Source organism: Apteryx mantelli, chromosome 21, assembly GCF_036417845.1.
Source record: "Apteryx mantelli isolate bAptMan1 chromosome 21, bAptMan1.hap1, whole genome shotgun sequence".
Lineage (NCBI taxonomy): Eukaryota > Metazoa > Chordata > Aves > Apterygiformes > Apterygidae > Apteryx > Apteryx mantelli.
In genome coordinates this window covers 13739937-13881744 of record NC_089998.1, presented here as the reverse complement: position 1 = coordinate 13881744, position 141808 = coordinate 13739937, and the positions used below count along the sequence as shown (strand labels likewise).

Below are 141808 nucleotides of genomic sequence, written 5' to 3'. Positions count from 1 at the left end.
AAGCGGCTTTCTAGCCAGCTGGCCCTGGCCTGTCCTCTTGCCACATGTCCTCTTACCCTATCCCAGGGCAGGGCTTTGCATTTGCCATGGCTGAATTAAGTGAGGTTTATGTTACCTCATTTCTCTGGCCTGTCAAGGTCCTTCTGAATGGTTATTCTGCCCTCCAGTGCATCAACCAGTACCCCAAGCTTGGTATCATCTGTGAACTTGCTGAGAGTGCACTCCATCCCGTATACAGGTTGTTAATAAAGACATTAAATGGTGTTGGCCCCAGCATAAATCCCTGAGGAATACCACTATTAACCATATGCCAGGCAGACTTTGAATGGCTGTCCCCTTTCTTCAAGACCATTTTTTTCCCGCACATCCTACAGTCTACGTATCCAATCCATATCTCACCATTTTGATTACGAGGATACTATGGGAGACTGTGTCAACAGCCTTGCTAAAGTTACAGTGAACAGCATCCACTGCTCTTCCCTTCTCCACAGAGCCAGAGTAATAATGTCTTCTCGGCACACAGGTTGGTCAGGCATGATTTGCCCTTGGTAAATCCATGCTAGCTGTTCCCAGGCCCCTTCTTACCTTCATAAACTTGGAAATGGTTTCCAGGACAGATTTTTTTTTCACCATATATCTAGTGGCCAAGGTTAGGCAGACCAGCCTGTAGTTCTTGGGGTCTTCCTTCTTGCCCTCTTGAAAATGGTTTTGACATTTGCTTTTTTCCAGTCACCAGAAACATCCCTGATTTCCATGATCTGATGAAGAGGGTAGAGAGCAGCCTCACGGTGACATCTGCCAGCTCTCTCAGTACCCGTGGATACATCCAATCTGGTCCTGGGGATTTGTGTATATCTGATTGGCTTGAGGGATCCTTAGCTCAGTCTTACTGGACAGTGGGCAATGCTTTGCTCCCACTGACTACACAGGGACAGACACAGGAACGTGGGAGGGCAGACCCTGCCATTGAAAAACAAGACAAAAAAGGCCTTTCCGAGTCCTTTGGCACTAGGTCTACTTCCCCACTAAGTGGTGGAACCACATTTTCCTTAGACTTCCTTTTGCTGCTGAGGTACATACAAAAGCTCTTCTTAGTGTCCTTCATATCCCGCACTAGTTATAGTTCCAGCTGAGCTCTGGCTTTACTAATACCATCCCTGCACACTTGAGCAATGTTTCTATGTTCCTGTGGGTGCTTGTCCTGCTTCCATCTTCTGGTACTTCCTTTTGCATTTGAGCCCTGTGCTGGCCTCCTGCCATGCTTATTCAACTACCTTCACGTTGGAGTGGGCCATTTTTCTGCTTTGAGGAGGTTCTCCCTAAAGGTCAACTAGTTCTTCTAACACAAACGCTGTCACAAGTCTGCCTTCTTTTGACCAACTTGATAGTACTGATCATCCCAGGGAGTTTGAGTGGTATCCAATAAATTATTTGCCCTGACGCAACGACTTCTTCTAGATGATTTAATAAACCTGGTCCCTTTCATCTTTCAAAGATACTGTTGAAAAAATCCAGCTATGATAGACTACTGGCCAGATTTGCTGAAGGAGTATAGGGTTATCAACTGCAGAGGCTATCCAAAGAAGACACCGGAAACATATAGCTTGTTCCTATTGACATAAATAGAAAATATGATGTTAACAGAAATACATCTTAACACTGAAGTCAATGGAGCTGCACCAATAAAAGTGAAAATAGAATTTGTTTTTGCAAGTGTCTGTCTGGCAGAGAAAAGCTGTTGGTTTCTGTTCTGTGCAGCAGCTAGAACAGTGAGTTCCACACCCAAATTGGGGCTGCTAGGACTGATTTAAGCATCAGTAATTTTTGTAGAAACAAAACAGTAGAAGAAGAAGAAGACAGAGCAGAACTGGACCTTTGCCCAGCTCCTCCGATAGGAGAGTTCTTCAGCGTCATTTGTTAATCCACACAACTCCAAACACCCATCCTCAACTCAGGAGGGATACTGCTTCTGTCTGCACTATTCCCAAAGCCCAGACAGTTCAGTTTCCTCTCCAAGGCATTTCAGAGTCCTAAAAATCTCCATGATGGTTGTCTTCATTTCCTCAGGTGTAAGAATAGTGGGGCTTGGTGATGCTGACCGGCTTGCTGTCCTCCAAGGATGTCCAGGGATCCCAGGTGCCTCTGGCCCAAAAGGAGAACCAGGTCTCCCAGGAACAAAAGGTGAGATCCCAAAAGCCAGCAATGAATGCTTCCATGTTAGATTGTTTTGTTGCTTTAAGTAGGTGGAAGCTGAGGCTGAAGCACTGGTTAGCCTAGCACTGGTTTCTGTGAAGCGCTGGAGAGTCAAATAGAAGGGGAAAATACCCTAGCTAGAAAGGTACTGATACACAAGGAATGTCTTTCTTTCCTGAGTCCTGTCAAAAGTAAGAAGAGTGTCATAACCCACTTTTCTCTTTTATATTAAAAATGTCCATTTCTTCTTTGAGCCTTTATTCAACAGTCTACTGCTGTTGTGAAACGACCCGAAGGCTAGAAGGAGTCTGAGGTGTGGAGCTGACACACTAGCTGGGAGCAGCCTGCTGCAGTGGCCTTGCTTGCCAAGAAACACCACCATGGTCTGATCAGTCACAGGCAGGGAATAAGTCCGGCATGCTCCTTCATGTCTACATGGGGCAAAGAATGTGCATCATTTGGGAACTGTAATGGCACCCCTACTCCAGAAAGCAAGGGGGAGGGTGGTCCTTTAGGGTTTTCACAGCCAACTTATGGGGGAGCCAAATCACTTAAGTGAGCAGCTTCCACATGGCAAAAGCCAAGATGTACGAGGCTCACAGGAATTCATTCACGAACTACAAATTAGCACCTTTCACTGGAAGTACCTGCATAGTGTAGCTTTAGTAGAAGGTAGAGAGTGGGATCTGTTGTGAAATCTATTTTAATTAACAAAACCAGCTTCCTTGTGTCTGCAGAAGTCAAAGACCAGCTTCCAAGGCTTTTGTATCATCTTCCCTCTAGTTAATTTGCAATGTGCCTACATAAACAGAGCCCTTCTTTGCAGGAGAAATGGGAGCCCAGGGAAATCCTGGGAAAGCAGGATCACCTGGTACAAAAGGTAATGCATAACATTTTCAGCTATAATCCATAAACTCTCGCAGGCTGAGAGCACACATAGGGAAACTGGGTCTACAGATATGACTGTCTGGGAGCTGATCATAATCCAAGAAGCAGCCCTGAAGCAGCATAGGAAAAGCAAGATTTGGGAGTACAGCTCTTGCATGGGATGGATACAAGGAACAGAGTCTCCTTCAGTGGTAACATATCTCAGAGGAATACATTTCTCTTTTTCCCATAGTTCTCCATGGACCCTTCTCAGCCCCCAGCCACCCAAAATCAGATCTTTCTCAGTTCCCTGCTGCCTCCCTAACTTGCCCCAGCACAACACACCTGCTGAAATGCCACTCCTCTCTAAGGAGTCTTGAGCCAGCTCTGCCAAGAGGCCTGATGCAGAGACATGGGTTCTGGGTGCTTCTAGCAGCCTCCAGGCCTGGACTCTTGGTGCGGTTCCATCACGTCCCACTTGACCAGAAGGATGGTGATCAAACCACCTAGGAACAGATAGCACAGGTTGAAGCAAGAAGGGAATGGAGATTTCTTTGCAGTGAAATAACCCACAAAAGAGGAAGAGTGTGTCTGCCAAGAAATCAGCTTTCACTCCATCCAGACAGTGCTTAAGCTCTTCAGCAGGATCTGTATGTTCCAGATATTGGAACAGTCTCTCTTCTAAAAAAACCCAGCATTTGCATCTTTTCCCTACTTTTTTACATTTTTCTTGAAAAGAAAAGCCTTCAGGGGCCATTTTCATCTGAATTTTGGGCTGTGTTTGGCCTCAGCTTCTTCACAGACCCAAGTTGAAAGCAAGGGTTCATAGGACAAGACTGTTGTACTCTGCCTCCAAAGTGTTCAAAGCTATGGCCCAAGGTCTCAGGAAGCAAATATTTTCATTTCAGACTGATTTCAGCTCCCAGTACAAGCTGTCACTCAGGGGTTGAGCACTGGTGGACGGACTAGCAGCAAAATCAGTTGCTCTTCGTGCTGAATATGTATCTACTTCCCAGCCAAAAGCACTTAAGACTTCAGCAGAAATCCCAGCAGGAAATGGGTGAACATGCTGAAATGGCAGCTGTTGCCCAAAATCCCACAGATGCCTGATTAAAAACTGAAAACCTACACAAAAAGTCATTGAGGCAGGGCAGTGACTCCTCCATACATCTCAACAGAGGGAAAAGCAATTTTCTCTCCCTTATGTACTTGCTCCTCCTACTGTTCCTGAAAGATGCTGCTGACTAAGAGAGCACTCAGGGCTATGCAGGCAGTAGTAGCATATAGCAGCCATGCCTTCAGCTGAGGAAACCTGGCAGAGCACCACAGCTTTCCATCACTTATGACAGCCTCACCTGTACATTTTGGAAATGTGGAGGGGCTGGACCAGCCATTTGGGGAATCCAATTAATTCACTCCCATTGAGTAACTTGTGAAAAGCAGTCTCCTCTCTCACAGGAGTGGCTGGAGATCCTGGCTTCCCAGGACCTAAAGGTAAATAGGGCTGAACTGAATTTGGGTTTGGGGCTTGTTTAGTTAAACTACCACAGCATGACTGGGGATGGGTTTCTCTAAGAACACAAAGGAACTGCATGCTGTTTGGGAACAACACACAAATGGGAGCAACTATAAATAAATGAAAATACACACCAGGTACTGCATGGGGCTGTTTGAAGATAGTTGTCCCCCATGTGTAGGGCCTGGGGTGCTGAAACACCTTGTGGAAGCATTCAATGAGGTTCAGCCCCAGCCGAGGAGGTGTGAGAAGCCCTTCTCCACCAAAACAGCTGTATGGTGACAGAGGCCCTGGAGCCAGGACTGCTTGATGCTGCTGCCTAGTACTGCTGCCTATTGAAACCACAGGACTTCACACATATCAGCCTGAGCAGCCAGCTAGATCCAGGCAGACCTTTTAACTTCCTATGCTATGTCAAAAGGCAGAAAGGCTCAGATGAAACTCCATCAGTGCTAGTACAAGAGGAACATGTCTTTCTACCAGCACTAGCAATAGAGTACAGGGGAAGCATTTTTTTCATGATACCATCATCCTGCATATTAGGGCCACCGGTTTTTATATCTGAGCACTGTCTACACTACAGCTTCTAACATTTGACCTTGGCTTATAATAATTATGGGCCAAATACCACTGATCTGGTCACCAGTTTGGCATGTTTCCTTCAATTGTCACAGCTGCTTCCAAACCACCTTGTAAAGCCCTCTGCCAGCAGTAACTGTTCCCCCTCTCAGGCTTTCTTCCCCTGCCTTCCTCTCTGGGTGCATTTCCCCTTCCTTCCCACACCCACTTGCCTCTGTCCCAAGTGTCTCAGCCCAACAGGACTCATCTGCACAGAATGTTTGCAGCTGTCTTCTTGGATTGGCCCAGCAGCAGACAGAGCAGCCAGCTCTAGCAGAAACACAGCTTGTGCCAGTTTTGCCATTTGGCCCTTCCTGCTGAAAATCATATCGTTCACCAGCACTACTGTCTTAGCAGGACTTGGCTTGAAAAACAAGCAATGTCAAGGGATGGAAGAGGGGAGGTCTTGGTGCAAAGGGCAGAGAGCAACTGATAGTGTTGTTTGTCCAACAGCAGCAAAAGGAAAGCCTGGATTTTCAGAAACTTTGGGTGAGTTTCACCCTGGGGCCTTCCTGCCACCATTGGCTTTGCACAGCAGATTGATGATGACAAGTAGGAAGGTAGACCCCGCTGTACCAGAAGTCAGGGCAGGGCAACAATAAAAACAAATTCAGACCAATACAGAATGACAGACTAAGGAAATACCATTCTATTAACTCCACAGCAACACAGCTTCACAGTGGCTATTCTGTTACTTCAGGCAGAACAGGTCCTTTGGGTGCTAGTCAAGTAATTTGCCTTCCTGGACTCCCACGAGACTCCTATGTGATCTAGATGAGGTCTACCTTAGTCTTTACAGTCTCAGTATCCCTCTTTCCAAGAATCACTAGAAAGCCCTCTGTAGGCACCTGGCTACTTCAAAGCTGGCTAAACCACCTCATTTGCATTAACAGTTGAAAGAGAGAGATTAAGATACCACTAAACTGACCCACCACTGTGCCAGGCGCTCTTATGCCCATTTATGTCGGCTGGGCATGAAAAAGGATTTGACTAATAAGGAACAGGACAAGTCCAGTGACGAGCCTTTAGACACTCACTGTCCCGTGGGACAGCCCAGCTGTACAGCTGTGAGTCCATACTTTAGATATTGCCCACTCAGACAGGTGTCTGCAGCACAAGCCACCAGCAACAACCTGTCACAGAGAGACACTAGAGAGCAGAGGGAAGTCCTGCCTGCAGGAGGTGAGCAGTACATCTCACCAGGGAACAGTACTTCTTGCCATTCATGGCTGTCTGTCTCAGCACTGGGTTTGGGGTAGGACAGGGAGTCTTTTCATGTGACGCACCGAGAATGCTCAATCTCACATTATCTCCCAAGCCCCCGCCTATAACAGCATACCACATACCGAGCTGTAAATTGGGATGTTTGATAAGGACCTTTCCAGTCAATCCTTTGGCACCTAGGAATCTGAGCTGTTGTGATCAGGTATGATTTAGGGAGGAAAAATAAATTTATACATACATACATACATACATATACATATATACATACATACATGCATACATACACACACACACACACACACACACACACATATATATATATATATATTTTTTTTTCAAGAGTGCCATCTGTCCAGTCCTCAGGAGAAGATGATCTGAGCAATATCTTCTGTATTAAAGATAGGTATTTTTTCTGTGTCACCACTCTTTTGCTGTTAGCTACCCACATGCCCTCAGGGCCTCCCACTTCCTGCACCCAGACAAACTCCTGGATCATGAATTTGTCATCCTGCTCTGAGCAGCTCTGGCCAAGAAACTGCAGCATGCTTTGGTTCTGAGTAGGTGCTCAGAGTTCTGAAGTGTGAAAAGCCAGCTGAGAGGCTGAAGAGCTCAAAGCAGCTGACTCAGGTCCCGAGGCTTGTACGCTCTCTGGACATAGTGAGCATGTTAAATATAACATACATGTTACATATATATAGGACTTCACTTCAGGTCTTTCCCTGAATTGCACAGGAGCCAGGAACTGCCAAGAGCTGCTGGATAAAGGGAAGATCCTGAGTGGCTGGTACACCATCTACCCCCAAGGCTGCAATGCCACCATGGTCTTTTGTGATACGGACATGGCTGGTGGAAGATGGATTGTGAGTAGAATGAGGCAAAGGGGACTTATATATCCCTATGGTGATTTTCACTAAAGTTCCAAAGAATGGCACCAAAACAGTAACACAAGGGGAGGAAAGCATCCAAGACAGGAAAAAACACATACTGACAGTCATATGGACCAAGGCTGAGTTATAGAAGGGACAGTTGAAGTCCATGTCATGAAGGTCCATGTCATGAGGACCATGTCATTCAGGCGAATCCACCTGAATGCAAGGTATTCTCCTGGGACATTTCTCAGGTAGCAGGACAAGCACCTCAGGCCCACTCCCATTCCTGCTTAAGTCATCAAATCCCTCCTCATTTTCAAGCTCAAATGGAGCAGATCTGGGAGAGAGCGTCCTTTTGAGTTCAGTCCTCCCAGCTACACTCAGGAACAGCCTAACAGGAGAATTTGCTGGAGAGCTGTACCACCCACCTTTAGCTGCCAGGTGGTGCTGGGTCTCTTTTACTAAGAAATGACTTGGCAGTGCCAAGACTCTCTTGTTCCCTGCAGGTTTTTCAGAGATGCTTGGATGGGTCAGTGAATTTTTTTTACCAGATTGAAATTCATACAAACAAGAATTTGGCAACCAGCTGACAGAGTTCTGGCTGGGGAATGACAACATTCACTTCCTCACCTCCCTGAGTAAAGTGATCCTCTTCCTGTATAGCTGAGGTCATTATACTCAGAATGCAATTACTGCAGGGTACTGGGCTATTAAAAGACTGAACTTCTTGCATCCCTCTTGGGCCCCAACAGTTCATTCTAAATAGCATCTAGGTTCTTGCAGCCCATTGCACACAGGGAATTTTTCTCTAAAAAAAACAAAGAAAAAATAGAAGTCAGAGAAGTGAATGAGCCAGTTGCATGACTACAGCAGGCTAAAACATCTACCTACTAGGACTGCTTATGATGACAGTCATGGAGTTCACTCACAAACTTGGATTCACAATTGTGTCTAGTACTCTTGGGCATGTTGTTCTTAATGCCTAGGATTATAGCAAAAATAAAATCAGGAAAAGGGCTTCACATGGCTAGGAAAAAAGCCATCAAGGATGTAAAAGGTTCTGCAGGAATTTGAAATAAATCATAATTTCTCAAGAACTGGTAGGTTCTCCCAAGTTGGCTCATGGCTCCTTAAAATACTAACCCCTGAATTCCAGTTCCATACCTTATGGTCCAAAATCCTTGCTAAGGGATGACCCTGAGCAGAGTTGTCTGCAAGATGTTGTCAGATTGGCATAACCTCTGTTCATGTTCTTTTCTAGAAACCTGTGAACTTCAAATTGACCTGGGAGACTTTGAAAACAACTACTATTTTGCCAAGTATGCTTCATTTAGAGTTTTAGGAGAGTCTGAGAAATACAAACTGGTTCTAGGAAACTACCTTGGTGGAACTGCCAGTAAGTTAGCAGTTCACTGGTAAAGGCTGTTTTCTAGGGAGGAATTCAGAAGCATTCAGCATTTATGGTCCTCTCTGCCTGGATGCAAAGCTGTATCATGCAGACTTTTTGCACAGTGTAGATTTTTGGGTCAATTTTTAGAAACTGAACATTGCACCCAAGGTGCAGAGTGACCTCTGGGTGCAAGGTGGGAAGCGACACCCATTACCACAAAACTATGAATCACAGTAATACCTGTAAGCCCAGTCACATGCTATATCAGCAAAGGCAGAATCTGATCATATGCAGCACCATGTCCAGCACAGAACACCCACAGCTCTGCAGCAGCTAGGCTAAGTTCTCATTTTGGTTACATTTGAAGGACTAAATATTTGCCAGTGAGCTTTGGTATTTCCAGGGATAGGCTGTTGTACACTTGCAGCACCAGCACTACAGCCTCCTAACTCCCAACATTTTGTTTTTCTTTAAAAAACAAATAAAGCCTCTCCAGAATTTAACAACACCTCATGCAGCAGTAAGAGTGCAATCAACACCCAAGATGGCAGTGCCATGGGTTTATGTGGCTTTGTAGACTGCAACTCTGCCTGATAGTCCAGATCTCAGTATGTCTGCAGAGAACATGCACAGCGCAAGAGAAGTGACACCTGTGTAACAGAGAGCAGAATCTGATCCATTTGACCCACAGACATAGATAAGTTCTGTGTATGTGTGTTAGCAGAACTCAGGATGCTTCTTTTCCCCAAGACCAAGGAGGAAACCTGGGCTACCCAGACAACAGAAGGTTTTATAAAATTTGCCTTGCATTCAGCAAGGCCCAGATGCCACCCTTCAGTGGTGCACAGATGCATTAGGTTCCCTTTTGTACTCTCTCTATTGCAGTAAATTTGAACTTGTGCTCTCTGCAGGAGACTCCTTCTCATACTACAACGACATGTCATTTTCAACAACAGACCAGGACAATAACATGAGCTCCTTTAACTGTGCCACAGCCTACAAGGGTGCATGGTGGTACAATGACTGCCATTGCTCCAACCTGAATGGGATGTATTGGCTGGGTGTTCGTGGGAGCTATGCTGATGGCATAAACTGGAAGACAGGCAAAGATTACCATTACTCCCATAAGCAGACGGAAATGAAATTCAGGCCAGTTTAACAGGGCACCAATACCTGCCACCTGGCAGCCAACAGAAGACACAAGATGAGAGATAAAATTGTTTTAGGGCAAAACTGGATAAAGTAGAGATAGGTTGTGCCTTCAGCCCAGAGCAGACCATAGATTTCAGAGACCAGAAGATATTGGTACTGCTCTGAGCTCCTGTAAGCTCCATACCCTCACCATGGAATATCTCCAGCAAGCCCACAGATGCCGACTGAGCTTGGGCATATTTTCCTGAAAAGTGCATTACCTTGATTTGAAGACCAGGTGATGGTGAGGCTGCTGCATCTCAGTAAAGCTCTCAAATGGTATTATCCTTGCTGGCAAATACTGGCATTTTTATCTCTAATCCATATATGTGAAGACGCCAGTGTTCTTGTAGCCTTTTTCTGTTGGACCAAAGAGCCACTTGAAAGACTCTGAATTCTCTCCCCCTCCTTGCAGGCCACAATGGAGCCACAACAAAGACCACCCTGGAACGAACTGAACTTCCAGCACAGGGCTGTGAGCACTGCTCCTGCCCTTCACCCCTTACCACTGCTTCACATGACTTGTGCTCCAGGACTTCAAGTCCTGGAAGCATAGAAATATTGCCCAGTCCTTCCCACCAGCAACACAGCAGCAGCAGCCAGGCCCAGCTTCAATCACTCATCCTGGGCATGTTTTCTAGATCTCATTCTTTAGCCTGTGTGGACCGAGAACTGGATATAAGACAGTCTGTCTGGTGACATGTATGGTACTGAGACCATTACAGTAGTCCTGAGTCAAGCCTCACATAAGTGGACAGCATGTGAATCACCAACAGATGCCAGTATCTTTCATTTCACCTTCCTTAAAGTAGTATTTGAGGATGGGCTTTCCACTGATGGATGGAGGAAGTTCACTGAAAACTTGTTTGATGTGTTATTTGATTATTAGCAGAACTGGTTAAAAGAGAATTTCTTGCTCCTGGATTCCTCCCCCACAGCTTATGTAGGGGAGGAGAGCCTACTGCTATCACATAGTTAGTGCATGGACATGTAGCAAGGCAGCCACAGTCCTACAACACTAAATACAAACCATGTACTTGGGAAAAGGGAAGACAGAACTCAGCACAAAACAGCAGGCCAATGATGTGCAGAGAAATAAAGCCCGGGTTTTGCACATCCTCATTCACTAGGTCCTGTCTGTGCTCACTTCTCATTTTTAGGTACGTGAGAAAGTGCATCTTTGAGCAGAGAAGCACACACTGCATTTCCCACATTCACTTCCTCATTTTCAGGGGCTCACCTTTGTTTTTCTCCTACTCCAATCAGATTCACATGTCCACAGCAGGACCCCACCCCCACAGCATCTGGCTCTGTCTGACCAAGAGCCACCAAGATCAGCTTCTCAGAAAAGCCCAAAGCACTTCCACAAACAAGTCTGCTGAACCACAGGATCCTCTGCTGAGACAGTAGTCAGAGCTAGTGCTGACACCCTTTGCATTAACCCAGCTGAAAGCGCCAAATACCCTTTCTCTTCTCCCCTCTACCTTCCCCTCTTACTACATAGAAAGCTTTAGCATTTAAACTTAGTCCCTGAAGAACATCCATGTTAGAGGAATTAAGAGCACGCCAAGAATCGTCCACCCAAGCTCATCTGGTCAGTATTCCCAGACCTCAGCTTGGCTCCACGGAGGAAATATTCAGGTATTTTGGGGGCATGTGACAAGCCATTACCAGCCCTAAGTGAGGTTGTTTAGACATTACTGGAGAGTGAAATTCTCCTGCATCCAATAAGCTGTTACAGTGAGCCATGAGAGGGCACTGCATCCCCTTCAGCATGAGTCGCAGCTACTGCAAGGCAGGAGAAGGTTCCCTGTGCTGATACAGGTACAGAGGGAGAAGGTGCCCCAATCCTGATGGTCCATCACATACACCATGTCTGCAGCAGGCACAAAGAGAGAGGACTTGCACTGACTCCAGTGAGATCAGATGAGCTCTTCACACCACGCAGTCACAAAACCCAAGGAATCTTGAACACGAGCAAGCATCTACTGTTGGTTTTATCCCTCTGTGCTCATTGGGCTCAGATAGAATAGGTGAATCTAAGTCCCTCTACACTATGCTTGTGTTGCTGATGTTATCCTGTGCCACCCCAACTGAAGTGAAGGGTGTGATTTAAGAAGTCAAATGACCTGCCACAAACCAAGGCCATAGGGGGGGCAACGGGCTCAGAATATCACTCTCTCACAGTTAATACTGTTCTGTAAATGTCCTTTAACTAAAGGTTTATAATGTCGATTACACTGAAATGGAGCATGAAGATGGTCATTTAGATGTCTTCAGTGACTCTGCTTAAAAACACATAGCATTTCAGTGGTACCACTCAGTAGACCCAGGATGACGAAACACACACAGCAGCCCGGGACTAATGTGGGAAAGAACCACTAAACTTTATTCCCAAATGGCATTTTAAAAAACTAACAAAGATATATTGCAGGACATGGAAATGCATGGGCCCATGGGGCACAGCATGGCCTGGTCCATGCTGTCAGCATCTGCAAAGTGGAACAGTCAACAGAGGAGAGAGTGGGAGAGGAGGAAACTCCTGTTCAGATCCGGTGAAGCTGAGCCTGCTGTGTCACCCAGACTCTCCATCCACTATTGTGGTTGCTTCAGTTCAGAGCCAGGACTCCAAGATACGAAATTCAGCTACTGACCTGGACTTCGTGGCAGACTGGCGTGGGGAAACTTGGCCCTGCTTCCTGTAGAGAGCAGTCCCAGCACGGGGGCTCACAGCTAAAAGGAATCTCAGCTGGTTGCCTGTGCTCATCTCTTCCTCCAGCTCTGAACAGTGGAGTAGAAACCCTTTCTCCACTAGATGCAACAGCCAAATTCCAAAACCACCTCTGTTCTCTGCGAGCTCCCAACATCAGCTCTGCTAGTCCACATGATGCTTGAAGACAGTCTCGGTCCCTGTCCCTCAGTCCCAAGTGCCCTTGCAGTGGTACCAAAGGTCCTTCTTGCAAGGATCTGGGGTCTTCCTGTCATGTGAGATCTGGAATGTGTTCTCATCATGGGAGCAGATGGGACACAGGGGAAGCCCAAAGAAACACAGCTCTGAGTCCAGCCTTTGTGGCTTCTCCCATGGACACCTGGAGCAACAGGTGTCACGCAGACCTAGTCCCACCAGCCACACCTATACTGGGAGACTGAACAAGGCCTGTTGTCTGGTCCTGGGGCTACATGGTCCAGCCTAGCTGTGTCCAGACCTCTCTCTCCCTTCAGGACAGCCTGCACATCCCACTGGGGAAAGCCCACTAGGAATGGTTCCTGGCTCATGCTAGCTTCCAAATCATGACCAAGAAACCTGGGCTCAGTGCTGGTGGTCAGGGTCAACTCCATACCAGGGAGGCACCAATGTGTTAATCTTATGAACAATGGCAAGACAGCACCGAGGCCCATGTCCTCTTTAGTCACAAGTACTGATATAACTACTAATTCCAGTGAAAGCATCATTTTTGTCCTTGACTGGCATCAGTCTCTGTCTGACCAGCTAAGCAGGACTGGCTATCCCATCACAGCTCAGGGCATGTTGACAAATTCCCCTGTGCACTGTGCAAAGAATAATATCCCCACAGACCTGTTTAATTTGGGAACAGGCTTCTTACACCTGGGCAGACAAATAAAACTGAAAGAACCTCCTTCATACTAAAGCCTCACTGGACTATCCACAACACCACATGTCATTTCTACTGTGTCTCAGCCCCGCAGTTGTTACTCCACAGGACCAGAACTAGAGGCACTGCTGGAGGAAGGATCAACCTGATCTGCAGTAGGGCACACATCTCAAACACCAGCACCAAGTCTTCGTGGTTCTGGAGAGGGGACAGCTGGCAGTGAAGAAGCCCTGAAGAAGAGCCTCCCAGGACAAGATACCTTCACCCCACAACAGGCCATATGAGGGAGCTGTATATTGTCTGCCTTCCTTTATCCTGTTCTTGTGCAGAGGAAGCAGAGGAAGAGTAGACTCCAGCCAAGGAGACTACGCAGCCTGGAGAAAGCTAGAGAAAGGCTATGTGAAGGCAATTCACTTAGCCAGAGACTGATACAAGGTGGACAGCAATCCTCTGTCTTCAACAGCCTTTGGGAAAGGTTTCCTATTCTTAATGCTTCAGGTGTTAGGACATATCATTAGGTTCCTCATTCTTGAGCCTATACCACTATGGAAGAAAAATTTCCTCTCATTCGGCGCAAAGGACCCTGGGGAGTCTTGGGAGGTTGCAGTTAGCTCTGTAGTTCAACTTCTGGTAGCCAAATATGCACCCTGTGATTTCTTTCCAATACTCTACTGTGACACAGGTCATGGCTGGTTCTGACTGAAGATACACATGTATATCAATGCTGTTTTCACTGCTGTTGTACTCCACTTCACTCCACTGGTCTGAAGCCCCCAAACTGGCACAAGTCAAAAAGTGGCCACTCTCCTTTCTCCAGGCTGAAAATTTTCCTTATTTTTACTCTCCTGCTCCTTGAGGCTTTGCTCCTCCCAGCTAGCAGTACAGGAATCCAGCTGGAATGAAGATATTTTCTGGGTAGTTTTACTCTTGAGCAGTAGGTTTCTTGTGCACAAACATCAGCACACCACAAAAGCTTGATGACAGCTCTGGGGAATGAGGAGCAACAGATGGTCTCTAGACATGTGGCTGAGCTGGTGACCCTGGCGCCACCCAGTGCATTTCATGCCAGCTCCCAGTTCCTTCTGGTCCCTGGTGAAAATGCACCACGTGCTTCTACAATGTCTCTGTCCCAGCACACCACCGACAGTCCCTTATATAGGCACCATGGCACAGAGACACTGGGCTCCACAGGACACCACATCTGGCTTGAAGAGCATGAGAGGAGGCCTCCATGTAGGTCTGCCACCATACAGGAGCAAGACCCTCAGCTGAAGGCTCCACTGGGCTAAACACTGTACAAGCACTTTTTAGAAGGAGGAAAGATCCTTGCTCCAAGAGCTTACAGTCTATAAGAACAGAGCCACAGCTCCACCGCTGTACAGACATTACACCTACTTACACCCATTAAAAAATTGGTCCTAGTAGAACATCAGTTTTTCAGAACCATGGCCCAGCAGGCAGCTGATCTGGGGGCGGGGGCTTGATGGCTCACTTCTTTCTCTTAATTTGCAATGCAAGAGCATTTCTAGCCACAATTTTTCCCACCTCTGGTTTGGATCTGCAGCCCTGGCACCCTTCTCCAGCCTGCAGAAGAAAACATGGTAACAAAAAAAAAGTCCTTTCCTGACTGTGTGAACCCTAGGACCCACAAGGGTGTCATACATCACCAGGGAGGCTACGGAGTGCTGAGCCAGGCAGAGAACTTGGTGAGATGTTTGGTGTCATCCTGCCTATTTGCAGGCACAGACAGCTGACACCGGACCCAGTTCTCCTGTTTCGGCCTTGCAAGCTGTCGTTGCTGAACTTGTCACTGTGCATTTGCAGCGGGATGAGGAGGGGGGAGGCAGACCACTCCATCTTTGAGTCCTGGGTGAGGACAGCGGGAAGAAATCCAGACTGTCATTGTGCTGGGACATGGTTCTTACATGACACACATGTCTGACAAAGCTTTTCTGAGAAGAGATATTAGTTTGTTAGTTTGTATCTTGATAAGGCACACCATCCCTACCCCTCAACCTGTCCCAGGTTGGTGTCCCATGAACAGCCTGGCAGGACCTCCACATCCTTGCCTGGCACTTCAGCACCCAGACATGCTCTGCACGCAGTGCCAGGAGACCCCATCCAGAAGGGCATGTGACTAGAAACATTACAGAGCAAATCTGCCTCTGAAAGGCTACTGGACAGGTGTTTTAAGGCTTTGAACTATAAGGCAACTCTGAGGGCTTGCTGAGCACCCCAAAGCCCCTCTCCACACTGCACTGACCCCCAGCCTCCAGAGAGGCTACTCCCCAAGGCTGGAGGGGGCAAGAGAAGGGGAAGGCCCTGGGACCAGGTGAGGAGGGGAAGCAGGAGAGAACTACATTTCTGGTGGGGATTTGGAGAGCATCCTGAAGGGAATTCAGGTCTCTGGCCTGCCCTCCAGGATCATTTGTTTTTTTACAAGCAAAGCTGTTCAGTGTCCAAATTACATCTGTTAAAAACCTTAGCTAGGAAAAATATACTCTTGGTAAGTCTCTTCTCCATTTTTAACCATGTCTTCCATACAAGAAATTAGAAACTCAGACTATGATTAAATAAATACCAGTGCATCACTTAGCTCTTCCCTTCCCCACCGTCCTTCTTCACTCCTGACCCCTCAGACAGTTAATTTACAGTTTGTGCGATACTCCATGAGGCCTCACAGGAGCCAGGCAGGTCAGCCTGAAAGCTGATTGTCCTTCCTAGGCTCCAGGCTCTCTGCGACATCTTCCAACTCATCCAGGATTTCAGAGAAGGACGGCCTCTTAAATGCTTCCACCTGGAAGAAGATGGGAGAAGCTGAAGAGGACAGGAGGTGGTTGTTGTGCAGTGGCTCTCCTGGGTCCCTCAAAGCTGGACAGTACTACTCATCCAGCATCAATGCTGGCCTGGGCCACACACCCATCAGTGGAGCCTTCTGGCATCACTGCATGACGGTCAAGGCCTGGGCTGCTGCAAACAAGCAGCCGTATAACAGATCCCACATTGTGGGATGGTGCAAGCAAAGGCAGCCTGCAGTGAGTTTTTGAAAAACAGCCCAACATACCAGGCCAAGCATGCTTCCTACCATCCACAACAAGGTGTGGGAAATGTCAACCTCAAAGCCCATTTGAAATGTATAGGGCCAGAGATTACAAGGGGGAAAGACCTGAGGGTGGCATCAGGAGGGAGATGCCTTGTTCCCCCAGCCTTTTCACAATATTCAGGGTCTAACTGTCTTGTTTCCCAGATATAGCTCATTCTCTGTGGGCTGTGATGCCCCAGCTGTTCCAGTTCCATCAGGGAATGCTGGAGTCCCCAAAGAGGTGGTTCATCCCTTTTCCTCTTGAACTACAGACAACTCCAGATCCCCCTCCATCTCTTATAGCAGAGACCAGATCTCATATCCTGCAGGAGACACCATCAACTCCTTCCACATGGGTGAAGGCTGCCAAGGAGCATGGCCTGGTGGCATGGTACCTCACCATTACAGCCATAACACCCACAGCCCTTGCTCGCACCATGCCTTCCTGAGGCTTCCCTTGCCCTTACCATGCTATCTGCTCGACCCATGGGAAGGCAGTCTGGGGAGCCACATGAGTCAAAAACTCCCCAAACCTGCACACTATGCAAGCACAGAAAAGAACAGACCTGAGGGCCATTTCTAGCAGAAGCCAGTTATTAGATCAACTTGTGTTAGAAAACTGCCTTTCAGAGATACAAGAGCTGAATACATATAAATCTAAGCCAGTTCCTGATGTGAACCACTCCTCTGATTCAGTGTAAGTTATTCACGTCCTTAGAATTCACTTCCATTTGCTGCCGCAAGCACCCAGCAATTAGCTGCATTATAATCACCCAGCTTCTCCCCTTTCTGCCAGAGTAACAGCCTTTGTTTTTCTTTTCATTTAAGAGATTAACTTGAATCTTTGCTTTCTTTCTGCTTTGCCCCCCAACCTTTGGGGCATGGTGAGGCCCTCCAGCTTTTGCCATTACCTTCTATGTCAAAACAAGAAAGGCTGGAGAAACATGCTCTGAGTATATCAGTAGGGCTGGCAACAGCAAGCTGGCATCCTCCAGAGGGGGTCAGCTGTCACCTCTGCCTGGAGCCTGATCATGTAGGAACTGGACACCATGCACCAGCCCACAGTCCTGACCTGGGGTTGATATGTAGGACTTTGGGACATTTTGGGCTGCCTTTAATGATGCAAAAGGGAAATGTCAGGAGCTGATCCAAAATCTAGGGCCACATTGCCCAGTTCTCTCACATTCTGTTTTCCTGTATAGCTGTAATACACAAACTCAATACCTTCTCCTAGGGGCTAAACTACACAGTGGATAAAAGCATACTACTGCTCCAAGAAGGTCTCATCACTTCACAGCTCAGGTGGCAGAGCCCTGTGCGCTGCCACTGAGAGGAGCAGGTTCAAGCCTGGGTTGGGTCACAAGAATTTTAGGCTCTATTATACAAGTGTGATACAAACCCAATAAACCCAGAAGAAAACTAGCAAGAATCTTACTCGACAGCAGCAAGCAGCAAGGTCCATCACTCGCTTGGGGCATTCGCTGATCATCCCTTGGAAGGCAGTGACATCCAAGCCATAATCCTGTGGGGAGTGGAGAGAGCATGGGTCAATAACTGGCCTGGCAGAGGGGAACTGGTCACAACTACATGGGATCAGGGCTGGAGCTTCCGCAGGAAAAGGGGAGAAGTAGGCTGGTGAAGCCCCAAACCTCTCTGTTGCTCAAAATGTGTCCCACACTTCATTTGCTTATCGACACAGACCTTTCCTGGGTTTTATCCTCCTCTTAGCTGCAAATGCCATCCTTCTACTCAAAAACACCAGGGAAAGGGGGTTTTACTGTGAGAAGCAATGAAAAGGTAGAGGAGACTCAGCTATAAACTTCTTTGAAAGCTTTTTGCCCTTCTCAAGTTGTCAAAGCACATAATGCTCATGGATTAAAGCATTTAGGTTCTCTACCACTGATGGCTATGCAAAGGTACCTGAGGGAACATTAGCCCTGCCAGGAGTGCACAGATGGTAAGTCATTAGCAGAACTGGGAGAAATTGCAACACCCTTCTGCTTGCTCTGTGCTCTCCCTGCTGGGCAGTACATGTCCTCCTGGAAAAACACATACTAAGGCAAAAAGGGCCACAGAGATGGAAAACTGCCTGTAGAGGAACCAGCACTAGGTAAGGTGCTGAGCAGTGAATGCCGAGGTCATGATGTGAGGATAACCTGGTCTTCCAGCAAGAACTGAGAATTCACAGGATTGGGCCAGTTGTTTCCATCACTACAGCTTCAACCCTTGAGGCTTCAGAGTCCCTCATATATAATTCTCCTTCATCTTGTGAACACAGATGCAGCATTAGTTCCTGTTTAGTCTCATAGAAACATGGAATAATCTCTGGTCACTGCAAATTCTTTGCTTTGTTCCTACAATGTGGTTTGGAAAGAAGCAATTTGCTATTTTCCTGACGGATTTTTCACCCCTGTTCAGGGCAAAAATAAAGGAGCATAACGCTTTGTGGTAGGGGAATGTTGCAAATGTTGAAATAAAAAAGGCCATGTTTTCTAGGGAAGTCCACTGTTTCCGCCTGAACCACCTATTAATCCCAACACAGCTCATTTCAAAATACAGGTTTGTCATGAAAGTTGTATTTAACCTGCCACTTCAATGTAAGAGCTGAAATGTCAAAGCCAGATGAAATATTTCATAATAAGGGTTTTAACAAAAATATTCTATCTCAAATATTTGATCTAACAAAAGCACTGAAACTGTACATGATCACTCTCGCCCACTAAAAATTTTGACTAAATAAGATTTTCTCACCAAAAAAAAACCTCTAGAGAGAAAACAGAGTATGCACACCTGTGTGTGTATATACACATACACATGCAGCATTACATCATTTGACTGTCCTGGATTCAAGCCCCTACTGTCCAGAGAGAAGCCACAATCTGGTACCATGGAGAAAGTGTTGTTAAATTTGGCTCCAGAAGTCCTTACCTGAGTCCTGGGAAGCACTTCAGGGTCAGCTGGTATCCTGCCTAGGATTTCACAAAGGACAATGCCAAAGGAGAACACATCCACCTGCAGGAGGGATTGGAGAGAGAGAGGTGGGATTAGGTATGCACAGAAGTAAAGCATCAAAAAGGGGAGGACTGATGATATGGACCTCCTATTAGTCATGCAAAACCCATCAAAGGTTTTCTTATTATCAAGCGAAGGTCCAGGTACAAGGACAAAGTTTCCCCGGTAAGGAGGGAAGGGCTTTCCTGCTGTTGGGACATATCACCAACAAGCAGAGGAGACATTCCCTGTGCTCATTCAGGAGCTCTGAGGCTGAGCAAGGAGCCGGGAAGCAGTAACATACCTTCCGGTCATAGGGCTCTCCCCGCAGCATTTCAGGAGCCATCCAGAAAGCAGAACCCACCAGAGACAACTTCCTTTCCACATCCTTCATGGGCAGCTCCACCACCTCCCTGGCCAGCCCGAAGTCAGTCACCAAGGCTTCACGACCCCGTGGGGTCACTCGAATGAGACAGTTCTGAAAGCAGCCCATGGAGACATAGCATGAGATGCCCAGGCAAGTAAGAGCCTGGCAATTTTACCATATGGCACCTCACCAGCGCTCAGCCCCACCTCACTGTTACAGGCTCTCTCCTTGTCAGAGACCATCATCATCCTAGCAGCACACTCTAAAGAGCATGGGGCAGTTGCTAGACCTGGACTGATCGCATCTGGAGAGATTTGATGACTAAAAAAAAGTCCTTTGAATGAACTGTTCCTCAGCCTGTGTCCATGGAATAATTTTGGTTCACTGTCCATTCCATGCCTGGGCTCTGGCAGGTGCCCTCATTACGTGGAGACCTCTGCCCACTCACCACCACAGCGCCTCCGACTGCCTGCTGATGCAAGTCTCAAGGACTCAGCACTGGCCCTTGGTCTTAAGAAACATGGACTGAAATTTGCAAAGTTGCTTGACAGGGACATGATTATCCACATCCTTTTATCTGAAACAGACCTAGAAGTCTGTGCTTCACCCTTGCTCACTGATCAGTGAAAGGTGTGCAGGATTACAGCCACAAGCTTTCTTACTGACCAGGATTATACGTTCCTTACATGCTGGCTGTGACCTTCCTAGGACTTTGGCGCTGTTTTGCAGTGCCCTGCACTGTCCTGCAGAGTACAAAGCAAAAGCTAGACTGTCAGGTAGGCTTTTGTACCATAGTACAGACTCAAAAAGAGGATACGTTCATTACAGATTGGGTTGTACAGTTTCTAGACAAATCAGTTTCAACCAAACAACCCATAAAGATGATTTTCTCTTCAGTCATATGCTGGTTGTTGTCTTTCCGGAACAATTTCTATAGAATTCTCTCAAGGTTTCTTGAAAACCCTAGTGGTTTCAGCCTGTTCGGTTCTCCAGAATTTCCTCCTCAGCATCTGCTCTGAGAGAGCTAACACAAGCAACAAAGATCCTCTTTAGATGGCTCTCACTAACAACCACATTTCAAGTGAACACATATACTTGTCCCTCTCATATCTTTAGACGTCATCACTGCAGGAAAGCCCAGGATTTCTGGGGAAGGACAAAACTCTTCCAGGGCTCAAGCACTGCAGCAAGACAGAACGGACAGGCAGTGACCTCAGACACTCATTAACTTTCCACAAGCAGATTTGGAAAGTTCCCAAGTTCATCAGTCATTACCAAATAGGAAATTACATCTCAAATGACTTCAGAGCACACTGGCCAAGAAACCTGTGGTCAGAATGAACCAGGCTATTACCTAGTCATTCCCCTGGTGTTCACAATTTCATGGTTAATAACTGAGCCAAGCAAACAGCTGTGATATTAAAAAGGCAAGTTTGCTTCCTGTGCTGATGTCTCTCAAGACTGTAACATTTGACTGGCTTCACCACTGCTTCATCAATATTTCAGGTTTCCTTTAAAAAGCTCACAGAGCACTGGCAGAAAGAACCTGTAAGAGATACACCACTACTCGCACAGCATCAACTTCAATGACTTTCAAGCTTCATTTCCATAAATGATCAGGCCAGCCTCTGGGTTCAGATGAGTCCAGATGAGTTCAGATGAGGTTCAGATATGGACCAGGCTGGTGGCCAACCCCCAAACTCACATACACTGATGCAACTCTCTCTCTATGATATTGTAGACACACTGCAGATTCACCTGAAGTTTGGGTAGGTTTTGCCCAAGCATGATCAACAACAAGGCACTGTCCCACCAAGTTCCTACTTCCACATCAGGGTGAGAGGAACAGCCATGTCAAAGACTGTCCCTACAGACACACCTGAGAGCGGTAAAGCCTCAGCACTATTCCTGCCCCCATCCAAGTACCACATGCCCAGGTTGAGGCATGAGGCAGGCCTTCCAGACAGAGGGTCAATACACCAGAAACATAATGTGCCTTTGCATTACATCCAAAGCCACTGGCCTGTCTTCAGACACCAGTCTTCACTGGTTGCATGCTGACAGAGCGTGAAACTGCTGAGGTCACTAACCTATCATTGGGGACTGAACTGTAAGGATATAGGAAGCGCAACCTCCCACCACGTGAGGGAGGAGACACACGTCTCCAGAGCTCCAGTGTTGCTCTGAATGCAGAGAAAGCACCAGCCCACACAACATTTGCTCACAGAGACCATAACCACCTTCCTATTAACAGCAGCTTTCTCCTTGCTGTGAGCAGGAAAAGAAAAACGTAGGTTGGGCAGAGCTTCTCTTGCAACTGTAGGCAGAGAAAACCATGTGCAATCATGCACACGTTTCCACTTAGTTCCTCTTCTGACAGCAACCACACTAGGAGGAATATATTTTTATCTCTGTCTAGGTTTCCTGCTTGGCAAGTGATGAATGCACTGTAATTAAAGGCTTTATCAAGCTTCCCTGCCAAGCTAACACAGAGCAGAGGACCAGCACAAGGTCTGAGGCCTACTGGTTACAGCCTCTAAGCCCTAAATGATGCTGTAAGGTCCCTTGACTCAGCCTGCCTTCAGCAGCCCAGGGGTAACATCCCCTTTCCAGCTGTGTACCTTGGAGTTGAGATCCCGGTGGTAAATGTTCTTGGAGTGCAGGTAGATCATGCCTCTGGTGATGTCGGAAGCTAAGTCCACTTTCTCCTTCCAGGTCAAAGAGATGTCTTTGCTGGCCAGGAGCTCCTCCAGGCATCCCCCATTCACATACTGTGGACAGAGAGAAAAAGTGGGAGGTTCTGGAGCTGGGCACAGGCACTTCTGGAGCCTAGACGTTAAATAGTCACTCACCAGACTTGGGAACCCCTCTTTTAGGATGGAGGTTTGAAGTGCCGTAGTGCACAGACACCCTAAGTAAGATCAGGGCATCCCTGTGCTCGGTGCAGTGCAAGCACCCCTCCAGATATGGTGAGTCACAGCAGCTCTCTGGGCCCTGCCCCACTACAAGGGTATAAGCCAGAATGGCAATGCAGCAGCAAATTAACCCCTTAGCAGACAACTTTCTGCACCTGCAGCGAGATGTGTGCTATGTTGGGCTCTCATGACCTGCAGGCAACTGCTGCAGCCCCTTCTTGGGTGTCTGTCTGGAGCCTGGCAGTGCCATGCAGTGCTTCTCCTCTGCACATTGCTATCAGATATTGCTGTGTTATCTTTAGGTACTCTTCACATCCAGTGGTCCTCTGCCCCTGTTCCCAGTCTTATTCATTTAGCAGCGGTCTCGTCTGTCCCTCAGTGACATGCTAACACCTACTCTCTCACAGCACTTCTCACTGTGTCCCAAAGCGCTACGCCAAGGGGCTCACTACTACGGTCCTCATTTACAGGCAGTGAATCAGAGGCAAAAAGACTTGCAGTGACTCAGTCAAGGGCTGCAGGCCACTAACAGCATAGAGAACAAGGCAAGGTCTCTCTAACACCAGCTTAGGCTTTTACATTAAGCCACACCACCATGCCAGAGCCACCTTGGAAGTCCTGCCAGCCTGCGTCTGCTTTGTTTTCTACTCCATCCCTTCCACTTCCTAGCTCCTCTACTCACCCCCTGGCTGGCCCATTCTGGCCCTCTGACAGCACTGGGCCAACCTGAGACACCTCTTGGCTATTATGGCTGATCTCTTGGCCCTGCAGTGACTGTGCCTTACTCCAGCTGCTATCAGCTATGGAGGGGAGAGGACCAAAAGCCTCTACAAGTACCAAGAAATCTTGCTAGGCAAGAGTCATTTACAGACCAAGGTGTGAGAGAGGCCCAGATGTGCATTACAGGTTATCTGCCATCCTCTCTACCAAAGAACTGAAGGGTCCTTGCCTGCCCACAGCACTCTTACAAGCAGAAACCTTTACCTCCAGAATGGGGTACAGCTTGTCATCCTTCACGCATATCCCAAGATACCTAAAGCAGAAGGACACACCAGAAAAAACAAGCCATTAGGGTTCAATTCAACCCCTTATCACAGAACTGCCTTAGAGACAGAGTCATACTTGAGCCCCTGCCAGTCCCCATTACTCAGGGCCAGGGGATGTGCCCACCTGACGATATTGGGGTGGGACAGCTTCTGCAGCAGGCTGATCTCACGCACAATCACCTCCTGGTCTACGTCATTCTTGTAGATCTTCACCACCATCACTTTGCAAGTGGCAGCCTGGGTCACCTAGAGCCAAGGTTGGAGTAGGACATCTCTTAGCTCCCAGAGGCCTGCCAGCCCCTCTGGACAACGGTATCCCTTCCCAGTCAAAGGCCGAGATCACATTTCTCTGTTGCCAGGGGCTTTGCAGAGTCATTTGCACAACTGCAAGGTACTGTCCCTTCCACTTAAGCTCCACTGCTGTGATGCCTACCTAGGGGCAGCCAGGCCCCCCCTGTCCCAGCATATCACAACCCTCATCCCCAACCAAAATTTGGGTGTAACTTTGGCCAGAGCAGTTTCTCTACTTACACTGAGGTACTGCAGGGATGCCCTTCTCCCCTCTGATGCCCTCCATTCAATGTTCCTTCCTAACCACAGCCTGTTTCTGCATCTCCATCCCTTCTTCCCACCCTCCTGACCCCTTCCTGCCTGGATCTGACCACTGCACAAGGCTGCTGGCCACGATCCTTTTCCTTGAAGTCTCCTGGGCCCCTTCCCATGACCAGCTGTCCCCTGCACCTGGGCTCTGCTGCACAAACACAATGAAGGAACTGTAGAGCCAGATCATTTCTCCCTCACAACCTAAGATGGAAGCTCCAAGTCTAGGTTTCCCAGCCATATGTTAACTCAAAACTCTGCTGTGGATTAAAAGACCTATTTCATTCCTAGGACTTCCCTCTGGCAAGGATATTGGAAGCCAAATGATAGAAAGCAAAAAGCTGCTCCCCCACCTTAAAACATGTAACAGACTGAAGCAGACATTTTGGGGAGGAAATCTGGTGTCCACAACAGAGGTACTAGGATTTGACAGTACTGAACGTGGGGGTTTGATATGGGCTGCTGGACATTCAAGGATCTTGTGGCTCTCACCCCCAACAGGACAATCCAGGATCCCTGCACTGCCACTCATGACATTTGGGTTGAAGATCCAAACAGCAGTTTCCAGACTACGTCATGGGGCACCATGATACTTTTAGTATTTCCATTCTCAGTTAATATCTGCTTTAAGGAGAGCCATGTACCAGGTATGGCCTAGACCAATGTCCTGACATCTCTCTCAGGGCTAACAGAGAATTCAGCCACATGTTTAACTTACTTTCCTTTTTCTTTTTTGCTATTTGTTTTAAGATCAAAATAGTTTAAGCACAACTTGAGCTGGCTTAAGAGCAGTGCTCTGAGGCCCAAAGCCTGCACCCATTGCTCTCCATGCAGGCCACTTATGGATAAGGTTACCAGGATAGCTGAAGAGAACAAAGAGCTGCATGTATGACTTAGCTGGGCTGGAAAAAGAGAAAGGCTCATTATAATCAGGGTCACAAAACAAATTGTCTTGGGAGCAACATGAACCGCTGCTTCCTTCCTGAAGGAATGCAACCCGATAGCTGATGCTTATCACTGGAAAAACGTTGCTTCTGTATTCAAATGGGTCATAAAGAAGCCAGGGCTCTGACAGTATCACCTAATGGGACTTCATAACCACAGAGTGTGAGTCACTAATCAGATGGAACTGATTATTAACTGTAACTGTACGGATATAACTGTAAAATATTCTATCAAGCATCTTTGCCCAAAGACTGTGTGCCCTTATGCCCAAGACAGAGTACAACAAGCAACAGCCATCTGGAAGCTCTGAAAAGCTTTAAGAAGAGCTAATATTGAGTTCTAGTGAGACTTATTAGCTCTGCACAAACTCTGGTAGAGATCTACACTGAGCTTCCATTTAAAGTTGCTTCTTCCAAGTTCCTGACTTGGGATCTATGCTTTGATTTGGGTATGAAATGTGTATAGGATGACTAAACAACTGGGGGAAAAAAAGTCTGTCCAATAGCTCTGCACAGCAGCACAGTGAGGAAGGAGCACACCTGCACTTGAGAAATGAAGCAGAAGAGACACAGTCAAGCCCATGAGGCCAATCCTACCCTCACTAGGCACCGGCACCAACAGCAACACCCATCGTTTCCTCTACAAACATAACATTCCCAGCAGAGTGCAGTCCCAGATTCTTCCTTTCTGCTCCCTGCCCTTTACCCATGTCAAATGTACTGGGATGCCAAACCCTTCAGGCCTCTATAGAGGCACAATGTGTCACCTCAAAAGGCACAAAGTTGGAAAGCGTTTTTTTTCCAAACTGGAGGACCTGATCTGTGCCACTAGGAATCAGATTTCAGGCAGTATTGCTCTATCTTGCACACAAAGCTTGTGCTGTCAAGTGGTGACTGAGAGCTCCATGAGCTCATGCCTTTCCCCCGTTATTCATTTTTAATTTGTTGACCCCTTCCTCTCCAGCAGCAGCTCATTGCAGGCACCGTAATCAGGGTAATGAAGCAATCTCATAATGCTAGCCATCACAGTTCTGTGACAAATGGCTCTTTGCTTTATTAGTTCATAACCCAGTCCTAGCCTTCTGTCAGCTTCTTCTGTTATTAGCTTAGAAAAACCATTGGAGTGAAAATGCAGGAGAATAATTCCTGCTCTGCTCTGACACCATCAAGACCCTTATCTTGAATTTGAGAACAAGCTTCTAGGATGGAGAAGATCAGAAGAAGATTAAAGTTGTCTTTGTGAAAGGAGAAAATCTGACACTAAAAAGCTGCAGAATGACAGGGAGTGGGATCTTGATTCCTAATACACATGAAGCTTTTTGAGAGCCACAGAAAAAGAAATGCTCAGAGGTTCCTCTTGACCAATGCTTTAAACCAGTCCCAAAAAAAAGGATTCACTTTGCATTTCTCTCCTGCTTTCCAGCATCTCAGATCCCTGCACACCAGATAGCTGTCAATGAATGAAACTTCATTCTTTCTCCAAGAGAAATTCTTACTTGAATAGCTCCTTATGCCACATCAGAAAGCTAAGGCAGAGAAGGAGGAACAGTACCTTATACCCAGATCATGCAATACATCATTCACTGACGTTGTCATGTCCAAGTTTCTTGTTTCTGAGTTACAAGTGGAACCAAGTGAATCCTTTTTATTTAGCCAACCTACATAGAAAGACTCCTGAGCGTGGGCTTAACTGAAGGACAAGGGATGGCAAAAGCAACTAGCAGTGCTTGAGTGCCAGCATCAAAAATGTGGCTTTGGGGAGGCTCTGTCCACTCTGTAGGAGCTCTTTGAAAGGCAGCATCCATTGGCAAAGAGCTTCAAAGGACCATCATGAGTGATGCTATGCAGCAGGAATGCTGCCAATCAGGGCTGAGAGTTCAAAGGAGACTGGCTGACCCGAGAAGAACACGAGTAATCTGGGTACTTGGTTACAGTCGCTTGAGTCCTCAGACAAATGTCAAGTCCCCACAAAGGACAATCCCAAGTCCTCCTCCACTGTCTTCTGACCCTTTGACCCATAGCATTTCATTCAAACTTTTTTTTTTTACACTACTTTTTCTCCTTCTATTTCAAAAAGTTTTTCATTTTCATTCACGATCTGTACCTCCAACCTGCCTACTGCTGGAATCTCATTCACTGCAAGGGCAGGATTAAAATGTCACATGCAGAGGAAACAGCAACTGTTACTATGAAAATCTGATAGATAAAAGAAAGAGAAAGCAATGGCAACAGCATACTGTGTAGGTGGGGAAAGCAGTTGCTAGAGGGAGACTGTGTGGTAGGGAGAGGTATGTGTCATGCATTGCTCCAGTGTGAAAAGAGCTGCCATAGACCTTTGGCTGGAGATTCCTTTTCAACAGTTTTACTTCACTCTCCCTGAACCTGAAGTTCACCCATGGGCTATATATACAACAGAGGATGAGGAGCAGGTGAGCAAAGACAGCCTTGAGAAAGCAACGTGCAGTGATCTATCCAATTTGCTATAACACTTTCCGCAGTTCCAAGGCCAGATACTGCCAGCCTGGCTCCACTAGCTTCAGCAGGATCATGCTTGCTTACATCAGCCGCGGATCTCACCCAGAATAACATCAAAGTACTGATCTGGCAGTAGCATCTTGTGTTGGTCCAGGAGAAGCACATGATCATGATGTCCATTCCAGGCCTGGTCAAGCTAAGAAGCCAAGGGAGATGGTAGAGTCAGGCCCAAAACCTGTTTCCACTGGGTCTGTGTCACATCCCAGCTACCAAGGTCAGTGTCAGAAGCCACATTCTGGCGGGCTACTGGGAAGGGAGATGACACGTGGGCAAACCTTGCCACACCGCAAAGCAAAATGGCATTTGCTCCCACAAATGAAGGCTGGAGTCTCACTTCCTAATGCAAAGCACCTCCTTTCTCTTTGTTATTCATAACAAAGTGATCACAGAGGGCTGCTAAGAGCTCACCTGAAATAAGCATTGGTGAGATGCTAAAGCACTCCTGGGCTCAGCAGCAGCACTGGAGCAGAAGCAAAGCAAGCAGCACCCTGGATCTTGTGCTTGCCCAGAGAGGGTTAAATAGACTTCCACACTAGTGGAGCTTGGTGCAGGGAGTGACTCACAACCACCCCAGTGAGAAAAGCAGCTTTAACTTGGTGATACATCATCACGCATTAGACATCAGCTTGCAGGGAACTATGGGTTTCCTGACAAGAAGGCATCAGAGGGGAAAAGTCAATGGACCAGCAGCCCATCTCAGCCTGACATTACCACAGGGTCCCCTGCTTTTTTGCAGCATCACTCTAACATGGGGCAGCAAGGCACCGAGAGAGGGATGAAGGACCTGGTGTCTCCATGAGGCATGGGCGGCATTCTGGGGCATCAGGTATTCTGGGACACACATAGCTTAATTTTGGACTCTTTTTCTCTATACGTTTTGCTTTATTTTTGACAACAAAACCTGTACAGAGCATAAATAACCCCTCATCTCATCCTGGGGTTATCCAGTACCCATGTTTAGCTCCCTGACAAGCCTGTTGTATTGGTAGATTATAGTAACAATGAACATTGCTCAGTTAGGTCCTCCCCTGTCTCCTTTTTCATTGAAAACCAGATCAAACCCTTCAAGGCTCCTAGTAGAAAGGGGATGCACATCAAAGGACATGCGTTGAGTGCGCAGAGGGGGTGTCCTCCCCTCTCTTATCCCAGGCAACCTGCCAGGGTGAGCGGGGAGGGAGGAAGAGGAGAAAACAGGCTGGTGGACAGGTTCCTGAGAGGGGGCACTGTCTACATGGACACTTGGCCAACTACTATGCTGCTCCCACACAGGTCAAGGGCTGCTTGCATGTCAGGGCAACCGCACTGCACTATGTTGGGTCACCCAGAGCACTTTTACCTTGTAGACCTTGGAGAAGAAGCCACTACCTATCAGCTCAGCGTTGAAGTTTTCCCAGAACTCCAGTTTCCTGACAGCCGTGCGGAGCCTCTGCCAGCGGTCAACGTGGTAGTAGGTGTCAGATGATTCACCATAGTACTGCATGGGGCTAGAGGGCTCTGGTGCAATCAGCCCTGTCTCACACATCATGGGGCAGCAGCTAAAACACAGCATATTTTACAGTAAGCCAACAGCAGTACTCACATGTCAAACAAATAACTGCACTAGAGACCTGGTCTGGATGAAGCCACAAGAGCGATGGGAGAGGAGACAAGCCACTGCTCAGCCATGAAGTACCCCAAGCACACATTGTACTGGGAAGTGCTGGCCTTCCCTCTGAGAAATCACCCTGGGCTTAGGCTTGCCTTATGCAGATTATATTTGGACTTCTTTAGACTAGGATTTAAAAGATGTCAAATTACCACATGTTCACTTATACCTTTTCAGGGTCCAAGGTGGATAGGATGCATCATCTTCAACACGTGCTCCAGCAGCCCAGGAAAAGCCTGGGGAACTTTGCCTTGCTCAGCTAGTTTAAACTGGGCTAAAACCCACCTTGTCTAAACTGGGCTTTTAATATAGGTCACTTAGCACATACTAATGACACGTTGGTTACCCCAGAGCTCAAGGCAGGACTTAGCTACTATTGCAGCCAGAGGGTTGTGGCTTCGAGCACGCTAGCCAGGAAACTGGCAGTCTTAAAAGGGTCCTTATTTAGCAGGTGCTTTCTGTCTGTTAAAAGCCCTAAAAAATCTCATAACAAGGAAATGCCCCAGCATCCCTCTTTAACTCTGCATTTCAGCACACATTCTACTTGTCTGCCTGTCCTGAATCTGTCTCCAACCCTCCAGCTCCCTCTTCTAAATTATCTTGCTCTTCCACTGTTCTGATTCTCATACTTTCCTCTACAAACCCCTTCTCTTATTCCTCTTTCTGCTTTTTACACGATCAAGTTCATGCTCCTCCAAAGCCATATGCCATCTCCCCACTTCCCCACTTCTCCCACAGCCCCTGCCTCCAATTACTTCCAAAGATGCAGGCAAAGCAAATCCAGAGGAAGTAGAAAATGTGCTTCTGACACCTTGCCTGACTGAGGTCTGAATCATGCACCTGCTTTTGGATAATTTTAAACAACCACTTGTCTGCTGCAAAGCTGTCTGAGCACTTTCCACTTACAGTACATGTTCACAGATACATCAGATTCCCTGGGCCCCGAGATCTCAGCTAGTCTTTATACACTGCCGCTAATAGCCTTTACAACTGATGCTTTGCCAAACTGTAACCAAAAGAGAAAAGAGCCAACAGAAGTGTAATTCTTCAAAGTCTCCAGCTGAAGCAAAGAAATGTTCTGCCTTCTCTAAGTTTTTGTCCTAGGTCTTGCACTGAACAAAGCGCTGTATCAGGATCCCTTGATCTGGTGGATTACTTCAGGGCTTCATTGCTTGTACACATCTAGGCAAAATCTGCACTGAGAGATGCATAAAACATTTGCAGTAGCAGCCTCATCCACCCACAGTCCACTAAAGTGAGCAGTTCCTGCAACCAAGATTCAGAGAGAGAGCTCCCAAGCAGGGTCAGATATGGTGGCAGGGCTACGTTGGGGCAGGAATTCAAGAAGAGCACAGGGCTGAAGCATGGGGCATGGCTGGCACACAGGGCAGGCAGGCAGGCAAATGGTACAGAGCAGGGCAGGGATCCCCAACACGAACAGTAAGAGAGCTCCAGGCAGAGACTCAGGGAGCTGCAAAGCAGGGGAACAACAAATCAAACTTCAGAAAGTAGTCAGACCCCAAAGCTGTCAACACCAGACAGTCCCTCATGGACTGCAGAAACCCAGTCTCACCAAAACCAACAGGACACATGGGCTCCTACTTGATTTCATGGCAAACACCTGCTGAAGTGAGGCCCAGCAACTGCTCATGAATGGGGAAGATCTCATCTCCCACCTTTCAGGCCCACTGGCTGGCGCAGAGTGCGCTTAAATCAAGCAGGGAGAATGAAAGAGGTAACAGGGACAGAGATTTAAACCAGCTCTGACTCAGGGACACGCAAGCAATGAACCTCCTGCAATGGGATGCACCTTCAGGGATCTGCTGGGGGCTTTTTCTTGGAAAGGTCACTGCTCCTGAGAGCTAGCACTGGCAGAGACCTGCCTTGAAAGACGTACTTGCCAGCCCCCACCCCATACAGCTCAAGCCCAGATGTTCTGCCATACATCAACGCAAAGAAAGAAGAGGCTTGCACGGAAGCAAGGGGCAGAACCAACCTGATGAAACAATCACACTCAACCCTGCTAATGCCACCTTGCTCTGGATGGGACCCTTGAGACATTTCCTTTCCAAAGGGATGATTTATCCAGATCCCACAAGGGCTGTTTCTCTAACATGCAAAATGGCACTGCTTTGGCAGGGCTTGAAGAAGGGGTGCAACAGGGTAAGGCACTGGCACAAGGTGGTGGCAGGGTGCAGCAAGGGGCATTTTTTTGCCCAAGGCTGTGGACAACATCGAGGGTCATGGGGCATGAAAGTGGATATAAGACTGGAGATGCTGGAGGTCCAGGCCAAGTGAGCAGTGCTTTACACTGAGGGAGTGAAATGCAGCAGATCTCCACATCTGGCACATTTGGCCAGGACATAAAGAGATGCTGTCAGGGTCTGATGGATCCTGATGACCCCAAACCACCAAGGAAACACAGAGAATGAATGGCAAAGGGTCACCCTGAGGATCAGGGAGGCCCCCCAGCCTCAAAGGAGATGCACTCTCCAGGCTTACCCAGCTCTCTCCCCAATCCTGGGATGCTGGGGTTTGTCCTCTTCTGTTCTGTGGCTGGAGAAACAGGCAAGGAGCAAGGCACAAACTTATCCTGGAGCACTAGCCATTCATCAGCAGAGCTGTGGCCCTCCAGCTGCTGCTCTAACCACTAAACACACAAGAACTTATCCAGAAGGCTCTGAAAGCCCTTCCCTCAATGTTAGCATGCTTTAGTAAAAACAGAAGCTCTGCAAAACAGCACATCTGCAGGTGCTGCTCTCCTCCCCCAGCCTCACCAGAGCTCATCCAGCCTCCAGGATGACCAGAGAACAACCATGACAGATCCCCTCAGGGCAAGGCTGGCTGCCTGCGAGGTGCCCCTTCCACAGGGAATGGCTTCCTTTTCAGAGGCCTCTCTGTTCAGTGCTTTTCCCACGTACCATCCCTTCCCGGCCTGACCTAGTTCATCAATTACCTCTTTGTCCACGAAAGAATTCCCGCAGTATCCTCAGCACGCTGGAAACGGCCCCTTGCATTATGCTGCCGAGTGGGAGCCGACTCTTTATTTTCTTTTTATAAATGCGGCTGTTTGTCCCCAGATTAGTGCTGACACGTAGGCTGGAGGAGAAAATGGCCTTTTGAAATGTCAAGATTTATTTGAAGGTTCCCTAGAATCTGGGGAAGGAGGGGGAGAGGGTGGGGGAAGGAGGGGGTGGGGGAAGGACTCTGAGAGGCAAGATCTGTGTCAGGGGAAAAGCCTGCAGGCAGTGAGAGGGAAAGCAACAGGGCAGAGCACATCCTCATGTCACCATGGAGGCTTAGAGCATCCAAAACTGTGTTTTTGCATGAGTGAGCAAAGCACTTGGGGTGCCTGCCTGTATCCTTGGTGCCCCCAGCTATCCCCCACTGGAATTCAATCCACGCAGGAGAAACGGACTTGGACACAGGAGGAGATGCCAAAGCCGGTGCCAAACTGGCTGCCCTGGTCCAGTCGCATCAGGCTGCCCCTCCACCACGGAGAAGCTGCTTCTTCCCTTGGAGGCTGCCACTTCTGCAGGGAGAGGGGAGATGCAGGGGGAAGCCAGGGTGCTGCTGGCTTTCGCCACCCTCTGGGGAAACTTCCCACATCCACAAAGCTTCAGCAGCCACCCACAGCAAGCAAGGTTTGCCCCTATGCACAGCAACTGATATGCACTTCCCAGCTCCTCCTGGGTTGAGATAAGCACCAGGGAAGCAGCTCATGGGCAGCCGGGAGATTTTTGGAAGCTATGAAATGTCATTGGGGGGAAGGGCTGTAACTCACTTATTTAAAAAAATAAAATTAACAGTCACTTTGAAAAGCAGATGTGAGACACAGTCTTCCTCTGAGCTTGCCTTGCCTGCACCTGCTGGAGAGGTGCCCATGAGCACCAGGCGAGGGTCCAGCTCCCCTGCGCAGGCTTACTGGGGCTGCCTTTGCGAGATGGCATGCTGCTAGCTTAGCAGGGCTCCAAAAGCTGCCACCAGCAGCAGAGAGGCAGTAAGTGGCCCTGGGCATACACCTTGCAAAAGGAATTACATGGCACCCCTCAGGCCCCACCGCCACCACTGGCCTCAGCCCAGCACAACTGGGGGGACATCAGGGCTGGTTTATTCCCTCATTATAGCAATAAAGTGCTCGTGTGTCCTGAATAACCCACCTCCCAGCAGACTTCTTCTCGCTCCAGGTGCACAACACAACAGCCAGGCTCTCCCAGACTCCATTCACAGCCGGAGCCAGCCTGCCTTGGGCATACAAACCAGGCATGAGCTCTGTTCTGAGGACTCAGACCTCAGGTCCTACCTCTCCTAGACAGCAAATTTTCCTGCAAAAAAGGGAGGAATGGACTCTTCCTCCCCTCACCTGCCAGAAAGCCAACCCTCCTCCCCTGCCATATTTCCTCGGACTTTTCTTCCTATTTCAAGGAAAGAAAGAAGCTTCTTCCCAGCAAAGAGACCTCTGCCAGTTACTGGGAGGCTGGATTGTCCACAGGGATTGCCCTGGACTGGGAAGCCTAGTGGCTTGAGCCTTGCTCAGGAGAGCAGTATGCAAAAGCTATTGCTATCTGGTGCTTATTAACATGCCATGCAAAAATGCTCTGTGATAGCAACTGTGCCACAAGCAAAACATCTTTGCTAGAAGAGTCTGAAAACAACCATGAAAAGTCAGAGCCAGGGCTGTGTTGCCAGCAAGGACTGTGTCAGATACAGCCAGGACTGAATGAGTCCATGGTGGAGGGAAAGAATGGATGGAAGCAGCTGTAGCTATGGGCAGCAGAAAGGCTGTGTTGCCTGCACAACCCCTGTGAGCAGATGGGCTCCCCCAGCAGCACGGAGGGTCCCGGCTAACTGGGACACCTCCCAGCTGAAGCAGCGCCTCTCCCCCAGCCCCAGTGCCCCCTGGGCCCAGAGCTGCCTGCAAGACTCTTGTCCCATACCAGCCAGGCAGGCTTTCCTGAGGAAGCAGGATCAACAAGAACAGTCCCTTGCTCCAGGTTATCAGCTTCTACCAGCGGCCATCTGCACCCCCTGCCAGCGTGATGCACACAGCATCACTCCACATGTTCTCCAGGCCTCTCTGAATGAGCCCCTGGAGAGGAAGGCTTTCACTGCATGCAACAGGCAAATGTTGGAGGCATTTCCTTCCTGGCAAGCCTCTTCCTGCAGAAGCAGAGCAGAAGCCAGTACCATAGGTGGCCTGTGCAGACCCCCCTGCACCATGCAAAAGCCGTTTCCATCCATTCTTTCCCTTCACCATGGACTCATTCAGTTCTGGCTGTATCTGACACAGCCCTTGCTGGCAACACAGCCCTGTCTCTGGCTTTGCACAGTTGTTTTCAGATCCTATGATCAGCTGCACAGCACTAGCAAAGGGAGCAAAGAGCCAGAAGGAGCCCAAAAGTCCCAAAACCCCCAGAACCAGGAGCCTTTGGATGCTCCAGGGCATTTTGCACTCATTCCTGTTCATTTATTGTAAAGCAGGAGATTTGCAAGAGAATTTTAAGAAAAGAACAAGAAAGAAAACCTGAACTTGAAAAAAACCTAAACACTTGTGACTGGAGGGGGAAGAGACCTTGGAGTGGGGAAGAGGAACAAAGCAGTAATCATCCCGGGTCTGACACTGTCAGAAGTCATCCCGCTGACATTGCAGCTTACACCCAGGCTAGTTGGATCACCATCCCACTGGGCACCATGAGCAGCCTGACAGTATGGGGTACAAATGTATAGTTCACTGACTGCAGATTAATTACATGTCATTAATTAATCAGTAAACCACTTCAATCGTGATGTGATTTCAATCATTCAGTTTTTCTCCTGCAGCACATGTTTATGTGGTGTGTGAACAACTCAATCTACAGACTTCTCCGTTCTTCTGTATCTGCTTGCTGAGGTGAGCTCAGTTAATGCAGACAGAGGTGAATACTTTGAGTTTCACAAGTGAAAATTCAAAGCAAATCAAGATACAATGACCACATTAGATGAGATCATCTATCTAAGCCAGATAAACAAAATCTTCACTAGAATTACTCTGCATTTATGTCGGTACATGAACAGATAAGGACTTTCTTCCATTCTGGCTTTTTGTAACAGACACCAGCAAATCTTCTTGTAGCATAATGACAATGTAGTAAGCCAAGCAAAATCAAAACTGTTTGCTGACCAGAACCATGTTGCTGATGTTAAAAATATGTCATCATTAATTTTAATTCCTGACATCCCCCCCCCCAAAAAAAAAAAAAAAAAGTATTATTATCATCCCATGGAACCCGTCAGGAGGCCCAGGGAGGAGGCTGAAGACAGACCACAACTATTGTTGCCTAGTGAAAGGATGATTTATTTCTCTTAGATAAAACTGTGATATTAATGAGGGTGAGGAATGTCAGGAAAAGCCCTACAACCAATAGCTTCTAGGATCACAGGGACTGGCTGACTTTCCACTGATGCCATTGTTACCAAAAGGTTTCGGTGACACCATCATTACACAAGCTAGCAATTAGCTTTTTGTAGACATTCTCAAATTACATGAGAACATCTAAGCTTGGCTTTTTTCCTCAGGCTAACCCCAGTATATTTGATCTCTCCAATCATAAAAACATTTTCTGTTGTAAAAAAAGGCAAAAAAAGAAACCCACAGAATCAGGCTCTCCACAGGAAGAAAAATCAGAGTAAATTACACAGCAGGGACAACACTTGCATTTCATTTGAGCATGAACACATTTTTTATAAAATGAAATAAATAAAACATAAATAAAGAAAACAAGACTTAAACCCTCAGGGTGAATTACTGGCAGGATAAATCATTTTCACTTTGCACATTCAAGTGCTGATTACACTGCTGTCAACAGGGACATCCACAAGCCAGGCCTGAAATCCTCCCTTCCTTGGATAGCACCAAGCTCACAGGCCAGGACCACGACCCAAGCCTAAACTTCCCAGTAGTTGTCACAGCTTTGATTTCACAGCTCTGATTCAAACCTACCACTGTCAGATAAGAAACAAACCTTAGGAAAGACCTAATATCTGGGGAATGTGTTTCCCCATAAGATTTAAACACAAAGAAAAGTCATGAGACAACTGACTATTCAAGTGCCCTTTTGTTCAGGGGAAAATGCCTTGTAGTAGGGACAAAGGCAAATAAGATCCAGCAAATGGGAATTTAGATGATACAGGAGGAGCGCAAGTTTCTTGGCATAGGCAAGTATAGGTCTTTGTTATCACTGGCTACTACGTTATATAAATCTCTTTCAAAATCTGAAATACTTAAAATACTCTGCACACATCAAGCAGAGGGAGGATCCAAATGTTAGAAAACCTGACCTGGATACAATGTTGATTCTACATAACTTTAAATCAAGATACATATTATTCAGAAAAGCAACCTAACTGAAAAGTACAAAATTTCCAGGTGAACGTCTAAGATTGATACTACTTAAAAGGGTAAGACAATCTCTTAACAAGCTCTTCTGGCCTTAAAAAGCAGTATTTCCCACAGCTTTTAAGGAAGAAACTAACCTCCTGTAACTTCAAGCTTTACCAAATTAAATTTCTGAAGACAAGTCAATCACCTAGGTTCCCTCCATCACCAGTGGAGAGGGGCTGGGTCCTCCAATGACCAGTTTGACCCCACAAGATAGTGTCTAAAAAGGGATGAGGATGGGGCTGTTCCCCCCCCTCATCCGAGGAGACAAGACCTCCAACTTACTCATGTTTACACCTCTGTGAAGTCAATTCAATTTTAAATGGCTTAGGATCTTCCATTGCTTTTACAAAAGTTATAAAGACACATCAGGCCAGAATGCTTAAAGATACTTAGGCACATACTCAAAGATACTTAAAGATACTATGGCACAGTCTGGCCTCTAGCAGGGATAAGGTAAGTCAGGCACCTAAATATTTCGAGGACTTGGCAGTTTTGTCCCCAGTTTTGGGAAAGTTCTACCAAACCACCTGTGAAGTTCTCTATCTGCCATCTGGTAGCATTTCCCATTCACAGAAAGCATCAAGAACTTCCTGCCTGACAGCAAATTAGTGTGTATTTTGAAGGAAGAGAAACAAGAATGTATGAAAATAAACTCTCCAGGACAGGCAGCAGCAAAGTCTTTGAATGAGCTCACCTTGCAAAATGGATGATGATCTACAAGGCAGGCAGGTTTCTTTGAAATGGAAAGGTACAGAAGAGAGAGGGGAAAAAAAAAAAAGAGTCAAAACTCAGCAGTCACAAGCCTGATCCCACACAATTACCTGTCTATCTCTGCTCTTTTTGCTATACTCTTCATACATTTTTACGACTTTTTTTTTTATTTCTGGAGACCTACTGTACAAGACCTTTAATTGATGTCATGAGGCACTTATTTCACTAGCATACATAAAACCTATTTTCCCCTGATAGATAATTGACGCTACATAAATGAAAAAGCAAAGCATGGCATGTGGGTGTTTAAAAGGAAGCGTAGCGTGTGGGAACTGTCAAGCATTTGAGGTGGCTAGAACATCCCCAGCCCACCCTCTCCATCAAGAGAAATGAATTAGTAGAAGAAAAGATTCTGTCACCTTACTGCTGAAGTGTTTTAGAGGCATTTGCTTTCAGACAGTGCCGAGAGTGATTACAGTAACTTGCCCCTTGTTACAGTTCAGCAATCAGGGCTGGAGTTTATGGAAAGACCTGGAAGGAAGGTGGGGGCTGTATTGTGAGAGTGCAAAGGGCTAAGCTCCTTGCAAATCCTAATGTGCTCCACAGCCAGTGAAAGTCTGGCCCTTTCTTTTGGGGGTTTCTGTAAGCAAATCTCAACCACTCAGTGCGGTTCCTAGTACCCAAGAGATTATTTTTAACTCAAGGATTGTTATTAACACGGATGGCCAAAGGCCTAAGTTGGAATAAAGACCTGGGTTGTCCTCCAAGCACTACTGGTGGTCCACCGTAAGTTGGATGAGCCTCTGTATCTGAAACTCCTCACATGCCAAAAAGCAGTAACAGTAACTTTTCTGGTTTTAAACAGCAGTCTAAAACCTAAAGAAAATCCTGCTTGAAAGAATCAGCATTGCCAAATCTGCTCCTTGTCAGGAAGGACATAGTTTCATAATCGCATTTCTGTTCCACGGGTCCTCTTCTACATGTCATTTGCTCTTCCTAAGCATTTTACCTGCTGTCCGTGAGAACGCATGTGGCTGGAGATGGCCGCATGTTGTGCTGTGGGGCACACTGGCAGCTCACTATAGCAGCAATACTTTGCACTAACAGTGCTTTATGTTTTCAATAAGCTGCTAGAGTGGTACATGCTCTTTGACAACTGTTTCTGAGTGATGGAAGAGCTCCTTCTGAATTTCACACATGAGCTCTAACTATATTTGGTGAGTAGTTTTCCTTCTAAACCTGTTCTATCTCCTTTTCAAACCATTGGACACCACTCTGCTTCTGCCAGCTAATGCATTAAACACCTACTAGAAACACTGAATAGTAACACCACCAAATCCCCTGAAAGCACCTCATTTTTAGAATATTTATAGGGTATTAACTAGGCTTTGCATTCTGGGAGCCATGTGTGAGAAACACGATTTTATAAGTGGAAAACTACCATCAGCAAAGGGTACAAGGTTACCAGCAATACCTAAGGCACCATTTAGCAGAGAAGCAAGTGAATCTAAGATCCTCTCTCCAACCATTTCTCCATCCATCAGCAACAGGGAGATAGGCTAGGTGAAGAGGATAACTATGGGGAATTCACCTCCTGTTGACTGCTGTATCTACAGACTCCCAGTGAGTAATAGAAGAAAGGGGTCTGTTGCTGTCCAATGCGTCCTTTGACATCCTCCAACACAGCGGTACTGGCTCCTGTCAGGGAGGAACTGGATGGACCACTAAACTCTGCTCTTCTAAGGCAGTTCCTAGGAAAATATTGATCATAATAAACTGAATTAAACATTTCGAGGTCTTTGAAATCTGCAGATGGACAGACAACAGAAAGAGAACAGTTCTGCTCTAGAAGATTATTCACATTCCTCTTGGCACAGAAAAGTCCTACAGACAAAGCAGAACCCAGTAAGTTAGTAGCTGACTCAGGACACCTGGGTTCCAGGTCTTGCCTGCATCTCCTTTGGCAAGCTCTTCAACTTTGTATGCCTCTGCCTCCTCTTTATCTTTCTCAGCTGTTCATCTAACTGCAACTTTAGTCCAAAACAAAAAGGCCATATCTCTGAAGCCAGCAAAGGGTGAGTTTCTGGGCATGCCCCACGCTCAGAAAGAACAGAGCAGCCTCCAGCAAACCCCATCAGAGGCTGGATCAGGTTCAAGCCAGAACAACCTGCCTGTCAGAGCCCTTCCAGAGCTTCACCTCCTCCTGATCAATGCAAAAGCAGTCTGAGGCCAGGGTCCTGCACTGTCCCCAGTGCCTGACAAAATGGCTTGTTGCTGATGTTAGCCCAAAGCCATGTTTGCATCAAGCCAGCAGAGAAGGACTGGAAAAAACAGCACTGCAGGACAAGTTTTGCCGAGTAATCTAGTTGCTGACCTGTTTCCATATGAAAACCACTCTCTGCAGTGTGCTGGAGCTGACACAGTGCTTGGAGAGTCTCAGACACTGCTCAGGGCATCTGTGCCTGTGGCTGCCACTCCAAGGTTGAACTTGGGGCTTCTGCATGCCCCATCTCTGACTCCAAATGGCTTTTTGGCCCCATGTCCTCTTATAACTTATTAATTCCCACTGCCTCCAGGACATGGCAAAGCAGGATGGATGGTGGCACATTTTCCAGGGGTCTCAGGAGCAAAATTCCTCTTCTTCCCAACTATCTTCTGCAGCTGGATCAGTTTGAGGGAGAGCAAATCAAGCCCTGGCTCACCAGGCATGAAAAGCACTCTTTGCTATTGCAAGCCCTAACCCAGACCCAACCTGCTTCAACAGCCAAAGGAGTATGGCAACAGCTGAGGATAGATACGCAAGCCAGTCATGCTTTTAGGAGATTCAGACAGCCCACCGCTCCCAGAAGGTCTGCTTCAGGGATGTGCTTCAGGCTCTAACAACAGTGGGTCTGTATGCAGGGCTGCTCTGGCCTTGTAGGCCACTCCCAGCACTCGCACATGCAGAATTCATGCCCGATTCTTGCTCAGGTAAAGGATAGGGCTGATACGTCTCCATAAAAGGATCCTGATCCCCCACTCTCAGCCACGGGACACCATTGACAACTGTTCCATGAGACACAATGACAGGAATTCCCAACGATGCAGCAAGGGCGCAGACAGATCCCACAGGGAGGACTGAGTATTTCAGTGGGCCTGCACATCATCTCTGAATACTTAGGGTGCAGTTTTACAGTCAGTTTATATGGGGCCAGACCTAATGTTGGGCTGGTCACCACCCCGGCTGTCCCTGGTCACTATCTCTAGTGCCAATCCAGTACTGTGCACGGGTGGGACAAGTCAGCTCAGCTCACTGATCCAGCTGGGTTTTCTTCCTAGTGAGAAACCACAGTGCCACTCCTGATTACAGTGCTGATGAGATGGGGTCAGCCAGGCAGCTACAGACAGCCCCCATCATCCGCTGCTGGTTAAGCCAACATGGAACTTCCCAATTTCTGTTACTTCTGTGCAAAACATACAAATTCAAAGAAGTTCACTCTAGGCTGATGCCAGACTCCAAAGGAAACATGGACTACCACCCTTTCCACTAAACTGAGACCTACTACAACCTGCCAACAACCCGCTGACCTGGGCAATGCACCTTCTCACACCAGAGTTCAGTCTCAGACATGGTTCAGCAGCCTCTCCATCACCTGCATTTCCCATTCACAACTCCAAGAAAAGCAAAGTCTCTCATTTCAAGCCTGGGGTTATCCACAAAGTACCACTGTCAGAAGGCATTCAGCATGGGCTCACCTCCTATGGCACCAAGCAGCAGCAGAAGGCACTGCTAATTTTCCTCTTTATTTACATAGGATGTAAATCGGAACCCAAACAAGCTCTTTCTAACCGCTCCCAGGCCATGCCTTTGGCAAGTGTCTAAGACACAGAGTAGAGAGTTCACTCTGTAAGTGAGTGCATAAGAGACAATTGCACTGGCTATCCTGAAACGGAGAGTGATTACACTGCATTTGAAATAAGCCACGGTCCATTTGGGATTCTGTGCATTAGAGCTACCAGGAGATTTAAAGGTATCAACAGAAGAGACAGGCCTACATGTGTCCGGCTAATACATTAGAGGTCTGATCATTATGCCAAAAAACAGAGAGTGAAGACAAAGCTCTGCCCTGCAGGGCCCTAAGGATACTAGCAAAAGGCATCTGCAGATCAGAGTGCAGCCACCAGATCATCCACAGTCCCATGGGAGAGGAGGGGAGAGCTGTGGTCTCCCCTCCAAGGATCAGAGCTATGGAGAGAATCTCCTTCCAGCTCCTGGTGTCCAAAAAGACATGGGGAATATGGGATGCATCCTGCACCCTGCTGGCAGTGCTAAGAACACCACAGAAGTGGTACCCCTAGGAGAGATGTCCTGGAGGTGGGATCAGTCATCATCTGGAAGTACTGATCTTTCTCCTGCAACTCTTAAAGCCACCTGGGTGACCAGCTTGGACCAGACACCTGACCTTTAGAGAGCTAAACCTGATGAGGGGTTACTCTGGGCCCTAAATACCCTTGAGGCTCTGGGCCTCGCTCTTGTCTTTTACTTACAGCAACTATTTGGGAGGAGAGGAACAGCAGCTGAGAGACACCTTGGGGGAATGACTCAAAAATTAAAATGAAGTAAAAACAGACTTTAATTTAAGGGCCACCCCAACTCTTTGCAGAGCACAATGCATCGGCTGAGGTAGCACAGCCTAGTGTTACTGCTCACTGCTTTTGCAGATGCACCTGCCATATGCAAGAGCATCAGAGTGTAAGGAAAGCCACGGAGAGGTGGTGATGTTTTTAACTCAGTCAGGGGCTCATATTGATGAACAACCCACTGGACTCTGTCACAAAAACGTATATTCTAAAGAGTTGAAGAGTTTCTCTCATGCTGAGAGTCCCTTCCTTGCCCAGATGTCACGGCTTCCCCCTTGCCCTGATGCCCTTCCCCATTCAGCCGTGCTCAGGCCACTGCTGAGTTTTCCATGTTCTGCAAGATCTAAGACAAAAAAAACAAAGCATCATCCTTTCTGTTAATGAGAAACCATTTCTCCTCATTTTCCCCTCTTGAAGAGACTAAAAGAGACCACTTTTCCCCTCTCCACATTTTCAGGTCAAAATTAAGGGAAGAGGATGGGCCAGAGAGCTGATAAAAGGATGCAGAAAACCTGCCTACAGACTCCCCCACCCACAACAGGAGGCGAGCGGCCGAGAGGAGCAGCAGTGGTGGGCACACTAGCATGCAGCACAGCATCTGACTGGACTTAAAAACATGCGTAATTCAGCAGTGCCTTGATGAGTCTGACTCATGCTTCCTCATCCTGCCTCTGTTGCATGATCCATTTGCCTACCCAAGGGAACGGCTGCAGTTTAACTTTGATTAACTCTTGATCCACCACAACAGGAAGGGCAAAGCCCCCCCATGACTGAGGCATGCCAAAATATCCATATTCCCCAGCCTTGCCAGCTAGATTCCCTCTGGGGTGAAGAGGCAGTCACTCAGAATAGGGACTTTAAATGCCCCAGTTGCCCTCTGGATGTGTTTCTCTCCCTCCATCAGTAAAGGGAGGCTCTGGGGCACCAGCTGGCTAATTCATAGCCTATAACTGGGCAGCAGGTATGTTCTCCATAACCTTTCTGTACCTCAGTTCCCAGCCTGCATGATGGGGAGAAGAGCTCAAGCCCTCACATAGCCAAATTCAATCCAATGCCTTCGCAGCCAGGCCTCCTGGGACCAAACCATCCCTTTGCTCAGCACAGCAGCACAACAGGGAGGCAGCAAGTAACAGGTCCCCAAGCAGGAGGCATCACAGCAGCAAACCTGAGTCCAGCAGAGTACAGGGACACATTACTAAGTCTGCTGTGGGACCTTGCTTGTCATCCTTGTCATCCCAGGAGAAATTTTGCCTGATGAAAGCTTAAGAAGCCACCGGCAAATGTTCCCCCTTGCACATTTCCCCATTTCCAGCTCAAGCAGGACTCTAGAAAAATATCCAGCAAATAAAGCTAAAATCCAGCAGGAGCATTTCAGACATTATTTCTCCCAAAACTGGAAAGTTAATCACAGGGGTCCCACTGATTCCAGCTGGCTCACTCCCAAAGTTGGAACTATGGTAGTCTGCAGCTGAACAATTGATCTTTCCAGGCAGCTTAAAATAAATTCACAAAGGACAAAGAATTTGGGGCAAATTTTCTCAGCCCATAGATAAGCAGGAGAAAAACCCTCTTCTGCTTCTTAGCCTTCTTCCTGCAAAAACCTAGAGCACAAATTATTTCAAAAGATTTTGCAGAGACTGCTGTGCTTTGAATGTTTCTCAGTGCTAGAAAAACACATTTTCAGAGCTCCTTTTATTTCTTTTTGCAGCCTGCGCACAGACACAAGCCATCCTCTCTCACACGAGACAGACGAGGTTGGAGGTAATGAATTTTCTTAGATTATCAGGATTCAAGAGGGTTCGTTTCAACCAGCCCATATATCAGACTCTGACACCCAAAACTTCCCAGCAAATCCTCAACATGACAGCCAACTGCACACCTCTGCTACATTTTTTTCACTGAGATGAGAGCAAGGAAAACAAGCCAGCCTCAAGACTGTGTTATAATAAAGAAATATGACCAAGACTCCAGGATTCAGCTCTGGCTGATGTTGAATTGCAAATGAAGACATATTAATTCACGTATTTCCTTTTTCCGCAACAGATTAATTCACCTTCAGAAAGAAAAGCCACTCAAGAAACAGCTAGTGAGTGTGGGAGGCCAGCGATGGAGCACCAAGTGGTCACTGGCCTCTTTTTCCTATCTATGTGCAGGGGATAAAACTACAGTAATCTACCTGCCAGTGGCTGTATGAGTTAAGTAGGTAATAAATACTCTAAAATTCTGCAGTTTGAGAAGGCAAGAGAGCCATCTTGGCACCCCTGGCGAGTGCTCTCCCAGAGGTTCGGTGTCTCCCCCTCTGCAGCACTTTTCCTACCTCACTGCTCCGTGCTCAGCCCACATCCAGAACCCCTACAGTCAGGGTAGGATATGCAGGAGGTGACCCCAGCTCTGACAGTCTCCAGGATGAGTCATGCGAGACAAGGAAAAGAGAGAGTCCTTCCCCACCAGATGCCAAACTGGAATATTGAGTGAAGGAGGACGAGTTCAAACGCTGCTATGTCAGGATGGGCTTTGTGCTTCTACCTCTTTTGGCCAGAGGCTTCTGAGCATATCTCCCAAGGTGCCCCTTGCCCATAGCCAACCTGGGAAGGGAGCACCCACCTGCTGGCCCTCACCTGGTGTCCTCACCCTGGCAGCACCCTCGCTCCCTGCTGCCTACTCCGAGCACTGTTACAGCGCAGCACACCCGGGCAGTTCCCCCTCCGCCTTGCCATCTCTGAAGCTGGATCCAAACCTTTCCTGTCAAGGAACAAACAGGGACTGACCTCCTGAAAGCTCCCTTCCAGAGCCAAACATCCCTCCTGAAGGACGGAATGGGCAGAAGGACAGCTGGAGCGCGACGCCAGCAAGGGAGTCACTGCTTTCTGTTGGCAGTATTTGGGCAGATGCCGAGGGCTGAAGCCAGGCGCTGCTGAGCATGTCCGGCTCTCCCGGCTTTCACAGTGCTGCTGTCAGGGATGAAAGGCAGCAGGAGACACCACTGTTGGTGGAAATCCTCTGAGCTTAGCTTGCCTCAAGCAGCCAGGACTGCCCTGCTGTAGCATACTGCTCTCTTCCCTGTCTCTGCTCCCAGACCTTCCCTCTGGCTGCAGCCTGCCTTATCTCATCACTGCTGGGTTATTAGGAGCCTGATGACTTATGAGAAGTTTAAACTTTCCAACAGCTGGCTGACAACCTACTCAGTTCTCCTGTACACCTCAGGAAGGCAGGCTATCCCTGCTAGGGAAATAAATCAATAATTTACCCTGATTAAATCCACTTCTCCACGTAAAACTATATAAACAAGCAGTATTTGCACTAGAGCACATGTTATAAGAAGTTTCTCAAGGCAACCAAGCTGCTTCCAGGAGCTCTGCACACAACGTCACAGCCAGCTAATGCCAGGAGCGCCGAATGCAATAAAGTCTCCTTGCAGGGAACAAGAAATCGCTCAGCAGCTCCCAAAGGGCCAAGGAAATTCAGGAAAAGAAACAAGTCTGCACTTGAGATGGGCATTTCTTGGCAATGCCCCATGGCAGACTGAACCCCCAAGTAATCCCAGCTCTGAACAGATGTTAACTTATAAACCTTTCCAGTTCACTATTACAAAGCAGGAAGACTTCATTATCACTGCCCAGCAGATGGAAAAAATTAAGGCTAAAACATAAGAAAAGCAGGTTAAGTAACTTGCCCAAGGCCATGTGGCAAGTCAGTGTCAAGGCAGGATGCCAAGTCCTGAGCTGCAATGGGTGAAAAGAGCAACTTTCACACTGCTGGGCTTACCAGTCCCCAGCAGAAAAGGCTCTGCTCATTTTCCTTCTAGTTTCCCATTGTTGTGGCAGCAGATCAGCACAGAACAACCATTCCTGGAGGGAGACCCATGTGGCAGCCCTTTCCTCTTAGCCAGCTGCATACGAACGGCCAGGCCAGGTCAGACGAAATTGTATCTAGTGGATGTGCTGGAGCTGCATCTTTGACTGTGGATGCCTAGGAAACAGCAGAGGATCACAGGAACTTTGGCTCTCCCAAGAGTATCTTTCCAAACTCTAGCGATTTTGCACTTGGGGACTTGCTGAGTCAGAGATGATTTGTATTTAATACCTCTCGATGCATTTTTTTCTTCTATGAATCTGTCCAACTAACTTTTGAAACTACATCAGTTTTTAGCACCCATGACATGCTTTGGCAAGGAGTTGGACAGCTCAGTAACATGGCCTACTGCACTAGGTGGGTGAGAATCAGATTTGCAGAGACTGAGATCTGGCCTAGACTGTCAGCTCTGTCAGTGCAGCCTGCCACAGCACATTGCTCTTCACATCCCCCCCTAACTTTGCTACCTCCTCCCTTGATTCACCTTTTGCAGCACATGGCCTCCAGCAGACCAGCTGTTTGTGGAGCAAACCCTTGATGGAGCAGAACTCACAAACTCATGACTGCAGTGAGTTCATGCACCATGAGGGGGAACCCAGCTGACCTTCTCATCCTGTGCTTAACCCAAACTTTGAACTGACCTGCATTCATAGCACACACCATGCTGTTACTGGTGGTGTTTGCTCTTTTCCTAATTTGATGATTAGGAGTGAGGGAAACAGCTCTCCCCCCCAGCAAAGAGGAGCACTGGCAGCCACCAACTAGTTAAGGAGGAGGAGGCTAATTAAAATACAGTTCATGAAGTATATTTCTCTAGGACATCAAGGCCCATTCTCATCCCACTGTAACTTCGGTTGGCTTTGATGACCTTACAGCAGTGAGGATCTTGGTTGGCTTTGATGAATTTACAACAATGAAGAATTTGACTCAAGCGCATGTATTATTTTTTCTAAATGCAACCACTCATCCTATTAAAGTGAGACAGCTTAGAATTACAGTTGCCATTAATATTGTCACTGATGAAACAGAGAGAAAACAGCACCAACCAATTGCTCATTAAACAGCAATGACACTTCGTGCTCACTGGCAAGAGATTTAAACCTCTAGCCTTAAGCACTCACATGAATGATCAGACAGAGCAGGAGCCAATGCATTTGCCATCAGTGCTCAGACTTGAAAGTCGCCTCAAAAACTGTGCTGCCAGTCAAAACCCCATGGACTTACTATGAAGCAAGGCAAGCTGCTTTACATAAAGTTTTCATTGCAAAATTTGGCATCGGGGAGAAAAGGGATTGCAAAGACTTAATTTGAACAGTAGGAATGACCCTGAAGTGTTTTCTTTAAAGACCCAGCAGCCCTGATTTTTTAAATTACGGCTAAACAAACTCCCCAGGCTTCCAATCTCCAGAGAAAAAAAAAAAAAGAAAAAAAAACCCCACCCTACACCCATTTCAGTGCTCATAAGGTAGAAAAGCAGCAGCTTTATACATACAGCAAAAAAAATAGGGAGGTGGCAGAAAGATCCTGAATTCTGCCTTTTACACTTTTTTCACAAGTCCCTCCCCATTTACGCCTCACACTTTCCAGATAACTCCCACACTTCTCCCCAGATGTGGGTGCATTCAGGTCATTCAACAGACGCTGAACATATTCCAGAAAGCTTTCCCAACTGGCTTTGAAAAGTGCTTCAACTGTGAGAGGACCTCCAGTTTCAATCCGTGAGTTTACAGATTGCTTTGGGATCCTCTGAAACTGCAGGAACTGCAGAAAGCACCAAACCGTATCATCATGGGGTTAGTAATTTAAAGAGAAAGTAGTAACAGTGTATCAACAGCAAGCATCAGCAATGGGGACGGCAGACAGATTTACCAGACGAGGACATTGCCTGGTGAACCCCCATGGCAAGGACACTGGAAATACAGCTGCATCTTGCCATAAACAAACACCATGTGTGGCGAGAGCAGTGATTTCCCTGTGAGATTGCTGCCTCTCAGCACAGGGGTCAGAGTAAGATTTGATGGGAAGAGAAGAGGCAGATACAGCCTAGGTACTCTCAGAGACTTACTTTAATGAACTGACATCTAAGCTTTCCAGGCTGAAGCATCCTTCAGTCTCACTACTGGGGTCCCAGCTTGGCTCTATATTCTTTTTCTTTCAGAGGACAGGGACATTATAACTCTTATATTGACAGCTTAAGGTCATGAACATCCACATGCAGGCAGCTCTGCTTTGAACACCTTGAGCTCCAGCTGGCATCTGTTTATCCCCTTGGAGGTTTGTGCCATGCTGTGACTGACCTTGCATGATAATTGTAATCCTTTCAATACTCGGTGCTGGCTTTTTACCATTTGTTTTCCCCATACCTTTATCTACATTCTGTGTGTAGGCTTTTTCATAGCCTCCGACTCAGTTTCCCTATTGTTTTAGTGTTTTGTTTTTTAAGAAGGAAAAAAAACAAGATACATTTAGTATTGAAGTTGAAGGCAGGATCCTCCAGCCCCCAAGCATGCTCTCTCCTTGGTACTGTTCCTACGCTGGAATTGCTGAATCTGGGGGGGACCCTGCAGATGCTGGGCCACGAATGTGGGACTTTCCTGCCTGAGCCACTTTGGGCTGTGCCTGCAAGGGCCCTGCTCCTCCACAGCTGCTCTGTGGCAGATTCACATCTCCAAGTCAGGCACACCAGAAAAGCATAGGGGAAGAGGGTCCTCTTTGGCAAAGCACAGCCTGGGCTGCAAACACACTTCTCCTTCAGCACACCACTCGAGCCAGCATGTGCACAACACAGGTGAGCAGCATTAGAGGCAAATTACTTGCTCAGACATAGGAAGGGGAGAGAAAGAGGAACAGCCTGGTAGTCTCACACACAAGCACAAACTCTATTTTCTTTCCCCCTTGGTATCTACCCTTTTCTTGCAGTCTTCCAAAGAACCCAGAGTCCTTCTCCAAAGTAAGACCGCAGACAGTATTAGAGGCATTGGTCTCCACGGACCACCGAGCAGGTCTTGGGGGCAGCCTCTAGGAAAAGCACCTCCAGCTCAGCTCAGGACCATCCCAGGTCCTGGGGAGCCACTCTGTCCTCCCAAGCTGCCCCTTCTCTCCGTTGCTCTCGGGCACAGCTCTCACCCATCCCCTACCTGGCTCGGCCTCTCTAGTTTAGCAGGCTTTAGGACAAAGAGTAAGGCAGGCTCTTGGGACTAAAAACCCCTTTGGAGAATCAGCTCAGCCTCCTTCCTATGAGCCCATACGCCAGCAGGGTTTAATTAATAAAAATAGCGTCCCCTTGCAGCCTCCTCAGTCCCACGGTCTTGAAGTGCTGGATGAACATTAACTCAGGTGGCCCGGCCCCCCTGCCCCAGGTACACGCTTACACGGGGGCTCCTCCGCGGCGCCTGGACGCCGGTGCCGGGGCAGACCTAGAGCAGGGGCTGGGGGAGCGCAGCGGGATCCCTCCCCATCCCCGCTCCGTTCTTCCAAACTTCCATCGGAAATGAGAAAACTCCGATGGCTCAGCCGCCAGCCCCCGGGGAGCGGGGCAGCCGCGGCCAGAGGTGTCCCATCCCCTCCGGGGTGCTGCCTGCCCGCCCGCTCCCTCCGGGACACCGGGGCTCCCCGGCAGCGGGCGCCCGCCGAGCGGCGGAGCAGCGTGGGGCGCGCAGGGACGCAGCGGGGCTGAGCGGCGGCGCTGCCCGTGCCCCGGGGGGGGGGCCCAGACGGGCGCCCCACCCCGTCCCCGAACACGGACTCACCTTGCTCCGGCTGGGCGCCGCCGGGCCGCCCCGCAGCGGCCTCCGCGCCTGGCTCCTGGAGGACCTGCCGCCTACGGCTCGGCTCGGCTCGGCGCCGCTCCCCCGGCACGGCTCGGCTCGGCTCGGCGCCGCTCCCCCGGCACCGCGCGGCCCGCCCCCAGCGGCGCTGCGCCACCCCCCGCGCCCAGCCCGTGCCCTGGCCCCGCTCCCGCTCCGCCGGTGCCGCGCACCCCGGCACGCCCGGCCGCCAGGAAGGTGGCGCCTTCCCCGCCCCGCCGGCTGTACGAGCAGCCGGCCCCGCCGCCCCTCAGCCCGCCCGGAGCAGGGCCCCTGCCTCCACAGGCAGCCGCCTTTGCAGCACACGGCATGCAGCACGCCTCCACTGGCTGCCTCCTCCAGCAGCTGCCCCAAACTGTTTCCCAAGCCCGTCTTGCTTCGTTCGTGAAGGGTAAAGGAGGTGACACCCAACTATGTCCCCTCCCCTGCCCTTTCCCCCTTCTGGGTCATTCCCCTTGTCTCATAGCGGAGACTGAAGTTTGCTGAGTAAGAAAGAGAAACTGAAAAGTTCCTTCTGCCGCAGGTGGCATCCCAGAGACACAGGAGCACTCAGGGATGACAGCTGCGTGCTGTTCATGGCAAAGAGTTCAAATTCCAGACACGTCGCATCCACACGTGTCTGTCTTACAAGGACCCCATTGTTAGACCCCAGACTAATGAATGGCAACATATTTTTGCCCAGGGACCTTCCAGTACTTGCATGAAGCCAGGAGAGTTTGTACAATCCCAGGCTAAGGAGAAGAGTTTCTATTCCTGGCTCTGTGGCTGTAGGCCCAGTCACCTCATCTCTCCCCTGACTCTGCCCCTCTCCCAGCTGGTGCCAGCCCTAGCCCATCAGCCTGTAATGCCTGGGGATAAGAGCAATTTTAGAGGGTGGCTGAACAGCACCTGCCATCACAGGCTCCAGGTCTCCATGAACCCACAAGGCATGACTAGAGTGACCCCACTCACTTGTGGAGCTGGCACCATGATGTTTTCCTATTGATAACAATGCTGCTTTGACATGAAGGATGCCAAGCCCTGCAGGTTATAACAAACCTATGATGAGCCCAGAAAGGACCCATTCAGGTTATTTGATGAGGACAAGACAAATGAAACTGGCCACTATAACTGTGACTCAAGGAACACATCTGGTGACAAGGGAAGTTGTGAAGCTACTTGAATATAAGGCCAGAAACATATGTGCCGCACCAATGACCAGTGGGCTGCAGTGCAGAATGGGGCTCCCTGGACAGAATGCATGATGGAGGCATGTCTTTAGCCTTCCATCCTCTCCACAGTGCTCATATTCCCATCTCTGTGCCTACCCAACAGCAGAGAGGCCCATGAGGGATGCAGGTGTGAGAAAGGGCAGCTTCAGACTCCTGCTTTCCTCTTTCTAACACTGCTGGCTCCCCAGGCATGGCTCACACTGTCCGTGGCTGGAAACACTGCAGAGCCAGGGCAGCAGCCTTTATCCCCGGCAGTGACTCTCCGCACAGGGAGGATGCTTGGAAGAGCTAAGCAGATTTTTGTGGCTGGGAGTCATTAAATACTCACTGCAGAAGGATTAACCAAGGCAGGGTAGCTTCCTCAGATGAGGATGAAAGCAGGTGGAGCAAAGGTGACTGTGGTCAGAAATGATGGGAAACTTTCTTTTAGGGGTGTCACGGACACTCTGTCTCTGAAGCACAGTCAGACCCCCTCTGTCAGAGCTGGCAGGAGACAGTGCTGTGTGGGGAGCAACATCTAGCCTATATGCATCACAAGAGAGCTTTGCCCAGATCCCCCCAAGGCCCCAGACATGATGTCTCAATTCCTGTAGCACAGCCACCTTTCTTTAAATTATTTTTATTTCTTTATTTATCTTCCTGTTCCTCAAAGAGCAGACACAGGGCACCCCTCCACCTCCCAGGCAGGAAAGTGGTAGGGAGCATGTGGCTGACACAGCTAGCTGCAGATCAGCACCACAGCATTGCTTACTGCTCGGCAAGTCCTTGTGGAAATTTGCTTTCTCCAAAGCCCATGGGGCAAATGAATAGGAATATTTGACCCCATCTCAGTGCAGGGGCTCAGTTCAGGACGATTTCTTGCAGCGCCTTCTACTTTTAGGATGACCTTCAGTGAGGGAAACACGAGAAATCCATTCTCTCTGTGAGGCTGGTTGGCTTTCCTGGCAGTCATGACAGACACGTAAAAGAAAGATTCATCAGACCATAAGATGTGTATTTCAAAATTGCTTACCAGTACAGAACAACAGCATAAAGACACAATTCGTAAGGCTCTTAATGGCTTCTAGATATCTGACTTCAAGGATATTTACTGCCCATTTACTGCTGTCTTGTAAACATGGTTGCTATGATGCAGCTGGAAAATGAGAAACTGTCTTCGTAAGTGTCCTTCTGCTGCAGCATAGGATCTGAGTGCAGTGCTTCTGCAATTACAGCCATATTCAGGGTAGCATGCAACCAACCGACAGAGCTGCCCAGCACAGGTGTACTCACAAACCAGGCTACAGCTCTGGGCTACAAACTCCTCCCTCAAACTGGTAACCCTTTTGGGTACATCTTCCTTGCAATGAGCAGCATGAATACAATGGGAACAGGCAGATTTGCTCATCTACCTGTGCTGTGGGTCTGGCATCAGGAGCTTGACAGCAGGCTGGCACCCCAGGGCTGTCAGCAGGGCTGTGCTCTGAGTACCAGCTTCTCTGTGTCTCCATTTCCTTTCTGGGGAAACTGGAAGGGAGAGTTACAGGCAGTAAAATCAACTCCCTTTGCAGGGCAGATGTGCTAGCGATCTCCACAATTTCAACAGGACAGTCAGGCAAGTCCATTTGCAGGATGAAGCTCCTGTTAATGATCAAAGGATCATTAATGGACATCCATGTTGAGGAAGCACCACCAGTTACTTTGGCCTTAAGTGCCAGGCACGACCCTTCTCATTGCATTACATTCTCCCCTTCGGGAGCAACTGGCCCAGCACACTGGCCAACTCACTGTCCTGCTTCCACTTCCCTCCTTCCTGCTGACTCCTTCTAGAATGTCCATCCACAGTAGATTTATTTGGTGCTAAGATAACTGGAGAACCCCAGCTCCTTCCTCCGGCTTTGGCTTTTCTCAGCACTCAGTGACCTGGCATGCAGCATCACTTTGAGTCATCCTTTTGCAAGCTGCCCACTAGTGTGATGCACCAGGCTGAGCTCATGACCAGCTACAGTTCTGGGAGCACTCGGTTAAACTGTCATGCCTCATGTCCACCCTGTGAACACCGATCGTTTTCCCTGGCCCAGGCAACAAGCAGTATTCATAGCAGTCCTGGTCTCAGCTATGTCTATTTTTACAGCTAGCAGGGAAGTTGAGAATTATCAAGCAACTGCTGGCAGGTGTCAGAGCAGACAGGTGCTATCTCTGTGCTCAGGCCCAATCCAGCTGAGCAACACACAAGCAACCCCATTAACTCAGATGACTCAGTTGCTCAAATGTCTGCGTCATTAAGGCAAAGGAACACTAGACAGGCAAACCAACCTGGGAACACCACTTTCAAGGGGACAGAGTGCTGGCAAGAAGTCTTACAGTGCTGATTGCCCAGGGCCATTTCTCCTCTGGCAGGACCACAAATGATGCCATCATCTCTCCCAGCCTCCTTGGCAGCCCCCAGCTTCCTGCAGCCCAGCGTGCCCATGGCCCATGGGCACAACTGCCAGGAGCAGGGGCTCCAGCATGTCTGCAGCAGCACAATCAAAAAGCATCTCTGCTCTGATCCTTCAGGGGAGGTTTGAAACATGCCTACTCCAATCCTGCTTACAATCACTTTAGGATTATCAAGGATACTGGGAGATTGTCAAGGATGCTATTTTCTGTGTGCTTGCTGCAACGGAAGTAATTAAACAGTGAAGGTCATAAGGTGTCCCTGGAGGAGCTGAACAATAAGTTAAGGCTCTGATCTGAAGTCTAGGCTGGTCCTTTAAGCAGATGGTCATCTAGTGGTTCTGGTTATTTCCAAATGAGTCATACAGCCCCACTGGAAAGTCACGGAGGTGACTGCTGTCCATCTCAGATGTTGAAGGTTTCTGCAAATGGATGCTGAAAGAGTGCTGACAGAGTCACAGGTGTGATAGCCACAGCCAGGATCTGGTACAAAAGCATCAACCTGAAAAGCAGCCTCTGGCCTAATGGAAAAGGTCCAGCATACACAAAATCCCTCTGCTGAAGACAGACAGAGGATCCATGGCATTTCGGTCAATGCACTGATCTTAGGGAGAGACATTTTGATCCTGGGTAAGGGGCCTCTGAGAACCCTAGCTGGGCCTGCAGAAGACAACCAGGGGCTGTTGACAGCTGAGTAGAGCACCATGGAATTACATCCTTCCAGAAGATGGAAATTTATAGCTTGAGAAATTGTGTCCAGGAACTCTTCTCATACCCCAGAGAAGTAAAAGCTGGGGATGTGTCACCCCACAGAGCCAGGTGGCTTACTTTGGTGCTTCGAAAAAGCCTGTGGTTCCTGCTAAGCACTGTGCCCCAGATTGACACATCTCTCACCAGTTCGCTGCACAGCTGCACCGGGCGATGCATGCATGATTCATCAGCAGAGGTCTGAGGCTCCAGGACCTTATCCTTGAACATCCTTGAGGACTGATAACATCTCTGCCTGTTAGCCTGAGCACAGGCACATGTGTTTTCATTTGGCACATTCCCAAGCTGTAAGATTTGCCATATGCTGTGCAGAGACGGGAAAGGTTTGGGCTCCAGCGGGGAAGTAGTATGTACAGGGAAACACCAAGCCTCATCTCTTCCACTAGCAAAACGTGACATTCGCCAGCTGCTCTGCACCATGAAGCACTCACGGCACAGACAGCCTTCAAATCACCCGTCTTGCCTAATTACTCCTGGCTTCTGTCATCTCCAAACCCTTACGCAGGGGCAGTCGGTACCTTCTGGTGAAACATGATAACCAAGTAGTAGTGAATCTGTCATACACAGCCCTACTTCTGATTGAATTTAGAGGCATTGCTTGCAGAAAAGGTTCAGAGTAAAGCCATGCTTTCAAAGGGGTAGATTTGAGAGGTATTGCTCTGAGCTTTGCATTTCAAGCTGGGAGTTTTTAAATAGTACCACTCCAGCAAGCCTCCATTTCCAGTTTAACTGCAGAGGCATTTAAGCCAGAAACCTTGTGTCTTTTCAGGACCCAAGGACATTGCTAGCAAAGTTTGCTGGGTGCTTCAGTAGCACTTGCTGCTGCAATCATACCTATGCAGCAGCAGCTCCACATGCAAGACAAACCTGTAGACACCTCACATGAGGTCTAAACACTGCAAGCTATTACGGGGATGTTATCACAGCTGTTTCTCCTAGCCAAAGCATGGCAGGGTACTTGGGACTGTACGGAAAAGGTCAAATCATCTCCTCACTGGAAAGCCGATGTCATACCTGGTTGGGCAACGTGTTCACCACCAGTAATGAAGAGAAGCAGGGGGAGCAGAGTCCAGCCTCCCTCCCATATGGCACTGGGGACAGCAACAACCGAACTACCAGAAATAAAAGAAGCCACAACTCAGCATCTGGTCAGCAGGGCTACTGCTAGCAAGGTGGCGAAGGCAGGAAACCACTCATAGGATAGTCTCTGGCTGCAAGCTACAGAAGCCCTGTATTGGCCAAATAACAGTTAGACCAGGCCAGGCCCAGTCAGGATGCTGGGCTGGGGTTCATTCCTGCCAAGGCACACTAAAACCGTGCCAAGAAACCGCAGTGGGACTCACAGGGCCGAGCAGACATCTCACAGTTAGAACCAAAGCACCTCTCCCTCAGCCTGTTGACTGGTTCGCCTTTGGCTTGGCAGAAGAGGGCAGTAGAGATGCAGAACTGACTGCAGCAGTGAAAACATCACCCTGGAGACATCAGAAGTAACCACTCCTTCAACAGCCCCTTTAGCATTAATTCTTCCAATTTCCATACCCAGGTAAAGCTCTGTGTGATCCAGTCCCTCAGTTTTCTTGGGGCAGCTTGCTCCCCTGGTGGAACGCCCATTGAGTCACATCGTTGCTCAGCTAACAGCTTTGTGAAGGTCACAGTGCTACTAAACTTGACCTCCCAAAGCGTCTTATCAGGAGGCCAGTGCTGTAATACCACTTTGCCCAGTCCATGCACATTCTGCTCTGACAAGCTAGTACATTAATTGACGTTAGCACTGTATTACCCAGCTGGTACAAACTATACACAGTCTTCTGCATCCAAGGCTAATCAGTCTGCCATGCTGCAGAGCTCCCAGCTTGTTGCACTTCTTAGGGGTCTAGTCTCTACTTCCATTACCATGTCGCTGAACTCTGACTCAAAGCAGCAGCTAGCATGGCCCCAGGAGCACCCCTTCCCCACCAGTGCTTTACAGGGGCACAGGAGCAGCAAAGGACAAGATCACACCTCTCTTCTGCTGACCACCGGGCCAAAGTCGAGTTAGGTCAGCTGCAAGAAATGATGAAATAAAAGAGCCTGCAGGATCAGGTAAGGCATGTTAGCAAATAGCTTGCTCTCCCCCAGTGCATTAGGATCTGCTGGCTGCATCTGGCGTGCAGAGTCCCAGTCCCAGGCCTCAGCTGGGAGCAACTAAGAGCTGTCAGTGCAGCAAATCTCTGCTAGGAGGCCTTCCCCCAGCCAGACACTGCAGAGCCCTCTGCATTGCATCATCTGCTGCACTACTAGCCCCATCACTCATCCTTAGTGCCCCCACGGACCAGCATAAGAGATCTCACACACTTTGAGCCAAGAGATCTGCCTGACAGCATTTTCCTGGCCTACTGTTTCTTTGATCCAAAAGAAATCCAGCTGCCACTGGAAAGCATGGCCCTACTCTTCTCCCACGTCAGCTGCCTCTTTCTTCTCCCCTGGCTGGCACCAGCCTTTGCATGGACTGTGTTGTGAACAAGACCCAAACACCAATCCCTCAGAAAATTAACCCATCAGGAGGAAAGGGAAATTATTTTTCAGCTGGTTCAGCTCCCTGATCCTGCTCTCCACCCAACAGCACAAATCTCTGCATAGAAGGGAACAGAACAAGCATCTAAATGGGAATGGGTACCCCCCCCTTTCGTTTCCAGTCTGGACATACACCAGATTGGTCAAACAACTCTGGCCTCATTGCAATGACCTCTGCAATTATGGGGCCAGCTTCCCACCTCTACTACCTTTTTGGCCTCTGCAGTAAACAGGCCAGTGTTCAATGCCCCCATTTTGAATCCTTGACCATCTTCTCTTGTTCTTTTTCCCCACACACTTGTTGCTCCACATGTCTAGGGACTGCATTTTATATCCCATACGATGCTTCCAGGATGTAAACTGAAAGCAGGGGAGGGGGAAGCAGTCTCCAAATACACCATATATCTACTCTTAGCAAGACCGCTTAAAGTCAGCAGTGATACTGTTCCCCATTGTCACCAACGAGCAGTTACAGGAACACATGGAAAGGAACCCCAGCAGAGCTTGCATAAACCACTGAAAGCTGGCAGGCTGATGAGATTAACCCTTCAAGGAGTCTGCAGGGTCATTTCACAGTCACTCAGGAGTTACATGGGTGAAACACTATCAACCCTTGGTGTCAAAAGTATTAAGTGGACATCATGAGAGCCAGGAAGCAGAGCTCACACCCATGGTGCCAAACGTTAGAGCTGACCGAACACTTCTGTTTCTTTTCCATAGAGCCCTTGAGCAAAGAAAAGATGCAGGCCTGCTAAGGAAGTCTTTGAGCATTTAAGAGGTATTGCTTGATCTTAAAGGCACTCGGGAATTTTTAGAAATGAAGATACATAGATCCTACTTCTTCCAAGGGGGAAATTAAAATTATATCATGATTATATGCAGGGCTGTTCATAATTGATTATATGCTCAATCCTTCTTCTCATTTTTAGTAGGTTTCAACATTCCATTTTCATACTACCAGCTAGGACCAAGGGACCTTTATACTGGTTGGTCTCTTAGCAGACAGAGATGACAGAAATCAATCCACGAAAAGGCAACCCACTATCACAGAGAGTTCCTTTATTAGTGTTAAGGCATGCTGCTCAGTTCAGACAGGACAAGTGTCTTATCTTTCCAGCCTCAAAGACCACAAACTGAGAAATAGTTAATGTGGAGCAGACAGAGGAAGGATTTACATAATATAAAATGAATAGAAGGAATACAAATGCAGGCTTCTAAAAATACAGGACAGCACTGTTTGGGTCAAGAGTTTGCTCTACCCTCCCCTTGCTCTTTTATCCCAACTTTTCTCCCAAGGTCACAGATCTGACCAAGGAAGACCTGAAGTAACTCCAGCTGAAGTTGGCCAGGACTGACAGTCTGAAAGTACCACTAGAAAGGGACTTGTCTATTCAGTTTGGTGTCTGTGGATAGGTTCAGTATTATTGATTGGGGAGGGACAAAAATAGATTATGTCTTTATCTTTTCAGATCTTGGAAAGCCTTTGGCTCTTTGTTCCATCCATAAGCAAGTATCTTAATTTCTGAACACCCTAAAAGTACAGATATTATTTTATTAGGATTGGTTTACACAAAAGGCCCTAGTGAAAAACCTTTTCCTCACCCCAGGACTAGCATCTTTGCTTCTCATCACTTCATGGATTTTCCTAAACTCTTCATAAAGCTCAGCCTAGAATATGATTTCTTTCTTCTTCTTCTAAAACACTGGATTACACACCTCCCCAGGCATTACTTGTAGTTTAACTTTGCAGAGCTCTTTGGAACAGAATTTAGATAAGCAGCAGTCTAAAAATAAGATCGTAATCCTGCTGTGTGCAACACAGCCTTCACCCTGAGCCCACACAGAAACTGCTGCAAGAACCAGTTCCAGCCCTTTCTGTCCACTGTGAAAGCAAACAACTTCCAGCTAATGTGTTTAGGTTTTTTTATATAGTTCACATTTTAAACAAGCCTGAAGAAAATCCAGTGCCTTATGAATTAGAAGGACCTCCCATGTCACAGCTTTCTCTTCTTTGGGGAGGTGGAGAGAAGGTTGTTTAAGCTTCATCCTTTTCAGACATCAACATGCTCAGGAGTGTTGATACCAAGCAGTTTTAAACACACCAGCCCAAAAAAATATGGGATATCAAAGTTTTAACTAAAATGAAATTTTATGGAAAGCACAAACCCCTGAATATAGGAAATAAATTAAAGAATACAATAACCAAAACATTGCCCAGAAAAAATCTCAGTATAATATTTGCTTTCTGTTAAGTTTATAAAGAAAACATAATACTGTTTAAGTCCTAACACACTAAGAAACACTTTTTCCAATTCAGTGACCAGCCTTTCGGGGATAAATCTTATTCAAGTTTCAGGTGATAAGTTGCCAGGATCTCTTTGTACCTGCTCAGGTAGGAACTTGAGCATGAGATCAGGCTCAGAGGAGCTCTGGCCAGAGCCTTTCTTTCCTCATCTGTTCACTCATCATCTGACCATGTGCTGTCCTTTCATTATGTCAGGAGAGACTAGATCCAACTTCATACTTGTTTTTTTATTTTGTGACTACCTGAATCAGACTGATCTTGTATACTGTGGTTGCCACTATCTGGTTGCTGATGGTAATAGTAGAGATGAAAACGCCAGCTTCTGCAGTTTCCCACTTACGACCATATCCTTTAAGCCTGCTTCCCGTAACAGCACTTTTGGTCTTCAGTAAGCTACAGCCCTTCCTTTATAAAACATAAACTTATAAGACCTCTACAGATGTCTTGTAAAATATCTAAGACTTTTTTAAAAAGCTGACAAAATCCAGTAAACATCCATCACTAAATGCCCTCTTGCTATCTTCATATAGCCTTCCCACTTCCCTTTGGGGTAAGTCCAGGCTTTCTTATTGCACATTCATACAGTGTCTAGCATAACATGATCTAGCTAGATCACAGACACTGCTGAGTGTACTAACAGATCTATCCCTGCTTAGTTTGTTATACATTTTTTTCCCATTCCACTTTCTTTTCAGAGCAGCAGTTCTTTGGGATATCTGCCACGGCCTCTCCACGGAACCAAAAAGCTAGAGGAAACACCCACTAAACCCTTTTATGCTGCTCCTGACTTGCTTTCAGACCAGTGTAAGTTCTTCCTCCCCAGTATGCCCACCCACAGAGGCATCACTGGATAAACCCCATCACTGCGACATGCTCCGCTCCTGTCATGTACTTGCATCTTTCAGTCCAGGGTGAGGGGCGTCCTACTCGCTTCTTCTCACCTGTTACTCTTTCACCTACCAATCCTCATTAGGAAAGTCAGTGCAAGCCAGCAAACACCACCCTCTCCCCCTAGTTTCCCCTCACACTGAGCACCCACTTCCTCCTCACCTGCAGCTGATGCCGGACAGAGCTGTCACTTCTGTCAAGTGCATGGGGGTGGGCTGAGCTCGCGCTCCTCTCTCAGCTGTCTGTTCCTTGGCACATAACCACACATCACTAAGCAGACATTATGTGTCATTGTTTCTTCCTAGAAAGGGAAGTGCTGATTCTCTATGACATGAGGAGAAAGCTGCAGAGGTCCAAAGAGTACCAGCTTGCAGAAAGGTTAGCCTGAAAACACCTCATCCTCTGCACATTGGCTTTCCCAAGATTTACACGGACTACACAGTGAACAAGTGTCAGCACCAAACATCACCGATATTCATCTTTGTCATCCTCACTCCAGCGAGTGGTGCTTCTGCCGTCGACACCTAAGGCACAATGGCTGGCCTGCGCGGATGGCTCACTGGCCACCAGGAAAGCCTGGCAGCTCCATGCAGTGAGGTGCGAGGCACTGTCCTGCCTGCTGAGGCTCCGGGTGCCCATCTGACACGGTACATGCGGGGGCTGCCCGCAGCAGCTGCCATCAGGCCCAGTGGGATGGCACAGGGGCCCTGCCGGCCTCCCCTTGCCATGCTGGTTTGCTGCAGGTTGCTCACTGCCCTGTCCCTGGCATACCATCTCCAGGCCCACACGGAGGCCCAGGCTCCAGCCCTGTCCCCTTGCCCCACACACATGCTCCCCCTGCACCAGGAGGCCTATCCCCTCCTCCCAGCACTGGCCGCATCAGGTCACAGCACCCGGGGCTGGGCCCCCTTATTGGACCCCTTTAAAAGCGTGCCCGAGGGAATGCCCCGTTAGATAACATGGCGGCACCTCGGTAGAAATGGCGCCCGCCTTGATCACGTGAAGGGGGGGGGTACGGTCGTCATGTGATTCCACAATCCTTGGGATCATGTGACCAACTTCCCGGTGTTTCAACGCGGGAGCAGTTGTCTAACAAGCGCGGAACGGGGACGCGAGTTGGCCGGTTGTCATGGGAACGCGCCCGCCGCTCCTGCTGCTCCTGCTGCTGCCCCCGCTGCTGCTGCAGGGCCGCGGCGCGCCCGGTGGGTGGGTGGCCCGGCCCGGCCCGGCCCGGCCCAGCCCGGGTGGGAGGTCCAGGGAGGGGGGTCGGAACCGCCCCGGGGCCCGGCTGGGAGTCCCGACGCGGGCCAGGCCCGGGCGGGGGTCCCAGACCTAGCCGACGTGGCCGGGCCCGGGCCGGGGTGACCCCCTCCCTGACGGTCCTGCCGCGCTCCAGCTGCCCGGGTGGCGGGGCCCGGCCTGGAGGAGCGGCTCTTCCCACAGGTGCGGGACCACTTCAACTTCAAGACCTGTGGCAACGAGACCTTTCAGCAGCGGTACCTGGTCTCAGGTGGGTCTCAGGGCAGTACCCCGCCACCGGGCTGCTCCCAGCCCAGGCACGGCCCTGGCAGGGGCCGCGGCCGAGTTTCTCTCCTTTTTAAGCTTTAATCACTCTCGTGCTGTGGTAGAGAGCCTCTCTGTTTGCTGCTCAAAGAGCTATGCTGAACAGTCAGTTTAATCCGAGTATAGGCTCTTCAAGAACTCGTTCTTCCCCTCTTCATTTTCCTTATCCTCCCCTCTCTGTCCCCTCAATTTCTAAGTTCAGTGGGTGCAGCAGGAAAAGCCAATAGTGACCCAAACGTTGCACTAAGAAGACAGATGTCTCTTGGATCGATGTCCTGCATTATTTACAGTTCTAAAACTTTATATAGCTTAAACTATGCTGGGTACTGAAAGAGGTTCCAGCAAAGAGCCAGCAGTATCTTCATTTCTGGCCAAATAATGAGTTATTTTCTGTGCAACAATAAGAGAAAGGAGGCTTTTCAAAACCGCATATGGCTAAAAAGACAGAGGTTTAAATAGCCAGTATCAGAGACTCTTGAATTCTGCATGTTAGAAGTTTGAAGGAATCGGGGAGAGGGTCGTGGTGAGGGAGCAGAGGTTGAGCCGGGAATACAACCCCTGAGTGCTGCTGTGTCCTCATGTGCTGGGTTGCTGCTGCTTTGCCAACTGCCTGCTGCAGGGGCTCAGCGTGCACCATTGCAGCCTGTCCTTGTAGCCCATCACTTGGTCACTTATTCATCATACACCCAGAGCACGAGCCAGGAAGTTGTACATGTTTCACTAAAGGTGAAATCATGGTTCCGTTCCTACCACAAAGATACCATAACACAGATGACTTTTAACAGCACATCCAAGGCTTCAGTTTCACAAATTAAGTGGTCCTTTTTGAAGAGAACTTTGGGATTGCCTGGTTTAAAGCATTAGCTAACTTCTTTTTAAGTGTTGTTTTATTTGCGTGTCCTGCCTGGATAGGCTGTTAATTAGAGCTGAAACAAAGCATTAACTGTGCAGTTTTAGTGTTTTACAAATAGTTTCTTAGTCAAAATGCCTGTGAGTAGTTCCTTTTCTCCTTTACTGCTTTTTGTGCAATGTGAATGTTTTCAGGTTATCAGAATGAATCTGAAGGAGACTATTATTTCTCAAGCTAGTCATCTGGTTTGTTGTGATTAGCTGGGAGTTGTCCAAGATTTCAATCTAAAAATAGATACATTTTTAAGCAGCCTCTTTGATTTATGTGTTTGGATCATGTGAATGATTGTTTACTCCATGAGCTATGAAGCATATCAGAAGAAATGCCAGAGTAAAGATAGCATTTCAATTCCCTACCTGATCCCCAAAGCAAATGCAACCCTGAGTCAGCCTCTTTGTTTACAAACCTGCCGAAAATCAGCAGTTTCTCTAATGAAAAGCCAAATTTCAAGCCAACTCTTATTTGGCAAGTCTACACTGAGAATGCTGAGAATTAAATTCTGGCACTTCTGTTAATGCCAAGAGCCTCACATGAGATATTTCGGTGGCGTGCTCCAGGACAGCCCCTGTTAGAACATATGTTCCCTGTGGGTGATAGGGCAATGTGTTGAAATCAACACTCAACAGAAAGTTTGAGGTATGTTGTTGAAAACTGCTGTTTATTATCCCTCTTTATTCCTGTACAATTTAAACTAAAATTAAATGTGTGTTAGATTCAGCAGGCATTAAAGATACTGTTTGTTACACAAGCAAGTCTTGCCATCGACAGTCAGGTTGTCCTATTGGTCTCAATTTGCCTTCGGTTATAGACAGAGGTAGTGGTTTAAGCATATATGGCTTATAGCTTGGTTGTATTTTATACATCACAGTAAGAGCAGCAGAAACAGGCAGGCAATTCCCTAACATTTGTTTTGTGGAAAAATTGATCTGTGAAAGTGTTTTGGGATGATTTGGACTGAAACAAGCTACATAAATGGAAAATTACTTTTATAGTGGCAGCTGTTCCAAATGCCTTGCAGAATTGAGATCTTAAGGATTTTCAGGCAGAAGCGGTAGTTTCAGACCATATACTGATCTGAGTGAGGCTCTTATTTACCCCTTGTCAAGTCAGATGTTCTGTAGCCTTGCCTTTCTAACATCTGTATTCCCCAGCATTGGTCTCAGTGAGTTGTTCAGCCAGTTCATCGGGTTCCTGCCCAGACTCACCGGAAGTAGAGTGGTTTCATTCTCCAACAGTTCCTCCCCCCTCCCTCCTCCCCCCCCCCCCCAGTTTCTTTCATTTGCTTCTGCCAATTGTCTTATGCAGCAAAGTTTTGGAACAAAGGATTTGGACCAATCTTTTTTTATACTGGCAATGAAGGTGACATCTGGACTTTCGCTCAGAACTCTGACTTCATATTTGAATTAGCAGAAGAACAGCAAGCACTAGTGATTTTTGCTGAGCATGTGAGTATTTCAGTCATTTTGCATACTATAGATTCTTGTCCCTTGCCTCTGAATCAGCCATGGCCCCTGAATTCTTTTTTTCTTTTAATATGCCTACCAGCAATCCAGGAAACAGACTATTCTTTCAATAAAACCTTTGCTGTGTTTTTTGCTTTAGAGCAGTGTTAGTAGTTTCTGCTAGCCTTGAACTCCACACTAGACTGGAAAGTTACTTTGTTTGGATTATATTTATTGTCTCTACCCTGCAAAGTCTCAAACCAACCTTTGCCTAGGCAAACCACCCTAGCAAGTCTATCATCCCCCAACCTATGGATGAAGAGATTATGCTGTTCCCTCCCTTTTTCTATCTGGGGATTTCAGGCGAGAGACACATGCTGAGGGCCCACGTAGCACCTACTTCTCACAGGATGTTTATCCTCTACAGGAAGAATGAAGATCTCTGTTTTATCAGATGCAGATGCAGGAAAAAAGGCGCTTCCTCAATTAAGAACAATTTAGAGGATGCCATGTGCCCTGTCATTACCCATTTGTGCATGCTTATCCCATGGTGCATGTGATGTTGTTCATGATCACTTGCTTCTCGAAAGGGACAGCTATGACTATCCTGGACAGGCTTGACTGCAGCAAGGGAGGAGAGGGAACCTCTCCGCACCTCAACACCAGCATTTCTGCAGCTTATTTCTTTCCTTTCAGAGGTACTATGGGAAGTCTCTTCCATTTGGACTTGAGTCAATCCAGAGGAAGAAGACTGGTCTGCTCACTGTGGAACAAGCCCTAGCTGACTATGCGGTGCTAATTACTGAGCTCAAACAGCAGTACAGTGCCACAGACTGCCCTGTTATTGCCTTTGGAGGCAGGTAAGGTTTTGTGTGCTCATTCCCTTCTCTACATCCTTTCCCAGCCACAATCTCATAGATCCATTTGGCCCTGAAGTAAGCTGTAAAGGTTGAGCTCTAAGCTATTCTAAAGAGAGCAGATTTGCTTGTGCCTGAGCTCTTGAGATCTTACCCCAAGGTCTGGTCAGCCCTCCCATCTTTCCCTCCCAAATCTTGCACACCGCCTTCTCCAACCAAGTACATGGCAAAGCAGGTGCAGGACATGCAAGCCGTTGCCTTGCATCAGAAAAGGTTGTGTCATCTGGACTTAGCTGTGCCACTATCAGCTGGATGTATGCAGCAGTCATGGGGGAGAAGCCAAGCCAGGATGATTTTCATGGTGTTGGAGAGGACCAGATGGGCCAAGCCCACTGTACCCAGAAGTTCTAGGAGTTCTCCCTTCTTCATTCTTCTTCCTTTTTACTGAAATACAGTAAACACTAGACTTCTGCAGTGCTGACCTCTACCACGCCTTTGTCTGTCAACAGATCCCAAGAGTTGCTCTCTTTAAATCAACTTGTTTGACCAAGCATTACAAAGGCTTAACAAGGTGGCCTTTCCTCTGACATAAACAGTGTAATTTAGGAAAACACACCTATACTGAGCAGTCTGCTGCAGGGCTCTTGCCTTCCAAAGTTGTTTTACTGAAGAATATCAGAGGTTTTTTTTGTTTGCTAAGTCAGATGTTAAACACAGCAATTGAAAGGAATATATCTCAGCTGTATGGCTTTACAAATCCTATCTCTAGACTACTCAAATCAGTCTTGGCTTTGGAGAAGCATGCTGACTGGATGTTTCTAGACATCTTCAGTGTATGAGTCAGCCAGAACTGCAGAAGATGGGTAATTACTCCTGCAGGATCAGAACATTATACATTGGAAATGCAGAAAACTAACTAATAATGGGTAAAATGTTCTCTCTAGGGCCACCAGCTTTCTATTAAACACAGCCACTTTAACAACCCATAGCTGTTTTCAATTGTAGGTTCCTTCATAATTTTGCTCTGCAACCTGCTGCTTAGTTGCTCCTGGCTTCCCAGAAGTGCTTCCCCACAGCAGCTGCAGTTCAGAACCTTGTTGATCAGATATCCCTGTCTCTTGAATGGCTCTTCCACACACCTAGAAGAAGCACATCCCCTTAAAAGGTTACCACTAAGTGCAGGGCTTCTAACTCGGTTGCAGTGAGCTATGAAGCATTTGACCAGTAACCACATCCAGCTTACTGTCATGGTTACTGAATGTGACATAGTGCTGTCTGTTCCTCTGTGCAGAGGGACTGTTGGTCTCAGTTGCATTTGTACTGTGAATATCATGACAGTAACTGGTGCGAAAGGGGCTGGGAGCTGAGCATGTCCTGGGGCAGGGAAAGGGGAGAGGGATTCTGTGAGACCTGCTAGCTGGGCTGCATGTTAGAGGCTGCTACAGCTCTTTGTGCTGGAGCAGAGTTCAATCTGCGACAGGTCTGAACAGCACTGAACTCATGTGAAGAATACTGAAATAAGGCAGTGTAGGAACTGCACAATTTTTCCCATGAAAAAAATCTCTTCAGTTGCTTATAACTTTGCCAGACTTCAATCATTTGAACTGAAATTTCTTGTGGCTGGTTTCAGCTAAAGTATTTCTCCAAGAGCAGGATTAGAGAGAAGTATATTGTTTTACTTGTGGGTGATGTGGGAATGGTATTTCTCCCAACCATTTAATGTGGTGGGGAGGGAGACTTGAATACCTCTAAGCTGTGAATGAGGACTTTAGAGTCAGTCAGGATGTTACCCATATGTTGGGGGAGTCATTTACCATTCCTAGAAGTGGCCTCAGAATAACTCCACAAAAATTTGTAGCTGGATAGCTTTTGTGGCCTTGGGTTTATCTAGCAATGTTTGATATATCTGCAGAGCTGTGGCCCTGATACTCAAGCTATCAAGATGGCTTTGAGAGTTGTTGGAATATTTGATGATGTCTTCACTTCTCTATATCTGCACTACTCATCTATACAGCTGTTATTTGGGGTGTCTAAGGGGAAATGCCTCCCACTTCCCAGCACTAGAGAGGGGCGCATGTTTTGTAGTGTTCAGGGACATCCTCTGCTGAGAACTTGGATAGTCTTTATAATCCATTCTTAAACATCCTTTATGTGAAATGTGTTCCCTTCCTCCTTTAAACAGGGGCAGCTTTACTTAGACCCGACTTGGGTTCTGCACTGAAGCTATCAGGAAATTCTCAGGATGGTGCAGTGTTAAATATTGAGGCAGGATTTTCATTTGGCTGCAGAAGCAAATCAGTCTGCTATATTTTCACCAGAGCTGGCTTGAGTGTTTGGGGGAAAGGCCGGTTAGCAAATACTGTGTGCTGCACATCAACCATAACTAGGTCTTATTACATTCACAGGGCATCTAAACTTCCATAAACTACTTTTTGCCTTGGTTAAGTGAGCCTGTGACTGCTGGTCTGAAATCACAGAATGGTTGAGGTTGGAAGGGACCTCTGGAGATCATCTAGTCCAATGCCCCTGCTCAAGCAGGGTCCCCTAAAACACATTGCACAGCATCGTGTCCAGGCGGCTTTTGAATGTCTCCAGAGAAGGAGACTCCACAACCTCTCTGGGCAACCTGTTCCAGTGCTCTGTCACCCTCACAGTGAAGAAGTTTTTCCTCATATTCAGATGGAACTGTCTGTGTTTCAGTTTGTGCCCGTTGCCTCACGTCCTGTCGCTGGGCACCACTGAAAAGAGTCTGGCTCCATCCTCTTGACACCCTCCCTTCAGATACTTGTACACATTGATAAGATCTCCTCTCAGCCTTCTCTTCTCTAGGCTAAACAGGCCCAGCTCTCTCAGTCTTTCCTCATAAGAGAGATGCTCCAGTCCCCTAATCATCTTTGTAGCCCTTTGCTGGACTTGCTCCAGTAGTGCCACATCCCTCTTGTACTGGGGAGCCCAGAACTGGACACAGTACTCCAGCTGCAGCCTCACCAGGGCTGAGTAGAGGGGGAGGATCACCTCCCTCCACCTGCTGGCAACACTCTTCCTAATGCAGCCCAGGATACCATTGGCCTTCTTGGCCACAAGGGCACACTGCTGCCTCATGCTTAACTTGGTGTCCACCAGCACTCCCAGGTCCTTCTCCGCGGAGCTGCTTTCCAGCAGGTCAACCCCCAACCTGTACTGGTGCATGGGGTTATTCCTCTCCAGGTGCAGGACCCTGCACTTGCCTTTGTTGAACTTCAGGAGGTTCCTCTCCGCCCACCTCTCCAGGCTGTCCAGGTCCTTTCGAATGGCAGCACAGCCTTCTGGGGTATCAGCCACTCCTCCCAGTTTTGTATCATCAGCAAACTTGCTGAGGGTGCACTCTGTCCCTTCATCCAGGTCATTGATGAATAAGTTGAACAAGACTGGGCCCAGTACTGACCCCTGGGGGACACCTCTAGCTACAGGCCTCCAACTAGACTCTGCAATTAATATGTTATAAGCTGTGTGTGAAAGGAAGTAACTCTCTTCTCTCTCCTGAGCCAGCTATGGAGGAATGTTGAGCGCTTACATGAGGATGAAATACCCAAACATTGTGGCTGGAGCATTAGCTGCCAGTGCTCCTCTGTTGTCCGTGGCTGGGCTTGGAGACCCCACTCAGTTCTTTAGAGATGTAACTGCAGTAAGTAACCGTTCTGTTCAGGAACATTACTTTTCTTCCTTGAAGAAGGCAGCATTTTTTTTTTCTCCTTTTCCTCATCTTTAAGCAGACATCAGTTTTAGCAGCATCAGTGCTGGATGGGGGATGCAGTTAAATGAGGACCTGCAAGGAAAAGCAGCAGCAGCTGCAGATGTGATGATTAAGCACTGCCTTAGCTGTAGGCAGCACAGGGCCCAAGGGTGCTGCTCTTTTGAGTAGCAGAACTGAATTCCAGCACCTTTAGAACCATTAAAGATTCACTTTCCCTTTACTAGTTACTTGGCCAAATTCCAACCTGAAAGTTTTCCATTGTGTTTGGTTGAACCCCCTTTGGATAAGTTATTCTTCAAATCCTCCCCCAAAATGCTGTATTTCACATTGATAGCAATATTTCACAGCAGCTCCTTAGTCCCAAATTGGCTGCATTTCACTGACAAGCTTGAAGGTCTCCATTTCACAGAGTGAAAGTACACAGGGTGTCCTGAGATCACTCAATACCCAAATTTAAATGTGGCTTTTGCTTTCTGAGAGCATCAGAATCCTTGGGAAGGTGATATTGCTGAGAGCTGAATTATGCTTACTGTTACAAAGCCAGAAATAGACTACCTGGTAGTACTGAAATCTGTGGTGTCTGTTTTAGATCTCTTGCAATGTGAATTTCTAGGTGTGGGTGACATTGATGGCTTTACATGAACTATCTGTTTATGAAACTGGTCTTTTTGCTCTTGTTAAGTATATGAAAACCTTATTTCAATGCAGGGACTTAAATCACAGACAGCATTACTGGAACACATAAGGAAGTATCATATGAAAATGAACAAACTCAGTAGTAAGGTTAAAATTTTAAGCATAGAAGAGAATAAAAGACAACTCACCTTAAAATTATTCATTTTTAAATTAAAAATGTAAAACCACTTAATCACCTAGCAGATCCAGCGGTGAGAATTCTTCCATGGATGAAGCTAATTCCTTATCAAAAGCCCTGTTCAGCTGATAGCTGTTTTGTTTCAGTTATGAATGTGCTGTGAATTGTTACACACCCCTCAAATTAGGGCTTTGACGACTTCTGTGGAAAAACTATTTCCAATTAACCTTAAAATATGTTCTCTCCTCAACAGTAAACAGACCTCTGTGCTGAGATTCTAAGCAAACACTTTGTGTTGTTTTTAAAATAATTCCTTTTACCTTCAGAGTGTTTGCGTAACAGCAGTCTGTGCATTTGAAGAGAAGACAAGTCTGAATTCAATTGCTTCCCTTGGTGAGAGAATGCTCCTGAGAGCTGTTAGTACTAATCAAGGTGCAAACCTTTCATGAGTCATTGCGAGAGCGCTCTCTTCCTCTGTTTCCATGAGCCAGAGCGCATTGTCTCAAAGCAACTTTCTCTGTGACTTTTACTGAGGATTTCCAGCAGGTTTCCCAAACTTTCATCTCATGGGGGAGGCGAGCAAAGGGCAGAAAGCTTATTTTGCATATGGTTTGCTTAAGACTAGGTTTTATGTGCCAACTGCTTTGCTTGCAGCTGGGCAGAAAGCACTTGTGTGAACAATACTCACACAGCGACGTGTGCTTTCAGCAAGCTTACTACTACAGGGACTGTTCACGCCATCAGCTTTAGATCAGTTTAGACATCTGACTTAAATGTGATTCAAAAGACTAAAGCTGGTAGCCAAAGGGCTCTGATTTACCAAATGGGGACAGCTTTCCTTGGAACAGCTGTAGTGGTTCCCACCTCTGCTCCTGCAATGGCTCAGCTGAACTGTTGCCAGGTTTATGGTGGTCTGCTGAGGAAAACTGAAATCGGTGCTGGTTCCTTAATGTGTCAGGCAGGGAACTAATCAGTCACTGTGGCCAGAGCAGGAACTGCTCCTCTGTCCCAAGCTGGTCTGTCCCCGTGCTCAAATTAGAGCCATGAGTTGGTGAAGATCTGAGGTCATCCAGAAAGGGATTTGGAGCTCCTAAAGTGGATGTCCAGTAAACTTTGTGGACAACCCGAAAGTGATTTCTCTAAGCTGAACTGTCAAACAAAAGAAGAGGTATGAATGAAAGAAAGGTCCCAAGTCTATTTTTAGTTATGACTGGATCTTTGTAAGAAAAATGCTAAACTAATGATTAGTGGTTACTTAACATCACCCCAGGATAGGTGAAGAGACTTTTAAAGAAATAAAAGGACTTATCCTAATAAGTCCTATTATTTCAAAGCAGTGGTTACTAGCAAATCTCAAACTGCCTTACAAGCTGACAGAAGAGAAACAATTTGGATTGCTAACTCAAATGGCAGAAACAACTTGTTCTAGCAGCATATCCATCCTTAACTCTTCAAACCTTCAAGTCTTTTTCAAGGAGATCAGTAATGTTTTTCCCATGAAAAAGGACATGGCCTTCTTGGTTACCTGGCAAGGCCAAGAAGAAAAGTGAGTCTTGTTACCCAGTCCAGTGCTTTGCCACCCATGCACAACTGACCTCTTCAGGACTCCTTCTCATACACAAAGTGCAGTAAGAGGACTGTGTGTGTGTGTGTGTGTGTGTGTGTGTTTTTGTTTTTTTGTTTTTTTGTTTTTTTGTTTTAAAAAAAAGCCTTGGGGCCTAGCAACCTTGCACCCTGTACCTATATCCTGGCCAAGGAATATGTCCCCTCTTATTGCCTAGCCCAGGGAAGTGGTCTGTCTAATAGCTTATCCTAGCAGAGAGCTGATGAAACAGTTGCTGCTTGGTCTGGTGAGCTGTGCAGACTGTTGGCCTCTGCTGGAACATGCTGATTGTCTGGAAAACAAGACAGAAGTACTAGTGTTACCAATCCTGGAGACACAGGTGTTACTCTGGTCAGAGTGGGCCAGTTAATCCTTGCAGTGACCCCTGTGACCTCCTGCTACTTCTGGCAGCTTCTTCTTGATGCAGCATTCACAGGTAGTATATTCTCTGTGCAACCATAATCTTGTGTCTCTTTCCTGTCCCTTCAGGATTTTCAGAAGTCCAGCCCAGATTGTGTCACAGCTGTCCGCAAAGCCTTCCAGCAAATTAAGGATCTGTACCTGAGTGGAGGTAAGGACAGACACCTTCACAAGTGCAGCTGGGCAGGAGGCAGTCCTGGGGATGTGGAAGAAGTATTGAGTCAGTTTTACTTCAGTTAGATCTTAAACTGGTTCAGCTAAATCAATGCAAATGCTCACCTGACCTCTTATTTCTGCTTGCGTGACTTATTTTTGATTTAATGAATGGTTTCAGTAGCATTAAAATCAGTGACTGACATCAAAATGAAAGCATCTTTGTGGGTGCTTGGACCATGTTAATGAAACCAGCTTAAAGTGCAACCACACCTGCATTTTGATGGTGATAAAGCCTGATCTTTTACTAGATACTTGTCCTCCGCACCCAAAGTGCTCAAAACTGTTGAGATGGGTATGGCAACAGTGTGGCTCAGCTTACTGCACATATCTGACTGATATCTGCAAGGCAATCTGGGCCTTGTAGCAGTCATCACAGTCTCCTTCATCCCCAACCTTGGATAGTTAGGCTAAGCCAAGGACAGAGATTGAAGATCTCTGCAATGTGTCCCAGTTAGGTCAGGCCAGACATTATGGCCTGATGTAGCTCTTCCTGGGAGCCTTGCATGGTCTTAGAGCAGTGGTGGGTCCTTGGTCTTTTTGGAGGGCAGCGTCAAGGCTTAGCTTGGTCTTGTGCTAGTGCACGTCAGAGGTTGTAGCTGTGTGCCTCCTCTGTGAGCTGCTGTCACTGACTCATTGCAGTGACTTGTCCAGGAATTGCCCAGAGGAGGAGAGGGTCCAAAATGCCTTTCTGAGACAGTTTTGGGTCACAGCAGAAGGTATGTTACCTTTAAGTATCTAAGGTACCCAAACTCTGCCTGGGACCATACTTTCTGTAGCAGGGTGGCTATGGTAAGGTCAAATTTAAGGCTTAGCCTCTCAAGTGAATATCCAGAGGCAGGTCCCAGGCCTTGGGGTTCCAATTGAAGATAGTCAGGCTCTGGTGAGCTAGCTTGTAGAGCTGGGGACAGACAGGAGCTGTGACTCTGGAGTACGGAAGATTAGGAAGAGGAAGGGAGCAGCTTTCTCCAATAGAAATACAAAAGTAGGTGGAGTACCTCTTGAAAGAATCTTTTTAAAGATAGCTCTTCAGACTCCAGCTGACATTTCTGCATAATATTAAAGTTTGGAGGCACATCTCAGGGTAGGAAAGTGACAGGAAGGTCCTTAGTGACCTTGCAAGCTTCAGGATTATCCAAACTAGGCAATTCTTACTGCACAGGTACCTAGCTGCTGAGATTTTTTTTCCTGCCAGTTCTTCTAACCTGTGAATTCCACTGGGATTTTTGTGACTGTAGCCTGTCCTTCTGTGTTAACAACTTAGCTGACGAGACTCTCTTGCCTGGCTGTGCTAAGGAATCCAAGTCTTGCACTGCAGAGCACAGCAGGTCCCGCATGGGAGCCAGTAGTGCTTGAAGGGGAGAGGAAGAGGTTGGCAAACAGGGCACCAGGGATGACAGGTTTGTACTTAGCTGTTCTTCTCACTGCATCAGTCTGGACTGCATTTGTCTCGGAGTGTGTTTCTTCCATCTGGAGTTCTCCAGAGAGATTTCTGTGACTCAGCAAGGAAGGAGAAGGCTGGATGTGGGCCAGTGCAGGGTTGTTCAGGCACAGCCTTCCTGCGTAGCTTAACATCCATGTCTGTGTAAATTAAGAGGTAACATATCCTTTCCATTAGAAACTTCATCTTTGTTTTATAGCAGCTCATTACTCCTGAGTGAACCTAGATGCTGAAGCCTGGTATTAATTTATTCTGAAGTTTGTGCGTTTTGTTTTACTTCGCTCTGCAGCTTATGATAAAATCAGCAGCAAAATGGCCACATGCAATAAGATTTCCAGCAAGGAAGATGTTTACCATCTTTTTGGGTTTGCTAGAAATGCCTTCACCATGATGGCCATGATGGATTACCCCTACAAGACTGACTTTATGGGTCACCTCCCTGCTAATCCAGTGAAGGTGAGTACCAGACACTGGTGAGAATCACAATTTCTGAAGCTATGGACATGCCCCTCCCTGAATGCAGAGGGACTGCACAGCCTAGGATTAGAAGCACACTATCAGGTGAGGGTGACAGGAGGAGGAAGCTGTGGATATTACAGCCCTTCCACTCTGACAGTAAATCTACACCTGTTTTAAACTGCTGTGTTTGAAATTCACTGATATTAGGCTCATCTGGGAGAGCTGGCTGGACCCACTCCTACCATTCTCTGCTTTTACTTAAGCTATGAAGGCCTGTGCAGGCTTGTTGAGTTCAGCTTTTAAAAACTAAAAACCTTCTGTAGCTTTTCAAAAAGTACAGTTTTGTTGTAGCCTACCTCAACACACTTTCATAGACGTGGGTTGTTTTGGTGGTTGGGGTTGGAGGTCCAAGAATTTGGCTGTTTTTTGAGCATCAGCCAGGAAGATGATATATCCCAGAATAAAATGTAGAGAAACATCTCCTGATGTGTGGACCACACAACCTATCTACTGTCAAGAGAGTAGGAGATGTCCAAGTGGGGGAAAGGAGCCTGGTTCTCAGAGGATTTACAAACACTTCTTTGTAGTCAGCTTCTTTTGAAAGATCCCAACTTAGATCCTGAACCACCAGTGGCTTTTACAACTCTTTCTTCTGCTAAACTAACAGCCATCAACAGACATGAACACACCACACCAATGAGGCTTTATTTGCCTTTGGCCTCATGGCAAAGACACAGCAGCTAGCATTTATGCTTTGAGTCCTGCCTGAGCAAAATGCATATTGTACAAGAGGTAGTGCAAGCTACACTGTACAGGAACTTAGTAAGTACTGTTCCTGGCTCAGCTGGGCATCCAGTTCCCCTCCAGTGTCTGTTTATCAATCTGTAAAATGGAAATAATTATTCTAATCTCCCTTGAGAAGGGCATTAAAATATTCTGAGAGAGCTGGGAACCATTGTGACTCCCTGTGGCTTCAGAACAGCTACAGTTACTTAACCCAGCAAATGAACTGTTTGGCCCAGTACTTTCTCCCCATTTCTATGTATTTTGCTGCTGGGATGAGGAGAGCGAAAGAACTGTTCCATTAGGCCCTTGCAAAGCAGCTGAACCATAAAGTGTGTGATACTTTTCGCCCCCCCTCAGTCACGCTTTCGTCAAATCTTCCAGCTTAACCCTTCTGTGGAGGCCTATTAACTAACTACAACATGTGCATCTTTTAAATTGCCTATGTGCAATTTGCCTGTCATGTGTTTCATCTCCAGGTTGGTTGTGAGCAAATCCTTACCCACGCAGACCCAATTCAAGGCCTAGCAGCTCTTGTTGGTGAGTTAATCTTATCAGATTGGTCTTTTAAATAAAAACCCTATCTCCTAGAAGCATCTGTAAATAGAGCAATTCTGTTATTGTACAGGTTCTAAATTGTGTGAGCTGATAAGAATTCAATTTTGCACTGGGATATTTTGCCCTGTATTGGTTTATTGCATACTTACCATTTCATGGGCAATGAATTCATTCTCTCACCTCTCCAATCTTACTCTCCTGAAATTTTTTTTCAGCCACTGCAGCCCTTTAGCCTGTTGACGGTCCATGATATGTGGACTCTTAAGTTACTTTGTTCTTTAAAAGTTTACCCATACTCTACCTCAAGCAGTCACAAGTTCACTGAAGGAAGTTCTCTGGTCCACATGTTGCAGACAAGATTGTCATCCTAGTGCCCTACAGTCTCAATCCAGCAGTAACACAGCTTTAAATATATTGTATGTATATCTGTGTGAATACTTAATTTATCAGCCAGCAGTGTTTGTAAGGAAATTATTGCAGATTGAACTCAAAGTTCTTTTAAAATATGTCCTTGATAAAATTTATCAAGTTGCTCATTGAAAATAAATTCTACATATCATCATTGTTTGTTCATGAAAAACAATCTATGAATGACAAAAAATAGATTTAAGGGATCAGTATATATATTTTTTTTATTTCTAAAATAACAAAAGGGTTTGGGCCCAGCTTAGTAAGGTTGGGAACTAATTTTCGTTCTTGCAAACTGCGTGTATCACCACAATAACACTAAGGAATGTACCAATTCCAAATCACAGGTTAAGGTTTTGGCTATGAACTAGTAGAGCTCTTAAAATACTTAAGAGGGCTTGGCAAACACTGTTAGGGCCGCTTCACGTATTCACATCTCACTTCTCAGAAGCAGAGTGGGACTCTTGTTTGTTTGTGATGAACAAGCTGAGAGTAGACTTCTTCTTCCTGCCAGTGGGTGAGCGCTTCATGCCTCTCCCCTCCTCGTCGGCTTCATTCACTTGGGACAGCTTAACCATGCAAGAGGCATGATCAACCAGAGCTTTAGGCAGGCAGCTGGCTTTCTTCCATACCCGCCCAACAGTGTCATACAAGAAAACATTGTCTTCCTTCTGCATGTGCTGCAGTGACCCACCTCCCACAAGGTAGAGTGTAGACTCATGGGCTGTGATGCTGAACTGGCAGCAGTTGAATGGGGATATCATTAGTGTTGTCCACTGATCGCTTACTGGACAATAATATTCCGTCTCATTGACATGAATCCATTTCTCCACCTGCAAATAATCAGATCAACACTAACCCATCATGTCATGCCATGGGTGGGTATTACTATCATGCCAGGCTCATTTGGTTCATGATAAAGGAAGCCACTGCTTCAACATCTGTGTGAATCCTACAGACCTCAAGGTGCCTCATTTGTGATCCAGATTTAGCAATCGGACTCTCAGAAGAGACTGAATAAAACACCAGAATGGCACTGAAGAACTGCTCTAAAAGAGCTTTGCTCCTCTTGGGAAAATGAAGAGGAATGAACTGAGAAAGATCAGAGCTGACATAGCCCAAGTCCTGCCTGCTCGCCATAGAGTTAAGGCATTATGGAGGAACTCATCTAAAGAGTGTTATATTGCATCAAACTGTGGACAATAAGTGAGTTTGTGTCAACTGAAGGAATTTGTTAGACTTGATGTGAAGTTTCTCTTTGTAAACAGAGTTCTACTACTTCCCCAATACCATTCTCCCTTTGAATGTAGCACTGCTGGCCATGCTAAAATGGGGCAAAGCGAGTCTTTATACTTTCAAACAAGAATTGCTGAATGATCTTCAAAAGCTCAGTTGCTGTGACTTCAGGGAATGAGAGTCTCCTTGACTGAGCACTGCAGTCCCTCTCAGCTGTCTCCTTACAAGCCCCCCCCTCCCCAGGAGGTTGGGCAGTGCTTTCAGTCCTGTTTGAGAGAGAAAATTTAGGTTTGAAGAGACTTCAGTTGCATTCCAGGACTTGAACCCATCCCTCCTAAAGTTGAGGCTAGTGTCCTTACTGCAGACAGTCCATCCCTCTCCCAATCTGCCAACAGTTAGCCCCTCTCAGCTCAAACAAGGAAAATCAAGTAGTCAATGTGTTTTGGCCTGGTACATGATCAGTTTTACACTTAAGTTTTCCTGGATTAGCAAATTGTGGCTGCAGAGGACTGTATGTTTTTTCCTATTTAAAAAAGTTTGATGCTTTAAACAGCCTTTATAGTGGTAGCAGATAGGGTGGGACAACAGAGCAGCTTTTACTGTACACAATTGTAATGGCAGGCACATTTTCATAAGTGTATTGGCCTGACTTGCAACTGTATCAGTCCACTAAGAGACCAAAAATAATGGAGTTATTGGTCATCCTGCTGGAATAATACAGCCAGAACCTAGCAGTGCAGAGACTCCAGATCAGATTTGATATTATAGGAGCAAATGACCTTACTCCATTTAATGTTCTTCCTCCGATGCAGAAGATCCTGTCTCTGACTGTAGCCATCCCATGATCACAGCGGGTGAAAGTCATGGCGCAGTTACCAACCCAGCGTCGGAGGCGAGGGAGGTAGCTGTAAGTTTCTCGCAAGGTTTTACCACCAGAGAAGCCCCCTAGAAGAAAAGCAGAAATCTTAAAAATCCATTCACCATTCTCTCAGACATCCAGCGAACCCTCTGCAAACAGAAGCTAGAGCTTTCAGAAGATGTTTCTGACAACATATCACTATGAAACAAAAGGAATTTCTGCTCCTTTAGGAGCTTTCAAAAGATGCCACCCCAAAGATCTAGATTTCTCTATTGCCTTGGCATGCTCAGATTTGGAAATGAGAAGGCTTTCTTGACACGAAAGGACAGTTGCTAACAGTTTTTACTGGATGTTAATGAAGTTTGGTGGCTTTAAAACCTGAGCTTCTTAGATATTAAAAACAAAAAAACAGTCCCAGCTCTTTCTGCAGATAGTTTTCTACAGAAGATTTTTGTATCAGCTCTTTGGGTATTTCAAGTGTAACTAGGAAGCAGTAACAACTGTGGTTAGGGAATCTGCTTCCAGCTTATGCAGTCACCAAAATGATTGTTTAAAAGAAAAGTATTCAAAGTTCTTGAAGCTTCTGATCTTTTCAGAAAGTCAGAGCCAATCTGCCATTGCTATTTTCAACTTTTTGTATTTGTTAGACATTCATCATGGAGCGTTTCATGATTACATTGTAAAAAAACAACAAAAAAACCCACAACTTTTTGTAGAAGGAAGGTGCTGTGATTTGAAGTGTAAACCTCTTTAATTGTCTGCCTGTTGAGTTCCAACACACAAAGAGCCTTTGCAAACAAGGAAGATCATAGTTGAGGTTTAGATATATGCCACAACTCACTGGGGCTTTGATGCTCTTTCTGTGTGTGGAAATTTTGTCTGCATGGAGCTTGCTTTTAAGTCTTGTACTAAATGAGCATTTTTATTTTTTCAGTTTGCCTCGGCAGGGCTGTAGGCTAGCCAAATCCCATTCAGAGTTAACCCACTGATTTAGAAAGAAATGAATGAGTTCAGGAAAAGTCCTATATGTAAGGGATATCTCTGGGACAGTGTATTCCAGCTGAGCTCACTTACAGTATGTTTGAAGTTCTGTGTAGCACGGCAGCAGTTTTGTCCTTGTTCCCTGATAGTAATTGAGGTCCGCTGAGGTTGAATGAGTTGCCTGTGGCACCATGGGCTAGCTTTGTCAAGGCAGGGACTTGAACCTGAGCCTTGTAGCTCCTTAGACATTCCTCTGAGCTATTATCCTTTCTTTCTGGTTGTCTTCATCGCCAGATCACTGGTAGCAGTGGAATATGTCTCTCTAAGATAACCTGAAATGATTAATCAGCCCAAGTACTGCCTTTCCTGCTCTCAGGGCCTTGGTCCATTTTAGAGAAGTGCCCTTCATTGCAATTGCTCAGTTAAATTAAAACCAGGAATCTAGACTGGTTCAGTACAGTGGTCCCAGATGGCCTTAATGTGCTTAAGAAGCAAGGATCCTACAGCAATGGCAGACTGGCCTGGCTCTTTTAATTGCAGAAGAAATAATACAACATTGTTCTCTTACACAGTACAGTGCTTTTCCTAGGACAAACTGAAGATTATATTTCCAGTCCAAATTAGTACTTACAGAAGCTAAAGATCCTACAGCAACTGCCTGAAGTGTGTAAACCACTGTATTCGTGCTGTTCTATTGTTAAACATACTGCGCCATCTACTAAAGATTCCTGTAAAGACTGAGGATCCCTTATAGACTGAGAGCTGTACAAGCCCAGCGGGTAAGAGCCTGCATTATGCTTATTTTGTACTAACGAAGCAATACAGTGGAGTTAGTCCCACATCTTCCATTCAGATTAATACTAGAGTTTAATCTCATCCCTAACACTATGGCGGTCTCCCCCTGGTTTGCCTTTTGTGCTGGTAAGGATTTGGGATTTTAGCCAGGACTTCAAGAGCAAAGCCATCATTCAGAGCAGAGCAGGAGTGTGGATTGCAAGCAGGTGATGTCACCTCTTATATTGTGGAGAGAAAATAGCTCCTGCCATTCAGGACTGCAGTGAGGCTGTGCTAACCCAGCAGGAGAAGGACACTGGAGCTGTGGGAGTTATTGGCTGGGGTTCAGGCTTGGCCTGTGATGTTAAGATGCCAGCAAAACTCAATGAAGCTATGTGGCAGTATGCTGAGTTCTACGAGCTGTATCACCTGAAACATAGAGGATTCCCTTGTGGATTGTGCCTGCATGATCAGCAATAGGTACAGGGAAAGGAGCTGCAAACTCCCACTTGTTGTCTGCTGGCTGGTACAACTCCATAGTGCGAGTGAGGTTCCCCAGCAATGTCCCACCACCCACGGCAAAGATGCAGTCAGACAGCACATCTGCATGGAAGCGTGTTCGCCTCTCCAGCATGCTGGCAACCTGGAGCCAGGAAGCGTTGTGGGGATCAAATCGGAAAACCTAGAATCGTAACAGAAGGGTGATGGTTAGTAGAAGGCAGGCAGCTGGCTTTGCATCTCATGTCTGGGGCCAAGAAATGTTTAAATGTTTTCTCTGAGCTGAAGAAGGGGTTACATTCAGACCTGAACAGGCCTGTGGATATGTAGGCTCAATATCCAATGCCATCCCCCCAGCAGAATCCTTCCAGTATCTCCCTGACATAGCTGGCACCCTGCAAGTGCTGTGCACGTTCTCCGACTTAGCTCAGATACTGTGTTCCTGCAGGTTTGCTGCGTCTGGTCACAGGTTATGCTCTCAGCTTGCAGCAAGCAGAAAGCAAAACACGTTCGTTTAATGAAATACCTTTGAGTTTCAAACATGAACTAGCATGTGTTGCCTGAAAGCTGTTCCAGTGAGGTCTACACAAGTACACTGTATATCTCTGCTTGTGTTTGAGTATGTAGTAAAGAAGGCAGCTGAGCTCTTATAAAACAGAATCAGTGCTCCCTGCTGCTCTTCTGTGAGTCAAGGCAGGACGGGTTCCCCACCCCTTCCTCCCCACTGGCACCACTGTGCAGGCACAGCACCTTTGCTACGACAGGGGCTCCACTCACATTTTCTTCAGCTTTGTCTGGTCAATGTTGGTTAGAAAACCCAGGTCACTGAACAAGGGAAATATCCACAGACTGTGCTTTGAGGGCTGGGCTTGAGCTGTATCCTGGAGCCTAGCAGCCAAAGCCACAGCCCTGCTGCTTCAGTGTCTTCTGCTCAGCTGTTGCTAAGCTGCCTCCTGCCTTCAAGGCAGTAGAAAGAGAGTTGCTGTTTGCAGTGGCACTGCTGAGCTAAGTCTAACACTGCAATAAGCTCCTTAGGATCATGGAAAAGGTGTGTTCTGTTTTTTCCAGCAATTCAGGAAAACATAAAATCTTGTGCAAGTCTTGCTCTCCAGGTGCTAGAGGAGATTGACCTTTCAAGTGCAAAAAGAAGGAAGGAGTAGTTCTTAAGTGAGGTGGTAGGCTTTAATTCATGCCTCCCTGGTGTGATTCTCATGGTAGGGGATATCAGATGTGAGTTTGATCCCTCTGAACAGGCTTGGGGCAGCAACAGAGGGTGGGAATGAATAATCATGGGGTTGCTCAAGTGAGTGATGTGGAATATGGCTGAACCTGTACTGCACAGGGTTTGTACAGATTAGAGATATGCATGACACTTTGCGGTAGGAGCAGGATGAGATCTGGCCAGGAGTTGGCCACTTCCCAGAGAGTGTGGGAGATGTATTCCCAAGGGCTGTCAATATTGAACAGAGCTATAAGAAATACGCAAAGGCAAGAAGTCTACGGTGAGCAAGCAAAATGACTCCTTCCCCTCTCTAATGTGACTTTTCGTTCCATTGCCTTTCCCAGACAGTGATGGCCTCAGCACACATTCCTATATAGCTTTGCCCAGCACTCCCTGGTAGTGGGATGCTCGGGACTTTTCAACTCAAACTACTTTCATGCTGCCATCCCAGCAGCCAACTGTATCTCCTAGGGGAGAAATTTCCAACTTGCAGTGTTTAAAAATGAATTCCTTAAATGAGTAGTTTGCTGCTTCTGGAAGCACTTACCAACTGCAAGTCCCAGTGGGAGCTGGGAACTCACAGGTCATTTCCCTTCCTTCCTTCCTCCCTCTACTAGACGTTTTTCCAGCCTAAAGGTTTCTCATGTCTTTCTTACCTCATTTGACGGCTGCTTTCCTGTGGGATCAAATTTATGCTGGCCCCCAATGACAAAGAGGAAGTTATTGATGACAGCTACACAGTGGTTGTACACTGGCATGCAGAGGTCCCCGATCTTGCGCCAGGATCTGCACCTCTGATCTGCTGCCCACATCTCTCTGCACACGTGGTTGTTGGTGGTTCTGCCACCGGTGATGAGCAGTGCAGTGGAGCTGGAACGGGGGCTTGTGTGCTGAGTCTGCAGGACTGGCTGGGCATACAGCTGGGAGTGGTAATTTAAAGCTTCCTGAAGGTACCTGTGGCAGTTTGAATCCAGCATCATAAGAGGCATGTCCTGGATGTATGTCTGCAGATCCCGCAAAGGAATGAGAGGGAATCGTATACGCCTTAAAATATCTGCTGCACCTTTCAGCCTTGTGCGGTCATGCTGCAGCCAGCTTACAGCGGCTTTGAACAGCTCCAGCTCGCTGCATCCCACAGTGTCAGTCCTGTCTAAGATTTCACAAAGGATCCCTCTGTCCAGACCTTTCAAGCACTGAGGATCAGACAGGATCTGTTTGTAATGTTGCCCTACGTAGCACATGGCTTTCTGTCTCAACTCTTCTGGACCAAGCCGTTTAGCAATGTTGAGAACATCCATGCAGTTCTCACAATTCAAGCAGCCTTCCAGAAATCGAAAGCACAACTTGATCACTTCCCGAACGAACAGGGTTTCCGCTGCTTTGAATGTCTCTTCAATATTCTGTAATGAAAGCTCCAGTTTGTTGGAATAAATGAAGTTGAGAACATTCCTCAGCCCTGCAGCACTGACAGCTTTCAGATGGATGTTACCATCAGGGCTTCCAGCTCTTGTCAAGTTTCCAACAAACAGGATTTTACAGTAATTACTTGCTGATGCTAATATGATCTTGTGTGCTGGAAAGCAAACCCCTTCTGCCTCCAGTGTTACATCGCACAGTGCACTCTGTGAGCGAAGGCTGCTGATCCCTTCCAGGAGTTTAACCAGGTACGTGTCTGACACGAGCCTCTCCATGCTTCTCTGTGAGCTGAGCAACATCTCTCCAAAAGGTGCTCAGCCCTGAGAGCGACCCCAGGGCTCTCTGCAGGCGTTGTACTCAGTCAGGCCATCTCTTGGGCAATCTTTTGCAGTAAAAACTGTGGTTTCATGCTTTAAGGGAGAGGGAGACTTTTCTGCCAACTCGCATGGTCCTGTCCAAAATGCAGTAGCTGCAGTAGCCTTTGTCCTTGCTGGGACTGTCCTTGGTGCTTTTGAAGGAGCAGAGTGCTGCGTACCTTGCAGGGCCGAGTGAGATCATTTGCGAGGTGCACTGTTGGTGGTGGTTATTGCACAGTGTTTGCATGTCCCGCCTGTGGGCCGTGACACTGGCAGTAGCTGACAGCCCCTTGCATAACCGCATTCCTCCGTCTCGCTATCTGGGAACTATCACAAAAGTGGCCCATTCTTCTGCAGCTCCCTGGTTATGCTTTGCTGGGTCACAGTGGTCAGGTGCTCCTTCCTCTGGGCAAGCCTGTACATGCCGTGGTTCCCTTTTTGAACAACAGTCCAACAAAATTCTGTGATGGGCAGCCCTTGGCCTTTTTGCTTAATCTGATGCATTCAAACTACAGCTACTTTTGGCTGTGGGGGGGAGGCAGGGGATAGGAGAAGTCTGTTCAGTTTGAAGAATTCAAGACAATCTCGCTGGTGGCTAATTTCTTCTACACAGCCTGTTCCTGAATGCATTATGGAGTTGGAAGCTGGTGCTCTCCAAGGGCTAGAGATACTCACTCAGTTTTTTTGACTGAGCAGAGACAGCAGAGAGCTCCTGGGAGCCTCTTCATCACCATGGATACTGTAAAAGCAAAGGATATTACACAAACAGTAGTGAGACCATCTGAAAGCCTTGCTGGGCTAACACCTAAGGTGTAAAGTTATGATCATAACCTAAAAATGGCATAGATCCTGCTAGGTCTGTCCCAGCCCTACAAGCCTATCTAGCTGTCATGTTCATCCTTCTCTTTGGTCTTGGCCATGAGTGCCAAGAGGCTAGGGTGGGTTGTATGGCAGCAACATAGTGACAGGTTGGGCTTTGTGCTGTGTTTCCGCTTGGCAGGAGTGTTCTACAACTCCTCCGGCACGGTGCAGTGTTACAACATCTACCAGCTATACCAGCCCTGCGCCGACCCGACAGGCTGTGGCATCGGCTCGGATGCCGAGGCGTGGGACTACCAGGTACAGTGTTCAGAGACAGCAACAGACTTCACCAGCTGCCTTGGTTATCACTCCCACCATGACTTTTCTTGTACCTGTTACAGGTTTGTACTGAGATCAACTTGACTTTCAACAGCAACAATGTCACTGATATGTTCCCTGAGATGCCATTCACAGAGGCCATGAGAGAGCAGTACTGCCAGAGCAAATGGTGCGTGAGTCCACGAGCGCGCTGGCTGCAGACAAACTTCTGGGGAGGAGGTGAGTTATGTTGGCTGCTGGTCCCTTTGCAGGGTGACAGAGCACCGGAACAGGTTGTCCAGAGAGGTTGTGGAGTCTTCATCCTTGGAGGGTCCTGGGCAACCTGCTGTAGGTGACCCTACTTGAGTGGGGGGCAGGAGGGTTGGACCAGATGATCTCCAGAGGTCCCTTCCAACCTCAACCATTCTATGATTCTCCTGTGATTTTTCTCCCTGTGCTCCCACTGGCCTGATGAGCTCTCTGGGGAAGGGCATCTCACTAACAAATACAGGCAGAAACTCACAGGCAGCCAGCAGCTGCTATGCTCCTGTGTAACAACTTGAACCAAACAAGCTGGTTTCTAGTCCTTCCCAGTTCTTCAGTACAGCTCCCTTCTCTGCCCTCTCCCTGCACTCAGCCACCTTTTGCCTTCCTCTCATGGCAGTGACTCCCTCCTCTAGTGCTGATGTGCTTTTGGTTTCTCCCACCTCCTTCTTCTTTCTGCGTGCATCCCTGCACCAACAAGGCAACCAGCCTCTAATGCTCCCATCATGCAGCAAGGAGTTGAATGGGATCATTTCTTTCTGAAAAACAGCACAGGAGTCATTTTGCAGCACAACTTTCTGTTGCCTTTCCCACCTGGAGGTTGGAGGAGCAAGGGCAGCTGGCAGAGGATAATAGAGGCTGGCTTCAGCCACGCAGGCCTTTCTGTCTTTCCTTTAGAAGGAAGTGGGAAACATATAAACTGCCAAGAATTTGTTTTATTCTCCTGTGTTTCTTGCTGCTGTCTGTTTGCTGTAGCAGCCAAACAAGTTTGGGCAAATGGGCAGGAAGGAGGCCTCTCAAATGTTGTTTCTGTGCATTTCAGATCTGAAAAGTGCAAGCAACATCATTTTTTCAAACGGAGACCTGGACCCGTGGGCTGGGGGTGGGGTAAGTATGTGCACTCCCAGACACCCAGCACAAGTAGTAGCCCCCGCAGGTGATACACCTGCCTGCCTCTCCCTTTCAACCAACATTGGCATCTTTAGTCCATTTGAGTTTCTGTAAGTGAGTTTGTCCTGTGTTATGCTGAACCATTTGGGAGCCCCTGGACATTCATGAGGGACACACTTGAACAGCAAGTTGTAACACAGCCTGGAACAGTGCCCCAGCAAAGGTGACTTTGTTAGTGGCAGACAAAGCAGGAGTCTCTTTCCCCAATAAAAAAAGTCCCCAAACTGGATTTTAGGTTAGTAGAGCCCCAGTTATAATACAGCTTTCTGGCAATCCTCATTTTAAAGTGGCTTGGCCATCCCCACTGTGAGAGGAACAGCCTGTTCAGAGGTAGTTCACAGCCTGGGGGGCAGACGGGCCCATAGGAGCCTGTTATTTCAGACTGCCTATACTGGAGCAAGTTGATACTTTTCCTCTTTCGCAACGAAAGGCTTCAGTTCGTTTGAGACAGACTACTTGACCCATTATGACTGTAGCCACGCACACAGTATCAGCCATACCAAGGATATCTTCCCTTGCTTTTCCTGCGCCCTGCCCCACTGTTCTTCCTGTTCAGAAACGGTATTCAGTTCTGCCTGGTAAATTGGTTGGAGTTTGTCACTGACTCTTCTCATTCCAGATAAATAGCAGCCTAAGTCCTTCACTAATTGCAATAACCATTAAGGGAGGTGCTCATCACCTGGATCTCCGGTAAGTATGTGGTAACTGACAGCTTCAAGGTACTAAACTCTTCTTTGGATAAAAATATCCTGTTGCTCTGGGTGCTCTATCTTCAGCTGGCAACAGTCCAAAAAAACCAGGAGATACTTTATTTAAACAGAACTAAATACCAGACTGTTAGGACATAACTGTGGAAGAGCAATCTTCTTCCCTAATACAGGGTTTGCATGGACCCCATGAAAACCATGCTGTTAAGGAGGAGCTTTGTCTCAGGCTCAGCACTAAACTATTGTCTTTGCACTTGTTTATAACATATTCTGCTTGTACTAGAATTAGCACAATCATGTAAAGTAGTCCAACTTCTTTCGGCAGTATCTGTCAGCCTTCAGGCTCTGAAGAGAGAGGGCAGCAGCTACTGAAGCTCAGTGGGAGCTCAGTGCTCTTCCTGGCAACCTGGCTGCCTCTCCCCCTCCTGTTGCAACTTGTTTTCCCAGGACATAAATTGGAAGTACAAAACAGAAGATTAAACAGGCAATTTCTGTTCTCCAGTTCCCTGGCTTGGCTTTCACAGCTTAAGAGGAAAAAAAAACTGACTTAACCCAAAGGTTCAGACCTTGTGAAATGTATTGGTGCTCCCTGCTAACTAGCTTATAGTGTTTTGCTTTCTCTAGAGGACATAATCCAGCTGACCCCCCATCTGTCATTGAGGCACGCAAGCTAGAAGCAAGCATCATTAATGACTGGGTGAAATCTGCAAGGATAGAAAAAGCATGGGAGAAGTTATCTGGCACTTTTGCAGGTGGATCACCATGAATATATCCACCTGGCCTCCATCCAATGTGCTAGGCTGCCACCATTTGTGACAGGAGGCACAAAGACCACAGCCTGCTGAGCTATGTTTGTCCTGTTTGAGAAAGTGTTATCTCCTCTGCCAAGACGATGAGAAGTCATCTACCTGAAGTGTCCAACCTGCCCCTAATCAAGCATCATGAGAAAATCAAAAGGCCAAATCACTGACTGAAGCCAGAACCACTTTACATGGGTTTCATGCTTACTTGTATAGAATGAGAAGTCATTTTAAGTGGCGGAAAGAATAAAAGCTTGCTTGAAAGCCTCAAGAACAGTGACACTTAAAACACGCTTCATGTGGCAGGACAGATATGATGCTGACATAAATACATAGGGTATTGTTCCTCTGAACACAGTATCATCACTGTCCCTAACAGTATGTTTGCAGTTTGAAGTTAAATTGGTTTTAGAGAAACAAATAAAAATCAGATGATCATACCTCTACTTTTCCACTAGTCATTACTTGCAAAAATTCACATGGGATTCCACCAGTGACCAGTTATACACAAAAAGACTCTCAACCTCTCACTCATTGTTTTTATCAAGTTCTCGGTACTCATTAGTTGCATAAGAGATGTCATGTGGATAAGTGATTCACACAAAATAATGCCAGCATGTACTGCTGTCACTCAGGAGCTGAATGTCAGGTACCAGTAAGGTGCATTTCCAATTAAGACATCTTCAAATCTTTTTAAAATAAATTACAAGTTTATTAAAGTGTGTGATATAATTTCATGGCTTGGTAGTATAACCAAAGAAGATAAAAAAGGATAGTTCTCACCTTTCAAGGTGTAATAAATTCATCTTTACACATTAACAGGTGGATTCTTACCTACTGAAATTACTGTGTACCAATAAATATTAGCATAACTGCAAAAATACTACAACACAGTAATTGACTGAATGTCTCAGTTGATCAATTTACAATGATTTATATGGGGTATGGGGAAGCCTCACAGGTCATCAAATGCTAACATTACTTATACAGGCAAAGTCACAGCATTGCTTCGTCTTCTATTACATTGCTCAAAAACAAGGCTTTGTGTTAAGTATTTGCACTATGTCCTTCCTGCTATCACAGTACAATTGGTTCCCAGAGCTACCATGTCAGTCACTGGTTATTTCACAATATTCAGGTGCTGACAAAAGGTTTTGCATAAAACCCACTTACCTCTCCCCTGTTCTTAAGCACAGAATAGCAAAGCCTCTCCCCCACTCCCACACTGGGCAGGAATAGATAAGGTCCATTATTCAGATCTTTCAGATATTTACAAACAAAGAGCAAAAGACCCGATTAGTCAAACCGCACCCCCAGAAGGCGGAAATATTTTAAGACTGTTAATGGAACTACAGTAAGAACATTAATGAAACCTCAGTAAGACTTGAATCTTCTGCATTCATGCTGTAGGAAAACCTGGACGCTTCTGTTAAGAGCTTAAGTGTCCCTTTTGTTCATCCTAAAAGTCAGGCTTCAGGTTTGTTACAACTATGGCTTATACAATCTTCCCACTTGCAACCTGACTGAGGTGCTAAAAACCAAGACTTTTTTGAATTGAGATCTGCTATCCTATAGCAATTATACAGGACCAGCACCCCAGGAGAAAAAGATGATGATGGTGGATATCTCTGCAGACAAAGAGGATTATTTCTTGTTTATATTGCCTTTCTAATGTCCTTAGCTCCTGGCAAGCAGGCTTCCTAATTAAATCAACCCAGTGAGAATCTGCCAGGATTTACAGTGCATTAAAGCACCCAAGTTCAGTATGAGTCTCTTGGAAAGTATCCTCCAAGTTACCACCTTTGGACAGTGGCTTGTTTTGTGTCTTTGAGTGAAGAGATGCTTAGGTGTCTTTTGACCTTCCAGAGGGATACAAGTTCTTCAATCCTCTTATAACTAGGAAGTTAAGGGATGCTACAGATCTGTTTTTCTCTTCTTGCAGATATTACTCGCCCCAAAGGAATCAGTGTAATCTAAGAAACACAAATCAAGTGTTTGATTTGTATAGAAGGATGAATACTAAAGGCTTTCAGATGCTATGGCAAAGGGATAAGCAAAGATATACATGGACTTTGAAGCATAACAGATTTACATGCAAATGAAAGATGAGTAATGCTGAAAATAATTACAAATAGATGCTTCAGAAACTGTTGGAGATGTTTGAAGCGAGTGCAGCAAGCTTCCATAAACAGCTTTGAAGCCTTGGGCAAGGAAGAACAGGATCTAAGTGGAAAATGCTGGTTGTGGGGTACTCTGTGAGCTGGAGGGAAGAACCCAACCAGAACAGTCACAGTTCTTGCACGTCTTGAAAACAGTGCTGATGACTGAACACAAAAGGAAAGTGGAATGTAAGCAGGCAAAAAGTGATACAGAGCACCGTCCATGGATGAAGCCCCCACAAGGATTTCAGATCCATAGCAGTGGCTTTGTTGAAAAGAGGCTTATATTATTCATCATGTACCAGCATAGAGAGCATAAGGCCAAGATGGGAACGTTGCACAAAATAGTAGAAACTGTCTCTGGTCATATACCTTTCAATCAGAGCTTGAAACAGAATGTGAAAATCGGCAGGTTTCCCTGGCAAGTTGAAGGCATCAATTTCAGTAGAACATGTTTGTTTTTTAGTGAAAGCTGAGGCATCTAGACTTTGAATTTGCCAATAACCTCTAACAATACCTCAGAGAGACCAAAAAAAAAAAAAAAAAAAATCCAAACCATTTTTCCTTAATCAAAAAAAAAAAAAAGGAAATTCTTAACTCTTCCATTGCAGCAACAAGCTTGCCATATAGCAGCATAGAGCTAACCTGTCATGTCATGCTGAAAATTGAGTGTGGCACTGGAAATAAGGAGCTGCTTTGCCTGCAGGATTATTTCTGGGAGAGCACAGCTGAAGCAAATAACTATAGTTTTAAAGCACAGGAAAAAAGCACAGCACTGTTTAATATGAGATGCAAAAACATGTCCTGTCCACAATCCCTCATCACTGCAGTATCATACTGAAATAGAATCGGAAACAAAGCTGGTTTTCTACCTAGTATTTAAAGGAGTTAACACAGCTGTATTTGAGCTTAGCAAGATTTTCAGCATTACATGCTAACAGACACTCATGTGAAACGTGGAGGGGCCCCCATAAGCACCTTGAAAAACTCCCAGTTTCCAAGACTGGTAGCAAGGCTGCAGTTCAAGTGGTTAGATTAGAGGTTAGATGCTTAGATGTGCTTCCATCCATCTCCCTAATTAACTTTGAGCAGAAAGGTATGTATTTTTTCCTTCTGAGCTCTGACAAACTCCAGAGTGTGAGGTTTCCAAGCTCTACAGCTGTGTGGTACTCTATGGCTGTGATCATACCTGTTTCTGAGTGAAAGCATAAATGAACAGTGTAGCTGGGTGTTTTGTTTTTTTTTTTTAAATTAGGCAAGGCACTCAAGCTCTTGGAGAGAAACCAAGGCAGCTCCCTGTGCAAAAGGACAGGATCAATGGATGAAGACATGGCCTTTCCACAACATTCAATGATATAAGCATCAGAAGCGTGCCAATATGTTGAAATATCGAGATGGATTATACACCCTGCAGTTAAGGCTTTGCTTCAAAGAACCACAGAGTGCCTGAAAGAAAACTTTCCAGAGATATGCAAAGGTTCTGTTAGGCTGGTGGGAGATGCACACTGGAATCGAGATAGGCCATGAATTTCACAGGCTAATCTGACACAACATAACGTGTTAAGGAAGTAAAAATATATTAACAATTAAAGTGACTTTGCAGAAGAACAGGAAGAATCAAGTGAGCTTTTATCAGATTATTTAGGTTCTTGGCATTTCACATGTGATGCAGGAGTCTGAAACAATCATTTCTTATCAACACTAAGCAGAGTTGAACAATAATAATTTCAAATTTAAAAGATGGGGACAATAAAGCTGTATTTTGCAAAGAGAATTCAGTTTCCTAGGATGAATTAGGTAGAGAAAAAAAATCAGCCAGACCAGCAGGCTCTGGTAAAAGACAAAGATTGCGTTTGGAAAGTGAAGATTTATTCTTCCCTTTTACTCATTCTGAGATGGATTAATTTCATATCTTTTTACTCTCAAGCCAAGCATGAGACAAAAGGGAGTTATAACACAGACTCCACAGTGCTATTTGTAGAGCTGACTAATTTTTAAGACTAACACAGGACTTCAACAGTAGAAGATTTTTGGCGAGCACTTTTAAATGTATTCCATATGCTAAGAATTCTCTTTATTCCCGTTTAGTAGGGCTGTCATATAGGTGAAACACCACCACACTCTGGAATTCATGTAGCCCATAGCAAAATCAGCAATTAGGGGTTCAGTACTAGCTTCAATCGAAGGCACAAGGCCAAAGCAGCAAAAGTGAGCAGAGGCTAGGCAGTCTCACCGAGTTGGTTTTTTTGTTTTCTCTCTGAACCCCCAATAACCTCTCGTTTTAACCCATCAGCTTTTAGCCAAAACTCAGCTCCACAATAACCCATACCTGCTCCACAAACAGAGTTAAGAAAACACTGAAGGTATTTCCTCCTACATTTCAATGGCATTTTCCTTCTTTAGTGTTTTCGTTGACATAACAGAAGCCTTAGTAATAAATCAGTTGTTCAGGCTATGACTACTAGATTCCACTGCACGCTTAAGTGAGAAACTTCAGCTATTTCCAAGTTACTTGTGGTGTTTGAACTGAAGGAACACTAACACTCTGCAAAACCCAGGGTCCCTTTGATGACAAAGAATGGTAAATTTAAGTAATGTGTAAAAATTCTCAATTTCCATAAGCCATCATTAGTAAACGGAATGACAAATATTCTTTAAGAAACTTAAATAGTGGTCCAAAGGGTAACTTCTGACTCCAGCAAATAGGATTGATCAGCACAAAACAAATAAAGATGTAGCTTACTTAACAAAACAAAGGTTACAGATACTGTAAAATACATACAACCCCCACACCTACTGGAAAATTAACTGTTATAGTCAGATTTATATTATTTCTGTTTCATAGCCCCAGATTTACAGGGGACTGTACTTCATTCTCATTGCCATGCACCTGCATATAACTTCCCACGGCTCCCAATAATATGAGGGGGAAGGACATTTTGATGAGAATAACCTCTTTCAAAATATGAAAAAGCACATTTTTGAGAACTTATTTCTGAATACAGAACTGTTCAAGTAGCTACAAAACCAAAAGGAAAAGTACTTTAGAAAGCTAATTTCAAAATTTATGGTTTAAAACCTATTTGCACATGTAAAAATGAAAGACCCCAGGGCTCTGGTAAGATTCTTTTATAAACAAACATGTGGTCTGCTTTCCCTTCAAGCAACTAAACAGACTTCAGTAAATCTACTGGGACTGGGAACTGTCGTAATATATTTACACTGTCTGCTTTTAATATTACTGATGAAAATACTTCCACCCAAGGTAGTGCTAAGAAAAAATAAGAAGAATTGCAAATTTCTCCTCAGTCCAAAAAAAAAAAAAAAAAAAAAAGCATGAATTTTGCTGTACAATTGTAAGCCTGTTTTGAGCCAGCAAACACCTTAATATGCAAGATTTGGACAGGAAGGAATGGAAGGAGGTTGAGCTGGAACTATACCTAATGTGCTCACAAGCTTTCCCAGTGCCCAACCTCACAAAGCAGCTTTCAGTCAGAATACCTGAGTCTAACTGATGCAATAATATATAAAACACATGTGTAGTTTCACTTGTTTCACATTGTCGCCTGCATTCCTGCAGATAAGTTAAAAAAACTGCAATACCTCTACAAAATTATATACCACTTTGAGCCAAACCAGCAGCAAATTTTCTACTTAACTTTCCATCATTCATTTCAGCCACAGCTTGAACAGATTGTTCAAAGTGCTCTAGAAAATTAAGATACTGTACAACATGTGCTTTGCTGCAACTTTCTTCCGCTAGTGTAATGCAGCATGGCTCAACAGTCTGGAATGAGATCTGAGTATCAGTAACAATACTGATACCTTCGCTTTTACCTGGGACAATGGTACAGTTCATTGGTTATTCCACTTACCATCTGAAACACTACAGGTTCTTACAAAGGAATGGTGCCATAAACCAAGTGTTTCAGGATGTCCAGAATAAACCAGATATCTTTAGGTTTATTCCTTCTCTTCAGCGACAATCCTGTGCTGTAAGACAGCTTGCTGCATTCCTGATATTTAATTATCATTTAGTAAGACTGACAAGCAAGTTCCGGCTCACCAGAGCCCAGTGAATGTCATGGTCCACATTACAATTATTCTCTTGACCTAATCATCAATACCAGGCAAAGCAGCTTAGTATGGCATGGTTTGTCCACCCCCAAACTAAAGCACAGGGGTTAGATTTAAGACTTACGAAACTTCTCTAAACCAGAGATGCTTTCCCAAAGGTTTTGTTCGTTTGTTTTAAACCAAGAAAGGTGCAAATAGAGCATCTCTCTTCAAACCCTGAAAAGTAAAGCGAGTTGAAGATAAAAATGCCACCACTGGAAGGTCTACTGACACCAAGTCTATGCCGGCATCCAAATTGGGAGTGGATGAGCTTCCGTGTTAAATACATATTTGTCAAGGTTGATTAAGTCTATGTCATCTGAAAACAGCAAAAACATGTATTTGAGTGTTTCCCCAAGGAAGAAGCTCTCCATCTTATCTCGTGGCTCTGGGTTACTGGGATTCTGGACGTTGTTAATGGAAGTATAACCGCCCGTAGGAACCTGTGTAAAGAAGCAGAAAATTTGTATATTTCTATAACCTAAAAGAAATTATTTTCTCCAAGAGTATCTGAATGTTAATTAAGAAGTGAAAGTAAGTACTAAGAAGCAGAATTACTTAATCTACTAAGTACTTAATTTTCATTTATATATAAAACTTCAGATATGAGGAAAAAAAACAAAACACAGTACACTTTAAAACACATTACCACACAAACCACTAGAATAAAATGAAGCAAGATGTCCATTTATGCTTAATGTAAAAGAAGCATCACAAAGAACATCCCACAGAAATTTCTGGAGAAATGTATAGGAAGCAAATATTGTAATTTCTACATTAGAGTTAGTCACAGTACCACATCTATTCTTTTAAGAACAGATCACGGATATTTAATGACCACTAGCATCTGGACCACACTTTTACAGCACATCAGAGGGATCTCTCCATGATCACTGTACTCAGAATGAAGAAAAAAAACCCCAACATAATTAAATAAGAAAACCACCACACCCTCTAGGCCTATTGAAGCGTTAATGCTATTTTGTGGCAGGTTTTTTGGTTTTTTTTTTTTTTTTTGGGGGGGGGGGACTTCAAAGTGTTCTATCAATCCAGCCAGACCCCTCTCAACTTCTGAATTCTAAAAAGATTACAGCAGAGATTTTAATAGCTAGCAAGACGACATAGAGACACTTTGATAGTCTGTATAGAGTGTCTTCATTTTACTTTTTATCCATGTAATACAAGTTCTTTCCCTTAATGTACTAAGTATTTAGTGTGGCATAAACTTTAAGGCACTGCATGAACTGAATTTTTTTGGTTCTTAAGAATCTCCCCACAGGATATTTGATGACTCTTGAAAGACAGTAAGTTTCAGAAGTTCTTGGGTGAGACAGAGAGAGAGAAGATACAGTCCTGGAAAAATGAGGTCTTTATAGGCTGACCTTACCCGTGTATACTTATTGAAGTTTTGCAAGATTTCCCAGCCCCAGTCTTGGTATTTCTTATCTCCGGTGAATCTGTACATATAGAAAAGGCTTTCCACAGTTTCTGGTCGCAGCAAGTTATGCCTGTCTGCAGGCTGCGAGGGGGGGGGGGGGGGGGGAGAGAAAAGCCAAGAATAATTCAGATAGGGAGTTTCCTCCAACACACACGCAGGGAGAAAGATAGTGTTATAAGACTGGTACTTCCCATCTCCATATACCCCAAATGATTCTAAATATATAATACATAATAAATGCTTCTAGATACATTACAGTGGTCATTAAGAAAATTTTTTTCATCAAACAACATCAAATTTTATCAAATTATAGTTCAGGTCAACTAGCTGTTCACCTTGATTTCCACATCTTTGTGGCCCTTTTGTGCATGAAGATTGAAGTGTACGATCTCTGGACTCAGGCCTGTCTCTACTTGCACATACATCTGGTAACAGGTTTCTATCAAGGCTTCAGCCAATTTCATATGATCAGCAGTCAATCCATTGTGAGCTCCCAGTGCCAAAGTACCAGGCAAAAAGCAAACCAAGTGATCCTGCAAGATAAGACAACTCTTACTGGAGAAAAATAAACAAATCAACTGAAGTAAAATGAATGCTATAATATTAGAACACAGATCATGTCTCTTTACATTTCAGGTACCAACATCTCCAGGGTAAATTTTTAAGAAACTGATGTAATGCAGGCAGCATTATTACAGGGACTTCACAAATTTGGAAAAGGTACAAGACTCTGCTTGCTTTTTTATAATTATGACAAATTATTGAAAGTAAGAAAGGTTTGAGGTAGGGGGAAGAGAGAGTCTTTTGGTTTACCAAAAGAGTTCTTTTAATAACACTTCATGGAAAAAAATCATCTCCAGGTTTCTCAATACAGGCAACTAAGTCAGGGACAAACTGGTCATCATCCGAACTTAAAAATTAAAAAGGGAAGACAAATACCATTGCAAAACTAGTCTGTAAAAAGAAAATAAATTTGAGACAGCATTTAAAACAGATCCTAGCAGATTTCAAAGATTGACTGGTCTCAGAAAAATGTCTGTGATGATAGTAAGATATTTAGTGATCCGGAGTACTTAAGCCATGACACCCAGAACAAACAGAAAGGAAAATGATAGGGAAAGTTAAAATAACCCTGTGACATAAGAAATATATTTCTCAAGCGTCAATATTTTAAAACAAAAACTGAGGCGAGACCACGGGGAGATTGGAGCTAACCACTGAAAATGAAGGGGAAAGGGAAGAGGTCCACTGAAGGAGATTTACAGTAATGCTAAGATGATTGTTTCAGAGAGTAATGAAAGACAGACAGTATTTGGAGAGAGAAAACTGCTTTTATTTCATCCACCGATACAACTGAAAAACAATGACAAGCTTTCAAGTCTATTTCTGCCTGAAAGCTTGCCCCTTTCTTGCAACTTGTTTGGGATAATAAAAAGCTATTACCCCTTCATCTACAGGGCGTCAAAGCTCCAGCAGTACTGTTCTTGTATAGGGTCTGTGATACAGCTGGCTCCCATTCTTACCACCAGCTCTCCGAGAATTATTCTCTTCTAGCTGGGTGCCAAAACCAGCAGACACCTTGAGCAAAACATCTTTGGCTCTCACGTATCACAGGAAAGAAGTATTTGAGGATGATATGGTGCACGGTATTCATGCTTGCTATCCCAACACAAAGCAGCAGCAATGAAAGGACTACAGGGACATTTCTTTCTTAGCTTTTACACGCTATAGTAAACAATGTATTCAAAGGACATGGGGAACAGTATTACCACAAGAACTGTGCGATACTTGTAAACAACCAAGATGAATTTAGTCACATTTCCACGAAGAATTCAACTAAGTCAGTTCATGAACACATCTGAGAAGAGCATTATATAAAATGCCAAAAATTCAACTCCACTTAAATTCAGTTTGCAATACAAGATTGATTGTCCTCTTTCAGGGGCCAACCCACCACTGGTTTTATGAATGTAAGAATTATGCATTAGTGTCACATAGAGAATTTTAAATAATTTTTACCATTCAAAATGAAAGCTCAGCTCTCATTACTCAAAAATATAGTGAAAAAGCTCCAGTGCACAAACAGCACCTGAGTTAACCTCTTAACACCCCATCCAATCCTACAGGAAATGGTTGAGGGTGGTGAGAATCAACATAAACATACTAGACTAACATCCTTCACTTTTCCAGTCAGCCAGGGATGACTCTGGCTCCCTGGGACAAAAGCAAGCATATTCACTCATGCAGAAACCTACAGCCAAGCCAATGAATTCTGAATGAATTCAATCTTGTCAGATTTTGAGGTGGGGGAGCCCCCTCTAACCAAAACCCAGACTCTGGTCTCACTATTAGCAGGCTGGGAGAGGCTTTGGGAAATTCAGATGCAAGAAGCACATGCTGAAGAACAGAACTGAACATCTGGTAAACAAAAAAATCCAGAAACCAGATAAGTCAAAGAATTCACTGAAGTTCAATGCAGGATTTGAAAAAAGTATGTGCAAGTTTACACATACGTATGTTAATAATACATCACTTATCTTACAAAAAAAAAAAAAACAAAAAAAACCACACAATACTTTCACTTGCCTAAGATCTTTAACTGGAAAAAAAAAAAAAATCCTAAAGTGCATTCTAAAGAGAATGAATACAAAGATTAAGACCAGGGAGTTAAGCTCAAAAGTTTTCCTACAGCCAACAGCATGGTATTTCATTCACTAACCCTAAATGCAGAAAAATAATTAAATGTCCTGAATGGACACTACCATCCAAAGTTCTCCGATTTTTACACCCAGTACACAATATTAGACCACCTGCTCTTTTGAAGGTAAATCTGAGAAGCCAGGTGTGAAAGCAACCACATATTTTTGATTTATGGAAAACACAAATAATAAATAAAATAGTCACTGCTTCATCATTTTCAGATACAGCAATTGTATGACTAAAGGGGGGAAAACAAAAACAAAAACACCAACCCCAGCACCAAGAAGTTCACTCCTGCAGGAACATAAACGGAATTTCTAGAGTGACCCAGAGAAGGAAACATAAGCCAAAGAGAAGGCCCCTGTTCTGCACAAGTGACCACTATCTTGCAAACTAGTTACTCAGTACTGCCATTATACTGGTTATAGTCCTGGTTTCCTGGTATAGTTCCTGACTACACCAACCCACAGACCTGCAGTAATCCTCCTCCCCGACATACACTTCAGTTTCTCCTTGGTACACCGCATGTATGTGCAATCTCAAAAGCTGTTGTTACTGGTATTCCAGCAGCACAGCAAAGCCCTTGATTCCCATGCCCAGAGAACATATCTTTGCTCAGCAAGTGACAGCCCAACAGCTGTCAAGGGTCATATTAGGGGTGGGTGTGGGGAGTGTCTTTTTCTTTTTTATTTATTTTAAATAATGCAGGTGTGCTTCTTACCATCTTGGCACTGAAATGGCCATGAGCAAGCTCTCCTACAAAGGTAAGCTTCTTAGGCTGTGATCTCTGAAGAAGATGCTTTTTCACTCCTTCTATGGCTCTCACATAGTCTTCCAAGAGTCTGTGAATTAACATCATTCCCAGTTAGCTCAAATACACACATTCAGAATAGGTTTCACCATGGCTGATGTTCAACGCAACCCTTTAGAAGACCATTCTTTCAGTCTGAAGAATGATATTCAATTAAATACAAAAACTGACAAAAACTCAAAGTCACCATCAACCGGGAATTAATTATAGGTACCATGCAAATCTTGTGGTGTGAGAAAACCCTGTTGAATAAGTCCTTTTGATGTTGACAAAAAGCCATGATTCATAGTACCAGAGACAATGGTTCTCAGTTTACAGTCATAGTCCAGCATGGAAAAAGCAGTGATGCAAACTTGCTTTGTAGAGATGCATCTGCTGATATAATGAAAAGCCTCACAGAGGCATGTTGACTCTCCATATGCATTAAACCCCTCAGCAGGAAAAAGTCCAACAGAATTAGCAAATAGGGATGAAAACTGGTTGGGTTTCTTTTTGTCTTGTTTTGAAGGACACCTTCCTTTCCCACTACAAGACATTTCTAATTCCTCTGATCCTTCCAAACACTCCCTTCTAGTTTTCCAGCACATTTAAGAGAAACAGAACAGATCTAAAGCGAAGTTTGCATAGATATCAAACTTAAGACTTTTCTTTCTTCTAACAGAAGCAAAAGGACCACTCTCCCACCTCAACCATCTAGTAGGATTCACCTTTCCCCAATCACCCCTTAGAGGGTGGGGAAGGGTGGAATTAAGACACCATTGGTGAAACAAAGTATCACTGGTATTTCCGAGGCAGTGTATGCATGTTCCACATCTACAGCAAGGACTTAATTCTCTTCTCCTGTCTGCAACCCTCCTCACACCTGACGCACTGAAGAAGAGAAGCTTTCTGAGAAGTTTTCAGAATAAGCTCTGTGCTCTTGCATCAAATTACCACAGATTCTTTTTTTTACCTAGCTTGCTGTTAAAAACTCAGTGATATCTTTAGTGGACTGTTGGGTACATAGCTTATTATTCTTTAAGCAGCAAACTACAACAGAAAGTTTTCTAGCTTGCACCATTCTCACACTAATATGAAAAGTGTAAAGAACTTACTCATTTTCTTTTTTCCCACCCTGAATCCACTGCTTAAGCAAATATTCGTAGTAGCTGTCAGCTCTGGCTCCCAGAGTATAGACACCCAGGTGAGTGAACTGCCCGCTGTTGGTGTTTATGAACATAGGCACTAGTCCATCATTTTTCCCTGAGAGGGTGTGAACATGCTTCATCACCTCATCTACAGCTTTCTACAAGGAAAAAGAAAAAAAGAGCGAATGTAAATTACATATATAATTGATACACAAAACTGACTAATAACTTCAGGCCAACAACAAATCTTTAACTATTCTTCCTCAGATTAGTATGAGGGATATCAAGTTCAGCTCATACAATATATTAAATACAGGATTTCAAACTTTCTGACTCTCAAAGATACAATGTTCCGGGTACATTTAAGTGCTCCGAGATATTTGTAACCATTTCCTCCCCTCACACAAAGCTCATCTATATTCTTCAGTAAGTGCTGTAAGTCTACTCTAAAGCCAGTACTATGACATGGGACAATCATCTTTATTTACTGATATTTGCAAACTGGGAATACAGCTAAAAATAACAACTCCAGGAACCATGCTGTAGTTACAGTTTCTTTAAATAATTTCACCTCTTTTGATCATGAGCCGTGGATATAGTTTAAAACAACAAAGAAAACACTGTTAAATGAAAAGGACAGTGGAAATTATTCTTGTTCTCTGGATTTACTCTTGTTTCAACTAACTTCCCCTTATAATGGAACCTTCTATAAGGCTCAATCTAGTGATTTCACATTTTAGTTAAGTTCCTTGGAGGGTTCAGGGAGAGCAACACCATGGTTTTATTCTTAGCATTTACAAAAGGGCATCCAGAAACCTCACACAGATTTCTAACATTAAGCAAGGCACAGTTTAATAGCCCTTGTTTAGCTTAGTATTTTTTCAAAACCTGAAAACCTAATATCAAATTTTATTAGGCTTGATATATCTGATAACCTAGTATCAAAATTATTAAAAATTATTCACCTACACTATTACCTTTTGTTATTTAAGAAAAGAATTGGAATGATTTTTTTCTATTCCTTTCTTCATCTAGAGCTTCACAACTCAAGAAACATCACTGAAAGTTCACACAGACCATGTGCATTAAGGGTGGTACCATAGACCAGTGGGGGGAAGGGGAGCTTTGACTGGTTCTCCCCTACCTGGAATTTCTCATCTCCGGTGAGACGAGAGAGCTCCCTAAACTCCAGCTGAATGCTGGTCACCTCTGCCACAGTGCTGTCAGATGTCCACCGAGGTGGATGTGCAGTGCCTCGGCCAATGTTGACGTCGGAGTAAGGTACCTTGGAGGGTGTGTTGAATGCTGGCATAAGCCTGCTCCCAATGTCTTTCTAAAGAAAATCCAAGAGCACAGGACAGAAAAATATCTTTACATTTTCTTTCAGCAAGCAGGCAGAGGAAAAAAAAAAACAACAACAAAAAAAAGAGGACAGCAGCTTAGTTTTAGACTGTGCAAGGAAGTGAAAAATTAAAAAGGATCATGGACACATTCACAGTAATGACTACAGAGCTTCCACTTTGCTCCCAGTATTGTATGCCTTAGTTGATTCTGCAAGCCCTATACCACATGATTTAATTCTGAAATCATTGAATCTGCACCTAGATGAGCACTAATTTAAGGACGTGGCTGATAGCTGTTAAGATGCATGGAAAAGGTGAAAAAGACAACTATTACTCTTTTCCAGCTCTTTATTTTCTCTTTTCCTTCATAAACTTTCTCATTAGGGTCAGCCCATTCTTAACAAAAAACAGGCATATCTATAAGTATGCCTAATAAAACATAGCAGGGCTCTGATGTTACTCAGGCAGCAAACAAAAGCACAGGCTAAGAAGATTAACAATAAATACTCTCCCATTGTTTTAAAGATGAAACACAGACGAAGAAAATGGTAACATTTAACTTTCTGATAAATCTTCCCTCATCTTTGCCCAATATAAGATACATATTCCACTTTCGATTGTAAGACTCTAATCACTCACTGCTTTTTCCAGGAAGAGGCTATCTCCAGAGAGATGGTAGGTGCTCAGCAAGCCCCCCAGGATACGAATAGTGCTCTCAAAGAGGTTCACATCCACATTTTTATCAAATACTAAATTGTCTGCTACCCATTTTCGTGCTTCTTCAAACTCTGAAAAATATAAAAGGAGGATCAATGATGAACTTCCAGCGTACCCCAACAACCAGACTAGAGACATTACTATCCCACATGTCCAAGGTATTTGCTCATATCTATATAAGAGATCATAATTTTAAGCAGAAAAATAAGATGAAGAGCACATGCAGGAAAAATTCTTATTTAGTGTGCAACACAGATGTATACAGAGAGAAACACCCAGCAAAATAACAAGTTCCTAATAGTTTTAATAAATAAATAATTCTCTATTAAAATCGTCCAGACATGGAGCTCTTTCAAGCCCATCCATTTGATTGGACAGATAATCAGTTACACTTCCACAAAAGCCTTTAGACCTTTAAAATTAAGTCTTTTTAAACCAAAGCTGTTATCTGTCAACGTAACAGATGACATTTTCAATTAACAGCCATTAATGCCTCCAGTGTAGCAGTGTCCTGGGGAGCATGCCTCCTGCTTCAGCACTTAACCCGTAACATCCCCAGGCAAAGACACATGGTGTCTAAGACAGTCTGCAGTTTTTTCCTCCAAATAAAGAAAAGGTTCTTTAATGCACAACTAATTCAAAAAAGAACGGAACGAAAGACACTTTGGATTTGACAGCAAGCTGTTCAGCAGCATCTCTCAGTGATTGCTTTTTCACAGGCTCTGGTGGGTTAGTGGATGCCTCTATCACCAAGGGCTAAGCTACTACAAACCATTTCACGCCCGCCAGAGAGAAAAGCCTGCTTGCAAGCAGTCACAGAAGAACAACCTGCTCCCCAGAAATGCAAGGTATTGCACAGGAGACTAACTTTCAGTGAAAGGATGCCTCTGCATCCTCAGAAGGGAAAAACTGCAACTCCCATGTACCGAGTTTTACGAATAAAATCTGAGATAGCTTATCCTGAATTGAACAAACTGTTTTAACTACACCAGTCAGGAAAATTTATGCAGCTTTGTAAATTCTGGGTTTTCTTGGATGTTGGGTAAATATGATAAGTCTACTGAGACAAACCACAGAAGAAAATGTGTTGTTAGACATTATCACTATCTAGCAATGTGATACAATAGAAAAATATAAGATCCTCTTCCACAAGAGTTTTAGCATGCATCAGCTTGTAAGAAAGATTGGCAACCTCAAACAGAACTTTCATTTATATAGTATCTGTTATTCAGAAGAAACCCCACGAGCTTTCTAAAGCAATCAGTAAAAGGAGAGCTGCTACAAAATATGAAAGAGCCTTCAACCAGCATCCATTTTCAATACATCTAAATCACTAATAATTTATTTTAAAAGCTCTATGCAGTTCACATTTATTAAAAAAAAGCAGCACCCTGTCAACTTGATGACACTTCAAGACAGCCTGCTCAAGCCTAGAGCTGGTGACTCATGCTATGGAATTTGTTTGATTCAATATTTTACATGAACACAAACTTCAAAGGTAGAAAAGAAAGAAGTGGGAAAAACTTCTACTGTTCATTGTGTCCTTACTTGCAGCATCCTTTCTAAAACTATACTAAGGGGACTGTCTACCAAGGTTAAACAGACCCAGTTCCAGAAATTTTTAAGCACTGCTTTAAAAAAAAAAAAAGGGGGGGGGGAACAAAAACCTCTTGAAAACTAATTAAGCAAGTTTCCTGCAATAGAATTGCAGAATTTTTGGCTTAGTTTTTAAAATCTGTTTGAAAGTCTTCTGAAAACAGTCACTTCCAGAATGAACTGTGAAAAAATACTCATGGTACAGTAGTTCAGGTAGGAAGTATTGAACACTCCCCTTCTCCCTTCACTGACTCCTTAGAGAAACTAATCTCTTAAATCTAGATAGTGAATATTGTTATTAGGTGTCAAAACGAAAGTAGGAGAGCGCAGGCTAATGACAAGGCTGATGGGTAGAAAGCCTATGGTGGCGGTATAATGCCACAAAGATAACGCCAGGGATTTAGTACAGAAACAAACTCAGGTGGCCTACTAATCCATTCCTCAATTTCTAGCAGAAATATCCACAGTTATATGTAATTTGTTCGTGGCTCAAATTCTTATCCAAGAGCAAAAGTATCCTTGAATATGTTTGGGTTTTTTTTATATACATATTTACCTTCATAGGAAAACTAAATTCATCACCAACACATAATCAGTGTTCTCTTCAAAGAAGTCTGAACATACTGCCTGAATAGATAATAAGGAATTATTTTAGAGAGAGAGAAGGGGAAAAAAAAAAAAAAAAAGAGAAGGAAAAAAAAAATTACCTTCTTTTAAGCCTAAAATCCACATGGTATCCAAAGCATCGATTAAAGTAAGCCCAAGTCCAAACCACTCACTGTAAGATTTGGACAAAGGCTTCAGTTCATCATGTCCCCAGGCAAAATCCTTATATCCTTTCCAGGCATGGCGGAATGCTTCGATCACAGCCATCTGACGTTCATTTATGGGCACTACAAAAGGAAAAACAGCACCTGGCTCAAGACTTCTGCAGTGGAGTTATACAGCCATTACAAATATCACTTTGCTGAATTCTACCTCAAATCGAGATTCCCCCCCCCCCCCCCCAAAATTAAGTGATCAGTGTAAAGGAAAAAACACTGTCAGCTTATTCTTTTTCAGTACAGCCTTTTCTCCATGGAATAAGCAGTCAGTATTTCTAGTCAGCAGTTCAGCCAAGTGGAAACAGAGATTTCTCCCTGACAAAAATGTAATTTCTCCAAACACAACATTAAAATGATCATGTGTATAATTGCTAGATGAGATCATTAAAGCTCAAATACCTGAAAGCCAGGAAATACCAGAATTAAGATTACCTAATCAACTGTAATTCAGCTGTTGTATACATATGCTTAGAAGTATAGTCCTCAGCTAATTTAGTACATATTTTTTCTTCATCTTCCATGCCTTATTCATTCCTTTCTGCTAAATTAAGTCAGCTCCACAAAATGATTTCTCATGAACTTTTCATTCAAAAAGAAAGGAAAAATTTGACATTTTCTATCTTGGGCAAAGCCATGTCTTTTTCCATTGTTCTACTACCCAGAATGGTTGAAATTTATGTTTGTGATTTACTATAAAAATTGAGCCTGTGTTACATATTCAGCATGAAAATTGTCAACTCCATTAGCTGAAGTTTAGCAAAATTATAAGCTAATAAAGAAAGAATTTTAGAGTGGAAGACATCAAGCAGTAAAACTAACCCCATTTATATTTAGCTAACACAAGCCAAATACATCACATTGTATTATTCTAGCGTCTGGGTTTATCATACCAGAACTTCCTCACATGAACCTGGAAAGCAGAACGACAGGTTCCACAAGGACAGCAACTGTAAAAACGACTTCTGCAGCTTCCTGGTGAGCCTTAAAAATAGTTCAACTTAATTCAAGAAGAGAGCTCCTTTTGTTCTGTGATCCAGGGAAAGTAAAACCACTGCTGGAAAAGGAAACCATCCTGTTCAAGCCCTCTCTCTTTAAACTGTTCTTTCCTGTAGAAGAGATGGGCATGTTTGCCTCTTCCCAGAGGACAGATTTCAAAGATTTGGTACTAAAATTTATTTTCAGTGCCACTCTAATTGTTTAAGGAAAGCAAAAAAGTGGGCAAGATGACCCAAATGGAGCGTATGCCCTCCATAAACAGAGAAAGAAAAAATATATATATACACAGCGCACATGTTCAGTGCTCATTCTTCTGGTTTCTCTTCTATGGGTTGAAAAGATACCAGTGGGGGAAAGCATACAAAATTCACAAGACAAGTGATGAAACTGAGGGCAGATATACAATCCCCTAAACATGAAGAAGTTATCTTCTGGAAAAGCAACAGAGAAGGCCCAAATCAAAAGGCTCTCTAGCTTGGGATCACCTTGCTTCAAAATCTCAGAGGAAACAATGCTGCTGCAAAAATATGCAGCATGAGGGAATATGCACATAAGTTTTCATATAAGTAAACAAACCCCTTCGCAGCTATGGTCCTGATAACAAAATGAAAGAGGACACATTTTATGCAGCACCTGAGGACACCCAACACTTTTCAGAAGCAGACATGCTCACTCTAGGAGAGGAGAGAGGTAGCAGTGAGCTGCACGAAACAGGAAGTATAGGATGCATTCTGTAACCTTCAAAGTCACATCAGATAAATTACACTTAGGCATCAGAATATTCCTTATTCAATACTGAGAACTGGGACTGCAACTCAACCAAAATTCTGAAGAAGATTAACAAGCATGTAGGCTGTCATGGCAGAATAAGGACACTGAACGGCTTTGATGTTCTAGGTAAATAATCTCTTCCTATACAACTATTCCTTCCTATGCCCTTCTCCCATCAGATTTTTTTTTCCATGAATTGAAAAAAGAAAAAAAATTAAAAAAGGGCATGGCGGGGGGCGCTGGGGGGTGGGGGGGAGGAGAAGAAATTGTACAACTTCAACCATGAAAGTCAACAGAGATAAAGGTATCTTTAACCATGCTACTTACCTGGTTCTTTCTGGCCTTCAGCTTCCATAGATGAAGTTTTTTCTGGTTCCTTTATTTTAGCAGAAGGAGGTTCAGTGCTTTGGTCAGGTTCTATCACTGCTCCTCTCCAGCTGTAAGATACAAGGAATTGAAATTAATACTTAATTTGATTACAGAAAATTGTGCAAGTGAACGAGATTTATCTGTGTATTTCCTATTTTTCACTACATTTGATGAAACAGGAGTTGATTTTGTATCAAGGATCAAAAAAACTGTGTTGCTCACTAGCTAATTGTTTAGTTCAAAGAAAAAGTCATTTGCACCAGAGAAATTTTACTGAATTAAAAAATGTCTTATAGCTCTTGGAATTTTATTAAATATCTTGGCAATAGAATTTAACAAAGACATTTTAATACATATGGAAACATCTGAGATTGCTGCATTTGAAGTATTTTGTTTCATTTCAGAACTGTAATGTTCAGAGGAGCCACTAACAATAAATTAGCACCGTACAAATGAACATCATTAAGAACTCATGAACAAGCACGAAAGAGTAGCCACTTAAAGTACTTGCTTTACTATCAAGGGATTCACAAGCCTCTCCTACCAACACAGAAGCATAAAACAATTGAAAGAAGTTTTATTAAGAATCTTTTAAAGGAAAAGTCTTTCAGAATAAAGAAAAGTCTTTCAGGTCCTGCCAGGTTCATGTCAAGATCAAACAATCTTGACCATGCTTAATAAATAAATACGTTAACTTTGAGTTCATGATACACCTGCTAATGGACCTTGGCTTATGGAACCTTTAAAGTACATACTGTTTACAGTTAGCATACCTTACGACTTGCATAAATCCAATCATTTCTTTTTCTTACTTTCACTCTTAAAATTTGTAACAAGTCTTTGCTATGCTATAACTGCTTTCCTAAGTTCTCCTAATTGTTACTACTGGTTTAAGTCTACCAGCAATAGCATCAGTGGAGGAACAGGAACAATAGTCCTCAAGTCATTCTGAGAGCGTTCAGATAATTCTAACAGCCAAAATGCTGATGCAAGCACAATTCTGACGCTATGATCAGTTGAGCTGTGTCAGTGCTGAAAAGGACACAAACATATTCAGAAAATGAAGCCTAGCACTCTCACATCTTAAGCATCTCTGCTGAACTTCTAGTCATCTTTTCTATATCAATGTTACATCCCTTCAGTCATTCCCAAATTAAAAGACTCCCATCAGTAATATCTTAGAGAATTATATCTTTGTATCAATATAATCAAAGCACCATAGGTCCCTTGATAAAGCAATTATTTTATCTACATAAAAGTGCTTTGAACGGTATGACTAATCCCCTTTCAAGAAACGAGTAAGCATTTCTTATACAGTTACATCTACAAAGCTACAGCTTCTGCCAGTTTCACTTGAGCTTACTTTATTTACTGCCACCATATTCCTAACCAAAATTGTGATATTGGTATAATTTTCAAGTCTGGGTCAGGGCAAAGCCACCTGTGACAGTATTATTATACTGATACTGGTATGTTCACATCTTCCACAAAACAAGTGGAAACACAGACTGAAAATTCTCCATGGTACTAACAGTGTATAAATGCATTAGAAACACAAACAGTCTAGCAGGGCTCCAAATCCTCCCTGGAGTTCTACAATACAAATAATAAAAATAGAAAAGCTGCACATTTGCCCAAATTAAATAAATCAACCTAGCAATGTCAAGAGCTGTCAGGCGAGAGTGAAGAACAAACACACATAAAGGAAAAAAAACAAAACAAAACAGTCAACAAAAAGGCCTTACAAATTTTTGCTGCAACGTCCAATGGATGCTGAGAAGACAGCAACAAAATGAGAAAAGCTGTAACTTGCTGGAAATATTTCTACCTGATAACAGATTTCTCTGTTTTCTCTTCTTTATCAGCCTGGACTGGTTCTTCCACAACCTTGCTGGTATCACGTTGGGTCTTTAGCCTCATGTCCCTGCGTGGTGGCTTGATCTGAAGATTAGGAGGACCATGTCGGACATGAGGCACCTTTGGCTGCTTCTGAGAAAATAAAGGAGAAAAACAAAATCAAGATGTGCTTGGTATTTGCAGAGTTCATATATCCAAATTGATAATTCAAAGCATCCCAATGTTACATATAACCTCAAAAAATCTTATTTTGATATCATCCTAGCACACAAATTCTTCCTTGAATGGAAGGTATGCTGAAGACCTTGCCTGATTTTTTTTTTTTTAACTTGGTAAAACTACCCAGTCGTTAAATCTAAACTGATAAGTTATCTTTAATTCACACTACTTCTACCAGATATAAAATTACCATAAGGCATTGTCAAAGGAGTGCAAAGATATTTGATTTCATTTTACTAGGTACAGTAAATTTTTATTAGAATTAGCAAGAATTCAGTGCGACATTGATTGTATCCTATGTCTCATATTCAACCATGCACACTATTTAGGCTCCTTGCAACTGCAAGACTGACATCTGGAGCACTCTACAGCCCTAAAAATCCAAACAAATTACAGAATTACAGCAGGAAAGCGAAGCCTCAAGTAACAGGTCAACATGACCTAAAATTCTTCGCTCCTAGGCATATCAGTGATTAAGAAAAAGCATACTGAACACTTAACACTACTAACAAAACAAGAGCATATATTACATATAAGGATTTCTGCTATACCCGCTTCCACCCAGCACCTCCTAAATGCTTACACTAACCAGCAGCATTCCTGTTAAAGAAATGGCTATCTCCTTCAGATAGAATAAGAGAATTCCCAGGAACCACACACACAGTCCCTTTTCTTTAGATTCGGTCTGCATACAAGTTAAAGCCAACACATATTATACCATAACCAAAGCTCTTCCTGAGAGGATATCATTCCTTCCAGAGAAAATTGCTATTGCAGGCCATAATTTCTTTTTCCATGACAACTGCTGGAACCAAGCACTACTTGCAGCTTTCACAAATTCTTTGGCAGCTTTATAAAACTCATTTCATCTTATGGTACCTGAGGTGAAAGCTCTGGGTAATCTCCAAGGCTGACATCTGCTTTCTGAGGTGCTGGTAAAACAGCTGGATTTGCCAACTTCAGCCCAGGAACTTCTGGTTCTATTCTCTGATCGTCCAATGATTTGTTTGTTAGACCTAGACACACAAAAGCGCTTAGTACAGGGAATTGACAATTTAGACTCCTGCTAGAAATTTATGATAGTCAACTGCATTCACATACTATTTGCACCTCTAAAAAGTGTTTCCATTTAAGAAACGTTTCTGAATAAACACTGCTTGTTAGATACAAATTATCTTTTAGTATTAAGATTTCCATAATATAAAAGGAGGCTGCTGAAAAGAGCATGTTTTTTCTTTTAGCTTTTCAATTCAGGCAGCAAGATAACACTAAAGGTAAATGTGCCTTTGTATTTTAGAAAAGCTTGGAACTTATCTTCAGTGTGTACATTTGGGTTACCAATATGTACATACAAACGTAATCAAAAAACGCTCATGGTCTCCAAACCTTAATCAACAAAATGTTGCTGCTAGTCAAAATAAAGAACTAAAAGGCATATTAAAAGCATTTCTGAGTAAGCATACCCATTGAAACACATCACATAAAATTATTTAACACCTACACTTCAATGGATGCACCCAGTCATTGTCAATACAAACTAAAATTAGTTAGGAAAACTAAAACAAGCTCTTAAATATACCGCCACATTCAGGTAATTCTGAGCCACACAGGGCACGTACTTTTCCAAGGCTCTCCCATGTTTGTATATGAAATGACTCCGCAGACTGCCAAGAAGGCAAACAGGAAGAGAATTACACTCCGCTGTAGTCGAGACAGCTGCTTCCATTTCTTTGAGAAAGAAAATAAATAACAAGAAGAATATTTAGCATGACATTAGAGAGCCCACTCAGTCAAAAATAAACTCCTATCAGTTCATTCAGAGCAAGGCATACAAAACTGATTAAGTTTAATTTTACCCTCTGTTTCTGACTGCAGAAGTCCATTGCTTATTTTCTTTGATGATAGAACAGAAATATAACATGCCAGCATACAGCACAGTAGGCTCAGAGAAACATCAGAGCCACTTGCTGCAAGAACCTTAGAGACTGCCAAGTGCCGAGACTCCCAGAGAGCATCATCTAGAACATAGTGATTTTCATCACAACTTTTTGCTGGCTGACCTGTGCATCTGCCCAGATGTAAATCTCGAAATGAGCCATGACACTCTTCTGTTCTGGTTACCAAGGCATTACGAAAGAGAAATGCAAAGTAAGAAACAAAAGAAATGGCGGGAAAACTAAAAATGATATCGCAGCAAAGAAGAAAGTTTCAAAATAAAGCTAAGCACTGATAATTAGACAAGAAATTTTAGGCATTGTACCTCTGACAAATAACCTTTGTGAAAATATCATCCAAATTAGGGCCTGCCACCACAAATATAGTCACCAACCCGCAGCAATGTGAAAATGAAGTAAACCAACAGCTTAACGAACAAGAACACAACATTCACAAGATTAGTATTGGGCAAAAACATGTTTTTCAAATTGAAGCAAGTATTTACAACAAAACCACTATAAGTCAGACATCAAATGCTACATTAGCCTAACAGAGAAGCTTTTCCCATTTATAGGGGGAGCAATTGGAGTCTTTAATGCTTACTATTTTAAATCACTATTTAGTAAATTACTCTTTTGTTAGTTTTCTAACAGTGCTATCCAAGCGCACCGGAGTAGCAGTTTGGTTCTAAAGACTTGCTTTGGCATACGGCAAGGGAGGTTTCAGTGTCGAAGCTACACTTGGGAACATTCTGCAGTTTCCTACATCCTGCTATACCCCATAGTACTTCCTATAGTTCTCACCTTCTTAGTAAGAACCATAGATTGCAAATATTTCAATGAGGAAATGTCAGTGCATTCACACTGCAAAGCCCCACAATGTACATTTGTGCATTATTACCACTGATGGCACAGTGATCCTGTGCACTCTGCCTTACGCACACAGCAAAATGCTGATTCTGCTCATTCACCTTTGACTCTATCCGCACTGCCAACTGTACCATGACCTCCCAATTTCAGAAGGATGCTTGCAAAGAGAGGAGCTCCCTGCTTACTCAGGGCAGAAAAGTCATTAACTCTATGCTTTATTCCTACCCATCCCAAGATCACAAGAATACGTCCCCAGGAGTCCATTCACCAGCATCTTAGTTTTTTGGCTGATAAAGAATAAAGACAAAAGAAGGTTGAAGTGTCTTGTACCCTGCAACCACATTTCCTTAAACTGTAGGTAAGACAGGAGCTGCAGCCCTATGTCCCTAAAGAGATTCTTTATACTCTTAATCTGACCACATGGCCGTTCCTCTCCCCCTTTTTGCAAAAGGGTGCAAGGTCACCTCCTCCCCTGGAGTCACACTTTTCAACCCTATCTCTCTAGCCCAAGACAATCATCCCCGTTCAAGCTTCCTGACCACTCCCTACCCCCAAGCAGAAAATAAGATGGCTTCCACACTGCCCTGCCAGCAACCCCCATCCGATGCTCAACTTTCCCACAGAAAGTGGAACCGCTCCCTTTACTTTTCCAGGGGACAGGACAAGGTTCCTCCTCCAAGTCCCAAAACAGGGAGCAAAGATACCAAATCCAAATCTCATCTCTCACCTCCACTCCTGTCCAGGGAGTGCAGTCCCCCCAACAAATCACCTTCTCACCTAAAGGGCTGTAAAGGGTTGGATTCCTTCTCGAAGCACGCACCCTATTCTCGCCCCACCTTTGCCCACAAAAACGGATGAGGACACAACCTAGAGCACCCCCCCAACCAGCCTGCAGCCCACCAATCCCAGCCAGCTGGGGACCAATGGAAACATTATCCCATGCCTGCCACCCCAACACTGCTCTTCTCAGAACCCCCGACATGGGTCATGCCCGACAGTCTGGGGGCACCCCCATTGCCAGGTGTCCACAGCCCGGCAGCACCCCTGCTCCACAGCTTGGGGAGAGTCAAACCGTCGGGTACCCACAGCCGGATGTGCATCCCCCACAGCGAGGGGCACACTGCCACACAGCCCAGGAACAACCCCATCAACGGGTGCAACTCCCCAATGGCCCAGGGAACCCCCCCCCCACAGCTCAGAAGGGGAACCCACTGCCAGGTCCCAAAGCCCAGGACCCCCTAGCACACAATCCAGGGGCACCCTCATTGCCTGGGGCTCCCCTCACCCTGCCCGCGGGCACCATCCGTTGCCGGATCCCTATAGACCAGGGCTCCCCCCCAGACAGCTAGCAGCACCCCATGGCCGGGGACCCCTCACCGCCGGGGACCACCTCGCAGCCAGCGGCAGCCCACGGCCGGGGACCCCTCACCGCCGGGGACCCCCTCGCAGCCAGCAGCACCGCATGGCCGGGGACCCCCTCGCAGCCCTAGACCCCCCCCTCCCCCACAGCCAGCGGCACCCCACGGCCACGGCTCCGGGGCCCCGCAGCCCTCCAGCCCGGGCCGCCCTCCCAGCCCGGCCGTCCTCACCCGCCAGCAGGAGCGCCGCCTCCAGGCCTTGCTGTTGTTGTAGCCACCAGCCCCCACCGCCTCTTCAGGGCTGAGGGTCACCGAGATGAAGTCCCGTCTCGGCGGCGAGGCGGCGGCGGCCGAGTACATGGCGGCGGCCTCAGGGGCCCCAGCCCGCCCCGCACTCCTCTCCGAGGCGCCCGCCGCCCCGCGCGCCCGCCGCCATTATCCTGCAGCCTCCCGGCCACAGAGCGGGGGGCAGAGTAGCCGCTTCCGGGTGCCGCTCTAGCCCGAGCACACGGCCTCGGCTCTATGGCGGCCTTAGCAACGGCCTGCTGCTGCCGTACCCTAGCAACGCCGGGCCTAGCCGCAGGTTGAGCCGTTATGGTCTCGCGGTGCCCGCCCGCATCCCGTCCCCTCGCCCCAGCGCTCAAAGCCGGAAAGGGGAGCAAGCACCAGCATAAAACCTCTCAGCAGCCTTTACCTGCATTGCCCCCGGGCCAGAGCTCTGGCCTCCCCCACTCGAGATGGCAAGTACAGAAGGGGAATGGTGGCATGAGTCCCCGTGACAGGTCTAAACACCCTTCCGTGGCTCACAGCATGGACAGGTGGGGGGAGAGGGAGAAATGGCTGCCCCCAGCTAACATGGGTTTGCAATCTTGATTGTGGACCTGGCTTGCCTACAGTGCATTGTTCTCCCCCATTACAGGGCAAGGAAGCACCACCTGCAGCTTCTCATCTCCTCACACATGCGCTGGTACCATTGAGACCCTCAGGGCCAGCTCATAACTCACAAAATTGCCAGTGACCAAAAGCCATGATACGCTGATCCTGCTGCAACCCAGCAGAGGATGCAAAGGAGGGATGGCAATTTCAGCAGGGGGTTGTCCTGAGTGGCTGAGATTTGTTAGGAAAACTACTGCCAGCGCTAGCAATAGCCAACCAACCCGCGCCACTTGCCTCTGAAGACAAGCCAGGCAGCCAATGAGTACATCTGGGTGAGCAGGTTATTTTCTGCTGCACACATTAGCAACATCACTTTCATCTTTCATTTTATACAACACTGCCAGTCATCCTGATGCAAGCACATTTTGGACAGTGTCAGTGGAGCTTCAGGGCTGTGAGAATTTCTTTCACTCTCCCCTTACTGGGCCCAACTTTCTAGGTGCTCTCCCCATGTAGCCAGACCCTGTCTAATAAGGACTTTAGCCACCATGGTAGAAAATGGGAAGTGATGCTGGGATCCCTCTCTTTTCCTCCATGTCATCCTCCTAGTCCCAGAAATATTAAGATTGGCACGAATGAAACATAAACGGAAATGTGCACGTTTGAGGTCATCATAGGAAAAAGCAGAACAAGGATTAAAAGAAGTGCCTGTGCTGATAATAAAGATCACCATTCCCATTAATCAAGTTCAGGAACATGTTGTTTCCATCAAGCCTGGAGAGCCTGCACTCTGGTGAGGACACAGCACAAATCACGCAGCAGAAGACCCCATGCTCTGACAACAGGAAGACAGCAACAAGACTGCAGCATGTCACATACACCATGCCTTCTCCTGCTAGCCCAGCAGGAAGGTGACTACCACAAAGGAACATCCAGTAACAACTGTTGACTCTTAAATGATAAAGAAAACCTGTCTGTCGTTATCACCAATCAAGAAGAACCCCAGAGACATGATGTGGACTTGGCAGCCAGCATCCTTTGTCCTCTGTATCATGCCCAAACAGTCCTGGTCAGACAACTTGAGAAAATGGGCCCTGATGCCTGTGAGCATGTGGGTGTGAGAGTGCAGGAATGGTGTCTATGAGAAAATGAGTGTGAGTGGGTGAAAGTCAACTTAAGCAGTTTTGTAAATTAAAAAAACAAAAAACAAAAAAACAAACAAACTTACCCTTCTACTATCTGGCACTGAGTTTTGTTACACAAATTTCCTACAGCAGGATCCACTTATCCCACACAGTTTCTTCCCTCGCCTCCTTCTCTCCACAGACCTAGAGGCCTTCAGGAACCCCACATGCAAATAGTTCTGCTCTGCATCTTCACTAGGGAGCAGGAGGAACATTATCAGTGGGTGCAGAGCAGCAGAGAACAGCACTATTTGGTATTGTATGCATTTAGAGCCACAATATGATTGTCATTTTGTAATATATGTTGCTATCTCAGATTCCTTCTGTATCAGGTTCAAAGTCCAATAGGAAAAAGAAAATACTGGTGCAGCCATGGACTATTGCTTTAGAGTAGAGCATTATGGTCATGCTGGCACTAAATTCACCTTCAGCTGTACATAACAATGTGTTTAATATACATCATCTGAGCCTATAAATGGAGAATCCACCTTGCACTAGATTTCCAGATAAAACTGAAAACTGGGAGGGTTGGGCATTTCATGATTAAAAAAACTAAACACGCAAACAAAAATGTTGGTAGGTACAAAAACTCTGCATAAACAAGTAGAGAAACAATTTAAAAGAATCCTGAAACATTAATTGTTATTTTTTAGTATTTATTTTCCTATCACAGGAACTACCCATTCAGTTAGCTTAAAAAAACCCTAAACCCTCCAGCAACCTTCATATGGATGCCAAGAGAGAAACATGGGAAGAAGTATATAAGGAAGGAGAAATATGCACTTCTGAGCTTTGTTGGGTCACAACAGTACTAAACCCCAACAAGGCAGGAGACAATCTGTCAATTACGAAAAATTACTAAACTTTCCCTATTGATTGTTTTATAAATAAAAAGTGCCCTTTTAAAAAGTGCCTATCAATGGGAAACAGAGCAGATGTATTATTACATTTTATGCTCAGCATACCTCATTACCTAAACAACAGCTATGAAAGCCTGACTCAGAACCATACCACTCAAGTCTATTTTAAATAAAAGAAATAGGCACACTACCCACAACTAAACTCCTTCCCCGATAGAAGTGTTATCCCACCCTAAACTGAGTCGATAAGCTTGAAAAAACAAGATGGGGGAAAAACAAACTGCAGGGGAGAAAACACAGTATTCTCATTAAAAAAACCCACATCCCACAAAGTCAAACTTCTTCTGGCGTTACGGTCTCCTGAATTCCACATCATCCTGTAAGTTTGAAACACAGGCACTACACCATCCAGCCATGCCATCAATGATAGTGTTCTGCAGCTGTGGTGACAACATCCATGATGTGGAGGGACAAACACAACAAGGATATTTTCTTCACAAACAAGAAACAGATAGACACATTATAGAAATCACAGTAATATCTTTATTACAAAAATGCTTAAGTCTCCAAAAGTTTCTGGAATAGTATGGGACCTTCCTTTGTTTCAGATACTTTTTCTTCTTTTCACAATGCATGCTAGAATTATTTTATTACATACATGACATTTTTTATTTTCAGTTCCCTCAAAAAAAAAGAATTAATGTTCCAGTTTAAAATGTGAGGAGTCATTAAAAAAAAAACAAAAAAACAAAGGACATTCAGCATTCTAATTCAGCTCCTCCTTGAAAACAACCTTTAAAAATCATGTCAGCAGCTCAGTGTTCACATGATTAAAGCACACAGGGCTGTATTGTAATTCAATCTCAAAAGAAAAAGCACTTTAGAAAAAGCAAAAGAAATATACTTTCTTTATAGCACAGTGTAATTTAAAACAATCCTGTGCCTGAATAGACAAGCAATAGTAACAAAGATACAATGCAATTTGTTCTCAGATGCAAAACTTGACTGACAGGAATGGAATGATCATAGTAAGATTGTGCAACAGAAATTACAGAATTGAGTGTCAAAGGCAAATGTTTAATTTATACTAAAAAGTAGACTTACTGGTTGCACATGCAGAATGAGGTAATCAGAACTGTAATTAGCTGATCTGCAGGTGCAAAAGGCTATTTACTTGTATATATGCAGATACAGCTTATACTTAAAAATTCTGCCACTGACATTTAGATGCTTTCTTTAGAAAATTTGAGCCTACTTACAACTTATAATTACCCTCAAAGCTATTTTTAAACTTCAGCAACAGTCTGAATGTGGTTTCATATCAAGAATTACAGAAAACCACAAGTTATTTAAAATATTTATTCCTCATAATAGCAACAACAATTTCTTAGCAGAAGCAGGTGCATGAAATACAACTATCCAGATGAGGCAGCTTCCTCACTGCCTTCCTTAATGCCTGATTTTAGGGAAAGAGTACAGTATGCTCATCAACCAAATTCTATCCAGCAATGCACCTGCAGTCTTCACTAAGGGATACAGATCAGATCGCCTTTTGTTTCTGTAAGCCCATGAAATGATGTTCAGCACAGGTGCTGCAGCAGCAGCTACCCACAGGACAAGTGTACCAGAGGCAGTGTCCTAAGACTAGACATGAAGAATCAATTTGTATACCATGGCTATCCTGGGATCCCTCAGCCAGGGGAGAGTTCATTTGCTACATATGTTCTGACGATTAGCATCCTTGGTTATCTTATCCTTATGTTATGGTTAGTAAAAATCTTTAAAAAGGAAGGCATCTAAAGAACTATTTTCATAGGTGAAAGAGTGCTGGAAAACTACCTGCCCAGAAACTATAAAGGCAGAGGCTGGTATTTTACCATTTACATTACTTATGCTGGGATTAAGTCTTTTTTTTTTTTTTTTTTTGCTTTTGGTTAAGCATTAAATTTTACCATCAGGATTTGTTCCTCTTACTACTTTCAGGCACTTATAAAGAGTCCCTCTGTTAGGAATACAATATATAGTAATGAAAAAAATGAAAAGCAAAATTAATTTTTGGCATAAGACCAGAAGAGCAGAGGGTTGCTGTGAAAATATTTCTTATCATCCTGTTTTAAAATAAACAGGTTATTACAACTGTAAAGGGCAGTCCTTATAAGCTGCATATTTACTTCAGTTTTCTCGGAATGCCACCACCAAGCTTAGCAGTGCAAACCTGTCTGTCCTGCTTTAGAGTCCATATCTCAAGCAACACTTTGTATAGCAGCATCCCTATCTTCATCAAACGTCTCTGTACAATTGGGTTAGAGAATGTTACTGCTGAACTGGATCTTCTAACCTGCACAGGATTAGGGAAGAGACAGATCTGTGGGCAGAAATGCCCCTATGTCCAAAGTCATTTAACACTTTTCAGGTTGGGGCCTCACACTGATCCTGCTTCATCTGTGCTCACAACTTCAAAAAAAGAAAAAAAAAAGCAGCAGGAAGAAGATACTTAGCAAGGCACTGCAGAGATTTAATCTTCTTGAATGCAAAGCAGATTGATTAGGTCCTGATTGGCTGATTTACATATTTGTACATGCAACAAAAAAGAAATATAAAATCTGTTTCGTATCTGGAAGGTTTTAATCTTCATTCATATCTAAGCCTACAAAACAGATCGAGGTAAAAAGGCACAGCCTTCAAAGTTACCAAACAGAACTGGAGTGGATACAAGTGTGTGTAAACACAACTGCTACAAGGATTTGGCATCCATCCAATAACGCCAAGCAATTTCTCATAGCACACTTAATAGCTGACATTTTAGTGTGTCAGTTCTCATAATGGATATACATCAGATTTGAGGGGGGAAAAGTCCTCCCTCCTCTTCAAGAATTTCTTAGCATTTCCGCTTTATCTTCATCGAGTATAAAGGGAGAACAGAAGTCTTTGTTTTTCATGTACACCTCCAGACCCTGAGAACACGCAAAAACAATACAGTTAGGCTATAAACACATCAGACTGGTTACCTACACTGTTTTTAAGTTCTCAGAGAATGACTGACTGCCTAAAGTTAAAAGGTCATGGAAAGGACAGACAACAGCAACAGTTTCCCCAGTGACATGTTACAGCATGACAGAGATGGAAAGGGTTTTAACCACATGGCTGGAGTTCATGAAGGAGAGACACAGATGAACCATAAAACAACAGATCTCAGAAACAAATCTTCCCAGGGTGGGGAGGGCGGAAGAGAGGAAGACATATTCTTAAGTCATGTTGTAATTACTCTCCTTAACTCTTGTTAAGAACAGTCCTAGCAGTCCTAGAAGAGTCAACTTAAATTGCCTTGTCTTCATTTTGTTTCTATACACTGATTGTGATAAGTTAGCTATCTGCAGGGGAAAAAAAAACAGCAAAGATAACATGTGAAGCTTTATGAATGCCCTTCCTCACTGTCCCTCACCTATCCTTCTGTAATCCACTATTTCTCACCCTGTCTGCCCAACATCCGAAGGCTTCTCTTCACATTGTTAAAAGGAAGTGGCTTTCTCACGACCAATTAATTTTAGGGGAACAAATTTCAGAAATCTGTTCCAAAATGTGCTTTCTCCCAAGACAATGCACATACCATGCTTTCTTGTTTAGTATTCACTCACTGTGGGAGAGATCACTAGCGCAAATTAATATGCAGCCATATATAGTAACCCCATGCATTTTGTAATTTGAATATTTTGCACTTCTGTAGTCCTTTTCATTCAAAGGATCTCAAAGTACTTGTGAGTATTAATGAAACTGTGCAGCTTCATTACAAATTTCATTTTTCAGATGGTTAAAACTGAGATACACAGAGAGGGAGCAAACTGCTGAAGAGTAAACCATAATGGAACTAGGAATGTAACACAGAGCTCAAGTCCTGGCTCCCTTGATCTTACTATTTCTTGGCAAAGACAGGCTAAAGAAATCCCCTATGTTTTGCAGGAAATCAGATACATATATGCCCTCTCTTAAAAATACCTCCATAGATAATTATCCTCACCTCTCCAAAGTAAGACACTAATGGAGAAATCTCACACACAGCAGGAGGATCTTCAGTTCCTGAGACACTAAAGAAGAGAAAACAGGATTTTAACTTTTTGCTAGGCTTATAAAATGGCATGTTTTCTTTGACAGCTCAGCAAGAACAGGACATCCAGAAGGATAAGAGAGAGGTTAAATTCACAGGCATCAGACATTATTTGAACCAGAACTGTGGAAATAAAAGGGAACTAGCAGGTACCAACTATTTCTCATCAAAGCAAGTAAGTGATTTTTAAAGAGGTGCTTTTCAAATAACATGAACAGCTTAAAGGTTTATTAAACTATGAGCTGATAAACTAATAATCCATAGAGTAAACACAGCTTTTCATTCAGTGTGACACAGAATGTATCTGAAGTAGTAATTGCTGTATAGTAGCTGATATTTATGCCCATCTGAGACTGCTGCTTGGCTTTAAGTACTGGGGCCATATTCAGAAAAGCTGGTGATGGCTACAAATTACAATTCCTTGGGCTGGCTAAATCCTGAATGTTAAAATGGATTGCATCTACCTAAGGCAGTGGTCTCACTGTGTCAGAGTTGCTATAGGAGGAGTCAGCTCACTACCCCAAAGGCAGGAATCTGTCAGAGTTAAAGCACCGAGTTACTTGCATATTACTGTCTACAGTATTTATAATCAGTAATGGAGCAGGAGCAGTAATAGATATTGATCTCCAACTGTTCAGAAAAGGCCAGCTGGACAAAGTCATGCCAAGTCACTGTGTGATCAGAGAAATGCCCAGTTTTGTGGAGCACAGTGTATACACAGATGCAAAGGACAGGCAGCCACAGAGAGAAGCTACAGAGCAGGTCACAGAGGTTCACACCTGAGTTTCTCTGGTATCCTGCAACCATTTTCATCCACAAATCTGGCCCCAGCCTTGAGAGTCCAGCGGTAATGCTGGGCCAGGAGGGATTGCCGAACAGTGGTAGGAGTGTCTTTGTCAGCTGTGTCTGCATTTTTTAATGGGGAGAACTCCTCTTCTCTTAAAACTTCAAATGCCACAAAATTCCTACCAGCAAAGGGGAGAAAACAATAGTAATGAAAAACAAAGCTAGCCATCAGTCCTGTTCTCAGAAAAATGGCAACAACAACTTTCATGGGGAAAGGCTCATACATATTGTAGGGAGCAGTGATGTATGCAGCCTTCGGCAGAGTTAAGCTAAGGAAAGCCCACCTCCCACCTGGAGAGCAAAGGAGTACCAGGGCTTGACAACAGAAGCACCCAACTAGAAGCCCAGGCTCCTGGGGACCATAACATCAGCCTCCTGACACTGAAGAACTGTGCACAGATGAGAGAAGAAGCAACAGTTCTCCGGAGTTCCCACAGAAACCTTTCCAGAGACTAGGAGGCTTTTTGGACAAAAAGTCTCAGCTAAGAGGATAATAAGCAAGACAGGGTGGAGACAGCAGTGATGTCTGAAGCTAGGATGCAGGCTGCACTGCAGGTGGCCAGTCTTTAGGATAATTTTGCTCTGAAACAAGATATGCAGCTCATTTCAGGGCACTGCCTCCCTGCTACAAGAAGTGGTCACTCCATGTAGGAGTCTGTGGGCAAGGATGAACCAAGGACATCAGTTTCCAGGTATGAATTAGCAACTTTGAAGAAGTCACAGTCAAATGCTAAGTACAGCTGTCTACCAGAAATGGGAATGCAAATAAAAATACCGCAGTAACATCTGCATGTTTCTGCATTTCAAGTGTGAAGAGCATCTGTCAAGGGTTTTTTGCATTATTATTAACAAAGCACACAAAGAAATCACTGTTTGCAAATAAGCCCCTTTAAAGCTCTGAACTCAGATCTGTTTTCATCACATTAATTTTGTCCTTATTATGCTATTTCATTACTGAATGCATATCAGGAAACAGAGACCTGAGTTCAAGTCCTGAGCTGTCTGATTCTAAAGCAAATCTCTAAAAACAAAAATAACTATACCCAATACTATACTCTAGATTCCTAAACTACTAAAATCCCGCATCCTCTAAAAACAAAGTATCTCAAACTGTTTTACCACTATGGGACAAATGATCTGCTATGTTTTAGAGAGTCTGGCAAGTCAACACTTACAGTTCCCACAGCAACAGTAACTTGGCCGCACAGTGCTTAAGCAACCTGTTTTCTGAGCACAAAGGGTGTGAACTGAGCCTTGGCTTAATATGCACTTAAAACGTAACAAGAGCTGCAGTTGCCATGGAAGCCACAATTCTGAAAGACCTGATTTCTGTGGGTCGAAATACTCAAACATGGGCTTGTATTAAATGTTGGCTTTGCACTAATTTTTTTCTTCTTCTTCTCTGTTCGTACAGCTAGCAGAGGCTCAACCAGCCAAGCCATCCTGCATGGAACAAATGGTTCTTGGAGCATAGCCAGAGCAAGCCTGGCTGCCAAAGGCTCTGTGAATGCACCTTTCAGAGCCTGTGGAGTTACTGTCACACTGGAGAAGGTTGGTAAATGCAACAGTCTTTTAACAAGCCACCCACAAACCACGTGCTCCCTGTCAAGGCCTGTTACAACCTACAGTCATTCAAACAAACATTGAGAAGGAAAAAATAAATAAAAAAAAGATTCACATCTGCCACTAACTTAGAGAACTGGAACACATCAAACACAAACTTCTCCAGCTTTATCCCGTTCGGTTTTAGCGGCTTTACCAGATTTCCCTCCTCGTTGATGTATGGCACCTTCTTTATGGCTACATGATGCTTCAGCTGGGGCTCAAATTTCCTGCCAGAGCAAAAGGAGGAGAAACAAGTTCATTTACTTCATGCCCACTTTGAGAGAAGAACTACTTTTCTGGGAAACAGATGGCTTATTACTGCTCTTGGTAATATCTCAACTGTTGTGGATATTGTTCTTTCCAAATGCATATAAAATATGTCCAGGAAACATTTCACTGATCAGAGTGGTCCAGTCACCTGTGCGGTGGGGTGCAGTGGCCACTCCATGCCTGCACCAATGCAACATAATCGAGTAAAGCAGGAGGTGAAGAAGGACCTTGTGTCCAGTTGAAATAGCAGGCAGAGGAAAAAAGGTGTTATCTGATCAGGATGACAGTGTACCAGAGCTGATCCTCACACAAAGATGGATTGGGCTCTTCAAGAAGGTTGTCTGGCTCAAGACTAGACAGAAGTGAAGTAAGGTTTCCCCCCATAACTATCCCCACATTTTTAAACTACATCAGTTTCATATCCTCCCACAGATACAACCCACACAGCAGACCAGTATCCCCAAGGTGCCCTGAATCAGCACCAAATCTAAGGGAAAAGAGCCGCTTATTGAATGCCTAGTATCATATCCCCAACTCCAGGCTGCAGAATCTCCAGTTTCACCCATTCCCCCAATCTCTGTTGTCCCAAGGGATGGTGTGGATGAAATTCCCACTGAAAGTCCTGAATGTGGGGCTGCGTCACTGACCACACTGCAACCCACATGGGTCCTCATCCCTGCAGGCCCAGGATGGTCTGCTATATCCCAGTTGATTTAACTACAAAGCATGCAACCTGTCTATCGGGTAAGGCCTAAAGAGCATGCTGGAGCTGTCAGAAAGTGGATACAGCTGTTTTGAACAATTTGGAAGAGAGAGGAGATGAAGAGCAGAGCAGGATCTATCCACAGCTGAAACTACCAAGTGGGAAACTGAGATACCCACTCTTGAAAGTAATTTTGGGTGGCACAGCTGCCTGGCAGGTCTGCTGGAACTTACTGGGCCACTGTCTGCAGAAAATCAACCGTGAAGAAATGGTTGCAGATATTGCCAGTGCTGTACATCAGCCTCCCGTCAGGGCTTTGCTGCTGCGCAGTCTCCAGGCTGATCTCACTGTACTCCACCACCTGATAGACCCCATCCACAAGGCACACTACCCCAACGGGCTCTGTGGGATAGGCTTTCTCCACCACCTGCAGCCACAGGGCAAAAGGCTATGACAAAGAGGAAGAAAAACCCAGCACTATGCCAACTCCCACATATAAACTACCCTACAAGGCTCTGTTGCATGCTGATTCTCCAGTGCCTCAACAGCACAAACAGGACAGTGCTGAGTATAGAGAGTAGCCTGGAAGCATATTTTGCCCCCACAGCCTGGCACAAGAACCAGTACTCAACCACTTAATTAAACAGTTGCTCAGAATGCAGACCACATTTGCAAGAAACCAGAATACTTCAGGGCAGTTTTACTATCAAGGACTTTTAACTGGGACCCAGTATTAAATGAAAAATATTTACAGCTCTTAGCCTTCAGCCCTCTGTCTGCATGAACAGTATAAATGATTAATGCAATATAAATCTTTCCTTATAAACATTAAGACCCTGCCACTTCAGAGTCTCAAATCAGGTTGGTTTGGTTTTCCCCATCTTCCACAGCGGGACATAAAGAGTGCTTGGATTAAACTAAAATGTGCATCTATAAAATGTGCCCCAGTCCAATAAAGCTTCTAGCCTACAGGGATGTACTCTGCATATGGCACTGGCAACAAGCAGTTACTACTTGCAGTTCAGGCTGTCATGTCTAAATTTGCTCTTTTCCAGCCATCTTTGTCAGAGGTTTAATATCCTAGTACATCCAACATCCTATCCTAGTACATCCCTACCCAACAGCTTCCAAGCACAACTGGACCTTAATTCCCAGTGGGGAGATGGCCCATTAGCACTACCTCACCTTAGCACCGCAGTCCGCCCCTTTGGAAACACAGAAGCCTATGAAGACTGGATCTGCCATTTTGACGAGGATATTGTCCACACAGTACACATGGACATACTGGATACCACGCTGTTTCATGTCATCCAAGATCTTATTATCCATCAAAGCACGATATAAGCCACCGTTGCCATCTATAATGCAAGAGAAAAGAAGAGGCCCTGTTTCATTAGTGACAATGTGTTTTTTGTGACTAACATCAGAGCAAAAGCTGCAGAGCAGGGAATGTTTTCTAGCAGTAAATGCTCAGGCCAAGAGTCAACGCTACTGGATTTTATTCCCAGTGTTGCCACAGACTCAGTTCACGCAACCCAGTTCCCCTCCATACCCCAGTTTCCTCATCAGTGAAGTGGGACTGTGTACATCAACCTCACAGAGAAATAATATGAGACTTTATGAAGTGTTTTAAGGTTGCATTATACAGAGGGTGGCAGAGGATTATTACATTTCTTGTCATCCAGTCCAGAGCAAAAGCACGTTTAAAATTCAGCCTGGGGGGAGAAAAGACTAACATAAATCTTATTATATGTAGATTCCCCCTCATCCCAACCTGCTACCTTTTTTAAAGGCTTGAACTCCAGCTGTAGAAGAGACACTGGCACATTTGTTCAGCAAACACAGATCACCCTTTCATGGTTCCTTCTTTGACACTCCTGTCAGCTCAGAAAAACCATCATGCAGCCACAAAACCACATCACTGCAACATAGCTCTGACTGGGCTGCCTTCACTGCTTCTGTTACCGTGTCCAGGTTGAAAGAAGGGGAGAACTACTTTTCAAGGTGAGACATGTCAATCATTTTGGAAAGAGTTTGTCTTCTTGCTGAATTTTTTGCCATTTCCAGCTATCAGCCTTGAATGGAAGCCTTCAACCAGGTGAACTTTCTCCCCAGCCTGACAGCATTGCTCTGCTGAGAGACCATAAGCCCAGAGCCAGCAGTATGCGCAGTAAGGAGCACACACTGCTCCCCTGACAGCTTCACGCCCAGCAGGTAGTGCCCCAGGGACTTTCACCCAGAGACCTCATCTTGTGTATACACAGACCTACCAATGCATGTCATTCCTAACCTGCAGCTGCAGTCCTTCGAATCCTGCCCACGTTCCCAGGCTTTGATAAAAAATGTGTGATGTGGACAAATCTCCAGCAAGAACTAAACAGAAACTGCTATACTCTTGATTACCAGACTGAAAATATTTAACTGAACCCTCCCACGCTAATCAGAAGCATTAACATTGACCTCCAAAAGAACGCTCCTGTGTGCCAAGGCTGGTGATAGGTGGCAGTAATTATCAACACATTTTACGTTACTGTGCCAACCGAAGGTAAACAGCTGGGTACCTGGAGCCATCGCAATTTTCCCCTTCTCCTCTAAGATGGCCTTCCCGTCAAAGGTGACAGCTGGCAGCATCCTCTGTTCAAACATGATCACGTTTGACTTATCCAGGTTGAAGTAGCTGTGTTCTGCAAAGAACTCTTCTGTCGGCCCCAAGGTAAACTCACTTGTCATAATGTACCTGGGTGAGAACAGATGCTGAACAATGAACAAGTAAAAGTAAAAGGAAAACACAAGCAAAAGGCAAAACTACAGATGGAATACAAAAGGGGGGAAAACCTGTAAGTCTCAAATTCAATATTGTATTGTAGGAGCTAAGCAGGAGAATTTTCCTCCAGAACTCACCCTGCCAGAAGGCTGCATGGGGTCTTGTGCAAGAGCCTTTCCCTCTCGCAAATGACATCTAGATATCCAGGTGAGTTGGACAGTGAGGCAAGAGCCTCACTGTGAGGCAACAGCCTCATCCACCCTAGATTCAAACCGATATTAAGAGTTTAAAGAAGCACTGATCAGCACCAGGTGCTGAGAACTAGCTGTGAATCTCCAGGAGCTCAAAGTCTGCCAGTGCCTCTTCTGTGCCAAGGTGAAGAGCATCATTTTCAAATGTTGGCTGTATGATTTGTTTTTCTCCTAAGCTTCTCTATTTCCCCCTCTCCTTCCATCTCCAAACTCCTTCTGTCTCTCTCCCTCTGCTATTTTCCTTCTTCAGCAATCGTTAAGAGCCATATTCACCAGTTCCCCATCAAGCGCTTCTCCAACCACTACTGCTATAGGTTTATAGGGTCCTATGCCAGCATACTAGGGTATCTGTGCCCTGAATAGGAGGGCCTAGACCTCATCAACACACTGATTTACATCCTTGCAGCACAGCATGAACTGGCCTCTGGCATACTGTAGCAGCCAACTGTCTCCTCAGCCCATGAGAGACAAGCTCTAAAGGGTATCAACAGAGTTTGCATTCTGCAAATAATCCATCCTAGCTTAGAGCAGTATCAGAGATGGGAGCATTTGCAATTCACATCACATATACATGACTTAAGAGATGTACAACCTGGAACCGAATCACCTTCAGTCACCAATTTGTAAAACACAATGGGCTACCCTGAAGAACCCAGGCATATATGCTCTTTTGCTCTGCCCAAACCCTGGCTCAGACAGACAGGGTGGTGACTTCATAAAGAAATCTTTCTATTTTAGGGGTGAACAGCTGGCAGCGAGACATTCCCAGAACTATGCTGCAGTGCCTTCCTCTCTCTCACCCCCCACATCCCTTAAGGAACTCACATTTTGCACCTTGCACAGTTAGTCTCTCCTGAAGCCTGGAGGCTTTTGCAAGCTATGAGCAGCTAGGAGAGCAGGCATTCAGCTCTAAATAAGCCACCTTAGAATTAGGTGTCATTTTATGACATTTTCCTTTTGCAGTGACAGCAGGAGGTGGCCTAAAAAAGGAGCATGACAGGCATTTACCATTGTGAGGTGAAAAGTTCTTCGCTGTGGCAGAAATAGGACATAAGGGCAGGGGGAGGGTCTTGGAAAGTGAGCACTCAGCGATCTCTCCCTCCATGCACAACTCTGAGAAAGTACGATACAAATAAATCTCTTTCAAAGGATCTGAAACAGGCACTGAAAAGTTGTGTTTGTAGTGTCCTCAGGGTCTGTGCTTTAAAAGACAGCATGCTACAGTGGTTAGGGTAGTGTTCAGCAATTCAAGGGCAGGGCTTGCTTCCTCAGGTCTGCGGACATAAGCCTGTCACACTTCCCATTCCTTCGCACCCCACCTCCAGCTGCTGGGATCGCAAACCCTGCAGAGCAAAGGCTCTCCCCTAACATGCCTCTGTATGGCTCCTAGCAGAGCACTTCTAGAAGACAACGTAGGCAGGGCTGCAATGCAAAGACCCCTGTATGGTAGGTCGGTGGCTTCAGGTCACTTACCAAGGGATGGTACACTTGCAGTGGTATCTCTGGCCAGCGAGCTGCTCCACTTTCCGGATTCTTTCTGCCTGGATCTGATACAAGGTCTTGCCACTAGGCAACCCCACATCATACATGCCCTTTGGGTAGCTCACTCCCAGGCGAGTTCCTTGCCCACCAGCCAGCAGCAGCACTGCCACTTTGTTCTGCGAGATCTGGTGGAAACCTGAACAGGAGAAAGAAGCCAACAGGAACATAAGAACCACAAGAATAAAGGCAAACAAACACCCTGCACTCTTGAGGCTTTCTACAGAGCTCAGGCAACAGCCAGAGGCTGACAGTTCAAGGCCCACTGTTGGAAGAGAAATGTGATGTTGCACGCAGTATTAAGGAATTTGTTTCGCTTCTTTGATGCCTCAGCTTCCTCATTTAAAGTGACAGATGGTATAATAACGGGAAACAGCCACGAGTTGCAGCTTTGGAAGTTGAAATTGGACATTAGGTTAAAATTCTTTATCAGGAGGGTAGTGCCGCTCTGGAATAGGACCCCAGAGAGGTGGGGGACCTCCATCCTTTCAGGTTTTCAATACTCAGCTAGAGAAAGCCATAGCTAACCTGATCTAGTGTTGGGTATAGTCCTGCTCCAAACAGGAGGCTGGAGTAGTGGTCCCTTACCACTAAAATTTCTACATCCTGGAAAAGTCTCATTGTCTTCAGGAAAAAATGGGGATTTCTGGAATCTGTCTTACTCAACTATCTGTACTATTCCCACTGTTATTAGGATACAGTCAGGACTAACAACAACAGCAAAGCTTGCAGAAGCTGCAACGCCCACAGTCCAGTTAAAGACGATATCATTTCTTCTGTTAAATCAGAAAAGTCCAAGCTTGGGGAATAACCAGACCACATTATAACATCCAGTTCACTCTTTCTTTGACTGTTCCCTGCCTTCTCTCCAGCAAGAACCACAGTAACCACCATGTTCAACTGGGACAAAGATTTTCTCTTAAATGACGTTTTGTATTCCTCTCAGGTGCAATGAGCTTTGGGGCTGCCCAGGGAAAAAGCTACAGCTCTGATGGTGTACAGTAGCAATCAGAGCCTCCTGCAACCTTATGCAAGTCTACAGCACATAGTTATGCCTGCCATTGCTCCCCACAGTCCGGAGCAGCCCATGCTCCTCCCCAGCTTCCAAGGAGAAGACAAACATCCAAATTTGCATCATTTTAACTCTGCCAGGGACTAATAAATAAATAAATAAATAAAAATCTTAATTTGGACTGGAAGACACCAGGACCAAAGATATTGAATTAGAAGAAGCAATGGGTTGTTGTTATGCTTACCTTTAAATAGTTGGCTGTTAAAATGAGCAGTAAGATAGAAAATACCAATTGCTGCTGTGACAACCTGACTTGGTTTCAATTCTGTTCAAAAGTCCAGCTTTCAGCAATTTAAAAAAAAAAAAAAAAGACTTAAGTCACCCAGGACATTTTGATAATATTATTGACATCCCCCAAGCTGGCAGGTTTCAGACCCACCACAGCAGTATCATCATGTTTCAGCCTAAATATACTGTTTCCAAAAACGCTAATAATGATTGCTGAGGCACACTTAAGAAAGCCAGTTACACAACACTGTCATTACTTTGCTGCAGAACAGACCTTTGAAATAATTCACAGAATCACAGAAATACTGGTTGGAAGTGACCTCTGGAGATCTCTAGTCCAACCTCCGGCTCTAAGTGGGACTATGAGAGCTTTCCAGAGGGAAACCTGCACTGAAGGTGAAAGATTTAGGATTTCAAAGTTTTAAGCAGCCTTTGGACAGAAGGCGAAGCTTGGAGGGACTTAAACTTGACATTAAAAAGGCATAGACCAAGGGTGAACTGTATTGCAAAATACATAGCTACACTAAAGCAAAGTTCTAAAGTTTCAATTCTGCAACACCCAGATGCAGATAAAATAAGCCTAACTTTAAGCAATAAACCACAAGCAATTAACGGTTCCTTTGCCTCATCATTGAATTCCCCAGTGCAAAAGACTACCAAAACACAGAGCAGGGGGTCGAAGGTATTAGTTACAACACTATTACTTGCTATTTGGCACACTGCTTGCCTTCCAGCCCATAACACTGACACTCATCGGAGAGGCAGCACTGCAGAAAAGCCTCGGTGAGCTTTGCGCACAGAGGCACGCCGTCGGTAGCGCACGACCCAGCTAACAGCATCCATTACAACGCTACAGGAGTCAGGGGCTACTCGCCTTAGTTTCCCCGTCTGTGTAAAAGAGGCGACCACAGAGGAGATGCCTTCCTTTAGTGGAAACTTGACATGAGAAAAATACAGCCAGCCATGTAATGGGGCTAGTGTAAGGGGCACAGGCTTCCACGTGGGTCCAGAGAGGCAGCACCCTGTACCACCAGCCACAAGGAAAGGACCCAGAGAGAAGGGGCTCCAGGAGGACAACTCTCTCCTGTCTGGGACCTCACACAAGGGTGTCACTGAGCAGCCCAAGGTGCCTTCCTCAGAGGTGCTATCCCCCAGGGAAGAGAGGCAGCAAACTCTCACGCCAGGGATGCCACAGGAGGAAGCATGCGGCGCCAGCCCAAGGAGCGATATCTGCACTTTGAGCACCTGCCTGCCTAGGTGCAGCGATGCAGCCCTGCTGAACACAAGCCTCATTACACAAGCTTCTTTCCCTTTAGTTTCCTCTCTCACTTCCCTTTCCTCTCCTCCTCTCCACATGTACACACACACATTCGGGAAGATGAAAGCCAGTTTATCACCAGACTAAATAGGGATGTTCAGCTCTGGCCCAACCTCTGTGCTCCATAAACCTGCCAGGGAACTGCAGCCCCATTATTGCTTGCTTGCCTTGTTCCTTGGAGCAAAGGCTGCAGGATGAAACTGGCCTCACATAGCCCTTGTTGTATGCCAGTCCTCCTCCTCTGGGCAAAGCCCCCAAATTAACCCATAGGGATGGAGGGGAGAGGAGTTAAAGGCAGTTGAGGGATCTGTAGTGATGACAAAATTACCAATAGGGAGAGGAAGGAAAAACAACTGCAGTCAGAAATCAAAGTTAAACTCTTCCGTTTGGGTCACACTGTTTTAGCAGCCACTCCACTGTCCTGGGGCAGGGAAAGGGGGAGAAAGTCACAGCTATAACTGAAATAGTGAGCGTAACCATGAGTGGGGATGCAGTTACACAGACCCTGCCTATTCGCTTTTCCCCTTTATCCCAGCAAAAGAGGTGGCGAGTGTTATAGTCCTGCTGAGCTCAACCAGAACACAGAGCTGGTTCACTGGGCTGCAGAAAAAAGTCTCTCACTTTGCCATCCCTGAATGGATTTAATCTTGGCCTCTCCATAGTAATGATAAGCCTCTCATACAGCAAGATAAATAGCAGCATCCAAGTAAAGAAAAGCCCTTGACCATTAACACTGGCAAGAACATATTTGTTGTCACTTCAACGATTAAGGACTAGGCTGGATGAGTCACTCTCTAATTATGTCCAACCACATTAAAAACCCATAGCAGATGGATGTGGGCACGGAGACCTAGCATGGCAAGAAGGGCTCTGAATGTCACCATGCCACATCTGCTCCATGACTGAACAAGTGCCCCAGAACAAGAGCACGAGACTGTCCAGTGCAGCTTTTCAGGCCAAGTAAGCCTAAGGGGTGCATCCTATTGAGCAGAGAGGAGGTAAGAAGGTGAAATATATGCATCACCATCCAGTTGGCTCCAGGTACTTGCTGCTTTGGATGCAAATGAGTGCCTAGCTCATTTATAGCTGCACCGCTTGTGCCACACCACTGTCCCACGGTACCAGCTAGGAAAGGCAGCTACAGGGGCAGTAGGGTGCAAGGAAGCACACATCCTTCCTCTCTGCATCGAGGCGATCTGCAGTCACCCAGGTAAGTAAACCTGGAGCTTTCCAAAAGTCTGAACAGCTTTGGGCTGAAACTCAAGACTAATATATTGGGTTAGTAAAATCAGTCTACTCAGCCACATCCCACACAGAGCTGTTCTAGATAAAGATGTTCTTTGGATAATCCTCACCAGACAGAGCACTGCACTGAGTCACGGTGCAACTGTAGCACACAGGTTTATAGCCTGCTCCATAAACTGCTTCCATCCCAGTCCTATCTTGACTCATTGCTTCCTTGGGCTCCAAATCATAGTATCCGTTATTCCTTACCTCAGCCCTATGTTTCTGCAGGGGTAGCATGGCTAACACCTTTCAATTTGGCCTAACTTATGTGAACATTGCACTGAAGCAGTGCAATTTCTGGCTGGCAGGCTCCTTCAAGCTGAAGTTGACCCAAGAGTTTCCAGTAGAAAAACTAGGGGAGGGAAAAATTTACAGGAAAAAAAGCTTAAAAAGAAGTTCCCCCATGACACTTCTAAACTGTTTGAACTGTTTCAAAAAGGCAACAAAATCATAAAAAAAAGCTAAATAATCTAGAACTGAAATTGGTTAAGCTACAGTATTTCATATTGATTTAAAACAAAGCTTCCTGAAAGCTTAACTTGACATTTGCTGTTTTCAATTCAACCCCAAAGCAGCATCTCTCCCAGTATATCAATTCAGCCACCAAACCATGACTAAGTCAATTATTTGCCCAAGTCCACCCCTGCTGCATTATTTGCTCTGGTATTGGCATCTCATGAACTCAAGCATACGCACACACGTTCTGGTCCTGACATGAAAGGCCACACTGCTCAGCTTTCAAGTGCCACTTCTCTCAAATAATAGGTTTGTGCATGGCAATGGACTACGACCAAAGGGAATCAATCATTCATGTGAAATCTTGATTTAACACCATATCAAGAAAAGCCTAAGACCAACCTATCTAACTTTGCCAGGCAACATCCAGCACAAGCTGCTGTGATCCCTGGCCAGGACTCAAAGATACCAGGGCTGGAGTCATCTCACTTAAATCGGGATGTCTAAGATAAGATAGTAGTTCACATAAGCTTTACATGTAGTGAATGGAGAAAACTGGACACTGCCAAATGATGATTCAGCTTCTAGCAACTACCTCCCTGCATCTGCCTCTCCCTGCACTGACTACAGATGGAGCTGAGGAACCAAGACATAAGTGGGATGAATCCGAGTCCAAAGCAGTACCACTGATAAACTCAGCAGTGTCAATTCTTTTTCTTCCCTCTTTCTAAAATCCAGTAGACTGATCAGTCAGACAACCCAGGACTCCTAGCAGATGGCTACACTGAAGGGCTTGCTGAAGCAGTCACTGCTCCTACTGATGCCATGAGAAGTTTGGCCCTCATTTCCAGCAGGGTCATCTTCTTCCTAGGAGAGATTTGACCATGGTGCATTTCTTGGGCTGTATGAACAATCTTCTCTGACTGCAAGCACATAAGGAGAGGGACTGTGTTTCCCCTCATTTATTCATGGACAACCCTACAACTATAGGAGAGTGTTTCTGGTTTTAAGTTGCCATAAATATTCAAAAAATATTAATAGGTATTAATAGGTAGGTCTGCTCTGACTTCCCAACTGTAAAATATTAACATTCATGACTAAAGTTCAAAACAACTGCCTCACTTTCCACAGGGCCCAGCAACAAGAACTGAACAGATGACTGCCTCACTTCGCTGCGAAGAAAGCCAATGTGACCCCAGTCTTCAAAAAGGGCAAGAAGGAGGACCCAGGGAACTACAGGCCAGTCAGCCTCACCTGCATCCCTGGAAAGGTGATGCAGCAGCTCATCCTGGAGGCTATCTCCAAGCATGTGGAGGAAAAGAAGGTGATCAGGAGTAGTCAGCATGGCTTCACCAAGGGGAAATCATGCTTAACCAACCTGATAGCCTTCTCTGATGGAATGACTGGCTGGGGAGATGAGGGGAGAGCAGTGGATGTTGTCTACCTAGACTTCAGCAAGGCTTTCGACACTGTCTCCCATAACATCCTCATAGGTAAGCTCAGGAAGTGTGGGCTAGATGAGCGGACAGTGAGGTGGATTGAGAACTGGCTGAATGGCAGAGCTCAGAGGGTTGTGATCAGTGGCACAGAGTCTAATTGGAGGCCTGTAGCTAGCGGTGTCCCCCAGGGGTCAGTACTGGGTCCAGTCTTGTTCAACTTATTCATCAATGACCTGGATGAAGGCACAGAGTGCACCCTCAGCAAGTTTGCTGACGATACAAAACTGGGAGGAGCGGCTGATACACCAGAGGGCTGTGCTGCCATTCAGAGAGACCTGGACAGGCTGGAGAGGTGGGCGGAGAAGAACCTCCTGAAGTTCAACAAAGGCAAGTGCAGGGTCCTGCACCTGGGGAGGAATAACCCCATGCACCAGTACAGGTTGGGGGTTGACCTGCTGGAAAGCAGCTCTGTGGAGAAGGACCTGGGAGTGCTGGTGGACACCAAGTTGACCATGAGCCAGCAATGTGTCCTTGTGACCAAGAAGGCCAATGGTATCCTGGGCTGCATTAGAAAGAGTGCTTCCAGCAGGTGGAGGGAGGTGATTGATCCTTCCCCTCTCCTCAGCCCTGGTGAGGCCACATCTGGAGTACTGTGTCCAGTTCTGGGCTCCCCAGTACAAGAGGGATGTGGCACTACTGGAGCAAGTCCAGCAAAGGGCTACAAAGATGATTAGGGGACTGGAGCATCTCTCTTATGAGGAAAGGCTGAGAGAGCTGGGCCTGTTTAGCCTAGAGAAGAGAAGGCTGAGAGGAGATCTTATCAACGTGTACAAGTATCTGAAGGGAGGGTGTCAAGAGGATGGGACCAGACTCTTTTCAGTGGTGCCGAGCGACAGGACGCGAGGCAATGGGCACAAACTGAAACACAGACGCTTCCATGTGAACATGAGGAAAAACTTTTTCACTGTGAGGGTGACAGAGCACTGGAACAGGTTGCCCAGAGAGGTTGTGGAGTCTCCTTCTCTGGAGATATTCAAAACGCGCCTGGATGCAATCCTGTGCAATGTGCTCTAGGTGACCCTGCTTGAGCAGGGGGGTTGGACTAGATGATCTCCAGAGGTCCCTTCCAACCTCAGCGATTCTGTGATTCTGTGAATTCCTGCAGGAAATGGAAATATTTATCACTCACTCACTCACTCAAAAAAAAAAAAAAAAAAAAAAGGCATATGAAAAGCTCAACCAAAGGAAAAAGGGAAGATGTCTTGGCTGGCAGTTATACACAAATACTGTGGTAAGCCTTATTTTGCATATAAAATGAAACAAAAATATATTTTGCAGAGAGAACAGATTGATCTTGCAAGACCAGATTGAATTCTCCAGCTGAACAGGCCTCACCAGCCTGATTACATCAGCATCAACAAGAGAAGAATAAAGCAAAAAAACAAACAAAATCCTTAATTCTGCAGAACAGCCACATAAAGCTCCCAGAACAGATCATCAGATCTTCTGATGAAATGGGAGCTGTACTGAGGCCCATGCACTAGATTTAGTTTTCAAAAATAAAAACATTTGCAGAATGTAAAAGTGACTGTGCTTGATTTACACAATCCTCCATAAGGCTGCCTAGAAAGTGTGATCTCTTAATATTTGTGTTTAAGAACTAGAAAGCAAATCTGTCCAGATTAAGTTTTGTCATCTCAGAGACAGTAACAGATGGAAAGTTTTGTTTTGTTTTTAACCATTTAAAAATATCTTGGGTGCTCCCGAGAATAACTTTTAGATTGCTTAACACTGTTAATCATTTTTTAACACAAAAAGGCAAAAGGGAAAGAAGAAGAAATTCAGTTTCATCTATTCGGTCTTCACTCCCTCTGAAGATGACATACACACTGCTGGTGCAAACTGTTGGGAATTCAGATGCCCATTTGCAAAGCATGCACGAGCTCAGCTCAGGGATGATACCAATCTCCTGGGGTGAACAGCTGTATCAGAGCACTCTCTCATGAGGACCAAGCAGCCAAGTGGAGATGGCTAAAGAGCAGCACAGTTCCTGGCATAAGGCCCAGCTCAGCATCACAGCAATTCCCTTGAAAGAAAGCTTTTTGGAGCGTGCATCCTCTCAGGGATGCATAAATCCCAGAAATCCTGTGCTGATGGCCCTGCTTCAGCTGAAAACACTGCACAGGGGCAAGGCAATGTTCACAGGGACACGTGGCATGTCAGCCTCCAGGCTGACACCGCCCTGGTTCAGCAGCACAAAGTCTCAATCCCCGTTGCCCTGCTCCAGGAAATAAAACCGAGGGTGGATTCTCGTTTCCAGCATTAAACTGCATCATAAAAACAAAGCAAAGCAAAGCAGCAGAACTGCATCTCCCTCTCCTGGTGGAAATCAGAAATGCTGCCTCCAGGTCAGATCTGGATCAGAACAAACTGGATTTAAGCGTCAAGTGACTTTTGTGTGGGGCTAACAGTCCCAGTCGTATGAGACCTTCTGAATTCTTGCTGGAGACCCCATATAGTTTGCCTTGTTTGCTGTGGACAAGGCATCAGCCCTTTGCTGTCCTGGCAGAGCTGAAGAGGACTTCCAGCTTCCAACTTCGGTAAAATTGTTAAATTAACTGTGCAGAAGTCTGGATCAACCCATCCCATAAAATTCATGCATTTTGTTCCTCTTCACTTTGGCATCCTCAAGCAAGAGGCAGTGAGTACCATCCTAATAGGTCCACTACCAGATGGTAACAGTCACTTCTGGGCTGCTGCTACAGGTGTGAACAGCCAGGCTCCGTCACCCCTGTTGCTGTCTCACTACCTGCTCAGCTTGTCACAATTTAGCGCACCAGAAAAGATCATTGGGACATATGAGCACTGCTGGTGGAAAACTTAGTTGGACACAAATCCATGCCCCAACTGTCACGAGAACCTACTTCTTCACTCTCTTAGGAACAAGACATCCCAGGCTGCCTGCAAACTCCCATCAACACTGTCTCCACCAAGCCAGGGCCCCACACACTGAGGTGTGTTCAGGCCTGACCCCAATTTTGCTGAACAGAAAAAGGAAGCCACTGTGGAAGCTGGTGAGATCAGCTGTGACTTCAGCAATACCAGGATGGCACCACCTACCGTATTAAACCAGAGACACCCAGCTGATGGGGCCAGCAGGGCCACCAAGGCCTCCCCATTGTGTGGCAGGATCAAGCACACATGGCCCCTGGGTCACCACTGTTAATGCATTCCTGGAAGGGGCAGGGGGATGGTGTTCCTCTACCTCCAAGCAAACAAAAACTCACACTGCATCCTGCCTTGGCGACGGAGCCTCCCAGCCAGACAACATCATTTCCTCCTTCTGTTCCCTCCTTAACCACTCAGCCCCATCTTTGGGGTTTGACATGGCAGAAAATCTTTTCTTCTGCCCTGTGACTGTGTCGCTTCTATTTTTGTTTTTGTTTGGAAATTTTTACTTCCCTGATCACACCTCCCCACATCCTTGCTCATGGGTTTAGGCCAAGGCCATGCAGACACTTGCTGCAATTTGGAAGATTCCTCTAGGGCCACAGCTGTTTCTCTCTTGCCTTATTTTTTTTTAAGAAATAATAATAATAATAATAATAATAAAAGATTTCTCAGGCCTTTGTGTTGATCGAAAACCGTCATATTTTATAAAGAATACTGGAGTGTGGAAGACATCTGTATCTTTGTACCCAAACAAAATAAAGTTTGCACTTAAAAAAAAGTAGTGAGTCACACACATATGACAGTGGCAAGGAGCATGCTGACACGCCACTCCACACAGACCAGGTCCAGCCACCACTTCTTCCATTACCCCCATGTTTTACACATCCAGCACATCCACAAGGTGACAGGGAAGGCTGCCAGCATCTACCAGGCTCCAGGAAACATGATGGTGGATGGTCTGGCACCTCATGGGGTCCCAAACAGCTCATGGGAAGGTGGGTCATAAGCAGGCTGAATGAATCAGCCTGGCTGGCCACATGCAGTCCCTGCAATGTAGGTCAAGACCTCCAGTCTACTTGCCACAGCAGCTCCTGCAAGCTGCCAGGTCCTACCCCAGGCTTACCATCCACACAGGGAGGGAGACAGGAAGGATCACCATGCATCTGAAGCCCTGGGACCACTTCTAGAACAGAACAGTCCTCCGGAGAACATTCTTTCAACCAGTGTCTCATTCATCTTACTTGGCAACCCAGGCTTATCAGATGCTTTCCTTTCCCTTGTTTCTACCATGTGACTGGCCACATAGGCACTTTGCTTTGCTCTGCTCTGCTCCCAAAACTCAGCTTCTTCCTGTGCCTCACCTGGCACAGCCTGGAAAGAACCCCGTCCTAACATGAGAACTGCCTTCACGTCACTAAGCTGTCCAGGAGACCACCAGTATGCCTTGATGCAACTCCTTATTTGAGCAGCAATGTAAACCTCTCAACTGCCACCTAACTCTGGAGGCTTTACCTCTTCCTACAGGACAAATCCTCATTCCATGGCTCACCAACGACATGGCTCTCCAGCCTCAGCTACTGTGCTTGACAGTTGAAAATGAAAATTAAATGTGCCCCAACAGCCTCTGCAGCTTGTCCTTGCACCTGGAGATTTGACTGTCCTGTTCAAGGCCAGCTGTAACATGGTACTGTTGTAACCTGGGATCAGACTAAGGTGTGACACAGAGCTGTGAGAGGACTGTTTGTGGAGCTCCCCCTCTTGCTGAGGGGCAGCATTCAAGCTCAGGCTTCAAGTGCTTGCCTGAGCGATCACTAGACTGCTGGCTGACCCTGTTCAGAACCACCTTGTTGGGGAGGTCTCTGCCCTGCCTGCCTTGCAGTCACCCTCAGCTCCCGCTCGACTTCCTTTGCAAAGCAGCTGCCCCTGCTGCTGCCTGACACTGAAAAAAAAAACACACACTGGTACAAAACACAGTGCCACTGCAAAGGCTGCTAGATGTCACCGCAAGTGTGCTACCACAGGACATTGCTCTCTGCCCTGGGGATTCTGCTGGGATTAGTCCTGGTCTCTACATCAACCAAGTCTTTGCAGGGTTGGAGGGCAGCCTCCCAAACACAAACTTCACACCCCTTCCCACTGGCAAGGGGAAGACTTCAGCACAGTAGGGACGCAAACCAGATTCACACCAGGAGTGCGACAGCCCAGGGCAGATCCAGCTGACCCGGCAGATTTCACAGGTGCCACACCACATTCTATTTTTTAAGACAAACCTCACTATTTTTGGTCCTGAATTACGCAAGTGGTATACTCATGAATCTGCTGACAGCCCCGAACAGCAGCTCTCAGGGATATAAACACCTTTGCTTCCTGACAGCTGTGACAACGTCAGTGAACTCTAAGGCCTGATGAAAGAGCAGAGGTTTTAAAGAGAACATTTTTCCACAGGGCCCAGCAACAAGAACTGAACAGATGACTAACTGTGGTCACTCCGGGCTCACTGACTGCATAAATGTGCAATTGTATACCCCTGTGTTCTGTTCAAACCTCCTTGTTAACACCAGGGCAGACCTGCTGCTGCACAGAAAACAACATATTGCCTTGAGTTCAGATGCCACTGACCACAAGGTAGAAACACGTCCAGTTCTCTCCGGTGAAGACCACCTAAGTTTGGACCACCTCTGGTCTCAGTTCATCTTCACAGTGGAGACAATGACCAGACAAACACAGCTGCAGCCAGAACCGGCTAAATCAGCCTAAATTGCTACCCCGCACCTGCAAACAGCATCCTCCCGTGTGCGGGGGGCCAGGAAGAGGCAGAGAGAGAGGCCCAAGGCAGGCTGAGAGGCGACTCACTGCCGCGGGCACTTGGGGTGGGGGAAGAGGGCAGGGAAGGAGGCAGCCTGTGGAGGCGGGGGAGAAGAGCCGTTGTAAGGGCACGGAGGTGGGGGCCCGGGGACACAGACCGGGGGACCCTGGAGGGGAGGGCCTCGGAGCCGGCGATACACAAGGGGGGGCCCCAGAGCCGAGGAGCCCGCGGACCAGGACACGGACGGGGGGCCGAGAGCCCGGCCCCCTGCCGCGGGGCACGGCTAGGGGCCGGCGGGCCTCGCAGCCCCCCCGCCCGTCCGTCCTCACCTTCCGCCTCCCAGCGCTCCAGCGCGGCGGGGCCGCTGCGGCGGGCGCTGCCCAGCAGCTCGGCGGGAAGCGGCTCCATCCGGCTGTCCAGGCGCTCCAGCGGCCCCTGCTCCCGGCTGCAGGCCGCCGCCGCCAGCCGGCAGTGCTCGCCCAGGCCGGGTTCCAGCGCCGCCAGCAGCGAGCCGCGCTGCGCCGGGCCCAGCTCAGGCCAGAAGCGCAGCAGGTGAGCCTGGCCGGCCCGCTCCAGCCGCGCCCGCACCTCCTCGGGCGGCCCCATGCCGCCGCCGGCCCGAGCAGGCTGCGCGGAGCGGCGGGGCCGCAGCGGCGCCGGGAGCGGGGGGGGGTGGAGGGGCGGGGCCGGCAGGGGGCGGGCGGGCGGCCGGGCTGCGCCTGCCCCCTGCGGGGCGGCCGCTGCGCCGCTGCCCTCGGCGGCTCCCTGCGTGCTCGGAGCCCAGCGGCGGCCTCAGAAAAGCGGGCCCGAAGGCGGCGTGGCCTCGGGCTGCAGCTTGCTCCGTGCTCGGCGTTACGCTCTCGCCGGGTCCCTGGGAGCTGTTAGCCACCCAGGCGCTGAGCCGATTTGTCATGGGCAATTAATGTTTCTGGATTTACGTTCTTTCCCTCTTGCCCGGAGGGCACCTTCCTGCTCTGCCACAATGTGATTTCTGCCAGGTCTTTTCCCATTCCCTTTTCCCTGCCAGAGAGGCTGCCTTTGGCCAGCACAGTGGTTAAATTCACAGCCCCTCCTCTCCCCCAGTGTTGTCCCTGCACATCAGGCTTTCATTTGGCAAGGGTACATTTCTGCAGTGGTTTGTACATGCTGAAATGAAACGTATTTGGCTGCTCAGATGTACCTGATAGGGATACCAGGGGTGTTCGTGCTGTGTAACTTAAAAAATTCTCACAAGGATTTCACCACTTCTTGCACCTGCACTTGAAAACATATCAAAAAGCTCTCAGGATTATTTCAGCACAACATGTAGCTAGATAGGTCCTGCCCCATCCCAACTGTGGCACCTGCTGTGGAATCAAAGCCCCTGGCTCCCATAGCTGGTTCCCCATCAGAGACTCAGCACCAGCAGCAATAAAGTGACCAGACACAACCCAAAGACCAAGGCTAGGCCAGTCAGGTGTCAGAAGGCACATGGCAAGGCAACCTCTTCCGCAGCCCATGCTGGGCTCACAGGCTGTCAAGAACAGGGCAGTGCAATACCCTAAACCCCTGCCCACAAGCCCCTGGTAAATCCACTCCAGTCAGGAGCAGATGGCTACCTGAAATCCCTTCCAGTCCTGTTGCTGAGACAGTCCAGCCACTAACTCCCTGTTCCAGTCACCAGCCCATCTCTGTGGCATCTTGCTTGCAGTCAGAGCCAGGCTGGGCAGAACGAGACTAGAAGAAAGACAGAAATGCTCAGGCACAGCCACATGCCTGCATACGAGTAGTGTCAGGGGAGCTGGATCTTAATTGGATGAGAAGATCAAGTTAAGAAGCAGCCCTGTTAATTGCATAGCTGCTATTTCACAGTCTTTTTTTCTTCACTGCTTCAGTAAAGCATTCAACAGATCTGCTGTTTGGACAGAGGCTTTGGGTTTTAAAAACTCTTAGCTCTGCTCTCTGGTGCTCCCATTTACATGAAGTCTCTTTCCACCGTGGTTGCATTCACTGCTGGCCTGATGCATGAACAGGCATAGTCTGTAGGTTCTTCCACATGCCTGGACTGTCTGCAAATACAGGACAGATTGCTGCTGCTGCTGCAAGTTCCCCGCGTTGATTCCACAAGCCATTGCACACATGCGGGTAGAAAATTTCCTCTGTAAAGCAATAATAAAAAGGGAGCATCGCAAGTTGGATCAGACATATCAAACAGGACAACCTGAGAAAGCAGGAAGTAGATAATTATGGGCCAAGCAAAATGCAAAACATGTACATGGAACAGGAAATTCATCATCAAAAAAGCTCTAGTACCCCTAAAGAAGACAGAAGGCAAACACTGCTTCATGTGATACCAGCAGAGGAGTCAGAGATGCGATATCCTATCAGAAAAGTGACAGAGCTACTCATTTTTAGGACCCTGCTTCAAGCCTGCGTAGGTAAATAATCACCAATACCTTCCCCAAAGAAATGTTATTTCACATTTGTCCCCTGAATAACATGAAATGAGGGGTAGTTTCTGTCTTTGGCATGATTTTTACTGCATGATGCCCTTAGTTGCCTCTGTGTTATCTGACTTTATTATTGGCAGCAGGGTAGAGTTTATAACAGGGCAGAACAGTTGCTAAATGGGTTCTAAACTGAGACCTTGAGGCATCTATCATAATTTCATTTAAGTCCCAGATGATTTCCTAATTCAAACTTGTTCTGCTGAGATGGTTGGGGGGCAAGGAGGGTGAGGTTGGGCACAAATGACTGCCATTTCCTGCTAAGGGACACAGCAAAACAAGGAAACAGAAGAGCTCCTGGTACCTGTTTTGTCCACAGGCAGCATCCTTTTCTTCTTCAAGAGGACAGCAGCTTCATAGGATATTGGCAGGCTAGAACTAGAAAGATGTGCATATGCCCAAGCTTAAACATGACACACCACTCAAGGATGTTTCGGCTACAGGCTCAGACCCTGATTCTCCAACCCCACCTAGCCACTGTAGTAGCCACTGGAAATATAAATCCTTGCTCTGCCGATCCAACCATGTTTCAGACAAAGAAAACAAAACCACCCCCAACCCCTCAGCTTATTCTAGCTTCCCACCCACTGCCCTTCTCTCAGCCCTCGTGACAGCCTGAGAGCTGCCAGACAGCCACCAGACTTCCTGCTCACAGGGCCTCTGAGGGAAAAAAATAGTCGGAAGAAAAGCAACTTTGTGGGAAGTGCCTGGCCCTCTCCAAAGCAAACAGAGCATGTCCTTGAGAGGCCCAGTAAGCAGCAAGATGGAAAACATTAGGGCATCTCAGAGCTGGGAAGCGCAAACAAGACAGCCCTCCCCCCACAAAAAAGTCTGCTGCTTTCCCCCAGACCATATACCTCTTCCCCTTTTCATCCCTGCCTCCCTACCCAGAAATTTCCTGGGGATGGGCAAGTTTCTGGGTTGAAACTTTGGTACCCCACTGGAAGTGATTCTCTCCTACCCTCCATCTTTGGGGTTGCTTAAATTAGATGGTGACAGGGAACACCAAAACT

General features: G+C 45.7%; 6 protein-coding genes across 9 annotated transcripts in view; 2 read left to right on the top strand and 4 right to left on the bottom strand.

Annotated features, from left to right (window-relative positions):
• Positions 1-9836, top strand: part of LOC106494236 (ficolin-2-like) — an 11208-nt gene extending 1372 nt beyond the window's left edge. Inside the window, 9 exon segments of the mRNA XM_067309383.1 lie at positions 2068-2181; positions 3020-3073; positions 4519-4554; positions 5648-5683; positions 7151-7279; positions 7783-7826; positions 7829-7925; positions 8549-8683; positions 9589-9836. Of these exon segments, the coding sequence (XP_067165484.1) occupies positions 2068-2181; positions 3020-3073; positions 4519-4554; positions 5648-5683; positions 7151-7279; positions 7783-7826; positions 7829-7925; positions 8549-8683; positions 9589-9836 (893 nt within the window).
• Positions 9837-12231: 2395 nt separating this feature from the next.
• Positions 12232-29484, bottom strand: LOC106494267 (dual specificity testis-specific protein kinase 2-like). Of its 2 annotated transcripts, none has more exons than XM_013954500.2 (9): positions 29299-29484; positions 24008-24129; positions 23822-23870; positions 22544-22693; positions 19860-20033; positions 19493-19576; positions 18000-18086; positions 16135-16279; positions 12232-15434 (listed from the first exon to the last, which is right to left on the bottom strand). In XM_013954500.2, the coding sequence occupies exons 1-8, from the start codon at positions 29482-29484 to the stop codon at positions 16178-16180; spliced, it is 954 nt and encodes a 317-aa protein (XP_013809954.2). In that variant the 3' UTR covers positions 12232-15434; positions 16135-16177. The 2 variants fall into 2 exon arrangements, with proteins under 2 accessions (XP_013809954.2, XP_067165048.1); XM_067308947.1 differs by having other exon boundaries at positions 12232-15348; positions 16164-16279.
• Positions 29485-61217: 31733 nt separating this feature from the next.
• On the top strand, positions 61218-86992 carry DPP7 (dipeptidyl peptidase 7). Of its 3 annotated transcripts, none has more exons than XM_067309316.1 (13): positions 61218-61361; positions 61556-61669; positions 63992-64077; positions 64771-64934; positions 68460-68595; positions 71571-71652; positions 73445-73611; positions 74877-74937; positions 83706-83824; positions 83908-84064; positions 84912-84976; positions 85659-85729; positions 86371-86992. In XM_067309316.1, the coding sequence occupies exons 1-13, from the start codon at positions 61289-61291 to the stop codon at positions 86510-86512; spliced, it is 1437 nt and encodes a 478-aa protein (XP_067165417.1). In that variant the 5' UTR covers positions 61218-61288; the 3' UTR covers positions 86513-86992. The 3 variants fall into 3 exon arrangements, with proteins under 3 accessions (XP_067165417.1, XP_067165416.1, XP_067165418.1); XM_067309315.1 differs by having other exon boundaries at positions 63938-64077; XM_067309317.1 differs by having other exon boundaries at positions 63938-64077; positions 86354-86513.
• Positions 75712-82638, bottom strand: LOC106494266 (kelch-like protein 13). The gene is made up of 4 exons (XM_013954498.2): positions 81590-82638; positions 79643-79895; positions 77384-77544; positions 75712-76196 (listed from the first exon to the last, which is right to left on the bottom strand). The coding sequence occupies exons 1-4, from the start codon at positions 82622-82624 to the stop codon at positions 75801-75803; spliced, it is 1845 nt and encodes a 614-aa protein (XP_013809952.1). The 5' UTR covers positions 82625-82638; the 3' UTR covers positions 75712-75800.
• A 2938-nt stretch (positions 86993-89930) lies between the features above and the next one.
• Positions 89931-112111, bottom strand: MAN1B1 (mannosidase alpha class 1B member 1). Its single transcript, XM_067309314.1, has 13 exons — positions 111983-112111; positions 109209-109317; positions 108469-108605; positions 107342-107502; positions 105472-105581; positions 103261-103446; positions 100880-101028; positions 100042-100230; positions 98865-99055; positions 97681-97801; positions 94595-94792; positions 94209-94340; positions 89931-93264 (listed from the first exon to the last, which is right to left on the bottom strand). The coding sequence occupies exons 1-13, from the start codon at positions 112109-112111 to the stop codon at positions 93061-93063; spliced, it is 2016 nt and encodes a 671-aa protein (XP_067165415.1). The 3' UTR covers positions 89931-93060.
• A 3080-nt stretch (positions 112112-115191) lies between these two features.
• On the bottom strand, positions 115192-138961 carry UAP1L1 (UDP-N-acetylglucosamine pyrophosphorylase 1 like 1). Its single transcript, XM_067309108.1, has 9 exons — positions 138639-138961; positions 126686-126890; positions 124759-124934; positions 123383-123555; positions 122431-122624; positions 121311-121451; positions 119553-119738; positions 118687-118753; positions 115192-117625 (listed from the first exon to the last, which is right to left on the bottom strand). The coding sequence occupies exons 1-9, from the start codon at positions 138913-138915 to the stop codon at positions 117539-117541; spliced, it is 1506 nt and encodes a 501-aa protein (XP_067165209.1). The 5' UTR covers positions 138916-138961; the 3' UTR covers positions 115192-117538.
• Between the last annotated feature and the right edge of the window lie 2847 nt (positions 138962-141808).

What these genes read in the sequence shown, in the direction of transcription:
- UAP1L1 (XM_067309108.1), bottom strand. Translation starts at nt 138,915, where the DNA reads ATGGGGCCGCCCGAGGAGGTGCGGGCGCGGCTGGAGCGGGCCGGCCAG. An exon ending in GGAGCGCTGGGAGGCGGAAG is followed by an intron (nt 126,891 to 138,638) that starts GTGAGGACGGAC and finishes TCTCCTGTTCAG; the next exon opens with GTTTCCACCAGATCTCGCAG. An exon ending in TTTCTGCAGACAGTGGCCCA is followed by an intron (nt 121,452 to 122,430) that starts GTAAGTTCCAGC and finishes TTGCTCTGGCAG; the next exon opens with GAAATTTGAGCCCCAGCTGA.
- DPP7 (XM_067309315.1), top strand. Translation starts at nt 61,289, where the DNA reads ATGGGAACGCGCCCGCCGCTCCTGCTGCTCCTGCTGCTGCCCCCGCTG. An exon ending in GCAGCGGTACCTGGTCTCAG is followed by an intron (nt 61,670 to 63,937) that starts GTGGGTCTCAGG and finishes TGTCTTATGCAG; the next exon opens with CAAAGTTTTGGAACAAAGGA. An exon ending in TAGTGATTTTTGCTGAGCAT is followed by an intron (nt 64,078 to 64,770) that starts GTGAGTATTTCA and finishes CTTTCCTTTCAG; the next exon opens with AGGTACTATGGGAAGTCTCT.
- MAN1B1 (XM_067309314.1), bottom strand. Translation starts at nt 112,111, where the DNA reads ATGTACTCGGCCGCCGCCGCCTCGCCGCCGAGACGGGACTTCATCTCG. An exon ending in GGTGGGAAAAAAGAAAATGA is followed by an intron (nt 97,802 to 98,864) that starts GTAAGTTCTTTA and finishes GTTAATTCACAG; the next exon opens with ACTCTTGGAAGACTATGTGA. An exon ending in GCCATTTCAGTGCCAAGATG is followed by an intron (nt 94,793 to 97,680) that starts GTAAGAAGCACA and finishes CTTATCTTGCAG; the next exon opens with GATCACTTGGTTTGCTTTTT.
- LOC106494266 (XM_013954498.2), bottom strand. Translation starts at nt 82,624, where the DNA reads ATGGAGAGGCTCGTGTCAGACACGTACCTGGTTAAACTCCTGGAAGGG. An exon ending in GAAAGCAGCCGTCAAATGAG is followed by an intron (nt 79,896 to 81,589) that starts GTAAGAAAGACA and finishes TTACGATTCTAG; the next exon opens with GTTTTCCGATTTGATCCCCA. An exon ending in GGGAATCCTCTATGTTTCAG is followed by an intron (nt 77,545 to 79,642) that starts GTGATACAGCTC and finishes CTTTTCTTCTAG; the next exon opens with GGGGCTTCTCTGGTGGTAAA.
- LOC106494267 (XM_013954500.2), bottom strand. Translation starts at nt 29,484, where the DNA reads ATGTGTGAGACAGGGCTGATTGCACCAGAGCCCTCTAGCCCCATGCAG. An exon ending in TCTTCTCCAAGGTCTACAAG is followed by an intron (nt 24,130 to 29,298) that starts GTAAAAGTGCTC and finishes CCTTGGCTCTAG; the next exon opens with GTGACCCAGGCTGCCACTTG. An exon ending in TTGCTGCTTGCTGCTGTCGA is followed by an intron (nt 16,280 to 17,999) that starts GTAAGATTCTTG and finishes ATCTTCTTCCAG; the next exon opens with GTGGAAGCATTTAAGAGGCC.